Below are 112,094 nucleotides of genomic sequence, written 5' to 3'. Positions count from 1 at the left end.
ATCTGAAGGTTGGAGCATTTCTAAGAACAGGAATTGGCCTTTCATTGAGATAATGGATGATTGGCATCTGAGCTCCAACCACCTGTCTTGCCTCCATGTCCTTTTGTAACCTTTGTCTAGCAAAGAAGAAAAGAAATGCATTTCCTTACTTTTGAACGGTCTGGTTCCGATTTTGAGGTTATATCCCCTCATTCTAGACCCACCTCAACAGCAAAAAACTTCCCCTCCAACTGCACTAATTCCTTTCAAAATCCTATAAACCTGAATCAATCTTATATATCTAGGGAATATGGACTGATTTCTTTGCACAGTTTAACTCTTAGAACCTTAGTAACACCTGATGAATCTGTGTTGCCAGTATATCCTTTCAAAGTGCCGTGTCCAGAACTCTCAGTACTCTAGATGTGCCCTAACTAGGGCTTTGTGAAGCTGTGACAAAACCTCTTTTTTTCATATTCTACCCCTCCAGTTATAAAGGCTAACATTCCATTAGCCTTTCTGATTTTTTTTGCAACTGGTCAAACAATCTGCCCAAGCTTTTAAGTTCTGTTGACGTTTTTTTAAAAAAAAAAATTCCTTAAGATAAATCACCCTCTTAAAATACAAGAGTGGCATTTAAATGCATTTCTTCGCTACAAGTTCCTTCCTCTTTAAATGGGAAGCAGCTTTGTTTGTGTTGCCGTCAAATGTCTGATCAAAGAGTTGAACGATCCTTTGTTGTCCTACAGGCGCTCGTGTCGCTGTTGGAACGGGCCTTGGACTGATTCCTTCTGCTCGTGACTTCGTGGGTGCTGCCATAGGGTCTTTGCACAAGGGGTAGGTGACACTATCTCAATGCTCTGTTTGCCTACATGGAGCTCTACAGCATGCAGACAGGCCATTCGGTCCTGCCGGGTGTTTGTGCCTCACCAAAGCCTCCTCATGCCCCTCTCTTCGTTTCCCCCTCTGGCTCATTTGCTTGTTGTCTTGAATCTCCACCCTCCTGCCAGTGGAAACCGTTTCTCCCCCATCTCCTCTAAAATGAAAACCCGTCATGATTTTGAATGCCTCTATTAAATCTCCCCTTCTTTGCTTGAAGGAGATCAGTCCAGGCTTCTCCACTCTCCGCGCATAATGGAACTCCTTCATCTCTGCTACCAACAGTAAGAGCTAAGGGTAGAAATAGGAGCAGGAGTAGAACATTCGGCCTGTTAAATCTGCTCCGCCATTCAATACGATCATGGCTGACTTTGAGCTTCAACTCTGCTTTCCCGCCCACTTCCCATATCCCTTGATTCCCCGAGAGAACAAAAATCTCTCAATCCCAGCCTCAAATGTATTCAACGATGGAGTATTCACAACCCTCCGGGATAGAGAAGTCCCAAGATTCGCAACCCTTTGAAGTGAAGAAATCCCTCCTCATCTCGGTCCTGCATGATCATCCCCTTATCCTGAGACTGTGGTGCCCCCACCCCCGTGTTCTAGATTCCCCAGCCAGGGGAAACAACCTCTCAGCTCTGTGTCTACCCTGTCAAGCCCCGTCAGAATCCTGGACGTTTCAATGAGATCGCCTCTTGTTCTTCTAAACTCCAGACAACATCGGCCCAATATGCTCAAGCTCTCATCATATAGGTCAACCCTCTCATCCTAGGGACCAATCTAGTGAACCTATGAGGACAGGTTGCAGTGATAGATCATCCCTTAATCTTTAAACCTAATTGAGATGATGAAAGGATTCAATAAGGTAAATAAAAACTATCTCCTCTAGGCTTGATACATTTTTGTTGGGTAATAGTATGAGGGCATACGGAGCCAAGGTGGGTAGATGGAGTTAAGCACCATCCTGGGACTAATGGAAGGGGGAAAAGGGGTCCCTGCTCCTGAATGAAAGCCAGTAAACATGCACCCACCCCCCCTCCCAACCCCACCCCTCACAGTCCCCTCTTTGTTGGGACCAAGCTGAAAGCGATGCCCTCCTTGGTTGATCAGGCACTCGCCTGGCTCCACATTTAGCCATTTGGTGTGGAGTAGTTTCGTCATTCATCCGTTAAGGTATGTGAATGTGTTCTCTAATTTTTAACTCTGTTTTTTCAGTCCACTGCTGTGACGCTTGGATACCCCCCACCCACTCCCACAGCACCATCATCTGTTGTGATGAATACTGCGCTCTGCCACAAGGCCTCCACAGTGTCCCAGCGCCCGGCTGCCAGGAGACGAACCAAAAACTTTAAAAAGCGTTACCCTTGTAGCACCGAAAGTATCTGACTGCCATCGAAGCCATGGCAACAGACTGTGTGGCAGAGCCTGCCATGGAGGCGGCCAAGGAGGGTGAGAGCATGCCCGATCCCCCAGCTGGCCAGACCGGACCGGTGGAACAGGCCAGCGACTCTGAGAGGCAAGGCGGCGGAGGCGAGCCCATGGCAAAGGTCGCCCGGCTAGTAACCGATGAGGGCTTGCCCCTGCTTCTGGCTTCCGACTCACTGGAGCGATCAGAAGGGTGCCAAGTCCTGGTGACCTCTGACCTCCCCGTGACCTCTGACCTTGGCAGCCCTTCAAGAGACGGAGGCGTGCAATTGGCCGAGGAGGAGGAAAAAACGAACGGAGGCCAAGAGACGGAATGTCGTCCTGACCACCTGGAGCCAGATAAAAACGGCAAGAGTGAAGCGGAGACCAGGCAAACAAGTGAGAGTGCAGCTGTGCAATGCACTGAAGGTGATACCGTCTACTAGTAAGTAACTCTCCATCTCTGTTGTACATTTCAAAATGTGTTGGGAGCCCTTCCAAATACACCCGTTCCACAAGAATGCGTGAAATAGTTTGTCCAGGTGACTGAATATTGCCCTGGGTTAAGCTTTTGGGGTGAAAATTTTTCTTTATATTCATTCCTGGGATATGGGTGTCACTGGCAGGCCAACAATTGTTACCCATCCATAATGGCCCTTGTGAAGGTGGTGGCGAGGTGCCACCTTGAACCGCATTTCTATTTCATCTCTCATGTCCTCACTTTACGGCTCACCTTTTGGAGCGTAGTCACCGTTATAATGTAGGAAGCGCTGCAGCCAATTTGTACACAGCAAGCTCCCACAAACAGCAATGTGATAATGTCCAGACAGTTTAATTTATTAGTGGTGGACGAAGGATAAAATATTGGCCCAGGACAATGGGGAGACCTCCCGGCTCCTCTTTGAATAGTGGCGCATGGTCCACCTGAGAGGGGTAGGCAGGGGCTCAGTTTAACAACATCTCTAAAAGACGGCAGTTGCGACACTCCCTTAGCACTGGCATTGAGGGTGTCAGCCTGGTATTTTGTGTCTCTGGTGTGGGACTTGAACCTGTGACCATCGTGACTCAAGAGGCGACCTACTGACTAGGCCACAGTTGACACTGGCTGATGTCAGCACTCACCCCAGTATTACACAGCTCAGAATGCCCTCTTCAGACACCATCTTAAGCCTTGAAGTACAGAGTCTAGAATTGTAGTTTTGATGATATTTCACACGTGCGTGCGCGCACAGCCCAACCAGTGATTTTTTTTTAGGGGCGATGCTGGGCTGGAGGATACTGTGTCCACAGTGTTCTCATGTGCTGGTAAATATCCCGTGGTCCAAATGTGTCTGCTCTTTCTAGCCAGGTGGGATACGATTTCACCCAAGTGCCTCAGCATGTCTCGGGTGCGTGGAAGGAGTACACAGGAGTGGCAGAGAACTTCCTGAAAGGCTGCAAGTGGTGAGTGAGGGTTCCCGCTGGTCATGGAAAACATGGAAGTTTTCAAAAAAGGCCCAAAGTAATTGAAAAGTCATGGAATTTTATAAAGACAGGGGTGAGACTTTTCTGTGGATTTCCAACCTTTTCCAAAGTTTTTTCCAATGTCCACTTTCCCCCTCTCCATAATTGTTTGCTTTGCTTCCCATGTCCGGAACCACAGACAGGTTTTGTTCTCCTGCCTGATCCCTCTGATTGCCACCACTGGCTGCTTTGGACATTGCCAGACAGCTGCAGTCAATAGCTGAGTAGTACGCACCAGATTCCTCAGTCCCTCCTTTCTTATTTGCCTTGTGTGAGGAGATTGTGTTTGTTGGTGTCAGTTGCAGGTTTTTGTTGTTATAGAATGGTTACAGCAGAGAAGGAGGCAATTCAGGCCGCCATGTCCAGGTAGGCTCTCTGTAGGAGCAACTTGGTTCAACCCACACTCCCTGCCCTGCAAATTTTTCTCTTTGGCTATGTATCCAATTCCCTTTGAAAGCCACAATTGAACCTGCCTCCACTCACTCTCAGGCAGTGCATTCCAGATCCTAACCACTCGCTGTGCAAAAAAAAAGGTTTTTCCTCGTGTCGCCATTGGCTCTTTTGCCAGTCACCTTCAGTCGGTGTCCTCTGGTTCTCTGCACTTGCAACAATTCCTGTTAACCCATCATCCCTTCACTGACCTACTTTGGCTCCTGGTCCAGCAACACCTCAATTTTAAAATTCTCATCTTGTGTCCAAATCTCACCGACAGAGACTTCATTATGTTTGCTGAATTCTTCCTATGCCCCGTATCCTATCCGTAATGAACAGGTCGAGCAGGGGCCTGAAGCCAGGCAGGAGTGATGTGGGGTGATACTCAATCGTATGCCACTGAAGCCTGTGCCAGCTCTTTGAAAGAAGTGTCCAATTTGTCCCACTCCCCCTGCTCTTTCCCCATAGCCCTGCAAATGTTTCCTTTTCAAGTAGTTATCCAATGCCCTTTTGAAATTTGCTCTTGAATCCTCCCAGGCAGCGCATTCCAGATCATCGTAACTCGCTGCGTAAAACTTGCATGTTTCTCATGTTACCTCTGGCTCTTAGTCCAATTACCTTAAATCTGTGCCCTCCAGTTTTAACCCTCCTGCCACTGGAAACAGTTTCTCCGTCCCCCACCCTGTCAAAACCTTTTATTATTTTGAGCACCTTGATTAAATCTCCCCTTAACCTCTGCCGTAAGGAAAACAATCCCAGCTTCTCTGGTCTCTCCACGTAACTTGAAGACTCTCATCCCTGCTGCCATTTGTTTCAATCTCCTCTGAATTCTCTCCAAGGTGTTGACATCCTTTTTAAAATGTGATGCCCAGAACTGGACACACTACTCCACCTGAGGCCTAACCAGTGATTTATAAAGGTTTAAACAGAACTTCCTTGCTTTAATGCTTCATGCCCCTATTTAGAAACCCATGGATGCTTTTTTTTTTTAAACAGTTGTTTTATTTTCTCTGCCTCTGCACCCCTCCCCAAACCACCTCTTTCCCCCCCGCCCCCACCCGTTCCATGGTCCAGTATTTGAGCTTCTCTCAGCATCTTCCCATTATATACACACATACATATGAATTAGGAGCAGGCCATGGCCCTTTGAACCTACTCCGTCATTCAGTAAGACCATGGCTGCTCTGATTGTAACCTCAGCTATACATTCCTGCCTACCCCCGATAACCTTTCACCCCATTGTTTATCAGAACCCCTCTAGCTCTGCCTTAAAAATATTCAAAGACTCTGTTTCCACTGCCTTTTGAGGAAGAGAGTTCCAAAGACTCACGAGCCTCTGAGAGAAAAAACTTCTTATCTTATGGCATGGGTCAGTTTGGGATTTAACTGTGATAATGTTTGTGCTTGTGAACTTGGTGTGCAGCATTCCCCTCTCTGCTCTGGATCCTGCAGATACGAGGTACAGGAGGCAGCCATTCAGCCCCTTAAACCTGTTCCGCATCAGAGAGATCATGGCTGATCTATGACCTAATTCCATATACCCAGCTTTGCCCCATATCCTTTAATACCTTTGGTTAACAAAAGTCTATAACCAAAGCCTATCAATCTCAATTTTAAAATGAACAATTGATCCAGCATTAATTTCTGTTTGTGGAGGAGAGTTACAAATATTAACCACCCTTTGTGTGTAGAAGCGTTTCCTAGTTGCACTCCTGAAAGGTCTGGCTCTAATTTTTAGACAATGACCCCCCCCCCTCAACCCTCCCCACACCATAATTGTAGACACCCCAGCCAACGGAAACAGTTTTTTGCTATTGACTCGTATCAGAAAACTTCGATCAAATCAACCCTTAATCTCCTAAAAGAGGTTTTGTTAATAGAGGCATAGAGTACAAGATCAAGGAGGTTATGTTAAATTTGTTTAAGACACTGGTTCAGTCACAACTGGAGTATTGTGTCCAGTTCTGGGAGCCCCACTTCAGGAAAGATGTGAAGGCATTAGATAGGGCGCAGAAAAGATTCAGAAGAAGGTACCAGGGATGAGGAACTTCAGTTACATGGATAGATTGGAGAAGTTGAGACTGTTTTCCTTGGAAAGGAGAAGGCTGAGAGGAGATTTGATCAAGGCGTTCAAAATCATCAGGGATCTGGACAGCTTAGATAGGGTGAAACTGTTCCCATTGGTGGAAAGATTGAGAACCAGAGGGCACAGATTTAAGGCAATTGGCAAAATTAGTGGTGACATGAGAAACTTTTTCACACAGCGAGTGGTTAAGATCTGGAATGCACTACCTGAGAGTGTGGTGGAAACAGATTCAAACAAGGTATTCAAGCAGGAATTGGATTGTTATCCAAAAGGAAGAATGTGCAGGTTACATGGAGAAGGCTGGGGAATGGCACTGGGTGCATTGCCAGTGCAGACATGATGAGCCAAATGGCGGCCTCCTGTGCAGCAACAATTCTGTGATTTCATGACTTCAGGACAACTGAAAGCATCCTGCAGCCAATGAAGTACATTTTGAAATGTGATTACTGGTAAAACAGATTGGTTTTTAAGTTCTTTGTGTGTTTAACAAGCTTTCTGAGTGACTCTTTTTCCTATGTTGGTGTGCTGTGATCTGAATTGGATTCAGCGGAAGCGTCTCTTCCCTTGTTGACTCATTGCCTGTGTGCCTGTCTTTCATCCTAGGGCCCCGGATGGTTCTTGCATTCTGACCAACAGCGCTGACAACACACTGCGGATCTTCAACCTCCCCTCCGAGCTGTATAACGGGAAGTGGGATGACCTGCCCGAAATGGTATCTGTTTCCTTTCCCCTGCACCATTCTTGTCTTTTACACGAACTCGCAGAGAGAGAAAAATTAAAAATTAGATTTCCCCACCCCAGTCCCAAATTTCTTCCCCTCCTGAAGCATTACTGCCTTTCTGCCAAAGTGCGATTCAGCGCTGGCAGCCTTTAAGGCACCTTTACCCCCAGCAGCTATTCAGCTGCAGCAATTGTTGCAAGCCAGCTAGATTCCAACGTCCTGCTCTGTCCCCTTCCAAGCTTGTTTGAGATGGGTGCATTTGTGCCTGCGCCACGCGACGGTCAACATCATGTACCGTGATGGAAAAATCCTGTCATCTTAATGGGGATTTTCACTGCTGCTGCACTTGTTGGAGACAGTTGTGTCTCGATCGGTACTCTCAGCACAGTCCACAACTAAGGAGATAGTGATTCCCATGCGAGACTCACTCTGCACGTGGAAGTTGCTAAGTTTTATATATAACCTGATAAGTGCTGTAAAATGCATTTCAACCAGGCTGCCTGCAAGGCTTCTACATTCCAGTCACTCGCGCTCCTGAATTCAGCGCATCTAAGCACGGCGTTAACTAGTGAGTAAGCAGGGTTGTTTCTGCCAGGCAGAAACAGATTGCTTAATAGCACAGCAACTGGCAACTTTGAAACTGGTGTTAATGAGGATTTTTTTTTTTTTGGACGGTATAAGCGTTCTTTGGGCATTAGAAGCCACCCTGTTTTAAATGTAGATGTATTAGGTGGTGGGCGCTCTCATTTGAAATGTTAAAGTATTCTGAAAGGGCTTGACAGTTAATGATGAAAGGCTCTTTCCCCTTGGCAGAAGAGTCTAGAAGCAAGGGCCACAGTCTCAGCATAAGGGTTGGCCATTTCCAACTGAGGTGAGGGGAAAATAGAGTTGAGGTAGAAGATCAGTCATTGGTTTTATGAAAGGGAAACCGTGTTTGATATATTAGAGCTCTTTGAGGAAGTAACAAGCAATGTGGATAAAGGGGAAATTATGGATGTGCTGGACTTCGATTTCCAGAAGGCATTTGACAAGGTGCCACATCAAAGGTTACTACACAAAATAAGAGCTCATGGTATAGGGGTAACATATTAACATGGATAGAAGATTGGTTTGTGAACAGGAAACACAGTAAGTATAAACTTGTCATTTTCAGGCTGGTAAGATGTAACGAGTAGAGTGCCACAGGGACCTGTGCTGGGGCCTCAACTATTTACAATATATATCAATGCTTAGAATGAAGAGACCAAATGTATAGCTGCTAAATTTTCTGATGACACAACAATAGATAGAAAATTAAGTTGTGAAGTGGACATAAGGGGTCTGCAATGGGATATAGATAGATTAAGTGAGTGGGCAAAAATTTGGCAGATGCAATATAATGTGCGAAAATGTGAGCTTGTCCACTTAGGCAGGAAGAGTAGAAAAGCAGCATGGAGAGAGATTGCAGAATTCTTGAGGTACAGAGGGATCTGGGTGTCCTGGTACATGAATCACAAAAAGTTAGTATGCAGTTACAGCAAGTGATTAGGAATGCAAATGGAATGTTGGTGTTTATTGCAAGGGGAATGGAATCTAAAAGTACGGAAATTTTGCTACAGTTGTATAGGGTATCGGTGAGACCGCATCTGAAGCACTGTGTACAGTTTTGGTCTCTTTATTTAAGAAAGGATATAAATGCATTAGAAGCAGTTCAGAAAAGGTTCTCTCGACTGATCCCTGGGATGAGGGGGTTATCTTATGAGGAAAGGTTGAACAGGTTGGTCTGTATCCATTGGAGTTTAACAGAAAGAGAGGTTATTGAAACATAGGGGATCCTGAGGGGACTTGACAGAGTGGATGTGGAAAGGATGTTTACCCTTGCGGGAGAGACCAGAGCTAGGGGACCCAGTTTAAAATTAAGGGGTCTCCCATTTAAAACCGAGATGAGAATTTTTTTTCTCTGAGGGTCATGAGTCTGTGGAACTCTTCCCCAGAGAATGGGAGTGGTGGAGGCAGGGTCCTTGAATAATTTGAAGGCAGATAGATTCTTAACTAACAAGGGAGTTAAAGGGTATCGGGGATAGGTGGGGAAAATGGCATTGAAGTCACAGTCAGTTCAGCCATGATCTTATTGAATGACGGAACAGGCTGGAGGGGCGTAGTCCTAATTTGTATGTTCATATCTTATTGACTGGCAGAGCAGATTTGAGTGGCCATGTTGCCTATTCCTGCTCCTATTTCTTATGTGTATCATCTCTCATATGAATAAAAATGAATGGCAGTTTTACCTGAACACGGGTTTTTCAAATTTATTCTTTACGGGATGTGGGTGTCACATGCTAGGCCTGCATTTGTTGCAATCCCTAAGAGGTGATGAGCTACCTCTTGGGCCACTGCAGTCCATGTGTTGTAGGTACACCCACAGTGCTGTTAGGGAGGGAGTTCCAGGATTTTGACCCAGCGACACTGAAGGAAACCGATATAGTTCCAAGTCAGGATGGCATGTGGCTTGGCGGGGAACTTGCAGGTGGTGGTGATCTCATGCACCTGGTGCCCTTGCCCTTCTAGGTGGTAGAGGTCGAGGGTTTGGAAGGTGCTATTGAAGGAGGCTTGACAAGTTGCTCCAGTGCATTTTGTCGTTGGTACACACTGCTGCCACTGTGCGTCAGTGGTGAAGGAAGTGAATGTTGATGGTGGTGAATGGAGTGCTGATAAAGTGGGCTACTTTGTCCTGGATGGTGTCAAGTTTCTTGAGTGTTGTTGGAGTTGCACTCATCCAGGCAAGTGGAGAGTGTTTCATGAGGCTCCTGACTTGTTCCTTATAGTTGGTGGACAGTTTTTGGGGAGTCAGGAGGTAAGTTACTCACCACAGAATTCCCAGCCTCTGACCTGCTCTTGTAGCTACACTGGCTGGTTCAGTTCAGTTTCTGGTCAACAGTAACCCTGAGGATGTTGATGGTGGGGGATTCAATGATGGTAATACCATTAAATGTTAATGGGAGATGGTTAGATTCTCCCTTGTTGGACATGGTCATTGCCTGGCACGCATAGTGGGAATATTATTTGCCACATAACAGCCCAAGCCTGAATGTTTGCGAAACCAGGTCTCCTTCCTATTGGGTGCTAGGTTGAGAACTGTCTTAGTGCAACTTCCCTTTATTGCAAAGCTGGCTGCTGCTCAGGTCTACCCTGGGTTCCACTTGTGAGCCACCCACACGTCCAGCTGACACTTACCACTCCCTGTGCAAATTTTATGTATTGCCGTCCAAACTTTGAAACATAGAATGATGCGTAATGTCCATTTTCCACCCCCCCGCCCCCCCCTGCTGCCTCAGCTCAACTACTGCTGAAACCCTCAGCCGTGCCTTTGTCATTTCTAGCCTCGACTATTTTCCTAGCCAGACTCCCATCTTTTAGCCATCATAAACTTCATAAACCTCATTCACCCATCACCCACTGTGTGTGCTGATTTACGTTGGCTCCCAGTTCAGCAGTGCCTCAGTTTTAAAATTCTCATCCTTGTTTTCAAATACTTCCATGGCCTCACCCCTTCCCTATCTCTGTACCCTTCCCCAGGCCCTACAATCCTCAGATCTCTGCGCTCCTCCAATTCTGGCCTTTTGCAGGTTCCCAATTTTAATTGCTGCACCATTATCACCATGATTTCAGCTTCATGCCCTAAGCTCTGGAATTCCTACCTTAAACCTTTCCGCCCCTCCACCTCTCTCTCCTTCATTAGCATGCTCTTTAGATCCTACCTATCTAACCAACCTTTTGGCTATCTGTCCTAATATCTTCTTAGGTAGTCAGATGTCAAACCCAGTTTGGTAACACTCCTGGAAACGCATAGGGACATTTTAGAACATTAAAGTTGTTATTTAAATGCAAGGTGTCACAACTTGCCATGTAAGAATAAAGAAATAATTCTCGCCTCTGGTTCTTTTGCTGTTGTCCTTACCTCTTGCCTTTGAATTTGCAGAGTGCTGTATTGCGTATGCCTGAGGGAGATACCATATATGATTATTGCTGGTACCCAGTCATGTCCTCGATGGCTCCTGAGACCTGTTTGTAAGTGCTGGTTACTCGTAAGTGCAGAATATTACTGTATATTCCTATATACTTGATGTTTTGTTTTAAGGGTCCGTCTCCCCCAATTCAACCCCCACCCGCTACCCCCCCAACTCCGACCTCCGCACTTAACCCACTAACAAAATTGAAGGAACATGCACCATTTTCAATTCTATTGGCCCGTTAGTTATTCAGAAAAACGAGTTCACTCTCCTCTTGACTATTGGAATGCCTCACCCTCGAAATGGGGAGGCGGTGATGTAGTGGTATTGTCACTGGACCTGGGTTCGAATCCCACCACGGCAGATGGTGAAATTTGAATTGAATAAAAATCTGGAATTAAAAGTCTGATGATGACCATGAAACCATTGTCGATTGTTGTCACTAATGTCCTTTAGGGAAGGAAATCTGCCGTCCTTACCTGGTCTGGCCTACGTGTGACTCCAGACCCACAGCAACGTGGTTGACTCTTGAACGCCCTCTGAACAAAGGGCAATAAATGCTGGCCCACATAACATGAATGAATAAAAAAATGAGAGAGGTTTTTTGATCTTTCAGTCGTACAGCACAGCAGGAGGCCATTCAGCCTGTCATGCTAGTGCCAGCTCTGCGAAAGAGTTTAGAGACACTCCTCGTAGCCCTGCAAATTTTCCGTTTCAGGTATCTGTCTGATTCCCTTTTGAGAGTTATATTGAATTTGCCATCACTGATCTTTCAGATCAAAACCCTGCTGTATATTTTTTAAAAGTTCTCCTTATCTTTTTGTCAATTATCTCAAATCTGTGTCCTCTGGTTACCGACCCTCCTGCCAGTGAAAACAGTTTCTGCCTGTTTACTTGATCAAAACCCCATGTCATGTTGATGAGCTTGATTAAAGCTTCTCTGCTGAATCCAGAACATGTGTAAAAATGCTGGGAATGTTTTTGATGAAGCAGATATCAGAAACGTCACTAACCCATCCTCCCACTTTACTGATATTGACACAGAGAAGGTGTTTCGCTTGTGGGGTGGGGATGCTGGGGCATGAATATGTGACAGTCACCAATAAAGCCAATTGGGAATTCAGGAGAAAGCTCTTTACCTAGAGATTGGTGACAATGTGGAACTCGCTACCACAGAATGGTTGAGGCAAATAGTATAGATTTGTTTAAGGGGAAACTTGATGAACATGAGGGAGAAAAAAACAGAAGGAAAAGAATATACTTTCAATGCTCAGTTATTCTTTGTAAATGATCCTTAAAGCAGAATGAAGGAGGCTTGTAATGGTGTTTAAAATCGTGAAGGGTTTAGCTAGAATAAAGAAAGAGAAATTGGTTCCCATTGGCTGAAGGGTCGACATCCAGAGCGCACAGATTTAAGGTGCTTGGCAAAAGAACCAAAGGTGACGTGAGGAGAAACTTTTTTTTATGCAACGTGTTGTTTGGATTTGGAATGTACAGTATAATAGTCGCCTTCAAAAGGGAATTGGACAACTAGATCGATTTTTTTTTTTAAAAATTGCAGGGAAATGTGGAAAGAGTGAGAGGCTAACTGGGCTACTTTTTAATAGATGGGCTGAATGGCCTCTTTCTGTGCTGTACATATTCTGTGTAATATTGACTGAGCTGCTGTATATTTCCAGTACTTGTGGGTTTTTATGTTGGTCTTATTTGTACAGCAGAGTAAACCTTACTTTCCACAAACTCAATTTCACTTCAGAGTTGCTTAGTTTGCTGAAAAGTTTCTTTGTACGAGTGAATCCGTATAACTGAAACGTGAGGTGAGACAGCAGTCAGAGCATGGCTTCTGAACTCCACGATGTCGCCCTTCTTTTCACAGCCTGGCCAGCAGCAGCCGCGACAACCCGATTCACATCTGGGATGCATTCTACGGGGACCTGCGGGGGACGTTCAGGCCTTACAATCACCTGGTGAGTCCAGACGCCAGGTTGGCATAACATGCCGCTTTATTCCCTCCAGCATTCACCCCGCACGTTTATCCAGCGGATTTAACAGACTGGATCTTAGGGCATGGGGCAATGTCTGCCAGGGAGCATGCTGTGAGGTGGGGAGCTGCAATTCTGGGCAGGGGTTAGGCTGGGAGGGGGAAATCTCCCTGGTTACCACTGCTGGTGAGTGGCTGATTCGGCATGCTTGGTATTTGTGGAATCAGGTTCGTCTGTAATTCCTTATTCAGCGAGATAGCTGGTGTTTACTGTCAGCCAATTTCAGCCAGAACGGGCTGTAAGGAGTTGAGAGAGGGGTGTGGTCGGGAGAAGGAATTTCATTTTCCGTTACAGACACAGATAATGCACTCCAAGGAGCTTTACCAAAACAAAGTTTGACACTGAGCTACTGAAGGAGAATTAGTGCAAGTGACCAAATTATTGATCAAAAACATAGGTTTTAGGGAGGGTCTTAATGGAAGGGAGAGGCAGAGAGGTTTAGGGAGTGAATTCCACAACTTATAGTCTAGGTAACGGAAGACATGGCCACCAGTGAGGCGATAAATCATGGATGTGCAAGAGGCCAGAATTGGAGGAGCACTGAGTTCTCAGAGGTTAATAGGACCGGAGGAGGAGGAGGTTATAGAGATAGGGAGGGAGGAGGAGTGGTTTGAAAACGAAGGATAAGAATTTTAACATTGAGGTGTTGCTGGACCGGAGCCAATGTGAGTTAGCAAGCACAAGGGGGAGATGAGTGAACGGGACTGAGTTGCGCAGTAGGATGCAGGCAGCAGAATTTTGGATGACTTTAAGGTTATGGAAGAGTTGGGCCTGGAGATAACAAAGGCATGACGAGGTATATCTGGATACCCAGATGCTGTGGAGTGTTAGCCACCAGAGATAATTGCTGTTATCAAGTGGGGTGTTTTTTTTTTGTTGTTTGCAGGATGAGCTGACGTCCGCTCACTCCCTCTGCTTCACACCTGATGGGGCTCAGCTGTTCTGTGGCTTCGACAAGATGGTGAGGGTGTTCGAGACGTCTCGCCCGGGCCGGGAGTGTGAGAAGAGACCAACGCTGGGTACACCCGACCACTTTTCAATAGCTGTGTGAGGGGGTTGGGGTTTGGGGCTATATTGGTTGGAACAATAGAACTTGCCAATTAATTCTTGCATCACTTTGAAATGACTTTAAACCGTCATTCTCTTTAAACACCATGGGTCCGATGTTTATTGCTCCTTTGTGTCAAGCTACGTGGCTGCAGCGTCTTGCATGCCATCATCATCGAGTGCAATTTAGATTGGTCATCATGTCAAATTTATCTCAATCCTTTGAGTCAGGAGGTTGTGGGTTCAAGTCCCAGTCCAGAGACTTGAGCATAAAATCCAGGATGACACTTCCAGTGCATTACTGAGGGAGCATTGCACCATCTTTTTGGATACAATGTTAAATTGAGGCTCTGTCTGCCCCCTCAGGTGGGTGTAAAAGATCCCCACTGCCACTATTTCAAAGACGAGCGGGGGGGGGGTTCACCCAGTTGTCATGGGCAATATTTATCCCTCAACCAACATCACAAAAAATGGTCTCCGCAGGTCGATGAGTCAGGAAGACAAAAGATCATCACTGAATAATCGAAAGGAGAGGTTAGGAGTTTTCTTTTAATTATGCAGAGGTTTGATAGGGAATATAATGCCCTCTGAGAAACTATGGAGGGATCAGACTCTTCGGCTTTTAACAGGGGAGCAAAGGAATATTTGAAGAGAAACGTTTAAACGGGGCAGGGGGACAGAGCTGATTGGATAGCTTTCTCAAACTGCTGTGCAGGGCCAATGGGCTGAATGGCTGTATCCTGTTCTGTTCAATCCCCTCATTCATGGTCCACAACTTCTTTTAAAAAGTCAGCCCGCCAAAGAATTGCTGCACTCCGCGCCTTGACTTGAGATGGGGACAAAGGGGAAGAGACTAGTACAGCAGTGCCCCAAGGGAGTGGTGAGTTTTCTGTTGGATGGTCGGACAGAACAGGCAGCAATCGGCAATGAATTTCCTGTGAAACAAAGACGGGGAATTCGGGCGTGCCCAAATCTGCGGTCTCCCGCCGCTGACCGACTTCTTGTTCTGTTTCCAGTGAAAAAGCAGGGGCAGACCGGGATCATCTCATGCATCGCCTTCAGCCCTGAACACGACCTGTACGCCTGCGCCTCCTACTCGAAGACGGTGGGGCTGTACTCCCGGGACAAGGGGACCGTGCTGACCATTCTGCAGGGCCACCAGGGAGGGGTGACACACGTGATGTTTTCATCCGATGGAAACCTGCTTTATACTGGAGGACGGAAGGTGAGCAGGGAATCTTTCAGATGTGCGGGAGGTAACTCGGTGTACAAAAGCAAGGAAGTTATGCTGATCCTTCAAATGTCATTGGTTAATCCCCAGCTGGAGTATTGTGTCCAATTCTGGGCACCACATTTTAGGATGTTTGTGATTTGTGATGTTTGTGTTTAATGTTTATGATTTCTTGTAAAAAGACATTTTAGTAAAAAAAGAAATGTTATATTAAAAAACCTGCCACTAGGTTGTGCTAAGTCACGGATGTATTGCCCTCTGGTGCAGAATAGGAATAAAGTTGGGGGGTGGTGGGGGGGTGTGTGATGGCGACGAAGATGGGATCATCATTATTAGGGGCTTGTTATGAGATAGCAGTTTGGTAAAACTGAGTTATTTAAAGACCCCAGAGGACAACTTTAAACGACTGTCATAACCTATATTTTTGTATATTTGGGATGCAACTCTAAATTCAAGAGTCAGACCACCAGTTCTCAAGAGGTTTTATATTAAACTAAATGAAACATTTTATTAATTTACACAAGCTAAATACATACACATGACTGCAAATTACTACTAGCATAACCTTTAACAAATTCCTAAACTAATCTCCATTAAGGCAACAGCAACCCATAGACTTAACCAGACACCAGGCAAAGTATTTTCACCTTACAAATTCAAAATGAGTTTCACTTTGGTTCCTGTGGAGAGAATTATAGGCTTACAATTACTTTGATCTTACATTGCCTCTGCCCTGCACAGACAAAACTGCTATCCTTATACCCAGCACAGTTCATTGAATATAAATTCTCATTGTATCACCAGCTCTTCTAACAATAAAACCCCTTTCATAGTACCAATTTTATTCGTAATATAAACATTTGCACGATCTCTGCTAGCTGGGTGCCAGATTTCACTCGCCTTCTTGAATGCTCTATTCAAAAAATGCAAATGCCTCTCTTACATCTCAAAACTAGTACACATCAAAGCACCCAGACTAGCTGGGCTGTAATCCAATTAAGACACAGCCACACACTAAACCTCTATTTTAAAAGAAAAATATTTCCTAATAATATTATATACATTAGTAGCTTCATGACAGTCTTTAGAGGCTTTTGATCCAGCTACTATGGGCTTTGTAGTTTATGTCGAGTAAATGGAACAGTTTCTCATTGCGAATGAGATTGAAGAGGAAGAGCAAGCTTTGGTGTTTCTTACAGTCATCGGAATGAAAAATTTCACTTTACTGAGAAATCTCATTGTCCCTGGCAAGCCAGCAGATAAAAGCTTTAAGGAACTTGTGGACATTTTGAAAAAGCACTTTGATCCCAGACCGACAATTATTGCTGAGAGATTCAAGTTTCACCGCTGAGAACAGCATGAGAGAGAGTCAGTTTCCCAGTTCTTGACTGAGTTGAGAAAGGTAGCAGAACATTGTAACTTTAAAGGTTACCTGGAAAAAGCATTGCGTGATCGCTCGGTTTGTGGACTAATAAATGAAAGAATTCGGCGTAGATTGTTAGTGGAGCAAGAGTTGACACTGAAGAAAACATTTGAGATTGCGCAAAGCATAGAAATGGCAGAGAAACAAGCTGGCGATTTGAAAGCACATTCTAACAATGCCAAAGTTAAAATAGTAAAGTCGGGGCATACTAGCTTTCAAACATGTTATCACTGTAATGGAATAGGGCATGATGCAGAAGCCTGTAAGTGGAAAACCTCTGATTGTCACTACTGTGGGGGGAAAAAAGGGCACATACAGCATGCATGTAGATCAAAGGCTGATCACAATAAAGCAGTACTGCCAAGAAAAAAGGCATCACGAGGAGCACACACAGAAGTTGCACTTGAAAATAGACAGCTTAAAAAAACACATTACTTGGAAACAAAATACAAAAGTAATGAGAGTCCAGACAAGACAAAATTGCAGAAGAGCAATTGTATTGCATTGAAAGTAGACGAAGGACTAAAAGTTGGCATTGCCTTAAATGGTAAAATAGTTGAAATGGAGATTGACACTAGAACATCGGTTTCTATTGCTTCAAAGAAGACATGGGAGAAAATTTTCAAGAAATGCCCATTGGAGAAAACCCTCCTCCAACTTAGCACCTACACTGGTGAGCCTGTGAATATACTTGGAAAAATGTCCATTCGAGCTCAATTTGGAGATCAAATAGCAAGGTTGCCACTTATCATTGTGAAGGGGGAATCACCCATCGCTTATGGGCAGGAACTGGCTAAAAGAAATTTGGCTGGACTGGAATAAAGTAAATAAGGTGCATTGCAACCTCATGTTGCAATCCTTGTTAGACAAGCATACTGATGTCTTCAAAGAAGGTCTTGGAGTCATTAAAGACATTGAAGCCAAACTTGCTGTGAAGGCTGAAGCTTCTCCAAGGTTCTTCAGACCACATTCAGTTCCCTACTCAATGCGACAGAAAATTGAGCAGGATCTAGAACGACTTGAAAACTTTCAGATAATTGAGAAAGTTGATTATGCAGAGTTGGAAGCTCCAATAGCCCCAGTAGTGAAGGATGATAGGTCTATCAGAATAAGTGGTGAGTATAAAATCACCATTAATCCTTTCCTGAAAGTGCATCAGTACCCGCTACTGAAAATTGTTTGCTGCTCTGAATAGAGGTGAATTATTCACAAAGCTTGACCTATCACAGGCATTTTTGCAAATGCAGCTGAGCGAAGATTCCAGCAAGTATACAACTATCAACACACACACAGCTCTATACCAATACAAATGACTACCATTTGGAATCACGTCATCACCAGCCTTATTCCAGCAGGCCATGGACAAAATACTGCAGGGCCTCCCTGGTGCAATCTGCTTCCAGGACGGCATGCTCTTCACCGGGAAATACCTCCCAACTCGCTTAGAGAACCTAGACAGGGCCCTGTGTAGACTGGAAAAGTACAGCATCTGCTTTAAGAAATCCAGGTGCTCGTTCCTGAAGCCCGCAGTGGAGTACCTGGGACATGTGATCGATGAAACTAGTCTCTCAGCCTCCATAGAAAGGTGGAGGCAGTGGCAAATGCACCATAGCCCAAAAATGTTAAGGAGCTTCATTCATTTTTGGGACTTGTGAATTACTACGGCAAGTTCATTTCCAGTTTGGTTACCAAGGCAGCACCACTAAATAATCTGCTGAAGAAGAATGCAAAATGGGATTGGTCACAACCTTGTCAGAAAAGTTTCAACGAACTCGAGCAAGAGCTCACTTCTGCTAAAGTCCTGGCCCATTTCGATGAAATTTTGCCTGTCAGCCTGGCTTGTGATGCATCCGGTTATGGTGTTGGAGCTGTCATCTCCCACATATTTCCTGCTGGCAGTGAAAGGCCCATTGCATACATCTCATGCACATTGTCCAAGGCAGAACAAAATTATGCCCAAATTGAGAAGGAAGCTCTTGGACTAATTTACGGAGTCAAGAAGTTCCAACAATATTTGTATGGGCGTAAATTCAGGTTGATTACAAACCACAAGCCTTTGACCTGGTTGCTTAGCCCAAAGTCACAAACCCTGACACTTGCCACCACATCGCTTCAAAGGTTGGCAATGATCTTATCTGCTTACCAGTACAAAATTACATTTCCATGTACTGAGAATCATGGAAATGCAGACGCACTTTCCAGATTTCCATTACACCACAGCTCCACAATCAGAAGTCGTCACTGCTTTCAATGTGAACCAAATAGACATGTTACGTGTTAAATATATCAAATTCGACTTGAAACGCAGAGGGATGCTGTGCTCTCCAAAGATTACCTGTACACACAGAAGGGTTGGTGTGTACCTCGAGAAGTGACTACTGAATTTAAACCTTACTACATGCGTAGATTTGAGCTGACTCTGAAAGACGGTTTTTTGTTATGGGGAATCAGAGTTGTTGTTCCTCCAAAATTCCAAACCTGAGTGTTAGAAGAACTTCACCTCAGTCACATGGGAATTGTCAAAATGAAAGCATTAGCTCATCTCCATGTATGGTAGCCACACCCGGATAAAGACATTGAACCACGGTCAGTGATTGCCTTCCATGCCAAGAAATGAAGTCTTCTCCTGCACCTGCCCTGTTACATCCGTGGGCTTGGCCTGACCACCCATGGCAGAGACTTCGTGGACTTTGCCAAACCACTTCTTGAACACATGTTCCTGATTGTGGTGGATGACCACACAAAGTGAACTCATGTTATTCCCACGCAGTCGACTACTTCAGCAAAGACCATTGATGCTCTCCGGAATGTGTTCACTATTTTTGGATTGCCGGAGCAGATTGTGCCTGACAATGGCACACAGTTCACATCATGTGGATTTCAAACATTCCTGAAAAACCATGGGATCAAGCAGATTCTCATCTCACCTTACCACCCATCCTCAAATGGTGAAGTGGAGTGCTTTGTCCAGACATTTGAAACGGCCATATTGAAGGGGAGGACAGGTTGGAAGCTGAAGTTAAGAACTTTTTGATGATGTATCATACCACTCCACATTCGACAACAGGCATACCTCCTGCTGAGCAGATGTTTTAAAGATGACTGCATACCAGAATGGATTTGCCGTGTCCGGATTTGAAAGGATTGATTGGTTCGAGGCAACTTGATCAGAAAAGGTCACATGACACAAGTAAACCAGCTCGTGAGTTTAATCTGTATCGGTCTGTTTGGAACACCAAAGTGGCCAGCGTCGAGACCACTGACCTATGATGTTGAATCTTCCTGTGGAATCTGGAAGAGACACACTGACCAGATTAGAGAAGCCAAATCCAAGGAACCAAATTTCCAGGGATCTCCAGTCACAGCGGGAGATTTCTAGGAAACATCTCCAGTTGGTGAAACCAGACTTGATTCAGCTGACAAACCTGTAGCTGCAACTGTTGAACCTGAACAGAAACAAGTGGAACAGCAGAACCATCCATTTCTAAGCAAACAAACTGAGATACCTAAGCCAATCTCTGTAGGCCAAAGCAAATCTGCAAACCACCTGACTGATTTGTTCCTAGCTAAAGGGGGAGGAGATGTGATGTTTGTGTTTAATATTTGTGCTTTTTTGTAAAAGGACATTTTATTTAAAAAGTGTTATATAAAAAAACACTAGCGGGGGGCGGGGGGGGGTGGGGTGCTAAGTCCCGGACGTATTGCCCACTGGTGTAGAATAAGGAATAAAGGAGCCTTCTTTTCACACATGAAGCTGGGGTTCAGAAACAGATAGCTGTGTGTGTGTGGTGTGTATATTCTTAATTGTTAAGAAGTGACAAAACACTTCAGATTTCAAAGCCTTAAAGAGAGTGCAGAAGAGATTTACTATTTACTCGAATGATACCAGAGATGAGGGACATCAGTTACATGGAGAGACTGGAAAAGCTGGGATGTTCAGCATGAGAATTAAAGGAAGATCTAAAATGAAGGTTACGGGAAGATTTAGTCTGTTATGGAGGCGAAGTCACTTTGTGCTTCTCTAATCTCCACTGCCAGGAGAGTCAATAACCAGAGGACACAGATTTAAGATAATTAAGAAAAGAATCAGAGGGGACAATGAATAAAAATTTTGTTTTGATCTGGAACGCGCTGCCCTTAAGGGCAGTGAAAGCAAATTCCATAATAACTTTTAAAAGGGGGATTTGGATCAACGTCAAAAGGAAAGTTTTGCTAGATTATGGGGGGGAAAAGCAGGGGTAAGTGGGATTCATTAGAGGAGCCGGCACAGATAGGATGGGCCGAATGGCCTTCTGCACTGTATAATCCTATTTTCTGTCAGACAGGGGAGTATGATTGGGGGCCGCCTATTTTAAACCACATCCCAATACCAATTTCAATCTTTCAGCCGGCCCAACGAGACTCCTTGATACCTGCTCAAGTGAGCACATGGTCCACCTCACTGGAGCTGTACTCAGTACTATTTTCTACTGCCTCTTTCCTGAGTACTCTGTTCTCTCATGTTTCCCTAAGGATCCCGAAATTTTGTGCTGGGACCTACGCCAGCCTGGCAAAGTGCTGTTCTCCATGCTACGCTCAGCAACCACCAATCAGAGAATGTACTTCGATCTGGATCTGTGAGTAATCCTTTAACTACTTTCAGTGAGTTGCCGGTTATCGGTTGGTGATTACAAGGCTTTTGTTTCCCCAGTATGTCTACTGACAGAGTTGTGGCCAGGCAGCAAGTCCCTCTGGTTCGCTACTGAGTTGGACGGAGTTTACATGCTGCACATCGTGCCCCCCCAACCCCGCAGCCCCTCTGCTGGTGACCAGAGTCTGCTATTACACTATGCCCTCTTAGATAAACGTAAAAGATCCTGTAGTCCTTTTTGAAGACGAACAGGAGAGTTCTCCCCCCCACCACCCCCGGTGTCCTGACCAACATTTACCCTTCGACCAACCCCGAACAATAAAAGGGCGATCTGATCATAAAGACATCATTTGCTGTAAACAAATTGCTGCGTTTCCGACATTGCATGAACACCCTGCTTATCCCTCCACAGTTACGGGCGCTATGTAGTCAGCGGGAACACAGAGGGAACGGTTTCCGTGTGGGACACCACGTTACCGCCGGCTGAGGGGCCAGACTCTATCCTAGATCCAATTCTTCAGTTCCACACTCAGCAGGACTGTGTTAATGGGATAAGGTAAGCTGTAGCATGTACTCCGTGGAAGCTGTTTGTAGGGTGCATTGGTGATGCCGAGTGGAAGGAGAAATAGGTTAGCAGACAAGGAGCGGGAGGTGGGCAACAATCCCGATGTGAGGATTAAAGGAACATCCTAAATGAAGATCTTGAGCCTGGCGGATATATTGAGATTTGTGCAGTTGTTGAAGTTGAACTGTTTGGGGAGCCACTGAAAGTTGTGTTTTTTGACCCTGAGCTGAACTTGCAAAGGCATTTCCTCTCCATCACCAAGACAGTCTGCATCCACTTCCGTAACATCGCCCATCTCCTTCCCTGCCTTAGCTCATCTGCTGCTGAAACCCTCATCCACGCCTTCATTACCTCCAGACTTGACCATTCCAATGGATTCCTAGCCAGCCCCCCACCTAACTTGTGCTAAGTCCCATTCACCCATCACACCATATGCTCATTGACTCACATTGGCTCTCCATCTTCAATGTGTTGATATAACAGTTCTCATCCCTTTTCAAATCCCTCCATGGCCTCGCCCCTCCTTATATCTGTAAACTCCTCCAGCCCCACAACCGTCTGAGATATCTGCACTCCTCCCATTATGGTCTCTTACACATCCCCGATATTAATCGCTCCACCATTGGTGGTTGTGCCTTCAGCTGTCAGGGCCCCAGACTCTGGAATTCCCTCCCTAAATCTCTCCGCCTTTCTACATATTTTTACTCTTTTAAGACGTTCCTTAAAACCGACCTCTTTGACTAGGCTTTTGGTCACCTGTCCTAATATCTCCTGAAGTGGCTCAGTGTCAAATTTCTGTGCGGAAACGCTCCTGTGAAGGATGTCGGGACATTTTACTATGCTAAAGGTGCTCTATAAATGCAAGGTGCTGTTAGAAGCCCTGGCAATCTCAGCAATGTTCTACTGCTTACCTCATACGTTAAACTCTGACCCCGTGGCTTGCTCCCCCTTCCGCAGCCTGCACCCGCACATGACCCTGTTGGCCACCACCTCGGGGCAGCGCAAGTTTCCGGAGCCAGCCGAGAGCGAGGATGAGGGCAACGGGATCCTGATGACACACCGCAACATCAGGGCTGAGAACTCCATGAAGCTGTGGCTCTGCTCTCAGCGGCCTTCCCTGGCGACACAGGCCGGCTATCCAGGAAGCAACTTGCAAACCAAGGGCTCTGTGTTGGAGCTAGACTAACTGGCGCTCATAGCGCTGCCTTGTGTATGGTAGAGAGGGGGTTGGGGGGGAGGGGGGGGTGGTGTGTGTGTGTGGTGTGGGGCGGGCATGGTGGAGTGTTTCCACATTGAGACAAAAATCGCTCCCCGTCGAACGAGGTAACATTACGTTTCTCTTGTTTTTCTGTGTGGCTGACTGTCTGCCCCTAAATGGGGCAGTCCAAACCTGCAGGCTTCTCGCTTGAGATTAGTGAGGGCTTTCAGCTGCTTCAGGCTGCGAGGGAAAGGCTTCCCTTTATCTTTTTTTTTTCAGGGCCTCTTAGACTTCAAGTGTTATGGAAACATTAAGCAGAAGGGAGAGTGACATGTTTTTCTACTGGCCTGTAATTAATCACCGAATAGTCTTTGCGGTTCGAGAGGCTACAGCAATATGTGGAGTATCATCCACTGTGGACGCTAAGCGGAGAGGGTGGAGCTTTTGTTCGAGGCAGTGGTGGGGCATGTTGGTGGGTCAAAAACTTAATAACTCTACATCTAATCCTGTTAAACCAAACCTGGGAGCACTTGTCAACTCTGGGTACCTGAAGTGAAAAGTATTCTAGATATTAGGGAGCTTGACTCTCTAACTAACCCTGTGCTGTACCTGCCCTGGGAGTGTTTGATGGGGACAGTGTAGAGGGAGCTTTACTCTGTATCTAACCCCGTGCTGTACCTGTCCTGGGAGTGTTTGATGGGGACAGTGTAGAGGGAGCTTTACTCTGTATCTGACCCCGTGCTGTACCTGTCCTGGGAGTGTTTGATGGGGACAGTGTAGAGGGAGCTTTACTCTGTATCTAACCCCGTGCTGTACCTGTCCTGGGAGTGTTTGATGGGGACAGTGTAGAGGGAGCTTTACTCTGTATCTGACCCCGTGCTGTACCTGTCCTGGGAGTGTTTGATGGGGACAGTGTAGAGGGATCTTTACTCTGTATCTAACCCCGTGCTGTACCTGTCCTGGGAGTGTTTGATGGGGACGGTGTAGAGGGATCTTTACTCTGTATCTAACCCCGTGCTGTACCTGTCCTGGGAGTGTTTGATGGTGACGGTGTAGAGGGAGCTTTACTCTGTATCTAACCCCGTGCTGTACCTGTCCTGGGAGTGTTTGATGGGGACAGTGTAGAGGGAGCTTTACTCTGTATCTAACCTCGTGCTGTACCTGTCCTGGGAGTGTTTGATGGGGACAATGTAGAAGGAGCTTTACTCTGTATCTGACCCCGTGCTGTAACTGTCCTGGGAGTGTTTGATGAAGACAGTATGTGTCTGGACGATCAATGTTCCAGCCCTTGCATGTAATCCTTCAGATCTTCTCAAGCAAAAAAAATTCCAAAAGCATACGAGTGTGAATGTCAATGACCAGAATCAAATGGAAGATAAAGGAATGGCTGTTGCACAAGGATTGAAAGGGCTGGGTGAGGGTGCCAGAGGAATGCAATATTCATCAATCATTTTAGATACTTTTCAAAGAATGATATTTTCATAGTCTCGAGGAACTATACTCACCAAAAATACTATGATCCCTACATCTCCCTGACTCTCAATCTCTCCAAATAAATGCTGACATCTGGAAAAGGCAACAGTGTGACTGAGGGAACAGGTGGATTAGTGTTTTGAACAGAGACCCCCTGAGTCGGACCCCCTGACGGCGTCACGTTCCTTTCAGATGTTGACCAGCTGTTTAATATTTTGTGTGTGTTTTACCTTGTTTAAATTTTGCACTGGGTTCCTCGAATGTGCAGGCAAGGCCTTGCTGCAATTGACTGCACCCCAAGATCCTGTTTGAGCAACATCCTGTGGCTAGAAACCATTGGAATAACCCCTACGATTTCTGGATTGAAAAGGATAAGCCAGGGACTGTGCTTCGGACCCCTCCGCTGTGCAGCTAACAGGGAGGGCAGAGAAGGTGTCTGGCCCAACGGGTCTCTGTGCTCTACACGAGCCCCCTCCCACCTCTCTTCATCTCATCCTATCAGCATATGCGTCTGTACTATTCAACTCAACCTCTCCTGCATTAGTGAGTTCCACATTCTCACCACACTCTGGGTAAAGAAGTTTCTCCTAAATTTCCTATTGGATAAGATCATAAGAAATAGGAGCAGAAGTAGGCCATTCAGCACCTTGTGCCTGCTCCACTATTCAGTAAAATCATGGCTGATCTGATTGTGGCTTTAACTCCACTTTCCTGCCTGTCCCCCATAACCCTTGACCCCCTTGTCAATCAAAACTCTGTCTAACTCAACCTTGAAAATATTCAATGACTCGGCCTCCACTGCTGTCCAGGGAAGAGAATCCCAAAGACTAACAACCCTCTCAGGAAGAAATTCTTCCTCATCTGCATCTTAAATGGGGGACCCCTTATTTTGAAACTGTGACCCCCCCTAGTTCTAGATTCCCCCATGAGGGGAAATATCCTCTCAGCATCCACCCTGTCAAGGCCCCTTAGAACTTACATATTTCAATAAGATCACCTCTTATTCTTCTAAATTCCAATGAGTATAGGCCCAACCTGCTCAATTTTTCCTCACAAGACAAGCCCCTTTATCCCAGGAATCAGCCTATTGAACTTTCTCTGAACTGCTTATTTGCTGGATTTATCAATGACTAAGTTTTATTGATTGCCTTGTGGTTAGGGTTTTCCCTTACAGTGAAAAATGTCTCTGTGTTTACCCTGTTAAACTCTCTCATGATTTTAAAGCCTTAACCCCTCATTTGTACATGTGAGAGCCCAAAGCTACATACATTATTTCAAGCGATCTATTCACAGGAACAAAACACTGAGAAACAGACCGGTGCCAGAGGCTTATATGCTAACTGATTAAAATTACATTCTGTTGATATCCATGGGATTTTTACCAGCTTCGGTGGTCCACAATTCCGTCTAATTTTCCATCGCTTGTAGCCCACAAAGGATTATTCCCTCTAATCAGGGGCTGCCCGTGCAGACAGATTAAATTTCCCATCTAATTACTCGGGGATTTTTCAGAGAGCTGGGGGAAGTGATCAAATTTTGCAACTCTGGCTATTTATTTTGTAAAAAAAACACAGGAACTGGCAGCCAGGATGATGACGTCTAGTCCTTGGCCTTTGCAGGGAGACCTCCTTGCTGTGTTTCCAAAAACAACCACAGTTGAAGTCGAGGCCAGTTAGCTGTGCTTGGGCTGAGATTTAATTGACTGCAGATGGGGCTCCCTCTTCTACAGGGGTCCTATAACCAGCAGCTGCAGCCTACAGGTTAGGAATTTCAGTTCAATTTCCATCAGTCCTGGCTCTCTGGGATCTGACTACGGCCTAGCCTGACCGATGTTTGGTTTATCAAAGACTTTTGATTGCCAGCAGTCAGTTTATAGCAGCTCGCCTTGGCTGTTGCCCGTATCAGTCCTTGAGTCATTGATCTCTTTGGCTTTGCTTATCACAGTCTTGGAGCTGGAGCCGGAACTTAGACCTGTCCTGGACCTCCAAGACCACTGGGTCACACGCTTCTTGTGGGGAGAGGGTCGGAACATTAAATAGGGGGAAGGATGTTGAACTCGCATAGCGTTTTTGTGCCTTGTCGATGGAGGGGAGGGGTCACCTGGATCAGTGCCGATGGAGCTAGTGTCGATTTGAGGGCTACAATCCCCTTGGACAAGGAAGGGAGAGAATTCATCCAGGCGTAATCCTCTCCACCACTATCCAGTCCTCGGGCGTGTGTTGGGGACAGCCAATTCCCCAGGGAGCAGAGCCAAGATGGGGGCAGCGACTTTAGGACAGAAGGGCTGGGAGGGTTTGGGCTCTCTGGTAGTTGGGGCGGGGTGGAGAAACGGGGACAGGGGGCTGGAGTTAGGGATTCACCGCTGCTGAGACGGTAGTGGCAGCTGCAGCTTAAATAATGGACAGCGATAATGAGAATGGAGTTGAAAGCCAATTTCTGATGCATTGGAAGCAAATTGTGTAAAGAGGTAATCAGAGAGCCTTAATACTCTGTGTAACTGAGTTGTTAATTGCTGTTTTGTTCATACACAGTTAGGATATTTTTGCTCTAGGTCTGTTGAATAAATTGCATGGGTTTTTTTTTGTTTCAGAAATTTTACTATTTTAATAAAATAATATCTCCCATTGCAGGTGAGTGAAATCAGCTGCCCTGCTGGTTCCAGCCATTTTAGCACTTCCCACTCCATTGGCACCATTCTTGAAGTGGCAGTGGGATGGGCTCGATCCAAGCAATCGTTTGTTTGGCAAAACATAACCCGCTCCTTCCCCTCCCACCCCAGTGTTTAAGGTGGGCTGTTGTCTTCCCGTGTGAGTTTAGGAGTGAGGATGGGTGTGAGGCAGTTATTTGATCTCGGATTACTGAGGCAGCAGATTCCCCTCCCTATGTGTGGGAAGCAAGACCTGTTTTCACCTGTTTGGTGCTCAGTGGGGGCGGGGTGTTTCAAGTGTTTCCCGGCTGATGGTGGGAAGCAGGCTTTTTAGCCAGCTTGTTTCTGGGCTGATTTTGGGCAGTTGTTTCACTGCTGTGCTGGGGTGGGTTGGGGGGTTAGGTGGAGAGGAACTGATTTGCAAGAGAACAGGGGAGATGAGTGGGAGTATCCCACGCTTGAGAGAAGACTGGCAAGCCTGGCATATCACTCTGTAAGTGTTAACACTGCCCGCTCAGGCCTGACCTGGACTGATTATCCCACACTGAAGTGGATGAGGAAGGTCACTGCTTTCATACAACATCCCCTCCTTCCCCATCGCCCACTCTAACTGAGCTGTTAAGCCATTTAAAACAAATGTGGGGGCTTTAGCCCAGAGCCTCCCTGTATGTCAACACCAGAGGCTCGTTACTTGAATGTTTATAAGAGTTCAATTTTTGTAGAAGTTTTATATGTTATCAATAAAAAAATTAAAGATCGACTTGTGTTGGTGCCTCTTTGCTCATTTGAATTACCAGTCTCCGAGTCACATTCTGTCTCTGCTTCGCACTAGACTACTTTTACTAGGGAACCTACAGTGGCCCCGCTATCCCTGACTTGAATGGAGCTGATTGGATCACATCCAGAGATCTCACTGCTCTCAGTGACTGGAATCGATTTGTTGCACAGAACTATCCGCCATTGGCTGCATTTTGCTGGAGAAATCACCCTGCTGTCAGCGGGAAACTTTTCTGTGATTTCAGCCGTGACTTCCAGTTTGCTGCACTTTTTTGAAACCGACAGCACAGAAGGAGACCATTCGGCCTGTCGTTCCTGTGTTGCTTTTTGAAGAAGCGGTTTGCTTAGTTCCACATCCCTGCCTTTTGTTGGTGACCCTGTAAGTTCCTCATGCTGTTGAATCAAGTCTCTGTGGAATTAAATTCTGTTTTCTCTAAGTATTAGTATGGTATTAGCCAGGGCCTCTGGATTACTTGTACCACTATGCCACCTTCTCCCTTAGGGATATGGGCTGTGGCTCAACGGGGAGTATTATCACCACCTGAGTCAGAAGGTTGTGGGTTCAAGCGCTACTGCAGAGACTCGAGCGTGAGATCCCTCTATGGCCTCGTTTTCTCCCCTCCACCATCTTTGTAACCTAATCCAGCCAACAACCTTCCCAGATCTCTGCACTCCAATTCCAGCCTCTTGTGCATCCCCGATTTTAATCACTGCACCATTGGTATCCGTGCCTTCAGCTGTCTGGGTCCGAAGCTCTGGAATTCCGTCCCTGAACCTCTCCTCTCCCCCTTTCAGCTGCTCCTTAAAAACTATCTCTTTCACCAAGCTTTTGGCAGTCTACCCCAATAAACAGAAAATGCTGGAAGAGCGCAGCAGGTTTTTTTCATTTGTTTGAGATTTATTGCCCTTGAACTGAGTGGCTTGCTAGGCCAGTTAAGAGTCAAACACATTGCTGTGGGTCTGGAGTCACATGTAGCCCAGAACGGGTAAGAGCGGCAGATTTCCTTCCTTAAAGGACATTAGTGAACCAGATGGGTTTTTACAAAAATTGACAATGTTTTTTTTAATGGTCATCATTAGACATTTTTAAGTCCAGATTCTTATTGAAGATAATTCCACCATCTGCCATGGTGGGATTTGAACCTGGGTCCCCAGAGTATTACCCTGGGTCTCTGGATTACCAGTCCAGTGACAATAACACTACGCCATCACCTCCCCAGCAGCAGCTGTGGAGAGAGAAACAGAATTAACGTTTCGAGTCCTTATGACCCTTTAGAACTAAAGAGAACTACTACTCTTTAGCTCTGAAGAGTCATACGGACTCGAAACACTAACCCTGTTTCTCTCTCTACAGATGCTGCCAGACCTCCTGAGTTTTTCCAGCATTTTCTGTTTTTATTTCAACATCTGCAGTATTTTGCTTTTATCCTCATCAATTTTTGTGAGCTGTCCTGTGAAGTACCTCGAAATGTTTTACGATGTATAGGAGGAGACAGTGGTGTAGTGGTAAAGTCACTGGACTATTATTCCAGAGATCCAGGCCTAATGCTATGGGAACACAGGTTCAAATCCCACCACGGCAGCTGGTGAAATTTGAATTCAATTAATAAATCTGGAATATTAAGCTAGCCTCAGTAATGATGACCATGACAACTATCATCAATTGATGCCCTTTAAGGAAGGAAACCTGCCGTCCTTACCTGGTCTGGCCGGCATGTGACTCCATTGGCAATGTGGCTGACTCTTAACCACCCCGTGAAATGGCCACTCTGTTCAAGGGTATTTAGGGATGGGCAATGAACACTGACCTTGCCAGCAACAACATGGATAACTAGGGATGAGTAATGCAAAGTGTCCTGAGACCAGCTGTATGAAGAATTGTGTAGGACTGCTATCAGCAACTGGATTGCCGAATCCAGTATTATATTCTACAGCACTCATCAATGGTACATAAGTAGGAGATGCCATCTTCTGGCTATATGGGTGAGTGCAACTGCAGGATTCCAGACAACAGCAACCTGCATTTATCTAGCATCTTGAACATAGTAAAATGTCCCAAGGTGCTTCACAGGAGTGATTATCAAACAAAATTTATCACTGAGCCACAAGGTGAGAAATTAGGACAGGCTTCGTCAAAGAGGTAGATTTTAGGTAGCGAGGAGACACTAATTGTGAAGTGAAGGGAAAGATGTACAGGAGGCCAGAGTTGGAAAAGCGCAGAGATCTTGGAGAGTTGTAGCCGTGGGAGCCTAGCTTCTCTAGTCAGTAACACCAATCATTCAGTTGTCCACAGGTATACACTGGTTTATTGTTTGCCAGAGGAAATTGGTTCATTTATTGGTTCTTTGTCTTTTTTGCAACAGCCGGAATGGCCTATTCCTGTTCCTAGTTGATGACCTCTTTTCCTCTCACCCCACCACCAGATTGCTCCTCATCCCCTCTGCGCTACCATTTTTGGTAGGAGACTTCAGTTCCCATGCTCCACATTCTGCAACTCTCCTCAACCTTTTTTATTTCGGACCTCTCTCCCATCCTTCAGGAATCCTGGAAAGAAGGAACTTTAAATGGGTCCTTACCTTATCTGAAAGTGATTTCTAATTGACGATTAATTCTGAAGTCACTGTGCTGCTTTTGTGTGGCTTTAGGAGCAGAAGCTGTGGTCACAGTTTTAATGTCAAGTTCCCTAACCAGTCCCATGCCCTGCTGATAATTCCGGGATGTTGCCCTCAAACTTGAGTTGGGGGCAGGATGTTATGTGTCCTGTGGTTTGGTCAGGGCTACCGCTGTTGCAGACGGGTGAGGTTTGGAGGTGCCACTGTACATTAGGTGGCCACATCAGCCATGAGAAGTCCAAATTCTATTGAGGTGGTCCACAATCTCTGGGGGAGATTGAAGCCTGGTTGTTGAGATATTGGGTCGGAGATGATTCATTTATTTTGGAGGGCGTTTTCTGCTCAAGCTTCCCTCCAGGTCTCATCAGTGTCATAGAGTTGAAGATGTTTAATTCGTGTCCAGAGGGAGTTTTGTAGAGCTATGTGGCGAGCTGGGGGGGTTTTGACTGTCTCTGTGGATGGAGAGGTCCAAGTTGCTGTTAATACAAGTTATTTCTCTTGTGTGTTGTTGCGTCCCATCAAATGGAGGTAGGAGTGATATTTGAGAGGACTGGTAACCAGTGAACTGGAGTTGATCTCAGAGTTCCAGAGCAGTTAAGGATCACTTCAAGATAGGTGGGATTCGGGTCATGCCACAGAAGGAACTTTAAGTGGGCCTTACCACGTCCCAAAGTGATTTCCAAATGATGGATTAATTCTGAAGTGCAGTCACTGTACTACAACTTTTGTATGGCTTCAGGAGCAGAAGTTGTCAACACAGTTTTACTGTCAAGTTCCCTAACCAGTCCAATGCCCTGCTAGAGAGCAAGTGTAACATCCAGGGTGTCGCCCACAGAAGGTGACATTTAGTGTATTGTGAGCCTTGTGATTTTCAAACTGGAATGCAGAGACGGTGGACTTGGCTAGGCTTGGCTGCAGTCTCTACTTGTGGAAATATTCAGCCATTTTTGACAGGCCAGAGTTTAGTGTGGCTTCCATATCCTGGAAAGGTTTTGCCTGAGTTGTCAAGGTAATATTGTCGGCACAAATAAATTTTCATGAAGTTGTGGGCGTCTCACTTATGTGGATGTTAAGTGTCAGTGCCCAGTGGGAAACCATTGTTGAGTGTTCTTGGAGATCTGACCTTGTGTTGTGGGCTGGCCTTCATCTCTCTCTTGCTCAGAAATGTCCACAGCAGCCGGAGTAGTTTGGCCCATGGCAGCAGCAGGGACAATTTAGGCATCAGTCCCTGTTTCCACACAGTATCATAGGCTGAAGAAAGTTCTATGAAAGTGGCTTCAGCCTTGAGCTTGCGATGAAAACCAGCCCCAATATGGTGATAGCAAGGACTATAACTAACTGCATTGTGGCATAAAGCCAGCTTGCTTTTGGGGGAGGGATGAGTTGGTGATGAGGATAATTCTTCAATGTGCCGCTCCCAGGAGCTTATAGGTTGTACAGAGCAGTGAATGGGGCCTGTAGCTCCCAGGCTCATCTGGCTTCCCTGGTTCTAGCAGGGCTATTACCATCGCCTCACACCAATTTTAAGGAATGTGGCCATTCTTCCCCACAGTTGAGAAGAGGGACAGTAGCCATGGTGTTGCCAGTGGGCCAAGAAGGTGCAGGAAGTCCAATGGGATACCATCTTTCCCTGCAGCTTTTCCCCTTTGTGTGGTTGTTAGGCCAGCATCCAGTTCCATGAGGGTAAAGTCGTCTTGACAATGGGGAAGACTCTGGACAATTCGCCATTGTGCTTGTGGTTGCACAAACAGTAAATGACTGATCATTTATTTTGGTTGGGGTTGGTTGACAGAGGGACGTTATCTGGAACACCAGAAGAAGCTCCTGCGATTCTCACTTACTGACATGGATACTTTCCGTCTATCTGAATAGACAAACGGCCTTGGTTTAACATCTCAGCCAAAAGATGGCATCTCTGACAGTGTAGCACTCTCCGGACAGTGATAGGGGTTGTCAGCCTGGATTCTGCCCTCAAGTCTCTGGAGCAGGATTTGAACTGGGACTGGAGGGTGAGATGTCTTGGGTTTCAGATGGACTAGCAAAGGCAACACGCCCCACCTTATAGTTCCCTTCCCCTTGAAATGATGAAGCCAGGCCAACATTCAACAAAAGACATTCTCCAATCTTGCACAATTGGCAATAGGTTCAGAATGTGTACAGTCTATGGAGTGAGGGGTCTCTGGCTCTTCACTTCTCTCCCCGTGGTCTTGTCTGTACCCAGATGTCCCTGTAAGGGGAGCACGTGATGTCCACTCAAGCCATTTGACCAGGATATCGAGTTTCACAGACAAATGATATTGTGGATTACCATTGTACATCTCGATAGCTTATTATCATTGTTTCAATGCTCTTCTGCCTGGCCTCCTACTGTTTGTAAACCTGACCACATCCAAAACTGCCCTACCCCATATCATAACTTACAGCCAGCCCCAACCCTGTGCTCACTGACCTGCATCGGCCACCAGTTCAGCAATGCCTTGATTTTAAAATTCTCACCCTTGGTTTCAAATCCCTCCACGGCCCCGTTCCCTCCTTAACTCTATAACCTCCTTCAGCCCCACACCCTCTGTGTTCCTCCAATTCCAACCTCTCGCGCCATCCCCCCTATTTCCATTGCTCCACCATTGGCAGCCTTGACTTTGGCTGCTTGGCCCCTAAAGCTCTGGAACTCCCTCCCTAAACCTCTCCACCTCTCTCTCTCTCTCTCTTCCCCCCCACCTCCCTTTCAGAAGCTCCTTTTATATTTAAAAAAAACCTACCTCTCTGCTGAAGCGTTTGGGGCCTGTCCCAATATCCCCTTTAGATGTCTGGCTGTCAAACTGTGTCTGGTAGCTCCTCTGTGGAATGCATTGGGAGGTTTTACCACAATATTAGACGTGCTAACAGCAAGTTTGGCTTTTCTTAATAATGACATTAGTGATGAACTGCTCATGGCGTTTGCTGAAGCTAATTTTCTGTTTACTGACACTGGGAGCAACCCTGATTGAAAGATTAAGGCGTGAGAACTCAATTATTGCTGGAGGGGAGGGGAGGGGGGGGTTGGAAAGTGACAGCTCCCTAACTCTGGAATGAAGTGGGAGGAGCTAGACAGGGGAAAAAAAAAAAGTTGGAAAGGAACTGAAACTGTCTGATTTCATAAGTTTAAGAGGAAGGGGATCAGGAGGTTGGGAGTGAGTTGGCTGCATTTTGGGGCTGGGTTGGTCTGCAAGGGGAGGATTGAAGTCTAAGGAGAAACTGACAGCCGGGAGTGAAATCTACATCTCCCCCACCCCCTGGTGAGTTCTGCGCTTTCGGAATGAAAAATCCCCCAGACAGGGTGAAACTCTTGTCTGGGACCCGGAAGTTACACGGGACTGAACGAAATTAACTTTAAACCATTAAGGCGCATATATGTGTGTGTGTGTGTGTTAAAAAGCACGAACGTTGGGACTTCCTGCAACTTCTAACCAGTGAAGAAGTTGGCCCGATTACAGTCGTGAGCTGTTTTCGTTTGGAAACTGAATTGTGCTCAGTGACAAGTCAAGCAATTTAAAACCGCTTCACGTTTCAGTAGAAGTAGGGTCAACAGGAATGAAGTTTTTTTAAAATATTTTATATATATATATATATATATTCTCTCTGTTCATGCGAGCCTGTCTCCCCCACCCCTCCCTTTTACCCAAGACTGTGGGGCCATCCTCTAGCACTGTGTGTGTGTGTGTGTGACTGGTCTATTGAAAGTTGTCCCTCTCTTTCTTGTCCAGATTGTCTGCAAAACTGGGCAGTTTGCGCCCAGCCTCTGTCAAGCTGTTCGCCGAGTGCCAGTCACCTCTGGCTGGGAACATGTGGGTGGGAGTGACACTCCCAGTGCCGGTACCAAGGGTGTGCCGCACTGTCAGCCTTTCGGATGAGACACTGAAACCAAGGCCCGGGCCTGCCCTCTTGAGTGGCCACTATTTTGAAGATGAGTAGAGTTGGTGGGGGGAGCTCTCCCCAGTGTCCTGGGGTCAACATTTATCCCTCAACCAGCATTGCTAAAAATCAGATTATCCAATCATCACATTTCTGCTGTGCACAGATTGTCTGCCACATTTTCTATGCTACAACGTCGTTGACTATAAGGTACTTGGGGATGGCCTGAGGTTGTGAAAGGCAGTGTACAAATGCAAGTCTTTTTCTTACAACCCATTTATTAAAGGGTTTAAAAGCTTGGGTTATGTCCTCATTTGATTCGTGAATCGCTTGGCTCTAGTTATAACCTTATGCGGCCTATTCTGGTTTCCGCCCTTGGAGGTAATAGTTCCTCTGCACCTACCTGATCATATCCTTTTAAAGATCTTAATCAGATCACTGCTCAATTTTCTGTAATCAAGAAAATGCAAGCCAATTTAAAGCAAACTGTCCTTGTAATTTAGCCCTGAAAGCCCTGGTCTCATGGTCCATCTTGCTTGTGATGTCTCTCTGAAAGAGCTCGTCTTATTCCCTACCCCCCTGTCCTTTCACCTCACCATTTCTTTTCCAAATATTTCACCCCTTAGAACAACTTGATCCTGCTCAAGCCATTTTTTTCCACGTGGAACTCGTGATCTAACATCCTTCGGACCCACAACGTTCTGACTAAATGATCTCTTTAACCTCCTCCAGCCCTACAACACTCTGAGATATCTGCACTTCAATTTCACATCTCGAATTTCAAACACTCCGCCAGTGGCGGCTGTGCTTTCAGATCCCTGGACCCTAAGCTTTGGAATTCCTTCCTTAAACCTCTGTCTGTCTGTTTCTCCGCCTCTCTCCGTCGCTCTCGCTCTCCTCCTTTTTAAGATGCTCCTCTTTGACCAAGCCTTTGGGTATCTGTCCCAAGATGTGGCTCAGTGTCAGAAATGTTTTTCTTGATGGCTCTTTTGTTAAACACTGTGGGAAGTTTTAGTTTCAGTTGCTAGGTAGTACAGAACTTAAATATTGCTGAAAAGAGACACATGCTGCTGAAGCTTTTCATCTTGCACTCCACAGGACAAATGCAAGAATGCCAAATTTTAAACAATTGCAACAATTTATACTACAGGAGAAAAGGGTGTTGATTAGGCAAGGCATTGCCATGGAGAAAGCAGTAGGGAACTATAGGCTCCCCAAGCTCCCGGGTAATTCAAAAAAGGGGCCAGACTTAAACAAATTCCTTTTGTTTGCAGAGAATGAGTCCCTATGTGTGAAGATATGTCCCTTCTAGCAAAAGAAATGACCAAAATTACAAGCTCAATTCATGATCTTAAATTGGTTGCTAGTGTCGCTATTGGCACATTCAGAGTTGTTCAGCAAGTGCTGCCCGATCGCGGAATCACATCGAAAAGTGGACAAGATAATCAGCTGAGTTTGTAACATGGCTCATTTACGCTTGCTAGAAGCAACATACATTCACATGCAGGAACCCATTCTCTGTAAACAAAAGAAATACCCAGGAGCTTGGGGAGCTTATAGCTCCCCGCTGCTTTCTCCATGGCAACACCTCAGCCAGTCAGAGTCGACTTGCCAATCGACATCCTTTTCTCCCGTAAAATAAATTGTTGTGATTGCTTGAAATTTGGTATTCTTGCATTTGTCCTGCTGAGTGCAAGATGAAAAACTTCAACAACATGCCTCTGTCTTTTCAGCAATATTCAAGTGTTACTGTGTCAAAGGTGCCATATAAATGCAAGTTGGTAATGAGAAAATGCTACCCACTGATCCACAGTTGCTTCTCTAACCTGGTGTCCCTTCTCCTCCTCCCCCCCCACCCCTTCTTAAGCTCTAGAAGTATGGTATGGATTCAGGAGGAGAATTGCTCAGTTCCCTGATATCTCACTCGGACTCCAGTCAATCACAGCTCATTGAGCAGAAGCCACTGACAGGACCAGGATCCGGTTCCTCCGACGACGATGAGGGCTTTCAGGACTGCGAGCAGAAGACGCCTGAGGGTCAGGGAGATGCGAGTCAGAGGGGTTTGGAAGCCTCAAGGGAGTCAGACGGCCTCCTGGTTGGAGGGAGTAGTGCTGCTAATGCAGTAGAGGGCATCTCGGCGCCAAGGAACAATAACACCCCAGCAGCGGCTCAGCCAACCGAGGCTCCTCCAACGCCGGGGACCTTGCTGCCCGATGAAGCAGGGAATGATATGCCCATCATGGACTGGGAGGCCTTAGAGAATCACATCGCCGGCCTTCAGCTCCGGGAGAATGAGAAACAGGCACGGGAACAGAGCCGCAACCCAACCGTCGCGGCCGCAGACCATTTGGTGAGTGGACGTCCGCTGGGGTTTTGGTCAGTTGTGTGTCTGATACCTGGAAGCTCGCTGCAAGAGAGCATCTGAACCAATCGAGACCGGAAGCTAAAATTTATAAACAATGCTGGAAACACACAGCAGGTCTGGCAGATTTTTTTGGGACGGACAGAATTTTGGTGCCTTGGGAAATCAAGGGATATGGGGATGGGGCCAGGAAAGTATAGTTGAAGCCCAAGATCAGCCATGATCATATTGAATAGCAGAGCAGGCTCGAGGGGCCACATGGTCTATTCCTGCTTCTATTTCTTGTGTTCTTTGTGGCAGCATCTGTGCAGAGAGTAAAACATAATTAATATCTCGGTTTGGGGTGGGGGGGTGGTAAAAGGTGGTGGAGAACTGCTGAAGTAAAAACAGAAAGTGCAGGAAAATCTCAGCAGGTCTGGCAACATCTGTGGAGAGAGAAATAGAGTTAACAACTGGAGTCTGTTTGACTCTTCCTCAGAGCCAATCGCCATCTCCTTTTGCCTTGCACCACATTCCCTTTTTTATCATCTAATCTCTCCTGCTTTCCACCCTATCCCTTTTGTTCTTAATTCTTCTCTCTCCTTTCTCTTCCTCTGTACTTGCTTAAAACCCCTGTTGCATCTCGAATGTTTTCCAGTTCTGATGTATGTATGTCTCTCTCCTCTCTCCTCTCTCTCTCCTGAGTGATTGCAGCATTTTCAGTTTTTATCTCAGATTTCCAGCGTCTGCAGTATTTTTCCTGTTTTTTTGTTATAACCAATGGGAAAACTGTACGGAGATGACCGAGTGAGCATCTCTCCCTCAGCCCTCCCACTTAAGCCCTGAGAATCTAAGCTCAAGTTGGCAAGAGTCGATGTTGAGGAGGCCCACACCCCTGTGTGAAGGGAACTGCATGGGTTCAACCGCCTCATGTCATCCAGCTCACTAGCAAACTATCCAATGCCTGTCTGTCCTAGTGAGACACATGCTCCATGGAGTCTATGCCTCCATTAGCAAGACTAGTTTTGCTGAAAATAGAGACATGGTGTTGAAGCTTTTCATCTGGCACTCATCAGGACAGATGCAAGAATGCCAAATTTCAAAGAGAGTAACGATTTATACTGCACGAGGAAAGGGGTCTGATTGGTCGAGGTGTTATCATGGAGAATGCACCTGGGAATGACTGACTCCCAATGCCTAGACATGTGTCTTTTGCCTGCAGAGGGCATGCCCTTGCGTCTGAATGTATTAAATTCTAGCAGGCATAAGTGAGCCACATTGTGAGCCTGACTGATAATCTTAAATTGGCTGTTAGTGTAGTTCTTTGCACACTTGGGATTGTTCAGTATGAGCTGTCCAATTGCAGGATCACATTTGACGTTAGACATTATGTTATGAGTTTGGCAAACACGGGCTAGTTGAGTACGGTCAGTACTCTGCCTATTGTCAGAGGCCCGGGGGAATGTGCAGGGAATTACCAGTTCCAAGCTCCCATCTCAGTTCCAAGCTCCCATCTCAGTTCCAAGCTCCCATCTCAGTTCCAAGCAGATCCTGAGCAGTCTACCACCCTCCATCTTGTCCCCAAGAATAGATGGATGACTGGGAATTTATTTACTAAAACTAGGATGAAAGGTTTGGTAGAGGTGGTCAAAACCAGGAGGGGTCTGGACAGAGCTGAGAGGGAGAAACTGTTCCCATAGGCAGAAGGGTCAAGAACCAGAGGACACCAAGTGAAGATGAATGGCAAAAGAAGCAATGGCAACAGAGGGAAAAACGTTTATTATGGTTAGGATCAGGAATGCACTACCTGAGAGTGTGGCAGCGGCAGATTGAATTGTCACTTTCAAAAGGGAATTGGATAATTGTATGAAGAGAAAATTGCAGAGGTATGGGGAAAAGGCGGGGGCAAGGGACAAGCTGAGTTGTTCTTGCAGGGAGCCAGCACAGACATGACTGGCCAAATGGCCTCCTTCTGTGGTGTAACCATAGACTCATAAATCTTTACAGCACAGAAGGAGGCCATTTGGCCCATTGTGTCCGTGCTGGCCAACAAAGATCTGACGACACTAATCCCATTTTCCAGGGTTTGGCCCATAGCCCTGAGGGCTATGGCAACACAAGTGAATAACTAAATACTACCTAAATGTTATGAGATTTTCTGACTCAACCCTCCTTTCAAGCAGTGAGTTCCAGACCCCCACCGCCCTCTGGGTGAAAAAATTTCTCAACTCCCCTCTTAGCCTTCTACCTTTTACCTTAAACTTATGCCCCCTGGTTATCGACCCCTCTTCTAATGGAAAAAGTGCCTTCCTATCTATGCCCCTCAAAATCTCATACACCTCTATCTGATCTCCTCTCAACCCCTTTGTTGCTCCAAGGAAAACAACCCCAGCCTATCCAATCTTCCCTCATAGCCTACCCAATCTTCCCTCCAACCCAGGCAGCATCCTGGTAAACCTCCTCTGCACCCTCTCCAGTGCAATCACATCTTCATTCTAATGTGGTGACCAGAACTGCACGCAGTACTCCAGTTGTGGCCTAACCAGCGTTTTATACAGTTCCAGCATAACCTCCCTGCTCTTGTATTCTATACCTCAGCTAATAAAGGCAAGTATCCCTTACTCCATATAACCACTCTGCAATAAAGTGAAGGATCTGGGAGAGGTACATGGGATATGGCTTACCTATTCATGCTATTTTATCCCTGGGCAGGAGAGAGTCCGAGAGCTGTTTGATAGCGAGAGAGGGGTAGATATATCGGAGAGTATTATATTAAAAGGTTATGATATGGTTCATTTTTCTATTCCAGCCCTTGGGGAGGAGAAAGATGGATAGTGCGCACAGATTCACATCCTGGGAGAGAACCGATAACAGTAGTTGGCAGATGACGGGTTTTAGCTGCACCACACGGTAAGGAGCCGGTTGTATTACCTGGAAACTATATCCTGTTACCCAGAGCCGAGACTGACCAGGTGCAAAGTCGCCACATCCACCCCTCCGAGCAGAACCTGTCTGCCGCGGCTCAGTAGGTCGCTTGCTTGCCCTTGCTCTCGCACTCCCTCTTCCTCCCCTGAGTCGGAAGGCTTGTGGGTTCAAATCCCACTCCAGAGACTTGAGAAGTGTGTGGGGTGCGGCAAAAGCCTTCATACGGTTTTCTAGCCCCTTGGCCCAGCAGACAATCCACACAGGAAAATCCCTTCAAGTGAGGGGTTTGCGACAAGGGGGGTACTGGGGAAGAGCGGTGCAGCACGCCCTCAGCACTGCCCCTCCGACAGTGCGGCCCTCCCTCAGCACTGCCCCTCCGACAGTGCGGCCCTCCCTCAGCACCGCCCCTCCGACAGTGCGGCCCTCCCTCAGCACCGCCCCTCCGACAGTGCGGCCCTCCCTCAGCACCGCCCCTCCAACAGTGCGGCCCTCCCTCAGCACCGCCCCTCCGACGGTGCGGCGCTCCCTCAGCACCGCCCCTCCGACGGTGCGGCCCTCCCTCAGCACCGCCCCTCCGACGGTGCGGCCCTCCCTCTGCACCGCCCCTCCGACAGTGCGGCCCTCCCTCTGCACGGGTACTGGGAGCGTCATCCCACACCTTGTGCTCAATTCTCTGGTGTGGGCCTCGAACCCATGAATTTTTTTCTTTTAACTCGAGGTAATGGTATCACCCGCTGAGCCATGACTGAGATTAATCACAGGCTCCGAGTGCTGCTCAAATCCCTGGGACACACAAAAAGCCGATGATCCCCTGCTGTTTGTTTCTGTCTCTGTCTCTGACAGATTCCACAGTCGGATGAACCTGCAGTTGTGTTTTATCAACGACAGCAGCAGTGAGAGTGACACTGAGGAACCTGCCAGCAGAGCCTCTGCCACGTCATCGCCTCAGGTAACAAGACTGACCCTTGATCTTTTGCTCCTTTCGTTTGATAACAAGGTGAAAGGTCATCCTGGACACACGGAGGTGAAAGGTCGTCCTGCTGCCCTCGTGTCCTTACTCGTCAATGCATTGGTGTCAAAATTTCTGTCCCTACAATTGTTAAGCAGCCTGACAGTGACCCATTGTGACTTTGACCCCTACGGTCAAGAAGGGTTGGAGCCCAGGAACCAACGATGAGGGGTCAGCCCGGGGGATGAGTCATTCCGTGCGTTGTCGTTAAAATTCCTTTGTCACACAGGGAACAGAATCTTGTTGTACTGTTAAAAGCTTATTCTATTGAAATCCTTGAATGACCTCAACATAAATCACAAAGGTTACAGAAGAGAAGGTGGCCATTCAGCCCAGCGTGTACATGCTGGCCCCCTGCAAGACCTTGAGTCTAAAGAGCATCATTTCAAGGTGCGTTGACGATGGAAAATTTGGAAATGTCATAGACAGCGAGGAGGTCGATGACAGACTTTAGAAGCATGATCACAAGCTGGTGAAATGGGCAGACACGAAGTAAATGAAACTTAACACAGGGAAGTGGAGTATTTCATCCAGTTCTGGGTGCTGCACTTTAGGAAGGATGTGGAGGCATTAGAGACAGCGCAGGGAAGATTCATGAGACTGGTTCCAGGGATCAGGAACTTCAGCTACGTAGAGAGATTGCAGCAGATGGCACTGCTTTTTTTTTTGGGAAAAGAGAAGGTTGAAAGAAGATTTGATGGATGTGTTCAAAATCATGAAGGATCTGGACAGAGTAGATAGGGAGAAACTGTTGCCATCGGTGGAAGGATCAAGAACGAGAGACTTAAGGTAATTTTATTTCTTCCATGGGATGTGGGCGTAAGTAGTTAGGCCAGCATTTGTTGCCCATCCCTAATTGCCCCTTGAGAAGCTGGTGGTGAGCTGCCTTCTTGTACGGCTGCAGTCCACGTGGTGTAGGTACACCCACTGTGCTGTTAGGAAAAGTTCCCGGATTTCGACCCAGCGACAGTGAAGACAAAAGGAGCAATGGAGACACGAGGAAAATCTTTTTCACCCGGCAAGTGGTCAGGATCTGAAATGCGCCCGCCTGAGAGTGTGGTGGAGGCAGATTCGATCGATTCTTTCGAGAGGGAATTGGATTATGACCTGACAAGGAATATGATAACACATGGCTACAGAGTCGGCGGGGGGGGAGGTAAGGGAGGCAGCACTAGGCCCATTGCTCATTTCGAGGGTTGGCGCAGACATGATGGGCCAAATGGCCTCCATCTGTGCTGTAACAATTCTATGATTCTGTGAAGTGATTCATTTTGGTGAAAAGGATAAAAAGAGGCATATAAACTGGTGCAATTTTAAAAGGGAGTGCAGAGATCCGGGGGCGGGTGGTGGTTTATGTGTGGAAGTCTCTGAGAATAACAGGACAGGCGGAGAAAGCCACTTTTCAAGAAAACATATGGGATCCTTGGCAGAGGGATAGAATATGAAAGCAGTGAAGTTTTGCTAAATATTTATAAATCACTGGTTAAGCCTCAGCAAGAGTATTGGCTCCAGTTCTGGGCAGCGCGCTTTAGGGAGGATGCCGAGGCCTGGAAGAGGGTACGGAGATTTACTGGAATGGCACCAGGGATGAGGGACTTTCAGTTACGTGGAGAGACTGGAATTGTTCTCCTCGGAGCAGAGAAGGTTAAGGGGAGATTCAATTGAGGCGTTCAAAATCGTGAGGGGCTTTGATAGAGTAAATAAGGAGAAACTGTTTCCAGTGGTAGTTGGGTTGGAAACCAGAGGGACACCGATTGAAGAGAATTGGTAAAAGAACCAGACTAGGGGGGGGATGAGGAGAATTTTGTTTTTTTACACAGAATTGCTGTGATCTGGAAGCCAGGTATTGGAAGCAGATTCAATAGGAACTTTCAAAAGGGGGAATTGGATAAGTACTTTCGGGAGAATAAAAAATTGAAGGGCTTTGGGGAAAGGGGTGGGAAATGAGAATAGCTCTTTCCAAGAGCCAGCAGGGGCACGACGGACAGAATGGCCACCTCCTGTGCTGCGTGACTCTGTCATCCTTGTGCTCACCGGCTGTGTGAATCTTTCCAGGGGACTCCAGGTGAGGACAGGCACGCTGGAGGAAGTCTTCTGTCTCGCAGGAAGGAGCTGGAGAGTGAAGCAAAGCGAGGCCTGGCCCTGGTGAAGAGGAGATTCGACCTGGAGAGGCAACAAGTGCGTGCGGCCTCTGAGCGCGTGAGCTTGGCCGATCTCGTTCACCCCGACTGGCTGTGGGTCAGGGGAAGAATGTTCAGGCCGATGAGGACTGAATTTCATCAAATGGTTTTACGCGCTCCAGGCTGACACTCCCAGTGCAGTAGCAAGGGGGCGTTGTACTGCCGGGGGTGGGGGGGGTGGGGGGGGCACTGAGGGAGGGGCTCGCCACCTGGGGTTGGGCACTGAGGGAGGGGCTCGCCACCTGGGGTTGGGCACTGAGGGAGGGGCTCGCCACCTGGGGTTGGGCACTGAGGGAGGGGCTCGCTGCCCGGGAGGGGGTGGGGGTTGGGCACTGAGGGAGGGGCTCGCTGCCTGGGGGGGGCACTGAGGGAGGGGCTCGCTGCCCGGGAGGGGGTGGGGGTTGGGCACTGAGGGAGCGGCTCACCACCCGGGGTTGGGCACTGAGGGAGGGGCTCGCTGCCCGGGAGGGGGTGGGGGTTGGGCACTGAGGGAGGGGCTCGCTGCCCGGGAGGGGGTGGGGTGGGGGCACTGAGGGAGGGGCTCGCTGCCCGGGAGGGGGTGGGGGTTGGGCACTGAGGGAGGGGCTCGCTGCCCGGGAGGGGGTGGGGTGGGGGCACTGAGGGAGGGGCTCGCTGCCCGGGAGGGGGTGGGGTGGGGGCACTGAGGGAGGGGCTCGCCGTCGGACATTCCATCTTTCAGTTGAAACGTTAAATGGAGGCCCTGTCTGCCCCCTCAGGTGGATAAAAGATATTATGAACAGTTGATGGGGGGAGTGTTCCCTGTGGCCCTGGGACCAATATTTATCCCTCAATCAGCATCACGTAAACAGATTACCTGCTTATTATTACATTGCTGCTTGTTGGATTTTAATGTGCGCAAACTGACTGCATCGTTTCCTGCGATGGTGACTACACTTCAGAAAGTACCTCATTAACTGTAAAGTGCTTTGTAAAGTCCTGAGGTTGTGAAAGGCGCCATAGAAATGCAAGTTTGTGTTTTATCTGCAAGTTCCATGATAGAATTAATCTTTTTCTCCCTCAGTCGAAAGATGCTGAAGGGAGGGGTAGAGCTCTGGAACTGAGTGACCTGCAAGAGATGAAAGTGACAAAACTCCAGAATCTGCAAACCAGCATCTTCGCCCAAATTCACTGTAAGTCTGTGGGGCTCAGGGTGTGGGTGGGGGGTGGTTACAGCTTCACTGCTTGGGAGTGTTTGATGGGGACGGTGTAGAGGTAGCTTTACTCTGTATCTAACCCCGTGCTGTACCTGTCCTGGGAGTGTTTGATGGGGACAGTGTGGAGGGAGCTTTACACTGTATCTAACCCCGTGCTGTACCTGTCCTGGGAGTGTTTGATGGGGACAGTGTAGAGGGAGCTTTACTCTGTATCTAACCCCGTGCTGTACCTGTCCTGGGAGTGTTTGATGGGGACAGTGTAGAGGGAGCTTTACTCTGTATCTAACCCCGTGCTGTACCTGTCCTGGGAGTGTTTGATGGGGACAGTGTAGAGGGAGCTTTACTCTGTATCTAACCCCGTGCTGTACCTGTCCTGGGAGTGTTTGATGGGGACAGTGTGGAGGGAGCTTTACTCTGTATCTAACCCCGTGCTGTACCTGTCCTGGGAGTGTTTGATGGGGACAGTGTAGAGGGAGCTTTACTCTGTATCTAACCCCGTGCTGTACCTGTCCTGGGAGTGTTTGATGGGGACAGTGTGGAGGGAGCTTTACTCTGTATCTAACCCCGTGCTGTACCTGTCCTGGGAGTGTTTGATGGGGACAGTGTAGAGGGAGCTTTACCCTGTATCTAACCCCGTGCTGTACCTGTCCTGGGAGTGTTTGATGGGGACAGTGTAGAGGGAGCTTTACTCTGTATCTAACCCCGTGCTGTACCTGCCCTGGGAGTGTTTGATGGGGACAGTATAGAGGGAGCTTTACTCTGTATCTAACCCCGTGCTGTACCTGTCCTGGGAGTGTTTGATGGGGACAGTGTAGAGGGAGCTTTACTCTGTATCTAACTCCGTGCTGTACCTGTCCTGGGAGTGTTTGATGGGGACAGTGTAGAGGGAGCTTTACTCTGTATCTAACCCCGTGCTGTACCTGTCCTGGGAGTGTTTGATGGGGACAGATGGAGGGAGCTTTACTCGTGCTGTACCTGTCCTGGGAGTGTTTGATAATTGAAATCAGGTGCCTAGAATAGAACTTGTTCATTTCCAGCAGTCCTTAATGTCCCTCTTTTCTTGCTCCTGCACCATTACCTCTGGTGCCCCCCAAAGATCTATCCTTGGCCCCTCCTATTTCTCATCGACATCATTTGAAAGGACAGGGTACATGTACAGTATACTTTCACATGTACACTGATGACACCCAGCTCTCCCTCACCACCACCTCTCTTAAACTCCTCCATTGCCCCTAAATTAGCAGCCTGCCCATCCAACAGCCAGTGCTGGATGAGCAGAAATTGCCTCCAGTTAACTATCGGGAAGATTGAAGCCATTGTTTTCAGTACCCGCTATCAATGCTGTTCCCGAGCTACTAACTCCACCCTTTTCTCTGGCAGCAGTCTGAGTTTAAACCAGTCTGTTTGCAACTTTGGCGTCGTATCTGACTCCAAGATAAACTTCGGACCTCCTATCAATGCCATCACTAAAATCACCCATTTCCACCCCCATGACATCACTCTACTCCACCCTTGCCTCAACTGATCTGCTGCTGTAAACCACATCCATGCCTTTGACTCAACAATTCCAACACTCTCTCCTGGCTGGTCTCGCAAATTCTACCCTCTGTAAACATGAAGTCATCCAAAACTCTGCTGCCTGTGTCCTAACTCGCACCAAATCCACTTCCCCTGGGCTCACTGACCTACATCGGCTCCCAGTCAAGCAATAGCTTGATTTTAAAATTCTTATCCTTGTTCTCAAATCCCTCCAGGCCCTCACCCCCTCTCCCCATCTCTGTAATCTCCTGCAACCCTTCAAGATCTCTGCGCCCCCTCCAATTCTGGCCTCTTGAGCATGCCCCATTGGCAGCTGTGCCTTCAGCTGACTATGCCCTCAACACTGGAATTCCCTCCCCAAACCTCTCTGCCATTCTCTCCTCCTTGAAGAAGCTCCTGAAAAAAACTTACCCCTTCAACTAAGCTTTTGGCCATCTGCCCTGATATCTCCTTTAGAGGCTTAATTTCCTTTCATAATCTTCTTCCTGTGAAGTGCCCTGGGCCATTTGTTTTGCATTTGAAGGTGTTATAAACATGAAATGCTGTTTGTGGTTTAAACCTGTTTTGCCTTGTTGTGCTGTCATGGTTTAGCTTGAAGCTGAGTTTGTGAGCTTTGTGTGCCAACTAGACTTAACGAGATTCTACCATCCTGCATCAGAAGCTCACGATTCAAGTCCCAACTCAGTGTTACTTGCTGTAACATTCATTTTAACGTTCAGGCTGTTGACAGAGTTTATCCTGTTGTACAGCAATACAATTGAGAAGCAGAGAAGTGTTGTTAAACCTGTATTGAACCTTGATGCGACCACACTTCTGTGCACCGTTCTGGTCTCTGTTATAACAAGGATAGAGGGGCACTGGAGAAAATGCAAAAATAAAAGATTTACTGGGATGATATTAGAACTGAAAGGCTATGCCCATCTGGAAAGTTTGTTCTGGTCTGGGGCTCTTTCCTCTAGAAAAGAGAAGGCTGAGGGGGTTAGACCTGATCAAGGTCTTTAAAATTATGAAAGGGTTTTACCAAGTCAGAGAAGATGTTTGCATTGTCGGGAGATGAAAAGGAAGGGAGGGAGGGGACCCGTGTGGGATTGTTGAGGGTGTGGGGGGGGGGAAAAATAGTTCCACAAAAAGGCAGGCATAGCTAGAACCCAGACAGGTTCTCTTAGCAGCGCTTCTAATTTGGAGGAAGTGAGTGCAGTTACAGGAGAAGTTATTCAATGTGAGAACAAGTTCAGCCAGGCAGAGTAGGGTGGTGCTTGAGAATGTGGAACTCGTAACCACAAGGTGCAGTTGCGGTGAATAATATCGATACTTTTAAGAGGAAGTCATAATTGAAGAAGCACTTGAGCAAGAAACGAGCAGAAGGTTATGGTAGTGGGATAGGAGGAGCCCGTGATAATGTGGAGCATGAACACCAGCATGGGTGTGTTGGGCCGAATGGCCTGTTTCTGTTCTGTGCTGTGACGTATGGTCCAAGTAGTTACCCATTCAACTGCATTTGATGGGATAACCAGCAGAGGGCGATCACCGCTCAGAAACATGGTCCTGCACTTCACGCACAATGAATTATTTTGAGGAGGGCTCAAACATAGACTGTAAAGGCACAGGTGGAATAGAGACTCACTGGCACCCAGCTTGGTGAGTGGGCAGCCCTCTCCCTTTCAGCTCAGAGTCAGCATGTCGTGGGTTCGAACCCCACTTCCGACATTCAAAGGCAAAATCTAGGCTGACCCAGCCTGAGAGGGAAGTGTTGCAATGCCTGAGGAACCATCTTTTGGATGGGACATTAAACCAAGGCTCCATCTGCTCTCTCAGGTGGACATATAAGATCCCACAGGTCAGTATTCTGGAGAAGAGCAGGGGAAGAATTTTCCCCCCCATTGGGGAGGCGGGTGGGGTGGAAGTGCAGGAGCGGGAGCGTGTGGACGCACCTCTGATTGGGCCACCATTTTACGTGGGTGGGCCAATTAAGGCCCGCCCAGCGTGACGTCCGCCAGGAAGCGCTATGCGCTCCCTGTGTGGATGGTGGGGGGTGGAATCCCTGAGCCGAGAGTGCGCTCTGTTGCGCATGCGTGTGAAACAGTGAGCTCATCTCCCTGAGGCTAAGTGCTGCCTCAGGGAGATCAGCGCTAAATTTAAAAATGGTGAAGGGACAAAAATAAACTTTCCCTGACATGTCCCCTCATGTGACACTGTCCACATGAGTTGGGACACGTCCATCACTTTTAATCAAACATTTATTACATTTTCGTCCTGCCCGTGGATGAGGTTTTGATGCTTTCTCTGAAGCCCGCCAGGGCTCCTGGCCTGCCCGCCGACCTTAAGGTTGGACGGGCAGGTCCATTAATTACTTCAATTACTTTTTAAATGGCCTCAATAGGACAGGTCGGCGGGCGCACAGCTGATTCGGCTGCACCCCCGCCGACCTGAAAATGGAACTGATGTCGGGAGTTCCGCTCGATATCATCCTGCATCGTTTCACACACTGGCGAGTGGGCCCCACCCCCCCTGCTCACCGACCTAAATATCCTGGCCCAGGAGACTTCTCCCCGGTGTCCTGGAACCAATATTTGTCCCTCAACCAACATCACTTTTTAAAAGAAACAACTGATAATCTGGTCGTTATCACACTGTGGTCAATGGGAGCTTGCTGTGCACAAATTGAGTGCTGAGTTTCCTGCCTTACAACAGTCACCACACTTTAAAAAGTACTCCGTTGGCTGCACAGTGCTTTGGGAAGCCCTGCGGTGATGAAAGGTGTATAAATTTAGGCAGTCTTTGAAGCTGCAGATTCCCTTGTATTCCTCATCCAGTTCAGGAACTTGGCATGAATCCCAGAACAGTCATTTAGTATGTGTGGAACCTGGCTTTGGGATAATGTCCTTGTTTACGATTGCCTGGATTCAAATGGGAATTCTGCTGAATCACTGTCTCCCGTCCCCTCCCCCTAGCCCTTCTCCTCCCAGGGTTAACACCTCACTGACCTGAGGACTATATTCCTCTCCAGAAGCTTTGCTCCAATACCAGAGTCACTGTTTGGCAGTGCCCGAATAAATGAAACTCCATTCTCGGTACACGAGACTACAAATTAGTCAAAAATTCAGAAGAGCACAGAAAGAGTCCAGTGTGCCTGTGCTGGTTCTTTGGAAGAGCTATCCAATTAGTTCCCATGCCCACCCCAACCCATTGCTCTTTTCCCCATATCACTGAAAGCTCTTCCTTTTCAATTATTTATCCAATTCCCCTTTTTGAAAGTTCCTATTGAATCTGCTTCCACCATGCTTCTAGGCAGCACGTTCCGGATCACAACAACTCTGTGTTTTTTAAAAAAAAACTCCTCATCTCCACCTCTGGTTCTTTTTCCAATTACCTTAAATCTGTGTCCTCTGGATACTGACCCTCCTGCCAGGGGAAATAGTTTCTCCTGATTCATTCCATCAAAACCCTTCACAATGTTGAACACCCCTCTTCAATCTCCCCTTTGCTCTAAGGAGAACAATCTCAACTTCTCGAGTCTCTCTCTCTATGTGACTGAAGGCTCTCAGCCCTGGTACCATTCCAGTAAATCTCCTCTGTACCCTCTCCAAGGCCTAAAGACTCTAAAGTGCGGTGCCTAGAGTTGGACACTATCCTCCAGCTGAGGCCTGACCAGTGTTTTATAAAGGCTCACCATAACTCCCTTGTTTTTGTGCTCTATGCCCAAGACTCCATGTGTTTAAGATTTTGACCCTGGATGGTTCAAACAGCAGACTTGGTGGGTGGTGACCCCAGCTGTTAGTTGGATCCCAAGCCAGCTGGTGAAGTATGAAGCTGGACACAAATACTTTTTTTGATAGGTTTATTTACAGAATGCAGCGTTACATATGTCTGCCCTCTCTCTACTAACCCCCAATGTCCCAGAAGTCTGTCTTTATACTCTTTCAAGAGAAAGCATAAGCATAAAATAATTAAACAAATAATTTCCCCTTTTAAGGGAAGTCTTTCTTTATAAGTGGTCAAGATACATAATCAATCAATGCCTTTCAGCTCTGTATACTTAACCTTGATAATACAATTAACATACCATTAACACTGATAACCGATGCATATTGTTTGGTCAATATTGACTCCTGGTCCTGTTCTCCTGGTCAGGTCTCAACACCCAATTGATGGAACTTCTCGAAACTCGGGATGACCTTAAGACCAAGCAAGATGCCATGCTGGTCGAAATTGGAGACTTGACACACTGAATGCCAATGAAGGTGAGTGGATGGGTCACTTAAAGGGGACAGGTGCCTCCTATGATAGCCTATCATCTCAGGCATCCCCAGTGTGTGAAATGGGTTGAATGGCTGGGTTATATTTCTTTGGTCAGGGATGTTTCTCTGTTCCCATTTGGATGATGTTCCATTTACTTGGCTGAGTTGATTTCCCGCCTTTCTCTGGGCCACAAGGCTTCGTTCCAGAGGGAGTGCTACATTGTCAGAGGTGCCTTCTTTTGGTTGAGAGTTTGGATCAGGGCTCTGTCTGTTATATCGATTATAAGCCAGTTGGTGAAGTACGAAACTAGACACTAATACTTTTACTGATAATAGGTTTATGCTGCATTACTACTTCCTAACTTACTAACCCAATGTCCCCGCAGTCTCTCTCTATAAGTGCTCTAGCTATTTATTTAAACAATGTCTTTCACCTGTGTATCTTAATATAACTAACATACCATTAACATTTTCTCCACGCCCCCAGGGCCTCAGTTGGGGGTGTAAGAGCCTAATGAAGAGCAGGGAGCTTTCCTGGTGACCTCACCAACATTTCTCCCTCAATCAACATGACTGAAAGCAGATTCTCCACTCTTTCATCTCATTGCTTTTTCTGGGATGTTCCCGGGCAAAATGGCTGCCACGTTTGGCCAAACAGCTTTGAGACTCCCGGCGTTTTAATATAATAAAATGGCTATCGTCTCCTAACTCTCAAAGTCGCGTTCGCTCATCACTTCCCCTGTGCTCGCAGACCTACATTGGTTCCTGATCCAACAACGTCTCCATTTTAAAATTCCCATCTTAGTTTTCAAATCATGCCATGGCCTCCCACCCCCCTCCCTATCTCTAACCTCCTCCAGCCCTACAACCCTCCGAGATGTCTGCACTCCTTTTGGCAGGAAGAATAGAAAAGCAGTATACTATTTAAATGGAGAGTGATTGGAGAACTTGTTGGTACAGAGGGATCTGGGTGTCCTGGTACAAAAAGTAAGTTTGCAGGTACAGCAAGTGATTAGGAAGACAAATGGAATGTTGGCATTTGTTGTAAGGAGGATGGAGTGTATAAGTAGGGAAGTTTTACTACAATTGTACAGGGCCTCAGCGAGACCACATGTGGAGTACAGTTTTGGTCTCCTTATTTGAGAGAGGATATAATTGTGTGAGAAGCAGTTCAGAGAAGGTTCACTGGACTCATTCCTGAGATGAGGGGTTTATCTTATCAAAAAGGTTGAGCCGGCTGGGCCTATATCTGTTGGAGTTTAGAAGAATGAGAGATGATCTTACTGAAACATCTAAGACCCTGAGGGGATTTGATAGGGTAAATACCAGGAGGATGTTTCCACTTGTGGGAGTGACTAGAACTAGGGGACACGGTTTAAGAACAAGAGATCTCCCATTTAAGATGGAGGTGAATTTTTTTTTCTCTCTGAGGGTCATTAATATGTGGAATTCTCTCCCCCAGAGAGCAGTGGAGGCTGGGTCATTGAATTTATTCAAGGCTGAGTTAGACAGATTTTACAGATTTTTGATAGGGAGTCGGACTATAGAGGGGGCAGACAGGAAAGTACAGTTGAGACCACAACCAGGTCAGCCATGATCTTTTTTAGGATGGCGGAGCAGGCTCAAGTGGCCAAATGGCCTTACTCCTACTCCCAAGTCCTATGTTTCTATTACTCCTCCAATTCTGGCCTCTTGAGCATCCCTGATCTCCATCCCTCCACTGTTGGCGGCTGTGCCTTCAGCTGCCTGGGCCCCTGAGCTTTGGAATTCCCTCCCTAAACCTCTCCACATCCCTCTCCTCCTTTAAGACGCTCCTTAAAACCTACCCCTTTGACCAAGCTTTTGGTCACCTGTCTCTAATATCTCTTTGTGTGGCTCGGTGGCAAATCTTTGCTTTGATAACCCTCCTGCGAAGCACCTTGGGCTTTTTTTTTTCTCCATTTAATCACATTAAAGGCGCTATATAAATGCAAGTTGTTATCATAAGTGCCTTCTCAGCTGTGATTCTGTGTGGGTAGCACTCTCGCCTCTGAGTCAAAAGGTGGTGGGTTCGAGTCCAACTCCAGAGAATTGAGCACAAAATCCAGGCTGACGTTTCCAGTGCCAGTACCGAGGGAGCTCCGCACTGCCGGGAGGTGCAGGCTTTCGGTTGAGACGTTAAACCGAGGATCCCGTCTGCCCTCTCGGGTGGATGTAAAAGATCCCATGGCTACAATTGGAAGGGGGTCGTTCTCTCCGGTGTCCAGGCCAATATTTATCCCTCAACCAACAGCATGATAATCAGGTGATCTGGGTCAGTATTACATCGCTGTGTGTGGGAATTTGCTGTGTGCAATTTGGCTGCCGCATTTCCTACATTCAAAGATACTTCATTGGCAGTAAAGCACTTTGGGGTGTCCTTGAGGTGGTGAGAGGCACTATACAAATGCAAGCACTTTATTTAAAGGATTCCGCCATTCTCTGTGTAGACTCACCAGCCATTGTGGACGAGTGGACCTGAATGGATTTGTTCTTTATTTTTCTCTCTCAGGTTCTGCATAGTTCAACCAAAGAATAACAACAATGAAGAGGTTTACACGATAAGGATCTTTCCTTGTGATTTTTTTTTTTTGTTTTTTTTGCGGATTTTGCACCTGATGGGGAATATCTCCGGTTCCGGGATTGGATTCCAGTCACGTCTCAAAGCCCCGGTTTCGCGAGGAAGAGAACTTTGCACCTTCAGACGCACTGCGATCCAAGCATCTGCTTCAGTGTTGGAGGCCTGCGGGAAACACAAGAGGAGGAAGACGCCATTCAGCCCCTCTAGTCTGTCCCACTGCCATCTAGTGAGATCATGGCTGATCTGATCCTCACTCCATCCGCCACCCTTTTGTTCTGTAGCCCTTAATCTGCCTTACCCAGCAACTAATTCCAGGCTGACGCTCTCCCACTGCCAGCACTGGGGCGAGTGCCGCAGCGTTGGAGGCGCCACCTTCGGGGGGGGTGAGACGGTAAACCGAGGCTCCGTCTGCCCCCTCGGGTGGGCCTAAAAGATCCTGTGACCGCTATGTCAAAGAAGACCGGGGCATGTCCTCCCCCCGAGGACAATATTTATCCCTCAACCCGACATCACACAAAAAAAAACCCAGAGTATCTGGTGATTATCACGTTGCTGATTGTGGGATCTTGCTGTGCACAAATTGGCTGCTGCGTTAGAGCTTCATCCCTCAACCCAACATCACACAAAAAAAACCAGAGTATCTGGTGATTATCACATTGCTGATTGTGGGATCTTGCTGTGCACAAATTGGTTGCTGCGTTAGAGCTTTGTGAGGATGTGAGAGGCCATATATGAATGCACAGCCTTTCTTTTCTATGATAAAGGTGGGGTGCCCGCTCGTCCTGAGATAAACTGAGTTTGTGAAAGAGGGGAGGGGGGTCTCAACTTGTAAAATGAGCCACGATCCAGGAAATCCCTGGATGAACAACAGCTTGCATTTATATAGCGCCCTTAACATTGTCAAACAGTCCTGATGCTTCCCAGGGAAGTCTGACACTGAGCCACGTCATGAAACATTAGGACAGCTGATCAAAAGCATCTTAAAGGAGGAGAGAGCAAGCGAGAGAGAGGGAGATGGGGAGGGAATTCCAGAGCTTAGGGCCCAGGCAGCTGAAGGCACGGCCGCCGTTGGTGGAGCGATGGAAATTGGGGATGTCCAAGAGGCCGGAATTGGAAGAGTGCAGAGATCTCGGCGGGTTGTAGGAGTTTGCAGAAATGGGGAAGGGCAAGACTATGTCCTTAGACATATGGAGGAATTTGAAAACTAGGGCAAGAATTTAAAATGGTGGCGTTGCCAGATCTAGAGCCAGTGTAGGTCAGAGAGCACAGGGGTGAGGGTGAGTAGGGTCCATTTAAGTCTGTTTTCTATCTGTCTGTTTTCCAGAAGTGGAATTGGACTCCTGTACTAAGCTGCCTCTGATCCATGTTTGAAGGGCTCTTGTGTCCACTTGGTTAGAACAGAGGCTGCTGGTGGTGGCCAAAGTGGTCCACCACCCCTGATGACCGAAGCTCCAATGTTTTAGAATTCCAGTACTTAACCTGGAGGTCCCAATATACAGACTGTAGAGCTCAGAAACAGGCCATTCAGCCCAACTGGTCCATGCTGGTGTTTATGCTCCACACAAGCCTCCACCCACCCCCTCAGCCTGTTCTCCTATTCCTTTCTCCCTTCGTGTGTTTATCCAGCTTCCCCTTTAAATGTTTCAATATTATTCACATCAACCACTTCCTGTGGTAGTGAGTTCCACATTCTGTTGCCCTGAACTGGAACCATTTCAAAGGGCAAATCAAGAGTCAACCACATTACTGTGGGTCTGGAGTCATGTAGGTCAGACCAGGTAAGGATGGCAGATTTCTCTCCCTGAAGGACATTAATGAACCAGATGTCTTTTTTTGATAGTTTGATGCTAGTTTCATGGTGACCATTACTGAGACTAGCTTTCAATTCCAGATTTCTATTAGCTGAATTTAAATTCAATCCCACCATCTGGTGGCGGGATTTGAACCCACAACCCCAGAGCATTATCCTGGGCCTCTGGATGACTGGGCCAGTACATTATCACTACGCCACCGTTTGCCCTGTAAAGGAGTTTCTCCTGAATTCCCTGTTGAATTATTTAGTGACTATCTTATGTTGACGGACCCTTAGTTCTGATCTTCTTTGCAAGTCAAAATATCCTCTCTATGTCTACCCAGTCTCAGTCTTTTCTAGATTAAAGAGTCCCAGCCTAGTTCAGTCCCTCTGGTTTGTGTTTACTCGAGGCTAACTTACGGTAAATCACCCCAGGTTGCATTAAATATGCTGCAGATACGTGTCTGTGTTGACCAGCCAGCGAGATTAAGCAGACAAGAGTCTGGGTTGAACACACGGGAGGAAATAGTTTCTCCACCTTTATCCCATCGAGTCCTCTTAAAGCTTTTCAAACCCCTCGAACGGACCACCTGTCAACCTCTGGAATTTGAGCCAAGTTTATGTCCCTTCCCTGCCCTGAATCCAGGCCCCACATCATGGGCTAGAGATTCAGAATAACTACCTTCCCCCCATCCCTACACCCATTGGGTTGCCAACCCTCCAGAATTGGCCTGGAAATTCCCGGAATTGAGAGTCCATCTCGTGGCTACTGCAAGCTAAATATTCACCGAGCCGTATTATTTCAGCACTTTTATGGGTCATAGAAGTATTGGAAATGCAGGAAATATTGACTGGGATTCAGAAACGTGGGAGGGTCCTGTGGGGGGTGGACATTTCCAGGAATGCGTCCAACCTGAAGGTGGCAATTGTATCCCAGTCCCCACCACCTTGTTCTGGTGTCTGATCCAACAACCTCCCAGCTCCATCAGTGGCCCTCCCACCGCCCCACACGGCCCCAGACAGACTGGCTGGAGCCTTGAGCCTAAGTGTGGAGGCCGTAATATACCCTACAGGCAACTATAGACAAGCCTGAGCCAACAGGTACCCAGTGTCATTGGTCAATCAGTATTCTCGTTGATCCTTTTATGACTTTTTTTATATTTAAATATATATTTTTTTAAATTGCTGCTTTCCTCACATTAACTGTTACCACCAGGTGTTGCTGAAATGGAAAAACAATGTTCAGTATGAAAATAAAGGTTCATAAAACTGAAAAATGTGCTTTGTTTTTGCACCTTTTTAAAAGCTGCACGGTCGGTATCTCAGTGGGCAGCTCTCTCTCTCTCTCTCTCTCTCAGTCAGAAGGTTCTGGTACCACTCAGAAATGTAAGCACATGATCCGTGCCAACCCTCCCAGAATAGCATGTGCTCGGGGAGTGCTGCGCTGTTGGAGGCGCTGTCTTTTGGATGAAACTGAGGCTTCAATCTGCCCTCTCAGGTGGATTTAAAAGATCCCATTGCCGCTTTGGAAAATGCACAGGTGTTTTCTTTCCCTCCACCCCATCCTGGACAATATTCCTCCCTCAATCAACAGTATCAAAAGTAGATTAACTGGCCTTTTGAGCGTTAGCAATTTGTGGGATTAAGCAGTGCGCAGATTGCCTGCACCACAACCAGTAACTGGACTTCAGAGGTGCACCATTGGCTGTAAAGAATGGACTAAGATGCTATATAAAAGTTTGTCCGTTTACTCTTTCACCTTTTGCTCTCTCTCAAAGCAAGGAACTGTTTTTCAAAATGAGATGTGGATCACTGGCCAGGCCAGCATTTATTGCCCTTCCCTAATTGCCCCATGTCAAAGTGGTGGTGAGCCACTGCCTTGAACCGCTGCAGTCCATGTGGGGTAAGTATACCCACAGGGCTGTTAGGGAAGGAGTCCAGAATTTTGACCCAGTGACAGTGAAGGAACGGCAGATATGGCTAAGTCAGGATGGTGTGTAGCTTGGAGGGGAACTTGCAGGGGATACTGTTCCCACGCATCTGCATCCCTAGTCTTTCTAGATGTTAGAGGTCGCAGAGCTGTGTGCTGTGTTCTGCTCACAGGCCAAGGTGAAACTGAGAATGGATCACATGACATACTTCCCTTCTAGTGATGTCAAGGTGCTATCCCTTAAAAGGCCTATACAACAGTCATGGGTTTGGAAGGCGCTTGTCAAAGGAGCCTTGGTGAGTTGTTGCGGTGCATCTTGTACATGCTGCTCCCACTGTGCGTCAGTGGTGGAGGGAATAAATGTTTAAGGTGGTGGATGGGGTGCCGATCAAGCGGGCTTCCTTGCCCTGCTTTGACCCACTCCTGTGTGGATGGTCTGAGTTTATAAGACAGCCCTTCTTTCCATGAGTGAATTATAAAGAGAAGAGGCAGCATCAACTGTGACACACTCCCCCATGGAGAACTGTACAACAACAACTTACATTTATATAGCACCCATAATGCAGTAAAACATCCCAAGGCAATACCCTGGAGTGTTATCCGACATAATTAGACACTGACAAAAAATGCTGGAAAAACTCAGCAGGTCCGACAGCATCTGTGGAGATAAAGAGTCCGAATGGACTCGAAACGTTAACTCTGTCTTTCTCTGCACTGATGCCGTCAGACCTGCTGAGTTTTTCCAGCATTTTTTGTTTTTGTTTCAGATTTCCAGCATCCGCAGTATTTTGCCTTTATATTATAATTAGACACTGAGCCACCGAAGGAGATACGAAGGACAGGTGACCAAAAGCTCGGCCAAAGAGGTAGGTTTTAAGGCGCATCCTAACGGAGGAGGGAGATGTTGAGAGGACAAATTCCAGAGCTTAGGGCCCAGGCAGCTGAAGGCACGACTGCCCATTGTGCAGCGATGGGGAAATCAGGGGATGTGCAGGAGGATAGAATTGGAGGATCGCAGAGATCTCGGAGGGCTGTGGAGCTGGAGGTGGTTGCAATGAGGCCGTGGAGGGATTTGAGCGCACGGATGAGAATTTTAAAATCGAGGCTTGGCTTAGCCGGGTGCCAGTAGTTGGTCAGCGAGCATAGGGGAACCGGACTTGGTGTGAGTCAGGGCACGGGGGCAGCAGAGCTTTGGATGAGCTCAAGTTTTTATGGAGGGCGGAAGCTGGGAGATCAACCAGGAGGGTTTTGGAATAGTCAAGTCTGGAGGTAACTAGGACTTGGATGAGGGTTTCAGCAGCAGATGAGCTGAGGCTGCTGTGAGGGACAAATGATATTGGAGGTGAAGGAAGGCTTTTTTTTTGGTGCTGGCACTCGTTGACCCTTTCACTCTTTCAACTTTTTTTTTTCCACTTTAATGTACTCATTAGCTACCGGTGCCCTGACTTGCAGAGGGGAATTGGCAAATGTTGTTCTTTTTTCTGTTGACAGATACTCCTAATGGCTTCAATTAACCGTGAGGTAATCGGTTCCCTGTAAAAGTCTGAACAATTATCTCTCGAGCTAGCGGTCCCCTCATCCTGTTTTCCCTTCCCGAACAAACATTTCGGGATCAAAATGTGCAGAGCAAGCAGTCAAAGACCAGCTGTTTTCATAATCAGCTCCATTAAGCATCATCTGTTTTACCACACGTGATTTTTCTTATCGAAAGGTAAAGGGTACAGGGCTGTGGCCGATCCCACATTGGAAAACTGAATCCAGCTCCCTCCTCACTCCTGCATCGTTTCGTCTAGTCCCCCCGGCTAGGATTTACCCTAAATCACAGCGTATACATCCACCCGGCATATAAGACGACCCCGTTTTCCCAGCCCCCCCAAACAATCATGTTTTTGCATATACTCGATGTATAAGTTGACCCCCTCCCCCCGCCCCGCCCCACTCCACCGCGCTTTTCAGCCACAACTTGCTGTACTCACATTAGTAGTCAGCCTTCATTTTACACCCCCACAAATGCCATGTTTTACTTAACCGATACCTTACAACTGGGCGTATGGGATCAAGCAGGCGATAAGAGCCATGTCACGAAGTTGTTCAGGAATTTAAGACAGGTCCACTCTTTGCAGCGACGCCGATCACATTCAAAACGGCGATCACCCACAGCCACTCTGGCTGTTTCACTTTTATACTTGGCCTTTAAGCCGACTCTTTTTTTTGTTGGGATTTTTCAAAGGTCGACTAACATGCCGACATCTGTCTTTGGCCCTCTCTTGTTTCTCATCTACATGCTGCACCTCAGCGACATCACCCAGAAGTAAAATGTAAGCTTGCATATGTACACTGGCGACACACGGATATACTTCACGAGCATCCCTCTCGTCCTCTCCACTGCTTTTGTTTTGTTACTTTGAGCAGGGATGACTCCTCAATAAACATTGGGAAGACTAAAGTCCTCAGTCATTCTGTTTCTGAGCCACCGACTCCATCTTTCTCCCTGGCCGCTATCTGAACCAGGATGTTCAGAACCTTGGCGTCATATTTGACCCTAAGTTGAGCTTCTGATCGGATATCCGCTCTATTGGTCCCAGACATAGTATTGTGTCGGATTCTGGGCACTGCACGTTAGGAGGGATGTCAGGGTGGACAGGGTGTGAGAGGAGATTTACTCGAATGGTTCCAGGGATGAGGAACTTCAGTTAGGCGGAGAGACTGGAGAAGCTGGGATTGCTTTCCTTAGAGCGGATCAGGGAAAGGGGAGGTTTAATAGAGACATTTAAAATCATGAAGGGTTTTGATAGAGTAAATAAGAAGGGAGGGTCAGTAACCAGAGGGACACAGATTGAAGCTAATTGGCGAAAGAACCAGAGGGGGAAATGTAGAGATTTATTTTACGCAGTGACTTGTTGTGATCTGGAAGGCGCTGCCTGAAAGGGTGGTGGAAGCAGATTCAATAGGAGCTTTTGAAAGGGAAATTGGATAAATACTTGAAGGGCAAAATTTTGCAGAGTTAAGGGGATAGAGCAGGGGAGTGGGACTAATTGGATAGCTCTTCCAAACAGACAGCCCCCTTCTATGCTGTACCATTCTATGATCACCAAGACCACCACCCTAACTCTGCCTGACTCTACCCTTATCCAGACTTTTGTTAACCTCAATACCCTCTTGACTGGCCTCATTTCCCAAATTCCATAAACCTCAGCTCATCCAGAATCCCCTCGCTAAACCTCTCCACCTCTCTCTCTCCTCCTTTAAGACACTCTTTAAAACCTCTGACCAAGCTTTAGGTGATCTGCCCTAATGTCCCTTTATGTGGCTCAGTGTCAAATTTTGTTTGATAATCGTTCCTGTGAAGCGTCTTGGGACCTTTTACTCTGTTAAAGGTGCTTTATAAATTCAAGTTGTTGTTGTTATCTCTAGGACACACTCAAAGGGTGGTTTATGCCCCAGAACTTTGATTTGAAGTTGCAGTGGTTTTATGTAGGCTCTTAACTCTATCTCTATCTGCCTTTGTTCTATAATCTTTAATATCCTTACCCAACAAAAATCTACCTATCCAGCGGGTAGCCACCCGGAGAAGGGACTCTTAGCCGATTGCTTTGCCTCTCTTCCAGGCTGGGATCACTCGGACAGATTGGATCACTCCCTTTGCGGTCCCATCTCTTAGGTCCTTCTCAGCCCATAGATACACAGTCACCTGGCTGACTGAACCATTGGGAGACTGGAGGTACAGACTTTCTGTTGACATGGGTAAGTGCCTGGGTTACTCACTGTTTCTGTTTGAACAGAAAGCTGTTGTTTACATGTTTAATCTTCTCAAATGACCATCATTTCATCAAGCTCTTTGAACCCAACACTCATTCTGCTGACATGGGCTCTCTCAGTCACTGTCTATCTGTCTCTCTCTCTCTCTTTCTCACTCTGTGTCTCTCTGTCTCTCTCTCTCTCTGTCTCTCTTTCTATCACAATCTCTCTTTCAATCCCCTCTTGCTTTGTCTCTCATGTCTGTGTGTCTCTATCCCTCTTTTTCTCTCTCTGGCTGTCTCTCACCGTACCTCTCTCTTTCAATTTCTCTATCTCTCTGCCTGTCTCTCTGACTGCCTGTCTCTGTCTGTGTCTCTCTCTCTGTCTGTCTGTCTCTCTGTCTGTCTCTCTCTGTCCTTGTCTGTCTCTGTCTCTTACTCCCTCTGTCTGTCTTTCACTCCCTGTCTCTCGCTCTCTCTGACTTTTTCTCTGTCTCTCTCTGTCCAGTTTATCTCTCTCTCTCTCACTCTTTCTGCCTGTCTCTGCCTACTCCCCACCCCCACCCCCCCACCCCCACTCTCTCTCTCACTCACTCAAAGAGACAGTGGATGAGGAAATCACCCATAGACTAAATGTTTCATCGATCAGTCAGCCCTGCTTTTACCTGGTTGGCATCGCGCTGCGGGACACGCAGAAGCAGGGAGGGGATAGGGATCAGTCCCAACTCCCAACTCTCCCCACCACAAAACAGAGTTGCCAACCCTCCAGGAGTCTCCAGGAGTTGGAGATTAAACTCTAAGCCTCGCTTGGGAGCAAAAACCAGGGAGGGGAAAATAAATGTATTTTGTTTTCATCTAATTGAACACATCTGTTTATTAGTCGTTTATTAGAAATCTAGCAAATGGGGATTTAAAAGGCTGTTCAACTGGGTGGGGGAGGCAGGGGTCCATATGATGAACACTCCAAGAGGACATCCAACCAGAGTTGGCAATCCAACAGCCAAGCAGCCCATAACTGAAGGCCCAGAGTCCACATGAGCCAAAATGAGAGAGAGAGAGGTCGCAGAAAGGACTGAGGGGAGGAGGGCATCAGATCCTTTATTGTGACAATCACTGGTGCATCCGAACAGGAGGAGGCCATTCAGCCCCTCGAACCATTCAGTCATTGAGATCACGGCTGATCTGTATCTGAACTCCACTTACCCAACTTGGCTCCTTATTCCTAAAGACCGTTGACCCAACAATAATCCGTTTCTGTTGGTCTTGAAAGCTTCAGTTGACCCCGCCCCAGCCTTTTTGGGGCTGAGAGTTCAGGTGTCACAGGAAGGTTGTGCTGTGCACCTGATCAATGTCGTAAAGGTTAAGAAATGGGAAGAGGTTTTTGGGTCTGTTCCTTACATCACAGCTTCATTACAGCGCAGAAGAAGGCCATTCAGCCCAGCGGGTCCATGTCAGCCCTCTGTAGAGAAATCCAGTCAGTCCCATTTGCCCTGCTCTATCCTTGTATCCCTGCAAGATTATTTTCTTCAACTCTCCATCCAATTTCCTTTTGAAATCATTCATTGTCTCCACTTCCACCCCCCTTGTGGACAGCGAGTTCCAGGACATTACCGCTCAATGCTTAAAAAAAAATCTTCCTCACATTCCCCCCCTGCATCTCTTGCCCAAAATGTTAAACCTAGTGTCCCCCTAGTCCCCGTCCCATCAGCCAATGGGAACTTCTTCTTCTTAGGCAGTCCCTGGGGGTCGAGGGTGACTTGCTTCCACACTAAAAATGAGTTCCCAGGTGACTGAAGAGTCCAATGTGGGACCTACAGTCTCTGTCACAGGTTGGGGGTCAGACGTGGTAGGGGGACAGGTGGGTGGAGTGCCCGAGTTGCCACGCGCTCCTTTCGCTTGGCGTCAGCTAGCCCTCGGCGATGAGACTCGCGGAGTTCAGCTCCTTCCCGGGATGCTGTCCCTCAACTTCGGGCGGTCTTGGGTCAGGGATTCCCAGACATCGGCAGGGATGTTGCACCTTCTCAAGGAGGCTTTGAGGGTGTCCTTGAAGCGTTTCCCCTGACCACCTGGGACTCGCTTTCCGTGTTGAAGCTCCAAGCAGAGCGCTTGTTTTGGGAGTCTCGTGTCAGGCATGAGGTCAGTGTGGCCCGCCCAGCGGAGCTGATGGAGCTTGGTCAATGCTGCGATGCTGGGGATGTTGGCTTGAGTGAGAACACTGACGTTGGCGCCTATCCTGCCAATGGATCTTGCAGAGGCAGCGCTGGTGGGACTTCTCCAGAGTTTTGAGGTGCTTGCTGTGCATAGTCCACGTCGCTGAGCCACATAGGAGGGCGGGTATCAGTACTGCTCTGTAAACCGTGAGCTTGATGCTGGGTTTAAGGTTCTGGTCTTCAAACACATTCTTCCTCAGGCAGATGAAGACTGCGCTCGCACACTGAAGGCGGTGTTGAACCTTGTTGTCGATGTCTGCCCTTGTTGACAGTCGGCTCCCCAGGTATGGAAAGTGGTCCATGTTGTCGAAGGCTGAGGGCCAGTGCGGTGTGGAGGGGGCAGGTTGGTAGAGGACCGTTGTCTTACGGGTGTTTAGTGTAAGGCCCACGCTCCCGTACGCCTCGGTGAAGATGTTGACGATGGCTTGGAGCTCGGCCTCTGATGTGTGCACAGATGCAAGCATCGTCTGCGTCCTTGTAGTTCAATGACAGAGGATGGGACGACCTTGGCTCTGGCCTGCAGGCGGCAGAGGTTGAACAGGTTCCCGCTTGTTCTGTAGTTTAGCTCCAGTCCAGTGGGGAGCTTGCTGAGGGTGAGGTGGGGCATTGCGGCAAGGAAGATTGAGAAGAGTGTCGGTGCGATGACACAGCCTTGCTTGACCCCGGTCCGTGCGTGGATTGGGTCTGTGGTGGATCCATTGGTCAGGATCACGGCTTGCCTGTCATTATGCAGCAAGCGGAGGATGGTGACAAACTTCTGGGGGCAGCCAAAACGGAGGAGGGTGTGGAGGAGGGAACAGCTTTTCTTTGTCTACTTTATCTAAGCCTGTCATACCTCTACCAAATCTCCCCTCAATCTCCTTTGCTCCAAGCAGAACAACCCCAGAATCTCTACTTTTTTTGTCAGGTGCAAGATTTTATAAACAACGCCCTTTTTAAGTAAAAAGAAGACTGAAATGCTCAGCCGTTCAAAGCGTGCGGTCGTACACCAGAAAACGTGTGTGAGAGGGAAAGAGTCAGTGAGTGTTGCTAATGGCTGATTAACTTCATTAGGTCACAGGTGGACAGGATGGGAAAACAGGACAGGAGAACACAGCCCTCTGAATGATCGAGACAGGAGCAGGGAGCTCGAGAGGACCCCCTTACATCCCATTCTCTTTCCCGAAACTCAGTTCATAATTGCCGGGAATGAGGAGGAACCAAGAGGTGAGTGACAGATTATTCTGAAGGCAATTGCTTATTTTTACAGCTGTTGTTTGGCTTATAATATCCACAGAAGTGTTTCTGTGCGTGTGTGTGTGTCTGTGTGTGTGTGTGTGTGAGTGCGTGTGTGTGTGAGTGCATGTGTGTGAGTGCATGTGTGTGAGTGCATGTGAGTGTGAGAGTGCGTGTGTGAGTGCGTGTGTGTGAGCATGAGTGCGTGTGTGTGCGTGTGTGTGAGCATGAGTGCGTGTGTGTGAGCATGAGTGCGTGTGTGTGCGTGTGTGTGAGAGTGTGTGTGTGTGCGTGTGTGTGAGCATGAGTGCGTGTGTGCGTGTGTGTGAGCATGAGTGCGTGTGTGTGCGTGTGTGTGAGCATGAATGCGTGTGTGTGTGCGTGTGTGAGAGTGTGTGTGTGAGTGCGTGTGTGTGCGTGTGTGAGCGTGAGTGCGTGTGTGCGCGTGTGTGAGTACGTATGTGAGTGTGTGCGTGTGTGAGTGTGTGCGTGTGTGAGTGCATTGTCTGTGAGTGTGTGCGTGTGTGTGTCTGCACATATTTTTTTTCTCCTGATTCTCTCCAATCCCTGAGCGCAGCTTAAATATCTCCAAAGATTTATCCCAACTAGCAAGTGCTTTAAAGGGGAATGGGCATTAGCTGGGTTTCTTGGGGAGACTAAACCAGGGAGCACTGTCTTGGGTCATGATCGCAATCCTGTCCTCCCCTCCCCCACCAGCAGAAACATGGGCAGTTGTCCCATTAGGTGTCAATTTAAGCATTCCTGGGATGGACCCTTTAAATGTCAGTTTAAGCATTTCTCAGGGAGTCCCTTTAAGCGTCAGTTTGAACAGTTCTGCGAGGATCCCTTTAAGTGCCACTTCTCTCTAAACGCTGATGAGAGGGGGGGGCGGGGCGTGAGTCCGTGTGAATCATGAGGGTCCCTGGCGAGGTGACCTCGGGCTTGGTGGGGAGAAGGGAAGGCCCCATTCATTGTGGTTCCAGGGTCTGTTGCCGGGTGGATTAAAGGGGAGGAGGTGAGAGTATTTAACCCCCCTCCACCAAACAGATGACCTGGCTGGCACGTTGTGGCTTGCGGGAGCTTGCTGCACGCAACTGGCTGCCGCATTTCCTGCATTGCAATAGCAACCACACTTCAAAAGAAAAAAGTGCTTCACTAGGGGGGAAGTTTTGACCAGTTTCACAGCACGCACATAGAATACGCTCAGATTCATCCTCTCTCTTAATGCACAATCCAGGCAAAATAAAAGCAGAGTTAGGGTGTTGAGCAAAGTGCACCTGAGCAGATACATCCCATAATTTCACTGGAATTCTGTTGGGTGCCTATAGGGGGCAGAATATCCCAGCAACAGAAGAGACTTAAAGCTGTCCAGATATTGCCTCATTGGATCACATCAACGGGCAGGTTGTGCCTAATCGGCAATCGGAGGAGTTCTTGTGACCCGGGATTGTGGGGAATTCCCTTCTCCCACGAGCTCCTGGGTCCAGAGATTTGAGCGTAAAATCCAGGTCCCGGGGCAGCAGCGATGCACGGTGGGAGGTGGCCGCTTTCAGGTGAGACGTTAAACAGAGTGTCCCCCCCCCACCACCCTGGCCGCTGGACAATGAGAGCTGGAGCGGGTGGATTCGGAGCGCGGGCAGGATTGGGCTCCGCCTGGATCCTCCCGGGATCGAAAAGCCGGCAGGTTGCCGGGGGGCAGGGTCCGGAGTGATCCGGGTGAGGTGCCGCAAAGCTGTAATGTGGGAAACGCGGCAGCTGACTTGCGCACGGGGTGGGGGGGGAGGTGGTGGCATGGGTGGTATTGTCACTGGGCTAGTATCCCCGAGACCCAGGGTATTGCTCTGGGGAACCGGGTTCGAATCCCACCATGAATCCCAGAATTCAATAAAGATTTGGAATTAAAAGTCTGATGATGACCACGGAACCACTGACGATTGTTGTAAAAACCCCATCTGGTTCACTAATGCCCCTTTAGGGGAGGAAATCTGCCGTCCTTACCCGGTCTGGCCTACATGTGACTCCAGACCCCACAGCAAATGCGGTTGACTCTTAACTGCCCCTCTGGAGAAGGGCAATTAGGGATGGGCAATAAATGCTGGCTGGGAAACAGCAATGTGACAACGAAGGGATCATTTGCTCTCTTATTTGATTAAATATTGGACTAAGGGAGGCCAGGGAATCTTTTGCGTTCACCTGAGATGAGCCAGGGCCTCAGTTTAACATCCCATCTGGGAGACAGCACCCACAACCCTGCAGCACTCCCTCGTATTTGCTTGCCCAAGTTTCCCAAGGGGGTCTTGAACCCACAACTCTCAGGACGAAGAACTAAGAGGGCTGCTTGCATGTGACTCTTCGGAACTCACGCGACATTAAGAGGAACAGGGAGTGTAGATAGAGAGAGACTATTTCTATTGGTTAGGGAGTTAAGGATTTGAAGCGGGGGCGGGGGGGGGTGCGGAGGCGGGGCTGGGGGCATATTTAAATATTGGAGCTTTCAGCAGTGAAACTAGGAGAGGGTGGCGGAAGTTTTGGAACTCTCTTCCGCAAAGGGGCAATGGATGCTGGGGATCGATTGTTAATTTTAAATCTGAGATTGATCGATTTTTGTTATTGAGAGGCATCGAGTGATATGGGGCGAGTATGGAGTTGAGACACGGGCCAGCCATCTGAAATAGGAGCAGAATTAGGCCATTCGGCCCCTCGAGCCTGCTCTGCCATTCAATAAGATCGTGGCTGATCCGTTTGCGTTTCGAATCCCACATCCCCATCTACCCTCCTGATAACCTTTGATTCCCTTGCCTAACAAGTATCTCTCTCTACCCCCGCCCCAAAAATACTCGATGACCCTGCCTCCCGGGGCAGAGAGTTCCAAAGTCGCATGACCCTCTGAGAGAGCGAATTTCTCCTCATCTCTGTCCTAAAAGGGCGACCCCTAATTTTAACACAGTACCCACCCCCCCAGCTCCGGACTCACCCACAAGAGGAAACATCCTTCCCCACGTCTCGTTGTGTGGTGGAGTAGGCTCAAGGGTTCGACGAGGCCGCCTCCTGCTTCTATTTCTTGCGACGGGTGGCGTGGAGAGGGCTTGGGGGGTGGAAGGGAGACAACCTGAGATTGGAGAAGAGAGGGGCTGAGGTGTCCTGATGGGGGAAGGATTAAGAGAGGGGACACAGGTGCTGGCCTGTCTGGGAGCTGAGACCTCCAGTCAGTGGTTGCCTGGCGACACGAGCGGGTGACTTATTAACCGGGGGTAACGAGGTGCATCAGCAAGCTGACACAGCTTTACTTGGTACAGCAGCAAGCGCAAAGGGCTGTGTTGGAGATTCCGCCCCCCCCCTGTCCCGAACAGAGAGAGCAAAGGGGCGTTTAAAACTGGACGACGTGCCTCTACAGGAACGGGACACTGAGTGTCGGGGGTGGGGGAGAGTGGGTGGGGGGGGGGGGGGGGGGGGGGGGGGGTGGGGGGGTGGGGTGGGGTGTGTGTGTGTGGATGGGTGGACACGTGTGGAGGAGAAACGCCGGAAGCCTGCGTGGGAGCTGTCCCGTGTTCCTGACCCGTGAGTACACCGCTCTGTAATCGTGTCCTTCTTGGCAGGAGCTTTTGGGTTGTCCTTTTAAAAAAAGGAGCGGGTTAACGGTTGAAGGGACGGGTGTTGCCACGGACTCTGTCGGCCCGACAACCCCGCCCGCGCGCTCACGCTCGCCGCGTTGGGATGGGCGAGGCGGGTGAGCCCTGAGTAGCATTGTATGGCGCGAGCACACGCCGTTAGTGAGTTCCCTATCTCGGCTGCGCTGCTCCCGGGGAGACACGGTAACTGGGGGGGGTGGGGGGGTGGCGGGGGGTGTTGTTGGTGGGAGGGTGAGGCACTTTTAGCAAAAGTTTACAAAACAAAAACAATGGAAGTGAGGAGATTTTGGGTGATGGCAAATTTCTCTCTTTCCCCTCCCCCTCATCTATTACATAGTACGATCGCACGCACGCACACAGACACACACACACACACACACACACACACACGATGATGGCCGACTGTTACCTAGCAGGATGTGCACACGCGGAAAAAAAAATTCCCAATTTCAGGTCAAGAAAGGGAACTTGCATTTATATAGCGCCTTTCACTCAGGTCATTGCAACAAGTTTTACAGCCATTGAAGTACGTTTGAAGTGTGGTCACTGTCGTAACATAGGAAACAGGGCAGCCAATTTGTGTACAGCAAAGTCCCACTAACACCAGTGTAATAATGACCGGATAATTTTTTTAAGTGGTGTTGGTCAACGGATAAATATTGGCCCCATGACACCGGGGGGAGAACTCATTCGAATCTCTGATGCCTGTATGTGAACTCACACCATAAGATGTTCACCCAGTCTGCCCTGAGCCCACTGACCCACATTGGCACCTGGTGCATCAATACCACAATTTTAAAATTCTCACCCTTACTTTTAGGTTCCACCATGGCCCCTGCCACTTCCCTTGCTCTGTAATCTCCTCCAGTCCCTCAACTCTTTGAGATCTCTGCGCTCCTCCAATTCCGACCTCTTGAGCATCCCCCGATTTCCATCGCTCCACCATTGGCGGCCGTGCCTTCAGCTGCCTGGGCCCCTAAGCTCTGGAATTCCCTCCCCAAACCTCTCCCTCTTCCTTCTAAGATGTTTCTTAAAACTGATCTTTGACCAAGCTTTCGGTCACCTGTCCCTAAATATCTCCTCGTGACTCAGATGTTATCTAATAATTGCTCCTGTGAAGTCCTTGGGGACAGTTTACTGTGTTAAAGGCACTATATAAATGTACGTTATTGTAGGTTTTCCCTCTGTCTTCCATTTAGCCACTGTGAATTTCTCTCTCTCTCTCTCTCAGTTTGTTGGCTCTGAACACTTTCCATGATGCTTGTGTCTGTTTTGTCTGTGTGGCAAGTGTTCCCCCTGTGGGTGCTCAGTACTGCCTCTGGCCCAAAGACAGGAAGCTGGTGTTCCTGAATTTCTGCTGATGTGTTTGTGAGGAGGTTTCCCTGCGTTGGTTCAAGAGGATGTACAGGCTCTCGTCAGTTCAAAGGGCAGCGTTAAGTGGGGGAGAGCTCACCTTCAATTTGGCTATAGCATCTCAAAACGCTCCGCATGCAGCGCCAAAGCAACAACTGCTGGAACATAAACAGCTCCAGCAACTGGAGAGTGCACAGTAAGATCCCACAGACCACCTTCGGTCGAGGGAGGAAAGACTAGAGGAGAGAAATCTTCTTTCAATGGCGGTCATGAGATCATTAATGTCCACCTAAAAGGCCTCAGCGCTGAACCTCAGACAAAGGCCTCAGTTTAATGTCTCATCTGAAAAGTAGTCACCCTCCCCCACAATACCCCTAGACTATGGCACTCCCTCAGTACTGACCCTCCGACAGTGCATTGTTCCCTCTGTAATGACCCTCTGACCGTGCAGCATTCCCTCAGTAGTGACACTCTAACAGTGCGGCACTCCCTCAGCACTGATCCGACAGTGTGGCACTCCCTGTGTACTGACCCTCTGACCGTGCAGCACTCCCTCTGTACTGACCCTCTGACCGTGCAGCACTCCCTCAGTCCTGACCTTTTGTCAGTGCAGTACTCCCTCAGCACTGATCCGACAGTGTGGCACTCCCTCTGTACTGACCCTCTGACCGTGCAGCACTCCCTCAATACTGACCCTCTGACCGTGCAGCACTCCGTCAGCACTGAATCTCCGACAGTGCGGCACTCCACAGGTACTGATCCTTCAACAGTGCATCACTCCCTCATTACTGATCTTCTGACAGTGCAGCACTCCCTTAGTACTAACCCTCTGACAGTGCAGCACTCCCTCAGTACTGACCCTCTGACAATGCAGTACTCCCTCGGTACTGACCCTCTGACAGTGCAGCACTCCCTCGGTACTGACACTTTAACAGTGCAATATCCTCTCAGCGTTGAACGTCTGACAGTGCAGCACTCCCTCAGTACTAACCCTCTGACAATGCAGCACTTTCTCGGTACTGACCCTCTGACAGTGCAGCACTCCCTCAGTACTGATCCTTTAACAGTGCAATATCCTCTCAGCGTTGAACATCTGACAGTGCAGCACTCCCTCAGTACTGCCGCTCTGCCACTACAGAGCTCTTTCAGTATTGACCCTCTGATAGTGCAGCACTCCCTCAGTACTGACCCTCAGGTAGTATGGCACTCCCTCAGTACTGATCCTCTGACAGTGCAGCACTCCCTCAGTACTGACCCTCAGGCAGTGTGGCACTCCCTAAGTACAGACTCTATGTCAGTGCAGCACTCCCTCAGTACTGCCGCTCTGCCACTACAGAGCTCTTTCAGTATTGACGCCCTGATAGTGCAGCACTCCCTCAGTACTGATCCTCTGACAGCGCAGCACTCCCTCAGTACTCACCCTCCGACAATGCAGCGCCCTCTCAGTACTGACCCTCCGACAGTGCAGTGTTCCCTCAGTACTGACCCTCTGACAGCGCAGCACTCCCTCTGTACTGAACCTTTGTCAGTGCGGCACTCCCTCAGCACTGATCCTCCGAAAGGGCAGCACTCCCTCAGTACTCACCCTCCAACAGTGCACCACTCCCTCAGTACTGATCCTGTGACTGTGCAGCACTCCCTCAGTACTGACCCTCAGGCACTATGGCACTCCCTCAGCACTGACCCTCTGACAGTGCAGCACTCCCTCAGTACTGACCCACAGGCAGTGTAGCGCTCCCTCAGTACTGACCCTTTGTCAGTGCAGCACTCCCTCAGTACTGATCCTCCGACAGGGCGGCACTCCCTCAGTACTGACCCTCTGACCGTGCAGTGTTCTCTCAGTACTGACCCTCCGACAGTGCAGCACTCCCCAGGTACTAATCCTTCAACAGTGCAGCACTCCCTCATTACTGATCCACTGACAGTGAGGCACTCCCTCAGTACTAACCCTCTGACAGTGCAGCACTCTCACTACTGACCCTCTGACAGTGCAGCGCTTCCTCAGTACTGACCCTCTGACAGTGCAGCACTCCCTCAGTACTGACACTGCGGCAGTGTAGCACTCCCTAAGTACAGACTCTATGTCAGTGCAGCACTCCATCAGTTTTGACCATGTGACAGTGCAGCACTCCCTCACTACTGACCCGCCAACAGTGCAGCACTGCCTCAGTACTGACCCTTCTGAGAGTGCAGCACTCCCCCAGTCCTGACCTCCTGCAAGTGCAGTGCTCCCTCAGTACTGACCCTCCGACAGTGCAGCACTCCCTCAGTACTGACATTGCGACAGTGCAGCACTCCCTCAGTACTGACCCTCAGGCAGTGTAGCACTCCCTCAGTGCTGACCCTCGGACAGTGCAGCACTCCCTCAGTACTGACCCTCAGGCAGTATGGCACTCCCTCAGCATTGACCCTCTGACAGTGCAGCACTCCCTCAGTACTGACCCTCAGGCAGTGTAGCACTCCCTCAGTACTGACCCTCTGACCGTGCGGCATTCCCTCAGTACTGACCCTCCGTCAGTGCAGTGTTCCCTCAGTACTGACCTTCCGACAGTGCAGCACTCCCTCAGTACTCACCCTCCAACGGTGCAGCACTCCCTCAGTACTGATCCTGCCACTGTGCAGCACTACCTCAGAGCTGACCCTCTGCCAGTGCAGCACTCCCTCAGTACTGACCCACTGAGAGTGCAGCACTCCCTCAGTACTGACCCTCTGACAGTGCAGCACTCCCTCAGTACTGACCCTGTGGCAGTGCAGCACTCCCTCAGTACTGACCGTGCGGCAGTGCAGCACTCCCTAAGTACAGACTCTATTTCAATCAAGGCTCCCTCAGTATTGACCATGTGACAGTGCGGCACTCCCTCACTACTGACCGGCCAACAGTGCAGCACTGCCTCAGTACTGACCCTGCGACAGTGCAGCACTCCCTCAGTACTGACCTTGCGACAGTGCAGCACTCCCTCAGTACTGACTCTCATGCAGTGTAGCACTCCCTCAGTGCTGACCCTCGGCAGTGCAGCACTCCCTCAGTACTGACCCTCAGGCAGTGTAGCACTCCCTCAGTACTGACCTTTTGTCAATGCCGCACTCCCTCAGCACTGATCCTCCGACAGGGCGGCACTCCCTCTGTACTGACCTTCTGACCGTGCAGCACTCCCTCAGTACTGACCCTCTGACAGTGCAGCACTCCCTCACTACTGATTCTCTGACAGTGCGGCGCTCCCTCAGTACTGACTCTCTGACAGTGCAGCACTCCCTCAGTACTGACCCTGCGACAGTGCAGCACTCCCTCAGTACTGACCCTCAGGCAATGTGGCACTCCCTCAGTGTTGACCCTCTGACAGTGCAGCACTCCCTCAGTATTGACCCTCTGACAGTGCATCGCTCCCTCAGTGCGGACTTCCTGTCAGTGCAACGCTCCCTCAGTATTGAACCTCTGTCAGTGCAGCGCTCCCTCAGTATTGACCCTCTGACAGTGCAGCACTCCCTCAGTACTGACCCTCTGACAGTGCAGCACTCCCTCAGTACTGACCCTCAGACAGTGCAGCGCTCCCTCAGTACTCACCCTCTGACAGTGCAGCACTCCCTCAATACTGACCCTCAGGCAGTGCAGCACTCCCTCAGTACTGACCCTCTGACAGTGCAGCACTCCCTCATTACTGACTTCTGACAGTGCAGCGCTTCCTCAGTACTGACCCAGCGTTAGTGCAGCACTCCCTCAGTACTGACCCTCAGGCAACGTGGCACTCCCTCAGTGTTGACCCTCTGACAGTGCAGCACTCCCTCAGTACTGACCCTCAGGCAGTGTAGTGCTCCCTCACTACTGACCCTCTGACAGTGCAGCACTCCCTCAGTACTGACCCTCTGACAGTGCAGCACTCCCTCAGTACTGACCCTCCGACAGTGTAGCACCCCCTCAGTACAGACTCTGTGTCAGTGCAGCACTCCCTCAGCACTGACCCTCAGGCAGTGTAGCACTCCCTCAGTGCTGACCCTCTGACTGTGCAGCATTCCCTCAGTACTGAACCTCCGACAGTGCAGTTTTCCCTCAGTACTCACCCTCCAACAGTTCAGCACTCCCTCAGTACTGATCCTGCGACTGTGCAGCACTACCTTAGTGCTGACCCTCTGACAGTGCAGCACTCCCTCACTACTGACTCTCTGACAGTGCAGCCCGTCCTCAGTACTGACCCTCTGAGAGTGCAGCACTCCCTCAGTACTGACTTCCTGTCAGTGCAACGCTCCCTCAGTATTGACCCTCTGTCAGTGCAGCGCTCCCGCAGTATTGACCCTCTGACAGTGCAGCACTCCCTCAGTACTGACCCTCTGACAGTGCAGCACTCCCACAGTACTGACCCTCTGACAGTGCAGCGCTCCCTCAGTACTGACCCTCAGGCAGTGTAGCACTCCCTCAGTACTGACCTTTTGTCAATGCAGCAGTCCCTCAGCACTGATCCTCTGACAGGGCGGCACTCCCTCTGTACTGACCCTCTGACCGTGCAGTATTCCCTCAGTACTGACCCTCTGACAGTGCAGCACTCCCTCAGTACTGACCCTCTGAGAGTGCATCGCTCCCTCAGTACTGACTTCCTGTCAGTGCAACGCTCCCTCAGTATTGACCCTCTGACAGTGCAGCACTCCCTCAGTACTGACCTTTTGTCAATGCAGCAGTCCCTCAGCACTGATCCTTCGACAGGGCGGCACTCCCTCTGTACTGACCCTCTGACCGTGCAGCATTCCCTCACTACTGACCCTCTGACAGTGCAGCACTCCCTCACTACTGACCCTCTGACAGTGCAGCACTCCCTCAGTACTGACCCTCTGACAGTGCAGCACTCCCTCAGTACTGACCCTCTGACAGTGCAGCGCTCCCTCAGTACTGACCCTCTGACAGTGCAGCACTCCCTCAGTACTGACCCTCTGACAGTGCAGCACTCCCTCAGTACTGACCCTCTGACAGTGCAGCACTCCCTCAGTACTGACCCTGCAACACAAATACACAAGCAATAGCTTCAAATTACCTGGCTATTCCCTACTCTTTATGTGACAACTGCAGCCTGTGAATTGTTCGATTCCTACATCCCAGTTAACTTGCTGCAGCGTAATTCAATTTCCCACCACGGGCAAAACCCCGTGGAATTTTTGAGGGTTCAAACACAGCGGCTCTTCGAGCTTCTTCTTGTTGCCTCAACTGAGCAGCCTCCCACCCTCTACCCTCCATCTACTTCAGCTCATTGCAAAGCTCTGCTGCATGTGTGCTAACCACGTCCCGTTCAGCCATCACTCCCGGACTCACTGATCCTACGTTGGCTCCCATTCCAGGAACACTTCAAATTTCAAATTCTTCTCCTCCTTTTCAAATCCGCTCACGGCCTCGCCCCTCCTTCGGGCCCACAGCCTCCGGGATCCCTGCTCCTCTCCAATTCCGGCCTCCCCACCCCTCACTTCCGTCGCTTCCCCCATTGGTGGCCCCTAAGCTCTGGAATTGCCTCCTGAACCCCTCTCCGTCTCCCTCTCCTTCTTTCAGACCCTCCTTAAAACCTCGCTCTTTGATGAGCTTTTGGTCAGCCGCCCCCAATATCTCCTCAGTTGGGTCAGTGTGTACTCGTTGTTTGATAATCTCTCCTGTGAAGTGCCTTGGGGGGGGTGTTACACTGCATTAAAGGCGCAATATAAATACGAGTTGTTGTTGCAGTTTCTAGCTGAGTGGGTCTACAGTGCCACTGCTGGTGCAGACGAGTACAGCAGGACATCGTATCATATTTATTCAATCCCTTTCAGTTCTGTTCCTTTTTAATGATACTAGTGCCCCCTGGAAGAATTAGGATTTGTAGAATCTGTCACCAGAAAACTGGGGTAATGTGCGTACGGACTGAGGGAACAACAGCGTCATTGGCTCATAGATGTTACTCGTCCTTCCAGTTGTAGCCTTTCCATGGACTAGGCTTGTATTTGCTTGAGTATCGAAGATTAAGGGATGAGCTAAATGCAGATTTTAAGGTAATTAATGGATTCGAGAGGGTTGTTAGAGAGAAACTGTTTCCTCCGGTGAGGGGAGTCCAGAACCAAGGCAACGGAACTTAAAGATTCGAGCCAGGCCGTTCAGGGGTGATGTCAGGAAGCATTTTTTCACTCAAAGGGGAGTGGGAATCTGGAACCCTTTCTCTACACACCCCCCCCACTGAAAAAGCTGTCAAGGCCATGGGGGTCCAATTGAAAATCTCGAAGCTGAGATTGACAGTGTTTTGTTGGGTAAGGAGATTAACAGCCACGGAACCAGGGTGGGTAGACAGAGTTAAGATATGGGTCAGCCAAGGTCTAACTGAATGGTGGAACAGACTCGAGGGGCTGAATGGCCTATGATCTCACTTTGTGCACAGGAAGTCAAAGCTGAAGGCAGAGTGAAAAGGAAAAGGTTCTTCATTAACTCCCTATTTTAAAGTTATTCATACCACTTTAATTTTACAGAATTTTTGTCTTTTTAAAAAATTCTTTCTGGGGATGTGGCCATCGCTGGCTAGGCCAGCATTTGTTGCCCATCCCCAATTGCCCCTTGACAAGGTGCTGGTGAGCTGCCTTCTTGAACTGCTGCAGTCCGTGTGGTGTAGGTACACCCACCTAATTGTTAAGAGAGTTGTTACTTCACAGTACATGTGTTGATCTACTGCTGCACTTGCACATGATCTATTGGGTTGGGTCCAATTACATAATTACAATGAACTTCCAACACAGAAATCGGCCATTCAGCCTTAGAAATATTCAAGGACTCTGTTCCCACTGCGTTTTGAGGAAGAGAGTTGCAAAGACTGACTACCCTCAGAGAAAAAAATTCTCCTCACCTCTGTCTTAAATGGGCGACCTCTTCTTTTTAAACAGTGACCCCTAGTTCGAGATTCACCCACAAGAGGAAACATCCTCTCCACATCCACCCTGTCCAAAGACCCCTCAGGATCTTATATGATGCTGGGTGACTAATTCCAGATTCAAATGGGAAGGAGTTTGGTCCATTGAAACTCTCTGCTATGAATAGGCTGAGTAAATTGGGCTTATATTCTCTGGAGTTTGGAAGAATGAGGGGTGATCTTATTAAACATACAGAATTCTGAAGGGTAGAGGCTGAGAGATTGTATCCCCTGGCTGGGGAACCTAGAACATGGGATGCGGGACAGTCTCAGGATAAGACGTCAATCATTTAGGACTGAGGCGAGGAGGCTGGACTAGTAATCCAGAGACCCAGGGTAATGCTCTGGGGAGCTGGGTTCAAATCCCACCACGGCAGATGGTGGAATTTGAATTCAATAAAAATCTGGAATTAAAGGTCTAATGATGACCATGAAACCATTGTTGATTGTTGTAAAAAACCCATCTGGTTCACTAATGTCCTTTAGGGAAGGAAATCTGCTGTCCTTACCCGGTCTGGCCTACATGTGACTCCAGACCCACAGCAATGTGGTTGACTCTTAAATGCCCTCTGAACAAGGACAATTGGGGATGGGCAATAAATGCTGGCCTAGCCAGCGATGCCCACATCCCCATGAATGAATACAAAAGAAAAACTCAAAGGGTTGTGAATCTTTGGGTTTCTCTACCCCAGAGAGTTGTAGATGCTCTGTCATGCAGTATATTCAAGGCTGGGTTTTTTACCTCTTGGGGAATCATGGGGAGTGGGCTAGGCAGAAGATAAGCCATGATTGTATTGAACGTGGAGCAGGTTTGAGGGGCCAACTGGTCTACTTCTGCTCCTCGCACTCTTATACTACGCAGCGAGTGGTTAGGATCTGGAATGGAGGCAGGTTCAAAAGCTTTCAAAAGGGAATTGGATTAAATCATACTTAGAGTACTGCGCGCAGTTCTGGTCGCCATATTATAAAAATGATATAGAGGCACTGGAAGAAGATTTACAAGGATGATGCCAGAAATGTGTGGGTATACAGATCAGGAAAGGATTGATAGGCGGGGCCTCTTTTCTCTTGGGAAGAAAGAAAGCTGAGGGGTGACCTGTTCGAAATCCTTAATATGATGAAAGGTTTTGATCGAGTGGATCCAGAGAGAATGTTTCCTCTTGTGGGGATGAGCAGAACTAGAGGTCGTCAATATAAGATAGTCTCCAAGAAATCCAATAGGATATTCAGGAGAAACTTCTTCACTCAGAGAGTGGTGAGAATGTGGAACTCATTACCACTGTCAGTGGTTGAGGTGAATAGTTTGGAGACATTTAAGGGGAAGCTAGACAAATGAATGAGGTAGAGGAGAATCGCGGATTATGATGGTAGATTCAGATGAAGAAAGATGGGAGGAGGTTCGAGTGGAGCATAAACACCAGCATGGTCTTATTGGGCTGAATGGCCTGTTTCTGTGACTCATATCCTGTGTAATCCTATGGGTAACTACCTGAAGAGAGAGAATTTACAGGGCTATGGGGGAAAAGGTGAGAGTGTGGGGCTGGGTGAGTTATTCTTGGGGAGAGCCGGCATGGACACGATGGGCCAAATGGCCTCCTGTGTTGTAACCATTCTAGGATTCTAGAACATGACAGGGATATTATCACAGAGGCCTGTGCAGACAGGCCTGGGGTAGTATAACATGGATCTGTACATGATTCCTTGACATTGACTTGTCCAAAGGTAGGAACAACCTTGTAATATGGTTTCAATAATGTAAGGGCCTTGTTCTATGATGATTTCAGAGTTTTTTTTAATTCAGTCATGGGATGTGGGCATCACTGGCTAAGCCAGCATTTATTGCCCATCCCTAATTGTCCTCATTCAGAGGGTATTTTCAAGAGTCAACCACGTTGTTGTGTGTCTGAAGTCACATGTAGGCCAGACCAGGTAAGGATGGCAGATTTCCTTCCCTAAATGACATTAGTGAACCCCCTGGACCCCCTCTGTGTTAAAATTGGGATTCATCGCACCCTCTCCCACCTTTCCCAGGATTGCTTCAGCTCTCTGTGATTCCTTTCTAAATTCTACAGGCTTTTAGGCCTCATGCTTCGTGTCAAGTCTCCATTTCTTCACCCAGAGAGTGGTAAGCCTGTGGAATTCGCTACCACGGAAAGTAGTTGAGGCCAAAACATTGTATGTTTTCAAGAAGGAGTTAGATGGGGGCTAAAGGGATCAAAGTGTATGGGGAGAAAGCGGGAGCAGGCTATTGAGTTGGATGATCAGCCATGATCATAATGAATGGCAGAGCAGGCTCGAAGGGCCGAATGGCCTACTCCTGCTCCTATTTTCTATGTTTCTATGTTTCCCTCGTCCATTCTACTCATCTCAACCTTGTGGTTTGGCTTTCTCAACTTAAATTAAATAACAATTCTCCGTCGTGAGGTAAATGGAATGTCTTTCTCTGTTGTACAAAATGGAGATAGCTCCTGCTGTTGACAGATTGTCCACAAACGTATTGTCAAACTCTGAGGTATTACTGTCCATGAAGCATCATGCACCATGAACGACAATAACAGCTTGCATTTACATAGCGCCTTTCAGGTAGCACGTCAGCTCAAGGCGCTTCCTAGGAGCGTTGTCAAAAAGAAATTTGACTCTGAGACAAATTATAGGACAGATCTCTGAAAGCTCATTCAAAGAAGTCGGTTTTAAGGAGCGTCGTAAAGGGGGGGAAAGAGAGAGAGAGGTGAAGAGGTTTAGGGAGGGAATTCCAGAGCTCAGGGCCAAGGCAGCTGGAGGCACGGCCGCCAATGGGGGAGCGATGGAGATTGGGGGATGCATAAGAGGCCAGAATTAGAGCAGCGCAGAGATCTCAGAGGTATGTGGGATCGGGAGATTAGAGAGATAGCAAGGGGGTGAGGCCACAGATGGATTTGAACATAAGAATGGAGATTTTTAAATCAAGGCATTGCCAGACCAGGAACCAAAGTAGGTGGGCGGGGAGAGGGGGGGGGGTGGTTCTCGGCAATTAGAAAACGCCACCTGACGTTTGAAAGAGACATAGACAGTGGGGGGGAGGTGGCGGGGTGAAGAGTCAGAGGTACACACACACACATACGCACACTCACTCTCGCACATGCACACGCACGCCCACACACATTCACACATGCGCGCAAAGCACACACAGCCTCTCATACGTACATACACACTCTCACACATGCACACCCACACACATTCACACATGCGCACAGCACACACATGCGCATGCACACGCAAACACACATGCACACAGACATACACACACGTGTGCACACACCAACACACGTTCACACACACGCACATAGATGGACACACACATGCATATGCATACACACACACACACACACACACACACGTGCCTACAGGCACATACACGCACACATACATGTGCGCTCACACGCAACCTACGCACACATGCGCACACACACATGCAGAAATAAACTGGAAAGGTTGAAATGGAGAATGAGAGAAAGGATTATATGAGCACTTGAAACACCATAGTGTAAAAGGCTATGGGCCAAATGCTGGAAAATGGGATTAGAATAGATAGGTGCTTGATGGCCGGCACGGACACGATGGGCCAAAGGGCCTGTTTCTGTGCTGTATAACTCTATGCCTTTATAAATATTTTGGAAGGTTGGATGGTAGAAGCACCCCATCCAAATCTCTTCCATTATGCTAGCTCACAACCAAGGAACAGTGTGTGTTGTGTCAAATGTGGGAGAGTGCTGTGTGCGTTCTGCACACATTGCAATCACGGGGAGCCAGGCAGTAAAATGGTTGCTGTGATGTGGACCCTTGTCCCTTTGTGGAGGTTTCTCAGGTTATTGGTTAACCAGCGAAGGCCATGATGTCCCGTTAGCCATTTAACCAGGGAGTTTGGAAGGGCTGCAGTAGCCGTGAGAGCCCGGAAATAAAGGCTCCTACCCTTGTGATGTTTGCAAAACAAAAATCGCAGCTCATCAGAAAATCCCATGCCGTGTTAAAGAAGGAGATGGAGGGGGATGGAATAGGGTTGCCACGTCTAGTTGGGTGGATTTATGCAGGCTCTGTCATGTGAACTCCTGTCGCCCACCCCTACTCTTCCACTTTTAGCCCATCGTCCCGGCACGCCATCTGCCCACTGAAACATTTAAGTACCTTATCCTTTCCTGGGAAGTGGGTGTCGCCGGCAAGGCCGGCATTTGTTACCCATCCCTAGTTACGAGTCAACCCCATTGCTGTGGGTTTGGAGTCACATGTAGGCCAGACCAGGTATGGGCGGCAAATTTCCTTCCCTAAAGGACATAGTGAACCAGATGGGCTTTTATGACAATGATTTAAAGTTTCATGGTCACCTTTACTGAGACTAGCTTTTAATTCCAGATCTTCTAATTTAGTTCCTTGGTGGTACAGAACTTGAGTGTTGCTGATAAAAGAGACATGTCGAAGCTTTTTGTCTTGCACTCATCAGGACACTTCACAAGAATACCAATATAAGGGGGAAAACAACAATTTATGCTGCATGTGAAGAGAGTGCTGACTGGTTGGCAAGTGGCATTGCCATGGTGAATGCACCACTGATGGTGACTTACAGTTGGCTGCCAAGCATTGTATGAAATTTAAACCAGGCAGCTTGACCATGATTGGTCAAGGCATTGCCCTGAGGAATGAGTCAGTGAATGGCTGTTACTTTTTTTGTTTAGCTGAAACAGACGCATTGTGTGTACATGTTCTTTCTGTCAGCAAAGAACAAGGCCCTGTGTATTTATATATGTAGCTTCCAGTACATGGAAATGCACCACATTCTGAGCCTGACTGACAATCTTAAATTGGTTGTCTATATAATTCTGTGTGTGTGTGTGTGCTCGCATGTGTGTGTGTATGTGCGCACATGTGTATGTGTGCATGTGAGAGAGTGTGTTTGTGTGCAGTTTGCATGTGTGGGCGTGTATGAAAGAGTGTGTGCGTGTGCGTGTGCTGTGTGCGTGTGTATGTGTATGCATGTATGTGTGTGTGAGCAACTGTGCGACTGACAACCCAACAGCTTCATGGTTTTACTGCTACTGGTTTAGGATTTCCAGATTATTTTGAGAACTGAATTCAAATTCTCAAACTTCCCATGGTGGGATTTGAACTCTTGAATTCTATTCCAGGTCAATGGTACTGGATTAACTGGATTACAAACCCAGTGAACATAAGCATGACACCACTGTGCCCTTCGAACACATTTTATTTGATAAATATCTTGGAAAATCACCCACCTTTTTTTTTATGTCCAGACACTCCATTAATTGCTCAGTTTAGCAACATGGTGTGACTCAACCAGAATAAGTAGAGAATTTGAAACAACCCAGGAGCTACTGAGAATTCCAGAATTGCTGGAAAATTTGGTCACTTGGTTTTGACCATTTCGCCCTTATAAGGATTTTCCATTTATTGCTGGGTTTGAACCCAGGCTTTGGGCGCGAGGGGAGAATCCAAATCGTTATTTTGGCAAAATACACGGGAACTAGGGAGAAAGGCCACATTGTGAGATTGGCATTAATTTCAGCTTGTAATGGACCGAAAATAAAGAACACTGCTTAGATAGGTCTAAACTATGATGTGGTAGTCCAATTTATCATAGAGAGTGAATGTGTGTGTGTGTGTGGAGTGTCCTCCTCAAATATGGCTGCCCTCAGAAATTTGTCACCATCCTTCGGCTACTCCACATTGACATGCAAGCCGTGATCCTCACCAGCAGAACCACCACAAACCCTATCTCAGTGAAAACTGAGGTCAAAGAAGGCTGTGTCATCGCACCAACTCTCTGCTTCATTTTCCTCACTGCAATACCTCCAGCTAATTACCCACAGGCATGGAGATAATCGGCAGAAGAGACAGGAAACTGTTCAACGTACGCCACCTTCAATCCAAAACCAAAACCACTCCAATCTCAGTCATTGATCTTCAGTATGCAGATGACGCTTGTGCGTGGGTGTGCGCTGACCCAGAAACTGAGCTCCAGGTCATTGTGGCCTCCTTCTCTTGAGAAAATGAGCCTTTCACTAAACACCCAGAAAACTAAGGTCCTCTTCCAACCAGCTCTCACAGCAAAACACCTCCCCATTTCGATTAAGATCAATGGCAAACTCCTGGAAAATATTTTCCATATCTTGGGGGCCTCCTTTTGACGAATACAGACACGGAAGACAAAATTCATCATCGCCTCCAATGTGCCAGCACAGCCTTTGGTCAGCTGAGGAATAGAGTATTTGAGGACCAGGATCTCGAATCTGAGACTAAGGTCATGGCTTAGCGGGCAGCAGTGAAGCAGTAATCTCCACACTGTTATATGCTTCAGAAACTTGGACAATGTACAGCAGGCACCTCAAAGCACTGGAGAAATACCACTAGCGGTGCCTTCGCGAGACCTCCAAATCTGATGGCAAGAAAGGCACTCCAACAGTGACTCCCTCTCCCAAGCCGACTTGCCCAGCATTGAGGTGCTTTAGTCACTCAAAACCAGCTCTGCTGGGCAGGACATGTCATTCCTATGTCCGACACCAGACTCCCAAAGCAACTGCTGCAGACGAACATGCAAACATACGAATTAGAAGCAAGAGTAGGCCATTCGGCCCCTCGAGTCTGCCCCTATACCCTTTGACTCCCTTGATAGTCACAAATCTATCTACCTATCTATCTAATCTGCTCTACTCCAAACTACTTGGTTGTGGCAGGAAACCCCCAGGACAGCAGAAACACTTTAAGGATGTCCTCAAAGCCTCCCTGAAGAGGTCAAACATACCCACCAACTCATGGGAGACCCTGGGCGTGGGACCGGCCAAGGCGGAGAAGGCTCATGTGGGAAGGCAATGAACAGATCGAGAGATCTGGCCGGGAATGTGCGAAGGTGAAGTTGAGGCATGGAGGGAGTGCCAAAACCACCAAACATCCTCATCTATCAAGCCTTTAAAGCGATGGTGTAGTGGTATTGTCACTGGACTAGTAATCCAGAGACCCAGGGTAATGCTCTGGGGACTTAGGTTTGAATCCTGCCATGGCAGATGGTGGAGCTTGAATTCAATAAAAATCTGGAATTAAAAGTTTAATGATAACCATTGTCACTAATCTGCTGTCTATACCTGGTCTGGCCTACAGCAACGACTCTTAAATGCCCTCTGAACTAGGACAATAAATGCTGGGCTAGCCAGCGATGCAATCAATGAATTGTTATAAAAGCCACCTGCCCTGCCCTGCATCTGGTGGAGTCTGCTGACTTATCAGCCTTCCCAGAACCCATTGAACCTGAGTGGAAGCAAGAAGTTTGTCTGTTTTGTTTGCATGTTTGTCTCTCACTGGAATCATGGCAATTTATAGCCCATAGTGTCTACGCCAAACCAGGAAGAACAATTCAGCCTAAACCCACTCTTCATTTTAGAGTAAGCCAGGCCTAAAGAGACAGCTTCTGTAAGGATGCAGGGCAGTGGGCCAAATCAGCTTTAGAGACGGAGAAATGGAAATTCTTCTAACAAGAGAAGAATTGAAAGTTACATGAGTGTGAGAGGAAGATAGAGCAAGCGAGAGATTATATGATAGATAGAATGGGTGTGAGATGGACAGAAATAGCGAGAGAAAGAAAGAACGGGAGAGAGAGAGAGAACAACATACATCAACCAACAATTTATGATATATTATTACGACTTGTCATGGTACACTAACAGATTTATTTCAGATTGAGGTGCCCTTTGCTGATGGAGGCCTTGTCTGGGTCGAGGGAAAAGGATAGCAGTTTTATCAGGTGGAAGCAGGGTTATGTTCAAGCCATGAAAGGATGGATTGAGCCTGTGTTGGTAGGCCGCATCTCTCCTCCCAAAAACATGACTGTGCTTCAAATACAGAGGCAGAATTAGGATTGCATTCCTGCGAATATAGATTAAAGGGCGATCTAACCGAGGATTTTTTAAAATGATCATAGGATTTGATTGGGTCAAGTGAGAGAAACTATTTCCTCTGGTTGGTGAGGGGGGAGGGTCCAGAACAAAGGAGCAGAATCTTAAAATTCGAGCCAAGCCTTTTAAGGGTAATGTCCCTTCTTCACACAAAGGGGAGTGGAAATTCAGAACTCTCTCCCCCAAAGAAGCTGTCGAGGCTGGGGGTCCAATTGAAAATTTCTAAATTGTGATTGATAGATTTTTTTGGGGGCAAGGGTTTTAAGGGCTATGGAACCAAGACAAGTAGGTGGAGTTAAGATACAGATCAAGTGAATGTTGGAACAAGCGTGAGGGCTGAATGGCCTTCCTTTCCCAGGTTCTAGCCTACATGGGATGGTTTATTTCATGCCTTTTTATTCAAAAATATTTGTTGGTACAGCAAACGATCACAATTATTGGGTGAATAGAAAGGGGAAATGTGAGGTTAATCAAAGAGCAATTTACACAGGGTCCATACAAAATGTTGGTACACATTGAAAGGATATGTTTGAAAAGTCAAACCTGGTAACTATGAAAACCTCGGTGCCAGGCCTTGGAATGTTGTGGGAAAAACAGAGAAAATAGTTGACTATGACCAGACAATTAAGGCAAGAAAGTGTATTTTCTGACTGAATGGTCTTTAGAGAGGTTTAGAAAGGTGTTGTTGATCTAGTTAATGTTGCCCAAAACATGTTTATGGGAATGAGCCACATTCTGTTCTCTCATTGCACCAATGCTGGCCAACAAATATTTACATCAGTGCATTCTGGGGGTTTCATCCTCAGGGTTACCATTGACCAGAAACTGAACTGGACCAGCCATATAAATACTGTAGCTACAAGAGCAGGTCAGAGGCTAGGAATCCTGCAGCGAGTAACTCACCTCCTGACTCTCTAAAGCGTGTCCACCATCTACAAGGCACAAGTCAGGAGTGTGATGGAATACTCCCCACTGCCTGGATGAGTGCAGCTCCAACAACACTCAAGAAGCTTGACACTGCCCAGGAAAAAGCAGCCCACTTGATTGGCACCCCATCCACAAACATTCACTCCCTCCATCACCATCGCACAGTAGCAGCAGTGTGTACCATCTACAAGATGCACTGCAGAAATTAACCAAGGTCCCTTAGACAGCACCTTCCAAACCCACAACCACTACTATCTAGAAGGACAAGGGCAGCAGACAGATGGGAACACCACCACCTGGAAGTTCCCCTCCAAGCCACTCACCATCCTGACTTGCAAATATATCACTGTTCCTTCACTGTTGCTGGGTCAAAATCCTGGAACTCCCTCCCTAACAGCACTGTGGGTGTACCTACACCACATGGACTGCAGCAGTTCAAAAAAGTAGCTCACCACCAACCTTTCAGCAACAATTAGGGATGGGCAATAAATGCTGGCCGAGCCAGCGACACCCACATCCCATGAATGAATTTTAAAATATTCTGCATTGCAGCAGCTACGAGTATGTGAGAGCAGTATCTAAATTCAGTGTGTTATATGATTGCTATGTAGGAGTTGCCAACTCTTGTCGAACACAACTCTGGGGGTTTTGTCACATGTCCTCCTGCCACTAATAGCAACTCCTACCATTGGTCACCCAACCCGCCAATCCTCGCAGCTCCCTGCCTTCTCACAGCCAATCATAAATTGAACAGCCTCTGAGTACATGATTGGATGAATCTTGACCCTCAGTCAAACAGCCCTATGCCTCATGTCTGAAGTTTATATAATTAATAAAAGCAAAAGTGTTGAAGACATTTTTTAAATACAAATACAATCTTTTAATTCCCCTATGATTTTTTTTTCTGTCTTTATTTCCTGGTAACCCTATAGTCAATGCTGTACCAATGATTTAAGATAATTGGCAAGAGAACCAGAGGGAGAGATGAGGATTTTTTTATTTTACGCAGCGAGTTGTTGTGATCTGGAAGGCGGCGGTGAAAGCAGATTCAATAGGAACTTTCAAAAGGGAATTGATAAATACTTAAAAAGGAAAAAATGTGCAGGGCTGTGGGGAAAGAGTCGGGGGAGAGTGAGACGAATTGGATGGCTCTTTCAAAGAGCCAGCACAGGCATAAGGGGCCAAATGTCCTCCTCCTGTGCTGTTTGATCCCGTAATTCTGGGAGGTTAAATAAATTGAGTGGAGATAGCGCCAGAGCATTCTTAGCAAGATCCAGATTGTTCAGTCAGGAGCAAGGCTAGCAAGGCTGCATTTGACCGAGTGTGGCATCAAGGAGCCCCAGCAAAACTGGATTCAATGGGAATCAGGGGGAAAACTCTCCACTGGTTGGAGTCATACCTAGCACAAAGGAAGATGGTTGTGGTTGTTGGAGGTCAATCATCTCAGCTCCAGGACATCACTGCAGGAGTTCCTCAGGGTAGTGTCCTCAGCCCAACCATCTTCAGCTGCTTCAATGACCTTCCTTCCATCATTGTGGCATTGTCACTGGACTAGTAATCCAGAGACCCAGGGTAATGGTCTGGGGACCCGGGATCGAATCCCACCACGGCAGATGGTGAAATTTGAATTCAATAAAAATCTGGAATTGCCAATTGTCGCAAAAACCCATCTGGGTCACTAATGCCCTTTAGGGAAGGAAATCTGCCACCCTTACCTGGTCTGGCCTACATGTGACTCCAGACTCACAGCAATGTGGTTGACTCTTAAAAATGCCTTAAAAAAAACAAGGGCAATTGGGGATGGGCATGGGCAATAAATGCTGGCCTAGGCAGTGACGCCCACATCCAATGAATTAAAAAAAAGGCTCACCAAGCCTCCTTAGACAGCACCTTAACTTTAACATGACCACTACCATCTAGAAGGACAAGGGCAGCAGATAGATGGGAACACCATCAGCTGCAAGTTCCCCTCCACTCACCATCCTAACTTGGAAATATATTGGTCATTCCCTCACTGTCGCTGGGTCAAAGTCCTGGAACTCCCTCCCTAACAGCACTGTGGGTGCGCCTACACCACATGGACTGCAGCGGTTCAATAAGGCAGCTCACCGCCACCTTCTCCAGGGCAATTAAGGATGCGCAATAATTGCTGCCCTAGACAGCGAAGCCCACATCCCATAAATTAATTTTTAAAAAGTGGGAAGCATTGGAGTTTGAGGTGTTGGGGTGATTGAGGGACGAGATGGGTTTTGGAAAGAACGAGATGTAAGGATGTTGGACTGGTACTGCACTATCTAACTCACAGCTAGTTGTACCTTGTTTAGACTGTCCTCTACTTGCCTGAATCACTGGTCCAGACAAGTATGTGAGCTGTGTACAGTTTTGGTCTCCTTATTTAAGGAGGGACATACCTGTATTGGACAAAGTTCAGGGAAGGTTCTCTAGGTTGTTTTCTGGGCTGAAGGGTTTGTCTTATGAGGAAAGGTTGAACAAGTTGGGCCTATACTCATTGGAGTTTAGAAGAATGAGAGGTGATCTTATTGAAACACATAAGATTCTGAGGAGGCTTGACAGGGTGGATGCTGAGAGGATGATTCCCCTTGTGGGGGAATCTAGAACCAGGGGGCACAGTTTCAAAATAAGGGGTCTCCCATTTAAATGGAGATGAGAGGAATTTCTTCTCTCAGAGGGTCGTGAATCTTAAGAATTCTCTTCCACATTGACCAGTGGAGGCTGGGTCATTGAATATATTCAAGGCTGAGTTAGACAGATTTTTGATCGACAGGGGAGTCAAGGGTTATGGGGACAGACAGGAAAGCGGAGTTAAGGCCACAATCAGATCAGCCACGACCTGATTGAGCTTACTCTGCCATTCAATGGGTCGAATGGCCTACTTCTATTTCTTATGTCTTATGAGTAAACGTATCAATGTCCTCTGAAAGTAGTTCTGTTTTCCATTGGAAAGTATGCGGAAGATCGCCGAATGTTTTTTAAGGGCAATTAAAAGTCACAGTGCTGTTGATATCAAACCCAAACCCAGTACCAGTCTGGAGTTATACTGTCACATCTACACTGCTGCCATCCAGAAGTCATGAAGGGATAAGATCATCATAGTCTCCCCTTAAGAGGCTATTCACAAGGTACTATGGCATACTGGACAGTATGTTATCAGACTATAGTAAACCTGAGGCCAGGCCTAATCCAGAGAATGTGAGTTTGAATACCGCCAAGACAATCTGAGAAATCAGTTAAGAAATCCGGACATAAAAAATTGGGTATCAGTAAAAGTGACTGAGTTGGTTCCTGAATGCCCTTCAGGGAAGGAAACCTGTCATCCTTACTCTGTCAAGGCCTTTGTGTATAACCCACGCTGACTTTTTTTTTCTTCATTCTTTCGCGGGATGTGGGCTTCCCTGGCCAGGCCTGCATTTATTGCCCATCTCTAATTGCCCCTTGAGAAGGTGGTAGCGGTGAGCCACCCTTCATGAACCGCTGCAGTCCCTGTGGTGTAGGTACATCCACCGTGCTGTTAGGGAGGGAGTTCCAAGATTTTTGACCCAGCGACAGTGAAGGACAGCAAGTATTGTAGTTCCAAGTCAGGATGGTGTGTGGCTCGGAGGGGAATTTGCAGGCGATGGTGTTTCCCATGCGCCTGCTGCCCTTGTCCTTCTAGATGGTAGAGATCGTGGGTTTGGAAGGTGCTGCCGAAGGAGCCTTGGCGAGTTGCTGCTGTACATCTTGTAGATGGTACACACTGTGCGTCCATGGTGAAGGGAGTGAATGTTTAAGGTGGTGGATGTGGTGCCGATCAAGCGGGCTACTTTGTCCTGGATGATGTCGAGCTTCTTGAGTGTTGTTGGAGCTGCAAGAAAAAGACAGTAACTCGGGCAGTGCAGTGCGGTATTGTTGTTAGGAGAGTCAGCCTGGATTATTGGCTCAACTCTCTGGAGTTTGAGACCTTTCTGTTGTTAAAATAAATGCTGGACAAAACATTCAAAAACAGATGTTTTCTGTAATGTTTGTTACAAGGCTATGCCCCTTTATTTTTGAAAATATGATTTTTCAACTTTCAACTGACTGGAATTTTTGAAATGAGACAGGACAAATTACTTAAAAATGCAAGGCCACATTCCAAAGCTCAAATTCCGTGTCCTGAATATTCCAGGAAGTCGTGGGTAATCTGGGCATGACCAAGCTGAAACCCTCAGTACTTTTTTTTATTCATTCACGGGATGTGGGCGTCGCTGGCTAGGCCAGCATTTATTGCCCATCCCTAATTGCCCCTTGAGAAGGTGGTGGTGAGCTGCCTTCTTGAACCGCTGCAGTCCCTGTGGTGTAGGTACACACACAGCGCTGTTAGGGAGGGAGTTCCAGGATTTTGACCCAGCGACAGTAAAGGAACGGCCGATATATTTCCAAGTCACTCACCGTCCTGACTTGCAGGGGAACTTCCAGGTGGTGGTGTTCCCATCTATCTGCTGCCCTTGTCCTTCTAGATGGTAGGGGTTATGGCTTTGGAAGGTGATGTCTCAGGAACCTTGGTGAATCCTTGCAGTGCATCTTGTAGATGGTACACACTGCTGCTACTGTGCGTCGGTGGTGGAGGGAGTGAATGTTTGTGGATGGGGTGCCAATCAAGTGGGCTGCTTTATCCTGGATGGTGTCAAGATTCTTAAGTGTTGTTGGAGCTGCCCTCATCCAGGCAAGTGGGGAGTATTCCAACACACTCCTGACTTGTGCCTTGTAGATGGTGGACACGCTTTGGGGAGTCAGGAGATGGGTTACTCGTCGCACGATTCCGAGCCTCTGACCTGCTCTTGTAGACACAGTATTTATATGGCTAGTCCAGTTCAAGTTCTGGAGCACAAGTCTTCAGTACTATTGCTGGAATATTGTCAGGCCTCATAGCCATTGCAGTATCCAGTGCCTTCAGCCGTTTCTTGATATCATATGGAGTGAATAGAATTGGCTGAAGACTGGAATGTGTGATGCTGGGGACCTCCAGGGGAGGCCGAGATGGATCATCCACTTGGCACTTCTGGTTGAAGATTGTAGCAAATGCTTCAGCCTTATCTTTTGCACTGATGTGCTGGGCTCCTCCATCATTGAGGATGGGGATATTTGTGGAGTCTCCTCCTCCAGTGAGTTGTTAATTGTCCACCATGCTTCACGACTGGATATGGCAGGACTGCAGAGCTTAGATCTGATTCGTTGGTTGTGGGATCACTTAGCTCTGTCTGTCACTTGCTGCATAGGCTGTTTGGCATGCAAGTAGTCCTGTATTGTAGCTTCACTAAGTTGAAACCCCATTTTTAGGTATGCCTGTGCTGGTCCTGAAATGCCCTCCTGCACTCTTCATTGAACCAGGGTTGATCCCCTGGCTTGGTGGTAATGGTAGAGTGGGAGATATGCTGGGCCATGAGGTTACAGATTGTATTCGAGTACAATTCTGCTGGTGCCGATGGCCCATAGCACCTCATGGATGCCCAGTCTTGAGTTGCTAGATCTGTTCCAAATCTATCCCATTTAGCATGGAGGTAGTGCCACACTACAAGATTGAGGGTATCCTCAATGTGAAGGCGGGACTTTGTCTCCACAATGACTGTGCAGTGGTCACTCCTACTGATACTGTCATGGACAGATGCATCTACGGCAGGCAGGTTGGTGAGGATGAGGTCAAGTATGTTGTTCCCTCTTGTTGGTTCCCTCACCACCTGCCGCAGACCCAGTCTAGCAGCTATGTCATTTAAGACTCGGCCAGCTTGATCAGTAGTGGAGCTATTGACCTACTCTTGGTGATGGACAATGAAGTTCCCCACCCAGAGTACATTCTGCAGCCTTGCCACTCTCAGTGCTTCCTCCAAGTGGTGTTCAACATGGAGGAGCACTGATTCATCAGTTGAGGGAGGACGGTACGTGTTAAACAGCAGGAGGTTTCCTTGCCCATGTTTGACCTGATGGCATGAGACTTCATGGGGTCCAGAGACAATGTTGAGGACTCCCAGGGCAACTCCCTCCCAACTGTATACCACTGTGCTGCCACCTCTGCTGGGTCTGTGGGTCTCTCCTGCTGGTGGAACAGGACATACCCAGGGATGGTGATGGTGGTGTCTGGGACATTATCTGGAAGATATGATTCTGTGAGGATGACTATGTCAGGCTGTTGCTTGACTAGTCTGTGAGACAGCTCTCCCAGGTTTGGCACTAGCCCCCAGATGTTAGTAAGGGGGACTTTGCAAGACTTTGCTAGTATCCTCGGGGTAGGGACTATCCCCCTCCAGGAGGACGAATCAGGAATAGAGAGGCCAATCGGGTACTTCTCCAAAAAAACTGAACAAACATCAGGAACGGTATTTCACAATAGAAAAGGAAATCCTAGGTTTATGAATGGCTCTCAAATACTTTGAGATATATATCCAAAATGGATACAGAGACCACAGTCTATACCTGTGACAATCCTTTGGCCTTTGTAGAGAAATTTAAAACTCAGAACGCAAGGTTATTCCTTTGGAGTTTGTTTCTCCAACTATATCACTTAAAAATCACCCTTATTGCAGGAAATTATATGTGATTGCATATGCCCTGTCCAGAATTTCATGAGGCCCAGCTAGAACTGATGGGATAATCCAGACCAAGGCTGAGAGAATGAATGGAAGTGGATGTGTTTGCCTTTTTGTTTTGTGTTTTTATACCCTGTAATGAAATGAGAGTGAATCTCATTTCATTAGTTTAGTGGTGGGGAGGTGTCATGAGGTGATGCCCCTTTTATTTTTGAAAGTATTAATTTTCAACTTTCAACTGACTGGAAATTTTGCAATTTGAACTAAGACAGAGCAAACTGCTTAAAAATGCAAGGCCACAATCCAAGGTGAAGGTGAGGAACAAACAGATCACCCTCAGGGGAGTGTGAAGAGAGAGACATTTCCTATAATCCAGACACCCATTGAAACTCATAACTAACTGTCTGAGGAAGGGCCATCAAAAATGCAAAGACCTGGATATTGAAACAATGGCTGCCTCAGACAGACACACCCAAAGCCTCTTGGAAATACACAATGGATGAAGTATTTCAAAGCAAGGTTGCCCAGCCACTTGAGAGAAATTGCAGGTGGTGTCAAGAAAGTCTTTAGCAGAGGAAATAGGCTGCAGGCTGCTCTCTCTCCCTCTCTCTCTGACAAATTTGTCACCCAGTTCCAGAAGTCAACTCCACCAAAAACCTGCCAGTGAACCGAGGTCTTGTAACATCTTCTACACCTGACCACATCCAAGAAACCCAGTTAATCTAAAACGGCTCCAACATTAAAAAATCTATGCCTCAAGGAAGACCAAAGGACACTTAACCGTATATTCTTTTACCTTTTTTTTTATTGGACTCTTAACTCCCCTTATTCCTGATACCTGTGTATGTCTGTGTGTTTGTGTGAGCCCAAATGACTGCATGAGGGCTGAATGCTTGATATCACATTTTTATTATTTTCATCAGGTTTAGGGGTTAATAAATTTTCTCTTTCCTTGACTCATGAAAACCAATTGTGATTGGTTCCTTATTGCTCACAGATTAAATAGTTAAATACATTATGATTTGGAAAAGGCATATCTTTTTTTTTTACTCATTTACGGGACATGGGCTTCGCTGGTTGGACCAGCATTTATTACCCATCCCTAATTGCCCCTTGAGAAGGTGGTGGTGAGCTGCCTTCTTGAACTGCTGCAGTCCCTGTGGTGTAGGTACACCCACAGTGCTGTTAGGAAGGGAGTTCTAGGATTTTGACCCAGCGACAGTGAAGGAACGGCGATATATTTCCAAGTCAGGATGATGAGTGACTTGGAGGGGAACTTCCAGGTGGTGGTGTTCCCATCTATCTGCTGCCCTTGTCCTTCTAGATGGCAGTGGTCATGGGTTTGGAAGGTGCTGCCTAAGGAGCCTTGGTGAATTCCTGCAGTGCATCTTGTAGATGGTACACACTGCTGCTACTGTGCGTCGGTGGTGGAGGCAGTGAATGTTTGTGGGTGTGGTGCCAATTAAGCGGGGCTCCTTTGTCCTCATAAAAAAGAAACTTAAACCTTTGCTGTGACCAACCGAAGAGGTTGAGTAGAGGGGAGCCAGTTCACCCCTTCTCACCTGCCTGTAACATGTTCCTTCCCTAATGAGGAGGCTGTACCTTTAAACCAGCGCGTGTCACACGACAATGAGAATTTCATCCAATTAATATCACACAGTGTTCTCATGCTGCAATGCTGAAGCAAGTGTTCTGAACAAATTTTGACCACCTCCCTCCTGTACATTCACATACTTTAACCCTTCAAATTTCGAATCCCCCCATCCCCCCAACACCTTTAGCTGCTTCTTAAATGTTGGAGATGGTCTCTGGTTGAAAACAAAATTGACTTTTCTTTTAAAAAGAGAATTTAGGAGAGAGGGCTCTGGTTTTGTTGGTTACTTAACACCCAGTTTGGCCAGTTACTAAGTTACACTTTAACAGTTTGCAAAGATTAGTACAGCTTGGATTGCTAGCACTAACCTAAATCGTAACTCATCACTGAATATTGCGCAACAGTCAAACAGAGAATGTACAAAATCCTATCTCATTGAACGGATGTGTGAGAGAGAGAGAGAGATGGGAGGGGGAGAGAGAGAGGGAGAGAGAGAGAGAGAGAGAGAGAAAGAAAGAAAGTTCTTAGACAATGTTTTTTTTCCCAAGAAAGGTCTGGAGATAAGAATCCTTCTGAGTTGTCACAGATCATCGATTCGAATTGGGAGGTATGTCTATATTTCTAGGCGGAGGTTCATATCATGCAATCGGTGAATCATAGAATTAAACAGCACAGAAGGAGGCCACTCGGCCCACTGTGTCTCTGCTAACTCTTTGAAAGAATTATCCACTCCCCATTCTCTTTCCTCAATTTTTCCTTTTCATGTATTTATCCAATTCTCTTTTGAAAGCTAGTATTGAATCTTCTTCCACTGCACTATCATGCAGCGCATTCCAGATCACAACAACTCGTTGCATAAAAAAATTCTCCTCATCTAGCCCTCTGGTTCTTTTGCTGATTCTCTTCAGTCTGTGTCATTCCCATTATTGACCCTCCTGGCACACTGGAAACAGTTTTATTTACTCTATGAAAACCCCTCATGACTTTAAACTCCTCTATTCCTCCCCTTAACCTTCTCTGCTCTAAGGAGGACAGTCCCAGCTTCTCCAGTCTCTCCACATAACTGAAGTCCCTCACTCCTGGTGTCATTCCAGTAAGTCTTCTCCGCACCCTCTCCAAGGCTTTGACATCTTTCCTAAAGTCTGGTGCCCAGAATTGGACACAATACTCTAGCTGTGGCCTAACCAGTGTTTGATAAAGGTTTAAGTTAACACTCCTGCTTTTGTAGTCGCTGTTGGAATGTAGGAAACACAGCAGCTAATTTACGCACAGCAAGCTCCCACAAACAGCAACGTGATAAATGAGTACACAATCTGTTCTAGTAATGTTGATTGAGGGATAATATTGGCCGGGACACAGGGGATACCCAGCTCTTCTTTGAAATAGTGGCTGTCCGATCTCTTACGTCCACCTGAGGAGGCAGACATCTCATCCAAAAGACAGTAGCCCTGACAATGCAGCACTCCCACAGTACTGCACTGGGAGGGTCAGATTTTTTTGCTTTAAGCCTCTGGAGTGGGACTTGAACACACAACCTTCTGACTCAGAGGCAAGGGAGCTACCCTGGGTCACAGCTGACACTAGATGCTGCCAAATCAAAATAGCATACATGATGAGATGAAGAGAAAATATGCTGGAAAATCTCAGCAGGTCAGACAGCACGCGTAGTGGTCAAAAGGTAGAGTTAAGGTTTTGGGAGCGACATCCTTCTGTCAGAGCCCTGCTGAGTGTCGGCAGTGTTTTCTGTTTGTACTGCTAATCCAGGCTATACCTTTGATGCAATACTGAGGGAATGCTGCATTGTCAGAGGTGTACTCTGGGTGAGAGGTGCTAAAATTGAGCTCCTGTTTCCCTATTCATATAGATGGTTATGCTCCCAGGGCCCATTCTGGAGGAACAGAAGAAACTTTACTCAGTTTCCTGCTTAACATTTATCCCTAACCAACATCACCAAACAAGAATCACATTGGTTCATCTTATTGCTGTTTGTGGGAACTTGGAGGCAGTGCAGAGAAGGTTCACTAGGTTGATCCTGGATATGGAGGGATTTTCTTATGAGAGGTTGAGTCGGTTGGGCCAGTACTCATTGCAGTTTAGGAGAATGAGAGGTGACCTTACTGAAACATATAAGATTCTTAGGGGCTTGACAGGGTAGATGCTGAGAGGTTGTTTCCCCTTGTGGGAGAGTCTAGGACCAGAGGGCATAATCTTAGAGTGAGGGTGTCACCTATTTAAAACAGAGATGAGGAGGAATTTCTTCTTTCAGAGGGTAGTCAATCTCTGGAATTCTTTAGTGCAGAGGGCTGTAGAGGCTGGGTCATGAAGTATATTCAAGGCTGAGATAGACAGATTTTTAATCAGGGTTATGGGGAAAAGGCAGGAAAGTGGAGTTGAGGATTATCAGGTCAGCCATGATCTCATTGAATGGCGGAGCAGACTCGATGGGCCAAATGGCCTACTCCTGCTCCTACATCTTATGGTCTAATTTGTTGTGCACACAATGTTATCAATATGCACCCCCATATTATAAATATGTACCGCCCATGTTATCAAGATGTACCACCCATGTTATTAATATGTACCACCCATATTATCAACATGTACTACCCATGTTATCAACATGTACCACCCATGTTAGCAATGTGTACCTGTCGCATTTAACTTACACTACCAGGAAATCCGCTGTCATGCTCTGTCATGCTCGTCTGTCTTGCGCCATCCTCACATATCCACTGTAGCTCATCTGCAACCACTCATGATGTCCATAGAAACATAGAAATAAAGATAGAAACTAGGAGCAGGAGTAGGCCATTCAGCCCTCCGAGCCTGCTCTGCCATTCAATATGATCATGGCTGATCATCCATCTCAACGCCACATTCCTGCTTTCTCTCCATACCCTTTGATGCCCCTAATATCCAAAAATGTATCAATTTCTTACTTGAATGTACTCAGTGATCCAGCCTCCACAGCCTTCTGTGGTAGAGAATTCCACAGGTTGTCCACCCTCTGAGTGAAGAAATTTTCCCTCACCTCAGTCCTAAATGGCCTGCCCCGTATCCTGAGACTGTGGCCCTTGGTTCTAGACTCCCCAACCAGGGGAAATATCCTCCCTGCATCCAGTGTGTCTAGCCCTGTTAGAATTTTATATGTTTCAATCAGATCCCCTCTCATTCTTCTAAACTCTAGTGAGTACAGGCCCAGTCAAACCAATCTCTCCTCATACAACAGTCCTGCCAACCCCAGTATCAGCCCAGTGAACTTTTGCTGCACTCCCTTTATGGCAAGTATATCTTAGGTAGGGAGACCAAAACTGCACGCAGTACTCCAGGTGTGGTCTCACCAAGGCCTTATACAGCTGCAGTAAGACAACCCTACTTCTGAACTCAAATCCTCTTGCAATGAAGACCAACATACTATTTGCCTTCTTAATTGCTTGCTGTACTTGCCTGTTTACTTTCATTGACTGGTGTACAAGGACACCCAAATCCCTTTGTACATCCACATTTCCCAATATATCACCATTTAAATAATACTCTGCCTTTCTGTTTTTCACACCAAAGCACACAACTTCACATTTATCCACGTTATACTACATCTGCCATGTGTTTCCCCACACACACATCGTGTTTAAATCGCCCTGAAGCCTCCTTGCATCTTTTTCACAATCCACAGCCCCGCCCAGTTTTGTGTTGTCAGCAAACTTGGAAATATTGTATTTAGTTCCCTCATCCAAGTAATTTATATATATCGTGAATAGCTGGGGCCCCAAGCACTGATCCCTGTGGTACACCACTAGTCACCACCTGTCATCCCGAAAAAGACCCATTTATTCCCACTCTGTTTCTGATCTGTCAACCAATTTTCAATCTATGCCAGTATATTACCCCCAATCCTATGTGCTTTAATTTTGCCCACTAGCTTCTTATGTGGGATCTTATCAAAAGCCTTCTTGAAATCCATATACACCACATCCACTGGTTCTCCCTTATCTATTCTACCAGTTACATCCTCAAAAAACTCCAGTAGATTAGTTAAGCATGATTTCCCTTTCATAAACCCATGCTGACTTTGCCTAATCCCATCAATGCTTTCCAAGTGTTCTGTTATCATGTCTTTTATAATAGAATCTAGCATTTTCCCCGCTACTGATGTTAGCCTAACTGGTCTGTAATTCTCTGTGTTTTCTCTTCCTCCTTTTTTAAATAGTGGGAGTTGCAGTTGCCACCCTCCAATCTGTAGGAACTGCTCCAGAGTCTATAGAATTTTGGAAGATGCATCCAATATTTCCAGGGCCACTTCCTTTAGTACTCTGGGATGTAGATTATCAGGCCCTAGGGATTTTTCAGCCTTTAACCCCATTAATTTCTCTAGCACCATTTTTTTTTTCACTAATACTAATTTTCTTCAATTCCTCCCTCTCACTAGACCCTTGGTTCCCTAACATTTCTGGGAAATTATTTGTGTCCTCTTTTGTGAAGACAGAGCCAAAATATGTGTTAAATTCTTCTGCCATTTCTTTCTTCCCCATTAAAACTTCCCCTGTTTCTGACTGTAAAGGACCTATATTTGTCTTCGCTAATCTTGTTCTCTTCACATATTTATAAAAGTTTTTACAGTCAGTTGTTCCCTCAAGTTTACTCTCATACTCCATTTTCCACTTCTTGATCAATCTTTTTGTCCACTTTCGCTAAATTCTAAACTGGTCCCAATCTTCAGGCTTGCTGGTTTTTCTGGCAATTTTATATGTCTCCTCTTTGGATCTAATACCATCCCTAATTTCTTTTGTAAGCTATGGTTGAGGCATCTTTCCTGTTTTATTTTTGCGCCAGAGAGGAATTTTTGTAATTCATGCATACGTTCCTTAAATATTAGCCATTGCCTATATGCTGTCAACCCTTTTAGTAAGGTTCCCCAATCCATCATTGTTAACTCACGCCTCATACCTTCATAGTTCCCTTTATTTGGATTCAGGAACTAAGTTTCAGATTCAACTTCTTCACTCTCCATCCTAATGAACAATTCTATCATTGTATGGTCGCTCTTCCCCAAGGGACCCTGCACAACAAGATTGTTAATTAATCCTTTCTCATTGCACAATACCCAGTCTAGTTGGTTCCTCAATGTAATGGTCTAAAAAGAAACATCATTTTCACACTCCAGGAAATCCTCCTCCACAGTATTATTGCTAGTTTGGTTTGTCCAATCTATATGTAGATTAAAGTCACCCATGGATTACAGTTGTACCATCATTGCATGTGTCTCTAGTTTCCTGTTTAATGCCTTCCCTTACATCTCCATTACTGTTTGGGGGGTCTATAGACAATCTCCACCAACATTTTCTGCCCCTTGGTGTTTCTTATCTCCACCCAAACAGATTCCACATCATGATGTAGTCATCCAACTATACCTAGGCCGACCTGTCTTTCTTCTGCCCTCCAGCAGAGATTTCTGTAGCCTTTCACCTTTGAACATACTGACATTTTCGTTTCTGGTTGTCATTTTTTATACTCCTGCAATTTCAAGCTAACGGTTCAAGCTATGGGTTTTTTTAGCATACATCTTAGCATCTGCATTTCAAAGGCCTCAATTGTCTTCCACGGATCTTTGCTTATTGTCCCAGTTTCTGGGGCAGTGCATAGAATGTAGCACCTGTTATGACCATAGCCGATGTTAATTGCTGCGCAAACCAAATCCCAGAGGAAAACTTGGCTTAGGGACCATAGCCTTCCTTTTTGTATTCTGAAAATGAGAAGAAGATGTGCTGATCTCAGCAGTAAGAAGTCCAGTAACACTTTTGGGGTTTTAGAAAATTAAAAGTAAAAGTTTTATTAACAAGAATAAAAGAAAACTTAAGCACACCAGATTACAGTTACACAGTTAAACTTAGTCCTACAACACATCCCCCCAAAAAGACTCCCAACTGGGTCAGACCCACAAGTATACAACTTCCATGCAACACTCCCTTATAGATGTTTAACTATAAAAAAATCCAGTAATATTACCCAAGGCAAACCGCTGTAGCTTTAGTAAAGGCATACCACATGACCTGTAACTCTCTTTCACTCTGCTGTGTAAAACCAAACTTCAGAATAAAACTAAGATAAAAGCAAAATACTGTGGATGCTGTAAATCTGAAACAACAACAAAAAATGCTGGAAAAACTCAGCAGGTGTAGCAGCATCTGTGGAGAGAGAAGCAGAGTTAATGTTTCGAGTCCGTATGACCCTTCTTCAGAGCTTCAGACCCTTCAAAGTCCAAGGACTTTGACTCCCACTGACCGACCCAGAAACCCATTCTAAGTGGGCCTGACACCAGACATAACTTGGCCTTTTGTTAACCTGTGCCCCCATTTCTCCCCCACGGCCTAACGATCCCCATGAAGGCAAATAACATGTTGGCCTATAAGGGGATTGGAGCACAAGAATAAGGAAGTCTTGCTGCAGTTGTATGGGGCTTTGGCAAGACCACATCTGGAACATTGTGTGCAGTGTTGGTATCCATATTTAAGAAAGGATATACTTACACTGGAGGTGGCACAGCGAAGGTTCACTGGACTGGTCCCTGGGATAAGGCGGGTTGTTCTCTGATGAGAGGCTGAATAAACTGGCTTATATTCTCTGGAGTTTAGGAGAATGAGAGGCCAGCTCATTGAAAAATACAAAATTCAGAAGGGGTTTGACAGGGTGGACGCTGAGAGATTGTTTCTGCTGGTCGGGAAGTCTAAAACATGGGGGCACAGTCTCAGGAGAAGGGGGCCAATCATTTCGGACTGTGATGAGGAGAAATTACTTCACTCAAAGGGTTGTGAATCTTTGGAATTCTCTACCCGGAGGGTTGTGGATGCTTCATTGGTGAATATATTTAAGGCTGGGATAGACAGATCTTTGGGGTCTCAGGAAATGAAGGGATATGGGGAGGGGGCAGGGAAGTGGAGTTGAAGCCCAAGGTCAGTCATGATCATATTGAATGGCAGAACAGGTTCGACAGGCCAAATTGTCAACTCCTGCTCCTATTTCTAGTGTTCTTATAGGGGGAGGAGCAGCATCTGAAATAAAGAAAGAATTTGTGTTTCTACCATACTTTTCATGACCCCAGGATGTTTCAAGGCAATTTACAACAACAACTTACACTTATATAGCACCTTTAACATAGTCAAACCACCCAAGGCACTTCACCGAACCATATAAGGAGATAGCAAGGCAGGTAAAAGAGGGATATTTTAAGGAGCATCTTAAAGGAGGAGGGGGAGGCAGAGAGGTTTAGGGAGGGAATTCCAGAGCTTAGGGACCTGGCAGCTGAAGGCACGGCCGCCAATGGTGCAGCGATTAAAATAGGAGGTGTGTCAGGCGACAGAATTGGAGGAGCACAGAGATCTCGGAGAGTTGTAAGGCTGGAGATTAAATAGCAGTGGCGGGGAAATATAAATTGGGCATTTGCAAGAGGCCAGATTTAAGCACTTTTGAAGCAAAGTCAATTGATACAAAGTAAGGAAACACGGCAGTCAATTTGCACACAGCAAGCTCCCAACAATCTCTCACCTCTGTTCTCTCCTTGTCCCCGTCTAGGTCTGAGAATTCACAACTGGTGGGCGATGCTTACCACAAGCAGAAGAGCCTAGAAGATGAATGAAAATGTTACAAGCCCGATGGTTGACAATGGTTCGAGCGAGGAAATACCTCTTGGCGCCTCAAACTCCTGTAACAAGGATGAATCATACAAGTATGTCTTCCTGCCCGTGTGCTACACCTACACCTGCATCCTCAGCTTGGCACTCAACTCCATCATCCTCTGCAGCATTCTCAAACGGCGCAAGGAGTGGAACTGTTCCCTGATCTACATGTTCAACCTCGCCCTGACTGACTTCATGTATGGCCTGTCACTGCCGTTCCTCATTGCCAGCTACATCATGCACGACGTCTGGGTCTTTGGGGACTTTACTTGCCGCCTGGTCCGATTCCTCTTCTACTTTAACCTTTACTGCAGCATCTTCTTCCTGACCTGCATCAGCTTCCATCGGTACCTGGGCATCTGCCACCCCATGAAGACCATCACCATGGAGACCAAGAAAACCGCCAGGGTGGTCTGCGTGCTGGTGTGGCTGGTGGTCCTGGCCCTCACCTGCCCCATCTTCCATTTTGCCAAGACCGCTGCCTTCAACAATGCCACCAACTGCTGGGATGATGCCCTCGACACCGAGTACCCGCACTACGTGCCCTATGGGATCATCCTTCACTCTGTCGGATTCTTCCTGCCCTTCTCCATCATCGCCTGGTGCTACTCCCGCGTGATAAAGACCATCTTCAAGACCATCAACAACCAGGAGTTCAAGTCTGCTGTCCCAGGCTTGGAAAAGAGGCGCAAGTCCATCAAGACGATTGTAACCATCACCCTCCTCTTTGCCCTCTGCTTCTTCCCGTTCCATGTGACCAAGACCATCTTCTTGATCAACAAGGCCGTCCCCGACGTGGCCTGCACCACCAAGCGGGTGGTGACCATCTGCTATAAGGTCACCAGGCCCTTGGCCAGCTTCAACGCCTGGCTCAACGCCCTGCTCTACTTTCTTACCAAGGACAAGTGGCCGCAGAACTGCCTGAAGCCCAAGAAGAACGCTGACGATTCCAAATCGTCATGGAACATTTTCAAACCGTTCAACCACTTGACGCCGCCCTCCTGAGCCGAGGCGGCTGCTGGCGTGCGGCGGAGCGGGCATCTGGAAGGGCGACTGGACTGGCACTAGACCAGCGCTCGGCCCCAGGTGGCGAGATCTGCTATTCAGAGGGCGGAGCTTAAGTGCAGAGAGACCTTGGGCATCGCGCTCGGCCCTAGAGCTTGAGTGCCTAAGCTCTGCTCGCGGTCTCCTGCATCTGTTTTTTTGTTGACTTGTTATTTTGACGTGGCCTGCGTCAAAATGCATCAAATATTTTTAAAATACGTGTGAAAATTGACCTCATAGAATTGTCTATCATCCCACCTTCTGATGTTAAAGCTGCTGCAGCTCTTAACGAAACACTGATGGATGTGGTTGTGGGACATCATTGTAACCGAGTCCAATGAGGGAGCCTGAGCCTTGCGTGAGGGTGGGATGGGTGAGCTGAAGGCTCGTGATGAGTCAAGGGCTGCAGAAATGGCTCGTGACCTCCGATTCCAATCCCCACTGTGGTCCATCCAATGGCATCTCTGCGGGATCATGGCTATAAAAAGGAACCTGCATTTCTATGGCGCCTTACCCAACCTCGGCACATCCTGAAGCACTTTACAGCTGATGAAGTACTTTTGGAAGCCGTAGCCACGGATGTAATGTCGGAAACGCAGCAGACATTTGCAGCAATCCCCACGAGCAGCAACAGCCAGGTCACATGGTTTTTTTTTATGTGATGTTGGCTTGAAGGATGAATTGACCAGGACACTAGGGAGAACTGGCCCTGCCTTTCTTCAAGATAGTGGCTGTGAGACCTTTTACATCCGCCCGAGAGGGCAGATGGGGACCTCTGATTTCATGTCTCATCCGAGAGACAGCACCTCCGATAGTGCAGAACTCCCTCAGTACTGCAATGGGAGTGTCAGCCTGGACTGTGTGTTCAAGTGGTACTTGAACCCACAGCTTTCAGGCTTAGAGGCAAGAGAGTGCTACCCACTGAGTCACACTGACACTGTTAATAGCATTGACTTTTGTATTGGCTGTTTGATCCTGGAAGGTTTATGAATAGAATGCAATGTTGGGTGTTTGGAGTTTGCGTTCAATGTGTTTTTCTCTGGACGTTTATTACCCAGTTATTGACTATTGCCAGGTTGGGCTGGTGAGGTCAAACCACTCCCCAGCCCCAAACCCACCCCCCACCCCCCCCACCCCACCCCATTTGACACATTGACCGCCATCAACTCCACTTCCATTACTGAAATAGAAACTGGGCAGCAGCTCCATGATATTAGCTGGTCCACTGGCACCCATACAAATCTAAAGCTGGATTGGATGCCCTGGAGGCACAGTCCATTTTGATTTTTGAAATGTTCCCTCCTTGAGGTCCTCATGTGGTGATCAGCCCCTCAATGTCTGTTTGAAGCATTGTAGTCATTATAACCCTAATGTTATATAAAAAGAGATCGGAGCTGTTGATGGTTGTCTCAAGTCATTTTGCTGTTCACTGGCATCTTATTTTCTTCCCCTCTCCTCCTGCTGTGTTTGTCCACCATTTGGCCATTGGTTGTGGGCGAGGTGAGTGTTAGCAAGCTGCCCGACATCACGGCTGAACTCCAATCCTCCAGTGATAACCATCAGGGAACACACTGATCCTCTGCACCAGGCACATTATGTTGCCTGAACTAACTCAGCGGAGACCTGGGCTAGAACGAGGGGTTGCCAACCATCCAGGGAATGGCCTGGAGTCTCCAGGAATTGCAGCTTAATCTCCATCGAAACTGCTGGGAGCAACCCAGGAGAAAAATGGCGTTTGAAGACAAACTGATTTTTCTTTTTTAATTGTCTGGGCCCTGTAGTGATGGATAATTTGGGTTAGCCAATGGCTAACTGTGTGGGTGGGCAGGTAGGAGGTGGAAGGTCAGGTAATGAAATCTCCAGGAATACGGCCAACCAAAGCTGGCAACGCTAGAATGAACCTGTGACCTACCAACTTTGTGTGCCTCAGTGCCATAATGGGTAGTTTGACTGCAGCACTGAAGGAGGCAATCCAATCCTCTAAATACACTAAATACCCAAAGAAGGGCCTACTGAGAACTCGGGGGTTTGCTTGGCTAATAATATCAGACATTGGCCAGAAAAGTCTATGTGTGGGATTGGGAGGGGATCAACGGAAAAGGGGGTCTTGATGCCCAGCGCCTGCTCTCCTTCATAATGGTGACCGTGGGATGTTTTATGTCCACCTGGGACGGCAGATGAGACCACGATTTAATGTCTCAGTCTAAAAGTGGAAACTCTGGCAGTGTAGCACTCCCCCGGTACTGCATTAGGGGCATCAATTTAGGTTTTGCACTTACATCTCTGGAGTGGGACTTGAACCCACAAACCTTCTGATGAAGAGGGGAGAGTGATGCCCACTGTGCCACAGCTGAAATTATCTGGTGGGTGCGGTGAGTGGTAGGGTGCGGTGAGTGGTAGGGTGCGGTGAGTGGTAGGGTTCGGTGAGTGGTAGGGTGCGGTGAGTGGTAGGGTGCGTTGAGTGGTAGGGTTCGGTGAGTGGTAGGGTGCGGTGAGTGGTAGGGTGCGGTGAGTGGTAGGGTGCACTGAGTGGTAGGGTTCGGTGAGTGGTAGGGTGCGGTGAGTGGTAGGGTATGGCAGGAGGCATTGCTTATTGTACCAGCCCTCTGGCACCATCATCTTGTAAACAACTGCCAGGAGGGCCTGAGAGCAGTTTGGCATTAACCTTTGCTTCCTTCTTGCGGGGAACCATTTGATACTGGCTTATAAGTCTGAACAAGGGAGCTATTGATGGGACACTGAAGAGGTGCTTTGTCTTGCATTTAATCCATGCTATACTGGAGCCAAAATTGCAAAAGTTGCATAGAATATATAGCACAGAAAGAGGCCATTCAGCCCTAGGGTTGCCAACCCTCCAGGCTTGGCCTGGAGTCTCCAAGAATTGAAGATCAATCTCCAGGACACTGCTGTGTGTAAGCCTGGAGAAAAGTCATCGGGACATTAAAAAGATTGGGCCTTTTTTTGTCATTTTCTTTGAATGTTTATCTTTACCAGATATAAAAACATTTAAAATGAGAAAAAAAGGCTGTTTGACTGACAATCAAGCATCATCCAATTGACTAATGGGTCTTTTTTGCTTTCCAATTGGCGTAGGAAGGCAGTGCGTCACAAGGATGGGTGTGTTGGCCGAACAATGGCTGGTGCGTGGGAGGGGTGGGGGCACAAAATGTGATGAAATCTCCAGGAATACATTTAATTACAGTTGGCAACCCTTTTCAGCTCATCTGGCCCATGTGAGTCTCCTGTAACCCCCTCTACATCTCACCATACCCCCCAACCAACAACTTATCCTTCTATTCCTTTCTCCCTCGTGTGTTTAGCCAACTTTCCCTTAAACGTATCTATATTATTCACCTCAACCGCTCCTTGTGGTAGTGAGTTCCACATCCTAATGACTTTTAAGCAGCGAGTTGTTGTGATCTGAAAGGGGGGTGGAAGCAGATTCAATAATACTTTCAATAGGATGAAGTACTTGAAAAGGAAAAAAAGATGCAGGGCTGTGGGGAGAGAGCAGAGGGGGGGAGTGGGACTAATTGGATAGCTGTTTCAAAGAGCCAGCACAGGCACAATGGGCTGAATGGCCACCATCTGTGCTGTGTGGTTCTATGATATTTAATATGCTCCCACCCCACGTCACCCTCCTTCTTTCTGAGAGGAACAGTGTAAACATGGTCCAAAGCAAACAATATTATTGAAGTGTCATTGACCTTAAAGACATTCCATTACAAGTTAACATCAGCCAAAGAACGAGGACTTTCTTGATGAACTGTGTGTCTGAGTTGGATAGGGTCCAAAGGTCAAAGGGCAACATGTTGCTATGGAGACTCAACAAAAGGGAGAAATAAGCATCAGTCACTAAAGCGTCTGTTATTAATTTTTCAAGACAATCCTTCCATGAAAGGGGTTGGAAGCTGCAAATGTAGATCTCCAAGTGTAGACGAAAGATTGTGCAGTAAAATGATTTAATATTAATATATCAGCTGTTCCTTCATCGTAGCTGGGTCAAAATCCTGAAATTCCCTTCCTAACAGAACTGCGGACCACATAGGCAGTTTGGCTGACAGTCAAGCATCATCCATGAGTCTTTCTCAAGGTGTTGCCCACTTCCTGTGAATGAATTTTTTTTTAAAATTGCGCTCACTGTTACATAAGGTCAGATATGAGACAGAGTCATTCAGCTCATGCTTTTTACTACTTTATCCCTTCCATCCCACTTAGCTGTAGTTTGATAACCTCAATATGTTTGCTTCTATTAACCTCCTGAACAGGTTATCACACCAATTGGTTGATTTGTTTCCGACCACCAGCTTCAGAATTTATTTTCCACTCGTTTTCATCGATGCTATACTTTCCTGGCTTAATGTGAGTTAAAAAAAAGAGGGATGGAATTGAAAAGCAGAGAATTATGGTAATCTTCAAAAACTTGGTTAGGCCACACTTGGGACTTGTGCACAGTGCTGGCCTCCATATTATTTTTTTAAAAATGGTTATAGAGGCATTGTAGAAGATGCAAAAAAGATTTCCAAGGTTGATTACCAAAACTGAGATGTTATTACAGAATTGTTACAGTGCAGAAGGAGGCCATTTGGCCCATCGTGGCTGTATCAGCTCTTCGATTGAACAACTCACCTCGTTCCATTTCCCCACCTTCTCTCCGTAACCCTGCACATTCTTCCTTTTCAGATAACAGTCTAATTCCCTTTTGAATGGTTCAATTGAACCTGCCCCCACCACAGTCTCAGGTACTGCATTCCGTACCATAACCACACACAGCGTTTATCCTCATGTCACTTTTTCTTCTTTAACTAATTACTTTAAATCTGTGCCCTCTGATTCTCGATCCTTTCATGAGTGGGAACAGTTTCTCCCACCCGACTCTGTCCAGACCCCTCATGATTTTGAATACCTCTATCAGATCCGCTCTCAGCCTTCTTTTCTCCATGGCATTTTTTTAATTCATTCATGGGATGTGGGTTTCACTGGCTGGGCCAGCATTTATTGCCCATCCCTAGTTGCCTTTGAGAAGGTGGTGGTGAACTGCCTTCTTGAACCACGTACACCCACAGTGCTGTTACGGAGGGAGTTCCAGGATTTTGACCCAGCGACAGTGAAAGAACGGCCGATATATTTCCAAGTCAGGATGGTGAATGACTTGGAGGGGAACTTCCAGGTGGTGGTGTTCCCACCTATCCGCTGCCCTTGTCCTTCTAGATGGTAGTGGTCGCGGGTTTGGAAGGTGCTGTTGAAGGAGCCTTGGTGAATTCCTGCAGTGCATCTTGTAGATGGTACACACACTGCTGTTGCTGTGTGTTGGTGGTGGAGGGAGTGAATGTTTGTGGATGTGGTGCCAATCAAGCGGGCCTGCTTTGTCCTGGACGGTGTCGAGCTTCTTCAGTGTTGTGGGAGCTGCAACTCATCCAGGCAAGTGGGGTATATTCCATCACTCCTACTGATATTATATGTTATATGTATCAGAAAAGACTGAACAGACTGGGGCTAGAAAAGAGACGACTGAGTGGTGAGCTGATGGAGGCCCACTGGTGGGGCAGACCAAAACGAAGGGGCCAAAGATATAGAATAGTCGCTAATAAATCCGATAGGTAATTCAGGAGAAGCTTCTTTATCCAGCGAGTGGTGAGAATGTGGAATGCGCCACCACAGGGAGCGGTCGACATGCAAAGATACATTTAAAGGGAAAGTAGACACTCACATGAGGGAGAAAAGGATTAGAAAGTTTTGTTTATAAGTTGAGTTGAAGAAGGGGCAGGAAGGTGTTTGTGTGGATGATATTCAGGGACCGCAGTGGTTCAAGAAGGCAGCACACTACCACCCTCTTGAGGGCAATTAGGGATGGGCAATAAATGCTGGCCTAGCCAGCGACACCCACATCCCATAAATGAATAAAAATAAACACACCAGCATGAACCAGTTGGGCCACATGGCCTTTTTCTGTGCTGTAAATCTGATGCCGTTCCACACAATTTTGTTTCATAATGCTCCGGTAAACCTTGGGATGTTTTATTATGCTAAAGGTGCTATATAAATGCAAGCTGCGGTTCTAGAACATCTCAGGGTGCTTCACAGCAGTGTAACATTTGGCTCCGGACTACAGGATATTGGGGACAGGTGACCAAAGGCTTGGTCAAAGGGGTCGTTTTTAGGGATTGTCTTGAAGAAGCGAGAGGCGGAGAGGCTTGGGGTGGGGGGAGGGGGCCGGGGGGGCAGTTCTGAGAGCTTAGGCTTCAGTTGCTGAAGTCAAGCCAACCAACGGTTGGAGCAATTAAAATTGGGGATGTGCAAGAGGCTAGGATATCGCAGGGGTGCAGAGATCGCCAGGGTTGGAGCACTGGAGGAGGGCGCAGAATTCATGGCTGGGTAGAGGAAGTGGTAAGCCTTTGCTGCACAGAAATAGTAAGTGGATTTAAGAGGCAAATTCCTTGCAAGCCATTCATTAATTTTGCCTTGTGAAGAAGCATTGCTGATAGCTGGCTTTAAAAGTGTAGGTGTCCTTTTCAGACGTGAATTTCCAATGGTGCTAGAGATTACCCTGATTGGCCACGACCTTTGTATCTGACGTGCTTAGGAACAGCATAGGATATTTGTGCACAGAAACAGGCCAATTGGCCCCACTGGTCTCTGTTGGCGTTTTTGCTCAACACGACCTCCTCCCACTAGTCTTCAGAATAACTTAAGAAATCGAAGCAGGAATAGCCCCTTAAACCTGCTCCACCACTCAATATAGTCATGGCTGCACCTGTAAGTCAACTCCACTTCCCCGCCCTGATCCCCATTTGATTACTCGTGTATTTAGAAATCTACCTTAAACGTACTTCATGGCTGAGCACCCACAGCCCTCTGGGGTACAGCATTCCGAAGATTCACAACCCTCGGAGTGAAGAAATTTCTCCTCATCTCAGCTCAAAATGGCCGCCCTGTTATCCTGAGACTGTGTCCCCTAGTTCTGGACTCTCCAGCCAGGGGGGAGAACAGTCAGCATCTTCCCCGTCATGGCCTTCTAAGAATTCTATACGTTTCAAAGAGATCACCTGTCATTCTTCTAAACTCCAGAGAATATAGGCTCATTCTACTCAATATCACCTCAAAGTACAACTCACTTATTTCACCTTAACCTTCTAGTCCTTTCTCTCTCATATACTTAACTAGTTTCCCCTTCAATGTCTGTCTGCCTGACCTGGGTTTACATTGGCTGTTCTGTGCCTGAGTTGCAGGAGTGCAGTTTAATCCATTGTGCTCTAGTTTGCCTTCATAGATCTCAGGCTGTTGGAGCCATTGTAAAATAGGGTTGGCAACCCTCCAGTATAGGCCTGGAGTCTCCAAGAATTGAAGATCAATCTCCAGGTCACTGCTGTGTGCAACCCTGGAGAAAAATCATCGGGACGTGTTATAAAGGATAGTTTTTTTATTTTAATTTTCTTTGAACATTTCTCTTTACGATATATAAATATTGAAAATGGTGGGGTTGGGGGGGGTGGTGGGGGTGGGAAAGGCTGTTTGACTGACAGTCAAGCATCATCCAATTGGGTAATGAGTCTTTTTGCTTTCCAATTGGCGTAGGAAGGCCGTGCGTCACAAGAATGGATGTGATGGCTAAAGAATGGGGGCAAGTCATGTGATGAAACCTCCAGGGATACATTTAGTCCACCTTTTTGTAAAACCAGTAAGAAAGCAGCCTCTAGTTAGGGGCTATGTGCTGGATTAGCAGTGAACTGTCATACATGGCATGTTTTTTTATTTGTCCGTTAGGGAAGGAGAAGCTATTTGGCTGTTTCCTTTATCTTAAGAGGAATAAATAAAACAAATGTCTAATTACTGTAATTATACTGTATTGCATTTGCTACTGTTCAATTATGTGTTTACTGTTCAATAAAGCTGTCTAGTGGTTTACAGCCCAAGCCAGAGTCTGATAAGAGTGTTTATCCTGATGTCTAGGAAGCTATATGGTGGCATGTGACACATCCAGCCACGAATACACGGTTTCCCTCTTCAGCCTCCGGCCTCTCTATATTTACCAAGGTCTGAATTTTGCACCTGTCGGGCTCGGGCGATCGGTGGGCCTGGAAGCAGATGTGGAATCCGCTCCCGGCTGACACTGGGGAAGAAACATGATTTCATGCTGGCCAATTAACTGGCACCCAGGGTGAGGGTCGGGAAGAGGGCGGGTGCCGAGGCAAGTGAGGATGAGGGCGGGCAGTTTACAGCGAGCTCCCTGAAGGCTGATGACTGCTGTGGAGCTGCCTCAGGGAGCTGCAGCCTCATTCAAAGGATATTTGCACAGAGAAAATGCCACAAACTGTCTTGAGTGCAACTACAAACAACCTACAGCAATCCTCCTAACTCCTCAACCTCCAAACATCTTCTGGGAATTTTAACCCGACCTGGATCGAGAATGATGCAAAAACGTGAAGGCCGCCAGGCCGAGTGTAAAAGTGCACGGCCACTAAAATTCCCGGTTGATTGGGGTTTAAATCGGCTTAATTGGAGCTTTGGTTGTGAGTGGGTGCACCTCAGACTCCCGTGCGCACCCGCTGACCGCGATATGGCGCTGCCGTGATGCTCATCCGGCGTTTTCACGCACGATTTCGTGCTAGGCCGTGTCGGACACACATCCGGTCGCAGCATGTAAAATACTGGCCCACTGAACACTCTGGGAGTCGTCGGCCCACCTGCTGCTTAAACCCCCTCATCCATGCCTTTGTTACCTCTAGACCCAGCTACTCCAATGCAGTCCTGGCCGGCCTACCACGTTCTACCTCCATAAACTTAAGGTCATCCAAGATCCTGCTGCCCATGTCTTAACTCAAGCCAAGTTCCGTTTTTCTTTCACCCCATGCTCGCTGACTGAATTGGCTCCCGTTTAAGCGACATCTTGATTTTAAAATTCTCTTCCTCGTTTTCTAATCCCTCCATAGTCTCGATCCCCCCCTCCCCATCTTTGTAATCTCGTCCTGCCCCACAACCCCCCCGAGATATCTGTGTTCCTCTAATTCTGGTCTCTCGAGCATCCCCAATTTTAATTGCTCCACCATTGAATGTAGAGTTGAGATCAAAATCAGAGCAGCCATGACCTTACTGAATGGCGGAGCAGGCTTGAAGGGCCGAGTGGCCTATTCCTGCTCCTAGACTAATACTTGGAATGTGCGGGTTGTCTTCTGAGGAAAGGCTGGGCAGGCTAGGTTTGTATCCACTGGAGTTTAGAAGAGTAAGAGGCGACCTGATTGAAACATATAACATCCTGGGGCGACTTGACAGGGTGGATGTGGAGAGGACGTCTCCTCTTGTGGGAGAATCTAGAACTAGGGGTCACTGTTTAAAAATAAGGGGCTGAACATTTAAGACAGAGGTGAGGAAATTTTCTATTTTCCTCTCAGAGGGTCCTGAGTCTTTGGAATGTTCCTCCTCAAAAGGTGGTGGAGGCAGGATCTTTGAATATTTTTAAAGCAGAGGTAAATAGATTCTTGATAAGCAAGGGGGGTGAAAGGGTATCTAGGCAGGAAAGTGGAGTTGAGGGTAAAATCAGATCAGCCACGATCTTGTTGAATGAGGGAGCAGGCTTGAAGGGCCAATTGGCCTACTCCTGCTCCTAATTCGTATGTTTGTACGTATGTACCATTGGCTCTTGTGCCTTCAGCTGTCTGGAAATCCCTCCCTACACCTCTCTGCCTCACTTTCTTCCTTTAAGGCTCTCCGTAAAAACCTACCCCTTTGACCAAGCTTTTGTTCATCTGATCTAATATCTCCTTATGTACCCCGGTGTCATACCTTGTTTACAATGCTCATGTGAAGCGCCTTGGGATTTATTACGTTAAAGGTGCTACATAAATATAAGCAGTTGTTGTAGTCTGCGACACAGACCCAGAGGGCATTATCCAGTGTAAAACCCAAAGACATAAATAAAATCCATTCTCTGAGTTTTAACTAGTTTTCTGTTGGGTCAATTCCTAATCAGGCTTTCATTGGGACAGAAAGGTCTTCATTAATATAGCTCCTCTCACGAACTCAGGAACTGCCAAGGTGCTTTACAACAACAACTTGCATTGGTTTAGCACCTGTAGAGTTGTAAAATGTCCCGGGGTGCTTCACAGGGACGTTAGCCAACAAAATTTGATACCGATACACTTAAGGGGATATTAGTGCAGGGAAACAAAATCTTGGTCAAAGAGGTAGTACTAAGGAACATCTTAAAGGAAGGGAAGAGAGAGGCAGCGAGGTTTAGGGAGGGTATTCCAGAGCTTAGGGCCCAGGCAGCTGACGGCACGGCCGCCAATGGTGGAGTAATTAAAATTGGGATGCTCAAGATAGGATTGGAAGAGCACAGATATCTCAGGGGGTTCTTGGGCTGCAGCAGATTGCAGAGATAGGGAGGGGTCAAAGCCATATAGGGATCTAAAAAAAAAGGGAGAGAGTCATGAATTCACTGTTATAATGTAGGAAACGGTGTAACCAATTTCCACACAGGAAGCTCCCACAAACAGCAATGAGGTAACTCACTAGATGATCTTTCTTTCATAATGATGTTGGTCGAGCTATAACTCTATTACTATTCAGTCTACTTCTACCACCTTTTTCAGCAGGTGAGCAACAGACAGGAGCAAACCACGGATATACAAGTTCAGTGAGGTCCAGAGTTGCTAAGAATGGGTTAGAAGACTTGCATTAAGCATATAGAAGAGGTAGACTGGCGGAGGTTTGGGGGGGATGGGGGGGAAGATCGTGTAGGCGCATCTGCAATTCAGAATGTTGACATGTCCCTAATGGTGTTGGGTGGGATCAGAAGATGGGAGAGAACGTAAGGGGGGATGGGAGTTCTGGGATGAGATGGAGACCTTGTTGTGGTTCTAGTCTGGGAATGTGTTAAGAGAAACAAGCCCTGCAGCCATGAGAAAACACGAGGTAACCATCCACACAAAATACAAGATCATTTACTTCCAAGTCAGTGTATCAACAATCTTTCTTCCCAAGGGCAATTCCATAATGAACAAGCTGCTAAAGGAAATAGCTACAGACCCTTCACTTAACATTTTCAAGACCCATCTTTAGACTGTTT

At 47.4% G+C, this 112,094-nt stretch overlaps 3 protein-coding genes across 4 annotated transcripts; all 3 read left to right on the top strand.

Annotated features, from left to right (window-relative positions):
* Positions 1-725: 725 nt before the first annotated feature.
* wrap53 (WD repeat containing, antisense to TP53) lies at positions 726-23,152 on the top strand. Its single transcript, XM_078533910.1, has 11 exons — positions 726-816; positions 2,074-2,707; positions 3,607-3,705; positions 6,887-6,995; positions 10,963-11,051; positions 12,870-12,960; positions 13,922-14,054; positions 15,099-15,307; positions 21,249-21,352; positions 21,779-21,922; positions 22,889-23,152. Exons 2-11 carry the CDS (start codon positions 2,259-2,261, stop codon positions 23,115-23,117), a joined length of 1,656 nt encoding a protein of 551 aa, XP_078390036.1. The 5' UTR covers positions 726-816; positions 2,074-2,258; the 3' UTR covers positions 23,118-23,152.
* A 13,249-nt stretch (positions 23,153-36,401) lies between these two features.
* LOC144671849 (schwannomin-interacting protein 1-like) lies at positions 36,402-63,404 on the top strand. 2 transcript variants are annotated; one of them, XM_078533899.1, is made up of 7 exons: positions 36,402-36,879; positions 39,680-39,780; positions 40,639-40,744; positions 42,860-42,982; positions 44,027-44,135; positions 49,830-49,939; positions 63,258-63,404. In XM_078533899.1, the coding sequence occupies exons 1-6, from the start codon at positions 36,412-36,414 to the stop codon at positions 49,925-49,927; spliced, it is 1,005 nt and encodes a 334-aa protein (XP_078390025.1). In that variant the 5' UTR covers positions 36,402-36,411; the 3' UTR covers positions 49,928-49,939; positions 63,258-63,404. The 2 variants fall into 2 exon arrangements, with proteins under 2 accessions (XP_078390025.1, XP_078390024.1); XM_078533898.1 differs by lacking the exon at positions 63,258-63,404 and adding an exon at positions 52,467-55,605.
* A 36,533-nt stretch (positions 63,405-99,937) lies between these two features.
* Positions 99,938-100,990, top strand: LOC144671706 (P2Y purinoceptor 3-like). Its single transcript, XM_078533720.1, has one exon. It carries the CDS (start codon positions 99,938-99,940, stop codon positions 100,988-100,990), a length of 1,053 nt encoding a protein of 350 aa, XP_078389846.1.
* The last annotated feature ends 11,104 nt before the right edge of the window (positions 100,991-112,094 follow it).

The sequence above is a fragment of the Cetorhinus maximus genome, chromosome 34, assembly GCF_964194155.1.
Source record: "Cetorhinus maximus chromosome 34, sCetMax3.hap1.1, whole genome shotgun sequence".
In the NCBI taxonomy this organism is placed as follows: domain Eukaryota; kingdom Metazoa; phylum Chordata; class Chondrichthyes; order Lamniformes; family Cetorhinidae; genus Cetorhinus; species Cetorhinus maximus.
This window is presented reverse-complemented; position numbering and strand designations above follow the sequence as displayed.

Excerpts from the sequence above, each read along its gene's own strand:
- wrap53 (XM_078533910.1), top strand. The coding sequence starts at position 2,259 with ATGGCAACAGACTGTGTGGCAGAGCCTGCCATGGAGGCGGCCAAGGAG. Across the intron at positions 12,961-13,921 it reads TCAGGCCTTACAATCACCTG|GATGAGCTGACGTCCGCTCA; the intron begins GTGAGTCCAGAC and ends TGTTGTTTGCAG. Across the intron at positions 15,308-21,248 it reads TTTATACTGGAGGACGGAAG|GATCCCGAAATTTTGTGCTG; the intron begins GTGAGCAGGGAA and ends TGTTTCCCTAAG.
- LOC144671849 (XM_078533899.1), top strand. The coding sequence starts at position 36,412 with ATGGATTCAGGAGGAGAATTGCTCAGTTCCCTGATATCTCACTCGGAC. Across the intron at positions 36,880-39,679 it reads TCGCGGCCGCAGACCATTTG|CCCTTGGGGAGGAGAAAGAT; the intron begins GTGAGTGGACGT and ends TTTCTATTCCAG. Across the intron at positions 44,136-49,829 it reads CATCTTCGCCCAAATTCACT|GTCTCAACACCCAATTGATG; the intron begins GTAAGTCTGTGG and ends TCTCCTGGTCAG.
- LOC144671706 (XM_078533720.1), top strand. The coding sequence starts at position 99,938 with ATGAATGAAAATGTTACAAGCCCGATGGTTGACAATGGTTCGAGCGAG.